This window comes from Sminthopsis crassicaudata, chromosome 4 (assembly GCF_048593235.1).
Source record: "Sminthopsis crassicaudata isolate SCR6 chromosome 4, ASM4859323v1, whole genome shotgun sequence".
In the NCBI taxonomy this organism is placed as follows: domain Eukaryota; kingdom Metazoa; phylum Chordata; class Mammalia; order Dasyuromorphia; family Dasyuridae; genus Sminthopsis; species Sminthopsis crassicaudata.
In genome coordinates, this window is record NC_133620.1 from 254,601,863 (window position 1) to 254,746,041 (window position 144,179).

Here is a 144,179-nt window from a genome sequence, read left to right on the forward strand (position 1 = left end):
TTTCTTTTTCTTTCTTTCTCTCTCTTTCTCTTTCTCTCTCTCTCTTTCTTTCATCTTCCTTTTTTCTTCCTTCTTTCTCTCTTTCTTTCTATTTCTCTCTCTCTTTCTTTATTTATTCTTTCTTTCTTTCAAAATATAATTCTATTGAACCTGAACTCAAATCTGTTTTCACTAGGGGCCATTTTGTTTCTTGTTTATTTCTTTGTAGAGTTATCTTTGGTCAAATTAATGAGTTTTCAAGTATTGAATTAAGCAGAGGAGCCGTATAATGTCATCATTATAATTTAAACAATGATGCTGACAGGATGAAATCAATTAATCCATTAAATGTTTTATCTAAGTGTTCAGGATCAAAGAAGAATAATTTGCTACAAATACTAAATGCAAGTAAAATTTGAGAATTATCAGGATTTTTAAAAATGCATATTAATTGTCATATAGGTCAAAAAATTAACTCCCTTCCCTACCACATCCTATTGTACAGTTTTATTCATAAGAAACATTTAGAGTTTATGTTACTCTAACTACATGAAGACATAATGTTTTGACTCATAGTGAATTGGATTTAAGTAAGACATATCTGCATAAGTTATCACCTTCTCTCTGTTCCAGAGTCATTTAAGTCCAATGGCAAGAGAAAGTCAAGATGTATAATGGTGGTCTAGATGCAGTGGATGACTTTGATATCTGAGATGTCTAACTAAACTCTAAATGTTTCTTCCTTCCTACCACCTTCAGCTAGCTTTGTGGTCACTGGAAGAAATTGTTTTCATTTGGCCACTCCACTTAGGAAAGTCTTCATATTATTTGAGTAGACATCTTCCTAACTAAATGAAAGGTTTGAGACTTCAATAATGAGGTCTGCCTCATTATTATTCAGTCTGCCTGTTGAAATGGTTTTACCAGGGTTTGGCTCTTCCGCATGCTACAACTTCTTAGAGACACAGATGAGAGTTGAATTACAGGTAGACACCAAATAGTAGCAGGCTGGACCTCTGAAAAGGTATATTTGAGTCATAGCATGGTACTTATGGCTGTGCATGCTCAATGTGAAGTAGTGAGGTGATCATACTGAAGGATTTAAGGGCTGGGGGCAAAACAGAGTTTTCTCTCAGCCACAGCTCTCTCAGACAGAGAAAACTTCAGGCTCCAGGCTGCAGAGTCCAGACTCCATCTCTGACCAACCACATGGTGGCTTTCCTGCCTTCTTTATTTCTTCATTTAAAGACCAAGGACTCTAATTGATTCCAAGGTCCTCAGAGAGCTAGCCCAGACATTATGCCAAATACAAATGGGCAGTCTGGAAAGAACTCAGTAAACCCTTACACTATAGGTGTTAATATTCTCCGAACTCTCCATATACCCCATTTTAGGTCTGAAGATAACTGTCTTAGATTGTAAGTTGTAGAAAATGTGCCAGTCATCATGGGATAGGAAATTTATTCCCCAGAAGTTCTCTGTATAAATGAAATTGCAAGTCACATCTTTAATAATGGACACAAATTCTTGTAAATGAAATATTACTAGAAAGGCCTAAAATTTCAAGTGACTACTCATATTTATCCTACTCAGATATTTAACTGATATATTCGATGTCTTCTAAATACTTTTAATTACAGAGATGTTTAGGTGTACAACATATTAGATGCTCATATAGCATAGTAGTTGAAAGAAAATACAAATAAACTGATGTTGAGCTATAAAAGAAATGTCAGCTTTGTTTTCTACCAATATGTATCACATGTATATAACTGAAGAGAATAGCTAGAATATGAGGCATTTAAAAATATACCATATGTTTATATGCAAAAAAAGAAGAATGAGTAACTCTTTCACATCCACATGCAACTCTGCTTTACAAATATTCCTCATCTATACAACTTTCACCATGTATGTTTTATCAACTTGGTTTTGCTTGAAATAATATTTGAGAGAAATGTCAAGGTTCACATGCATATAGATGGTGGCTGTCCTCCCTTTTCCCACCACTTAAATCTTAGACATAATATATATGAAATCTCTACAGCAGAGTAATTCTTTCAGTTACTCAATAGGCTTTTGACAGCCATTGCCATTTTCATTTTGTCAGACAATATACCAAAGAAAATTCTGAGTTATTATAGTTTTAGTTTAGCTCATTATAAGCTCATTATTAGGTCATTATTGGTGACTTCTAGACAAACATAGCAAATGTATTTTAAATGTATATGTTCATGATAAATGGAAAAGGAATTATATGTATGCATTTATTTATTCATCTTATTCTATTAATTTATCATGCCTATTATTTTACAGCAAAATAATTTAGCTTTACAGATATGAGTCTGAGTGTCTGTGTAACATTCCATACTTATAGTTGCTCAACTCTCTCCTGATAGAAGAATAATATTTCATCCTTTATTTTCGGGGGGGGGCAAGATTTGGCATTGCAATAGTACACAATTTGGTTGACTTTTACTGTCCAGTATTTAATTCATATTATATATTGTTCTGCTTCAGCCTGTGTTCATCCATTGTTAGCAACAAATAATTAATTCAGATTGAATACTAAAAGATGGGCAACATTTTAAAATGAAAAGTATAAAATTATTTCTTAAAGAAAATCTTACTATTTTTTTAAGTAGCCATATCTTCTATTAACTATCAGGATATTACTGAAAAAAGTAAGGAAAACTCTTATTTGAATAGAATATATTACTTTGCAAATATGTGTTATAAGACACTGAAGCAAGCAAGGCAATGAATATATCTTTAGGCATTGATATTTTGTATTATAGGAATAGAGTAACCCTAGTCTCTTTCTTTATTCTATTAATAAATACAATTGGTTATTAAAATTCAGTGAATGAGTTAGAGAAAATCCTGACCACCAGGTACTATTTTCCTTTGTGAGGACTTTTCTTGAACTATTGTCTTGCTGAGAAAAGCCGAATCAATCATAGTCGATCATCACATAATGTTGATATTATGTGCAAGTGTACACTCTTTTCCTAGTTCTACTCATTTCACTTTACATTAGTTCCTACAAGTCTTTTCAGATTTTTCGGATATTTGCTTGCTCTTCATTTCTTGTTGCATAATACTCTTCCATTACACTCATATACTACAGCTTGTTTATCCTTTCCCTAATTGAAACATCAGTTTCCAATATTTTGTCATCATGAAAAGGGCTACTATGAATACTTTTGCACATGCAAGTCCTTTCCCCTTTTTTTAGTGATTTCTTGTTAATACAAATGTAGTGATATCATTGCTGGGTAAAAGAGTATGCAATTTGATTGTCCTTTGGACATATTTCCAAATTGTTCTCCAGAATGTTTGTATCAGTTCACAACACCACTGACAGCACATATATCCCAATTTTCCCACATCCTCTTCAACATTCATGATTGTCTTTAGAATGGGAAGATTAGAGTTAGAAAAGAACTCTGACTTTTTTTCAATTTTAATTGTACAAATAAAAAACCTAAGGTACTGAGATGTTAAGTGATTTGTCCAAATTCCAAAAAGGTTGAGGTGTCAGAACAAAAATACAAACCATTAGTTTACAGTTTCAAATAACTGAATATTCCACTGTATTAAGATGCCTTAGTTGCAACAGCCAGGGCAGCGAGGTAAGTACAATGTATAAGCTGCTGAGCCTGGAGTCAGGGAGATCTGAAATCAAACGCAGGCTCAGACATGTACTAACTGTGTAACACTAGGAAAGTGACTTAGCCCTGTTTGCCTCATTTTCTTAATCTGGAAAGTGAGCTGGAGAAGGAAACAGCAAACCACTCCAGTATTTTTGCCAAGAGAATCACAAATGGGGTCATGAAAAATCAGACAGAACTAAAATGATGAAACAACAATGGCAACAAATGATATAAGAGAACAAAAGAAAAATGAAACAATTTTATATACATTTCATACTATTATTCACATTCTAATTGGTCAAGGTTCCTCATTTTACAGATAAGAAACTGAGACCCACTTAGTCTGTGATTTACATAAGAGCATACCATAAGATTTGAACCTAGTTCCTCAGCTCCAAATCTAGACCTCCTTATCAGAATGAACTACCAAAATTAGTTGAAATTTGGGATAAGGTAACTAAATCACTGAAACTGAATGGTTAATTTTCTTTTCAGGATGAAAAAATATTTTGTTGACAAAAAATATTAGTAAAAGTTTCCTCCCCCCCCCTCCTCTGTCTCTGTCTTTCTCTGTCTCTCTGTCTCTGTCTCTCTCTGTCTCTCTGTGTGTGTCTCTCTATGTATCTCTATCTGTCTGTCTCTCTTTTGTTTTTGTTGTATTTTCTAAATATTTATCTCATATAGGAAATATATCAGTCTTTCTTCTTTTTTGAGAGGGAAACATTATGACAGTTTTGTTTTAGAGTTCTGTGGGACAAATGAACACAAAAGATAAGCAGAACAGATATTTTGAGAGTAGACATGGTATATTTTTAATAACCTCTTTTAAATAAAAGTAAAAAACACATTTTGACAAGGTATAGCTCAGAAAAATTTCACAAACTTTTTTTCTTTAGAGTTATTTCAATTTATCTATATTAATGCCTTGGTTCGGGATGGACACAGCATTAAAAGAATTATTAGCCAATCACATTGGAAGAGAACTTATAAAATTATCTTTCTAGTGGAAATCCCTCATTTTATAACTTAGCTATCTATGAACTATGCAGAAACTATATTTTCCAGGGCTACATGTCAAATTAGTGAAAAAAATGAGATTTAAACAGTCACTATTACAAAACATCTTTCTCACAATAAACCTGTAAGACAGTTAGCCCTCATTAATGCCTCCTTTCCCATATCACAATTGGGCAAACATTCAGCAAGTTTAAGTTCTAGAGTAGAGAAGAGAACACCTATGGTCACATGGATATTATTTCCAAAGATTTGTTTCCAATTCAGGTCTTTAAGTTCCAAGACTTTTTTTCTACTATAGTAGTACACCATCAAAAATCAGATATTTCTATTTTACTTAAACTTAAAAGATGGCACAGAGTTAAGGGTCTAGTGTACCTATACAATCAACTTATTAATACCTATTTTATGAGCATAGCTGGAACTTTTATTTCAAGATAATTGCTTAGTATATATGTATAATTCATAGTTCTAGGTGGCAAAAGGGGACAGATGAAACCTTAACAAAATTTTTTTTTCATTTAGTTTTAATTACCAGATATATGGTGCATATATGTTTAGTATTGACATTGTTTCATTGTCTATTCTACCCTTTAGCAAGATACACTTTCCTTCCTTATCTCTTTTAATTAGATCAATTTTTGATTTTGCTTGATCTGCGATCAGGATGGCTATCTCTGTTTTTTTGACTTCACCTAAAGCATAATAGATTCTGTTCCAGCCTTTTATCTTTATTCTGTATGTATCTCCCTGCTTTAAATGTGTTTCTTGTAAACAACATATTGTAGGGTTCTGGCTTTTGATCCAGTCTGCTGTCTGCCTCCACTTAATGGGAGAGTTCATCACATTCACATTTATGGTTAAAATTACTAATTCTGTATTTCCTGCCATCTTGTTATTTCCAGATTATACTTTTCTTTTTCTTGTCCCCCTCTAACCTGCTTTTCCAGTATTAAACTTTTGGGCTCCACTTGTGTCACACCACTCATGCACTGTAGCATCCCTCTCTCCCCTCTTTCAATCTCTTCCCCTTTTTTGTACCTTTCCCTTATTATATTTTCCTTTTCTCCTTTCCTCTCCCCCTTTTACATGAGGCGAGAGAAAATTTTCTGTAAAATAAATATGTCAATTATTTTCTCTTTGAGTCCTATGGTTGGAGATCAAATTTTTTGTTTAGATCTGTTTTTTTCCTTAGAAACAAATGTTTTTCATCTGTTTCATTAAATGTCCATCTTCTTCCATGGGAAGAAATGCTCAACTTAGCTGGGTAGTTTATTCTTGGCTGCATTCCAAGTTCTTTTGCCTTTTGGAATATCAGATTCCAGGCCCTTTGATCCTTTAATGTGGAGGCAGCCAGATCTTGAGTGATCCTTATTTTGGCACCTTGGTATTTCAATTGTTTTTTTCTGACTGCTTGTAATATTTTTTCCTTAGTCTGATAGTTCTGAAGTTTGGCCACAATATTCCTTGGAGATTTTATTTTAGGGTCTTTTTCTGAAGGTGTTCGATGAATTCTTTCAACACCTATTTTATCTTCTGATTCTATTACATCTGGACAGTTCTCTTTGATGATTTCCTGTAAAATAGTATCTAGGCTTTTTTTCATCATAATTTTCAGGAAGTCAAATAATCCTCAGGTTATCTCTCCTTGATTTATTTTCCAGGTCTGTTGTTTTTCCAAGTAGATATTTGACATTTTTTTCTAGTTTTTCATTTTTTTGGATTTTCTTGACTAATTCTTGATGTCTCAAAGAATCATTGATTTCTCTTTGTTCAGTTCTGATTTTTAATGAGTTATTTTCTTCATTATCATTTTTTTACTTCTTTTTATATATGCCCAATTGAAATTTTAAATGAGTTGTTTTGCTCTATGGAATTTTTTTCCATTTCACTAATTTTTATCTATCTATCTATCTATCTATCTATCTATCTATCTATCTATCTATTTTTCTTTCTATCTATCTATCTATTTATTTATTTAATTGAGTTATTTTCTTTTTCCGATTTGCAAACCCTACATTTTTGAGAATTCTTTATCTTTTCCAATTCACCTTTCAGGATATTGTTACTTCCTTGCATAGCTTCTCTTTCCTCTCTCCATTTTTCTTCTAACTCTCTTTTAAGGTTTTTAATAGTCTTTTCTAGGAGAGAGTTATGTGATGGGGACCAGGTAACATTCCTTCTCAGGGTATTATCTGGAGACTGTTTGCTATTAGTCTCCTAGGGCCTGCAAACCTGCTCTCCTTCTGTATAGAAGCTAGCGATTGTCCTTTTGATTTCTTTACTCATTTTTTAAAGCCTGTAGGGTCAGGGCAAGGAGGTTACTAGCTTCCTTTGCAGAACAGGGATAGGTATATGGAAAGCAGCTGTCTTGTGAAGAGGCTGCAAAGCTATGAAAGTGCTCTGGGAGAGAGTTTCCCCCCATCACTACCACCACTGAAAGTGATTCAGTGCTGGTTAGCACAGGCTGGGCTGTAGAAGTAACCAGTGAAGAACCTCCCCCTCCCCCCCCAATTTGGCCTAACAACTGTCCTGAGACTAGAGGCTGAACAGTGAAAGTGTCACAACCCCAGGCCAAAGCCCACCATGGGGCTGGGAATATCAGCAGCTGACCAGCGAATAGCCCTGGTTCACAGACTGGAAATGTCTCTGCCCAGGGAAGCACAGTCGCTGCTGAGGAAGTTCTGCTGCCTCAGGCCAAGCCCCCCACTTTGCAGATTAGAGCCTGCCCCATGTTGTGTCCCCCTGCTGTGCAGGTTCTTAACTGCCCCAAGGAAAAGCCCTATCCAGCAGAATGTGGCTGAACAGCTGTGCTATGATCTGTGCTGAGTCACTTCCGGTTTTGGGTGGGTATATCCAGATCCTGTTAAGTTCTGGCATTTTTTTCAAGTGGCTTTGATTTCTTTATTGATCTGCTGTTTTGCAAGTAGAGTAGAGCCTATGCCAGAGTCGTCTGTCTCTGTAGCTTTTCTAACCCCAGAGACCTCCCCAGCCCAATCTGTACAATATGCTAGCCTCTAGTTCTATCACTCCCCACTCCGTTCTTTGTGATTTGCTCAGGGTTACAAGCTACTGAATGTTTGAGGCCAGATTTGAATTCACAAATATGAGTCTTTCTTACTCCAAGCTTGGGATTTTTTATTTAACTGCACCATCTAGCCATCCTATAATAACAAATAGCTAATATTTGTGTAATCCTAACTATGTGGTAGGCACTCTGATAGGCATGTTTTAATTACCTCATTTGGTCTTCCCAATAACCTGTATGTAGGTGCTGTTATTATCCCCATTTTACATATGAGAAAACTGAAGGAAACAGAAGTTTAATGATTTGGTCAAGGACATTCTTCCAATAACTTTCTGAGGACAAATTTTAAACTCATATTTCCCTGATTCCAATCTTTTTTATTGAACCATCTAGGTGACCATAATTATCTGCATAAGATAATTATAAAGTCCTTTTTAATTTAAAAAAAAATTAAGTTCCAAAGTTCAATATGGACAACATACGGTTAGACAAATATTTTATGTAAAAAGATGTGAAACATTTTATAGATTACAAGCTTAAAATATCCCAAGAGTAAGCCATGATAGATTAAAAAAAAAACCCAAAACAAAAACCTTATGATCATCAACTAGAATGAAAGGCATAGTGTTTAAAATGAGTAAGATGGTAGTTTTGATATATCCTGCTCTTCTCAAGACATCTAGAATACCATTATTATCTAGGTACCACATTTTAAGAAGTAATTTGAGAAGATGGCAATAGGATCATTGTAATGGAAATCATGCCACAAAACATGAATGGAAGGAAATAGACCTATTTAACCTCAAAGGAAACAAAGAAACAAAAAGTATTTATATATAAAATGATAACTTTCCTTAATTATTTGTATGGTTGGTATAAAGGAGAGGGAGTAGACTGGCTCTGTTGGTCATAGGAAAGCAAAAATAATAATAACGGATGGAAGTATCAGAGAAGCTGATATAGTATAAGGAAAACTATTCTAAAAATCAGAACTATCCAAAACTGAAATGAGTGAATAACCTAGGTTAGAGAGAATACCTTTCAACCAGTTATTTAATGTACTAAATTCACTCTTGATGGATGTTATAGAGGTTATTTATATTTATATATACCATGAACTAGGCTAATGAACTAGCTTTGAGTGTGGTTCTCTGATTCTGTCCTGTTAAGTTTTTTGTTTGTTTTGGCATAGATAATAGAGTGATTGATCATTTCTTTCTCTAGGTCATTTTATAGAAGAGAAAACTGAGGCAGATAAGAGTTATGTGAATTGCCCAGGGTCCGACAGTAATTAAGTGTCTGAGGCCAGGATTATGAATCTTCTTGATTCTAAGCTTGACACTCTATCCACTTTATCACCTAGCTCCTATATTTATTTTTTCTTTTCTCACCTTCAATTTTCAGTACTTCTTATTTTGGAAATGCAGTCTCTTTCACTCCCTGTTCTTTTTCTCTTTCTGTTTTGATTCATTTCCTGAAAGCAAATTTGCTACTGTGTAGTTTTAAATGATTCTAAATACTATGAAAATTCCCCATTACAATGAAAGAGAATCTGAACCAACTTCCTTTTGAAGGCCATGAGACAGAACTATCAGGATTAAAATCTATTACTGCCTCTGATGAACCAGACAGCTCCATTGGGCCAACATTACTTTCTCAGACTTTCTTTTTTCTCTATGGTAATGCTACAGCTTTCTAGTAGCTCCCAACTCTTTAACTGACTCCAAAATCATGCTTCATTTTCAATCTAATCATGTACAAAGAAATCTAGTTCATTTTGATATCATCCATGAACAGTTTTCACTTCTCTGAACTAGATTTACAGAAACCATGCTTCCTTACATATCAATTATCCATTAAGCTTTGGAACTTTTCCCTCAGGTCAAGATGTCCTGATTGTAAAGGGAGTGTTAAAGTTAACCAACCCATTATATGGTCTTAACTGATCAAAGACCATGTTTCACATTCCATATAGCCATCCACCACTTAATAAATATTCATTATTATTTCAATTGTTATAGTCTCAATAGCTTCAAGGCTTTGATTCTTCTTATTTTATTTATATCTTATTTTCAAATCACATTCACCTGGTCTATAAATTTCTAATAACTACATATTTCTGATATCACCATCTGTCCTATAGCTGTAATATACAATTACACTTCAACTTCCAATTCAGTCTGGTAACCATAATTAAATCAATGTTAATATTGCTACTGTAAAAGGTAAAATAGTCAACTGCCATGTGACTTCATTCATCATCCTTGTTACTCACCAGATCTAAAATTCCTATATTAAGAATAATATCTCATAATTTAACTTCACAGCTAGACTTAGAAGCACAGCTAGATATAATAAGACTTATCTTCATGAGTTCAATTCTGACCATAGACACATACTAGTTGTGTGCTCCTGGACAAGTCACTAACCCTATTTACCTCAGTTTATTTATCTATAAAATTATCTGAAAAAGGAAATGGCAAACATTTCAGTATCTTTGCCAAGAAAAGCCTAAATTGGGACAAAAAGAATCAGGCATGATTGAAATACCTAAGTAACAAAAATTACATTTTATCATAGAGATAATTAGCCTGTCATTTGTTGTGTGGCAAATCTCTCTAAATAACCAGCAAAGTTATATTTTGGGGAAAGATGAGAAGTTTTTTCATACTAGTGTCATTCTCCATCATCCTTATCATCATAAACAAGAACTAACATTTGTATAACAATTGCTGTGTAAAAAGTGCTTTATAAATATTATATCATTTGATCCTCACAAAAGCCCTGAGAGGTAAGTACTATTTATCCCCATTTTGTAGTTGAAGCAACTGAAGCAAACACAGGTTAAATGACTTACCCAGGGTCACAAACTGGGAAGTTTTTGAGGGCAAATTTGAATTCAAGTCTTTCTAGCTCCAGGACCAGTACTCTATCCATAGAACCACCGAGCTGCCCTTAGTCTTACTGTTTCCCTTTTCAAAAAACAGTCAAAATGTCAAATGATATAGTTTCATTTGATGTCATTGTTACTTATTGATATATCTTTTCTTAGAGTTTTGGTAAACTATATCTCTGCCTATTCTGTTAAGCTTTAAATCAGATAATTTTTGTTATTGATGTTAGTCATCTAGTTTGGTCTCTTTTTGTAGCCAAGGGAAAGGGAAAGAAAGTGTAAGCCATAAAATATGACTAAAAAAGAAAACCTTTTTGTACTACCATCAATGGGTGAGATAGTCCACTATTTACTCTTTAAATTATTAGAGTGCTTCTTAAAATTTCAGTATAACATCATGTGAAATCAGAAAATGGGACTAACACTAAAAGGAATAGGTACATTTTAGACAGAAAGCTTTACAAAACAAACATACAGCAAAATGTAAATTTTGCTGATATTTTAGCAAAGCTCTTTCAATTATATATACACACATATGTGTATGTACAGGGTTTCCCTAAAGTCTTAGTATTGTTCTAATCTACTAGAGTACAATTTTAAGCCATTAAGAGAAAATATCAAGCTATCAAATTAAGCCTTTGGGACAACTTATGCATATGTGTGCATGTGTGTATCATAGGTGAATTATAACCCATAAGCATAAACATAGGCATCCCAACTTAAAAGGAGTCTTTCGTTATTTAACTTTCTGAAGTGTTGAGAAAAAAGAAACTAATATACTTTGAAAAGGCTGCTTTATTGATCTGTAGCAAAGATACCTTCCCAGCTAACTGGCTTTCTTCCCAGATAATAACCCCATAATAACCTAGTCACGTATTTTAAAGCTGTTCTGAAGGAATGCTAACATATCCATTATGATAAAAGACCCCAAATATCATCCTTAACACAAATGGATTAGGGACTTGATATGTAGCATCATAGGCCTTTTAGATTGACCAATGAGGCTAACTGAGGTGTGATAGATGACCTCAACCTGCCTATTATGCACAGTAACACAATCTATATCCTATGAGTCATATGTCTCCTTAACAACTGGAGCATGTGAATTTTCTCAACTTAAGTGCTCCCTGTCTTAGATTAAATAAGAGCTCCTGAACTCTTGATTTCTCATAATACTTAGCTTCTTATCTAGATGTTATGGTATTTCGCTAAGATAGATCATAAAACACAAGTGTTGTGAGCTTTCCAATTATAGAATATCATAGGATTTATAGCTGGAAAAAGACATATATAATTTTATATTGAGGAAACTGAGGTAAATGTTTGATTTGCCTAAGATGACCTAATAGCACATCATTTCATATCCAGGTATTCTTAATCTAGATACAGTGGTATTATTCTTACTCCAAAATTTAAGGTGAAAGGAATAGGAATAGTAGCAGTAGCAGCATAGTTGTGGTGATGATAATAAGAATAGGAAGAAGAAAAGAAAAAGGAGAAGAAAAAAAAGAAAGAGAAGGAAGAGGAGACCAATAATAGCAATAGAAAAATATATATAGTATTTTAAGGATTATTTATCATAGTCTGTGCCTAATTCAAACCATTCTATTGATAGTTTAGGTCTCATTTAAAATCAAAATTAAATAATTATAGGTCATTCAAATGAAGATCTACTGAAGCATAATACAAAAAGAATACTCTATGGAAATACAATATTTATTTCATTTCATTATGAAAATTCCTCAGTAAGAAAGTTATGGCGACTCACTAGATCTCAGAACATTTGATATGTTTGAAAATCTGATATTAAACATGAGTAGAACTCATGTCCCTAGTTGAACAAGAAACATTGGCCTAAGATCATCAGGAAATTGCCAAAAGAAGCTTGAGCATTATAATCTTAGGAGATAAAGTTTAAGGACAGTTTCCAAATAGTCTGGTCCAAATGGAAATAGTGGTGCTGGTGGAAGATATTGTTTGTATTACACCTTATAAAAAATTCTTTCATTCATTCATAACTTACAATCACTTTAAAATATAGATATTATCATTATGCCCATTCAATGTGAGAGGATTTTGAGAGATGTATCAAATGCTTGACAAAAATCACTTATATAATAATTCTCTGAGGTAGGATTTGAACACAGATCTTGTTGGCGATAAGTCCAACATCCAATAAAGACTACTTCTTAAGACTACTCCTGGAATCTAAATCATAAAATGAAAAAAAGGAGGAAAAAATATAAAATGTTTTCTAGAAAATATCTTGAAACCCTGAATTTTTCAGGGAATATTGAAGGACATTTTGGAAAATGTGCTGGCAACATGTAAATACAATGTCAGTAATTAAGCAAAAGTTTTGCAAAAAAGATTTCTTAGCCATATTTAAAAAAATTGTAAACTATCTACAATGCACACAGCTGTTTCAAAACCTATTTAACATTGTTTTCATGGTTTATTTTTTTGTTGTGCTTTACATTTACATTGTTGTAATCATTGCATTTATTGCTTTCTGGATTCTGATATCAACTCAGATTATATAGGTCTTTCCATACTTCTCTGAATTTTTCATATTTGTTCCCCAACCTCATCTCTATAAATGTATGTTTCTACTGTAATGTTTCACAATTTCTTTCTTATTTTGTTCAAGTTCTTTGCTACCAGAAAGAATGTCATTATAATTATTTTAATATCTTCAAGGACTTTTTTTTTTTCTATCTTGGGAACTTTGGGTATATGAAAAACATTGGAATTGTTGGGTCCAACAGGATGGGAAATTTATTTACTTGCATAATTTCAAAATAATAGTCAGAATGTTAGGACTACTTCTCAACTCTATCAACAGTGTTTCATTGACATGGGAAATAGATCTAGAGGAGATAATTTAAAAATTATTATTCTGCCTGAAAGCCACGATTGAACAAAAAATCTTGGACATCTTTCAAGAAATTATTGAGGAAAATTGTCCTGATATTCTAAAACTAGAGGGTAAAATAGAAATTGAAAGAATCTTATAGATCACCTACTGAACAAGATTGTAAGTTGAAAACTTCCAGTAACATTATAGCCAAATTCGAGAATACCCAGGTCAAGGAGGAAATATTGCAAGCATCCATAAAGAAACAATGCAAGTATAGAGGAACCACAGATTTCTTCTATGTTAAAGGACAGAAGGGCTTGGAATATGGTGTTCTGGAGGACCATTGTATTAGGATTACAACCAAGAATCATCTGCCCAGCAGAATTTAGTATAATTCTTCAGGGGAAAAGCTGGTCATTCACTGAAAAAGAGGATTTTCAAGTATTCATGATGAAAAGGAAGGCATAAATAAAAATTTGGTTTTCAAGTACAACACTCAGGAGGAGCACAAGGAGGCAAGCAGGAAAGAGAAATTATAAAGGAATTAACAAGATTTATCTGTTTACATTCCTACAAGAGAAGATGACAGTTGCAAGTAATAAGAACTTTCTGATTATTGTGGTAGCTATAGGAGTATGTATAGACAAAGGGCACAGGCATAAGTGAATATGAAAAGATAATATCTAAAAAAAGTAAAATCATGGGGTGAAAGAGGAATGTACTGAGAGGGAGGGAAAGGGAAATGTGGAATAGTATAAATGATCTGCCATAAAAAAAGCAAGAAAAAATTTTTGCAATAATGGAAAGAAAGGGAAGGGAGGAGGAATGAGTAAACCTTACTATCACCAGAATTGATTAAAAGAGGAAATAACATACACAATAAGGGTATAATAACCTGTCTTTTCCTGCAGGAAAGTAGAAGAGGATGGGGATATGAGAAGAGGGAAGGGTGATAGAAGAGAGGTCCTATTGAGGGAGGAATGGTCAGAAACAAAACAGTTTGGAGGCAGAACAGACTGAAAGGAAAGAGAGAACAGAATAAACAGGGACAGAAATACAAATAGCAATAGTAGTTATGAAAAAAATTTTAAAGCACGTTTCTTGATGAAGGCCACAATTCTGAAATGTATAGTCAAATTTATAAAAAAAAATTGAGCCATTCCTCAGTTGATAAAAAGATATGATTTTTTACCTGAAAGGATTACAAAGTCATGCATATCCTTTGACCTAACAAGCATCCTAGAAGAGATTTAAAAATAAAGGAAAAGAACTTATATTCATAAAAATGTTTATAGTAACTCTTTTCTGAGAGCAAAGCATTGGAAATTGAGGGGATGTTCATCAGTTGGGGGATGGCTGTACAAACTGTGATATGTTATTATGAAGGGAATGATCAGCAGCATCCTATAAAAAAAACCCTGGAAATTCTCCCATGAATTCAATCAAAGTGAAATGTACTGTGTACATAGTAATAGCAAAATTGTGGGATGATCAGCTGTGAATAACTTTGCTATTCTCAGCAATATGATCATACAAGACTACTCTGAAGGATCTTTTGTGAAAAAAATGTTAGCCAGAGAAAGAAGTGATTATGCCTGAATACAAACTGAAGCATATTAAAAACAAACAAACAGAAACCAAACAACTTTCTTTTTCTTTTTCTTTATTTGTGTGTGTGTGTGTGTGTGTGTGTGTGTGTGTGTGTGTGTGTGTGTGTGTTAGAGAGAGAGAAAGAGAGAGAGAATAAGAGAGCATGCCTTTTGTGACATGATTTTATCCCAAATTTTATTGATTTATTCTGCTTATTTTTTTTCTCCCAGAAAACTTTTTTTTAAATTTATTATTATAGTGTTTTATTTACAAGATATATGCATGGGTAATTTTTCAGCATTGACAATTGCAAAACTTTTTGTTCCACTTTTTCCTCTCCTTCTCCCCACCTCCTCCCCCCAATGAAAGGTAGACCAATACATGTTAAATATGTTAAAGTATATGTTAAATAAGATATATGTATACATGTCCATACAGTTATTTTGCTGCACAAGAAGAATCGGACTTTGAAATAATGTACAATTAACCTGTGAAGGAAATAAAAAATGCAGGCAGACAAAAATAGAGATTGGGAATTCTATGTAGTGGTTCATAACCATTTCCAGAGTTCTTTTGCTAGGTGTAACAGGTTCAATTCATTACTGCTCTATTGGAACTGATTTGGTTCATCTCATTGTTGAAGAGAGCCACATCCATCAGAATTGATCAACATACAGTATTGGTGTTGAAATATGTAATGATCTCCTGGTCCTGCTCATTTCACTCAGCATCAGTTCATGTAAGTCTCTCCAGTCCTTTCTGAAATTGTCCTGCTGGTCATTTCTTACAGAACAATAATAATATTCCATAACATTCATATACTACAACTTACAAAGCCATTCTCCAATTGATGGGCATCCACTCAGTTTCCAGTTTCTGGCCACTACAAAGAAGGCTGCCACAAACATTCTTGCACATATAGGTCCCTTTCCCTTCTTTAAAATCTTTTTGTGATTTAAGCCCTGTAGTAACACTGCTAGATCAACATGGTATGCACAGTTTTATATCTTTTTGAGTATAATTCCAAATAGCTCTCCAGAATGGCTGGATATATTCAAACCAACAATTTATATATTCACCAACAATTTAACAACAGTGTGTGACACGACTTTTATGGTAATATATTATACAACTTCAAGTGGTCCTTTGTAATGGAGGGAATATGGAGGGAAGGACGAAGAAGAATTTGAAACTCAAAAATTTAAAAACAAATATTAAAAAATGCTTTATATGTAAGTGGGGAAAATAAAAAAAATTACACAAAATTGCTATCTCAAAAAACAACAATAATAAAATTATATCGGTTTATCTGATCTCCCACATCACAAAAAAATAAAAAAATTGAATATATCTAATATAAATAAAAATTTGGGGGGGTAGTAGATTAAATTTCAGAGTTTTATTATTTATACATCTTGTTTTCCCTGATTGAAAGAACATTTTAAAGGATTTTTGAAAATTTTAAATTTTTCTTTTTTTTTTAATTATATATATATATATTTTTATAATATTATCCCTTGTATTCATTTTTCCAAATTATACCCCCCTCCCTCTATTCCCTCCCCCCGATGACAGGCAATCCCATACATTTTACATGTGTTACAATATAGTCTAGATACAATACATGTGTGTGAATATCATTTTCTTGTTGCACAATAAACATTAGATTCCAAAGGTACATGCAACCTGGGCAGACAGATATTAGTGCTAACAATTTACATTCACTTCCCAGTGTTTCTTCTCTGGGTGTAGATACCTCTGTCCATCATTGATCAACTGGAAGTGAGTTGGCTCTTCTTTATGTTGAAGATTTCCACTTCCATCAGAATACATCCTCATACAGTATTGTTGTTGAAGTGTACAGTGATCTTCTGGTTCTGCTCATTTTACTCAGCATCAGTTGATTTAAGTCTCTCCAGGCCTCTCTGTATTCCTCCTGCTGGTCATTTCTTACAGAGCAATAATATTCCATAACCTTCATATACCATAATTTACCCAACCATTCTCCAACTGATGTACATCCATTCATCTTCGAATTTCTAGCTACTACAAAAAGAGCTGCCACAAACATTTTGGCACATATATGTCTCTTTCCGCTCTTTAGTATTTCTTTGGGATATAATCCCAGTAGTAGCGCTGCTGGGTCAAAGGGTATGCACAGTTTGACAACTTTTTGGGCATAATTCCAGATTGCTCTCCAGAATGGCTGGATTCTTTCGCAACTCCACCAGCAATGTATTAGTGTCCCAGTTTCCCCACATCCCCTCCAACATTCATCATTATTTGTTCCTGTCATCTTAGCCAATCTGACAGGTGTGTAGTGGTATCTCAGAGTGGTCTTAATTTGCATTTCTCTGATCAGTAGTGATTTGGAACACTCTTTCATGTGAGTGGATATAGTTTCAATTTCTTCCTTTGAGAATTGTCTGTTCATATCCTTTGACCATTTATCAATTGGAGAATGGTTCCGTTTCTTATAAATTAGGGTCAGTTCTCTATATATTTTGGAAATGAGACCTTTGTCAGAACCTTTGTTTTTAAAAATATTTTCCCAATTTGTTACTTCCCTTCTAATCTTGTTTGCATTAGTATTATTTGTACAGAAACTTTTTAGTTTGATGTAATTAAAATCTTCTATTTTGTGATCAATAATGATCTCTAGTTCTCCTCTGGTCATAAATTCCTTCCTCCTCCACAAGTCTGAGAGGTAGATTATCCTCTGTTCCTCTAATCTATTTATTATCTCCCTCTTTATGCCTAAATCATGGACCCATTTTGATCTTATCTTGGTATATGGTGTTAAGTGTGGATCCATATCTAATTTCTGCCATATTAATTTCCAGTTTTCCCAACAGTTTTTTCCGAATAATGAATTTTTATCCCTAATGTTGGTATCTTTGGGTTTGTCAAAGATTAGGTTGCTATATATGTATCCTTTTTTGTCCTTTGTATCTAATCTGTTCCACTGATCTACCGGTCTATTTCTTAGCCAATACCAAATGGTTTTGGTGACTGCTGCTATATAATATAGCTTTAGATCAGGTACACTTAGACCACCTTCCTCTGAGTTTTTTTTTTCATTAGTTCCCTTGCAATTCTCGACCTTTTATTCTTCCATATGAATTTTGTTGTTATTTTTTCTAGGTCATTGAAATAGTTTCTTGGGAGTCTGATTGGTATAGCACTAAATAAATAGATTAGTTTGGGGAGTATTGTCATCTTTATTATATTCGCTCGGCCTATCCAAGAGCACTGAATGTCTTTCCAATTATTTAAATCTGATTTTATTTTTGTGGCAAGTGTTTTGTAATTTTTCTCATATAATTCCTGACTTTTCTTTGGTAGATGGATTCCCAAATACTTTATACTCTCAACATTTGTTTGGAATGGAATTTCTCTTTGTATCTCTTGCTGTTGCATTTTGTTAGTGATATATAAAAATGCCAAGGATTTATGTGGATTTATTATGTATCCTGCCACTTTGCTGAAATTTTGAATTATTTCTAGTAGCTTTTTAGCAGAGTCTTTGGGGTTCTCTAAGTATACCATCATGTCATCTGCAAAGAGGGATAGTTTGATTTCCTCATTTCCTACTCTAATTCCTTGAATCTCTTTCTCGGCTCTTATTGCCGAGGCTAGCGTTTCTAGTACTATATTGAATAATAATGGTGATAGTGGGCAACCTTGTTTCACTACTGATCTTACTGGGAAAGGTTGCAGTTTATTTCTATTGAATATTATGCTTCCTGAAGGTCTTAAATATATGCTCCTGATTATTCTAAGGAATAGTCCATTTATTCCTATACTCTCAAGAGTTTTTAGTAGGAATGGATGTTGGATTTTGTCAAATGCTTTTTCTGCATCTATTGAGATGACCATATGGTTCTTATTAATTTGATTATTAATATGGTCAATTATATTAATAGTTTTCCTAATATTAAACCAGCCCTGCATTCCTGGAATAAATCCTACTTGATCATAGTGTATTATCCTGGAGATGATTTTCTGAAGTCTTTTTGCTAATATCTTATTTAAGATTTTAGCATCAATATTCATTAAGGAGATTGGTCTATAATTTTCTTTCTCAGTTTTTGATCTACCTGGTTTAGGTATCAGTACCATGTCTGTGTCATAAAAGGAGTTTGGTAGGACTCCTTCATCCCCTATTTTTTCAAATAGTTTATATAGCATTCGGGCTAATTGTTCTTTAAATGTTTGGTAGAATTCACATGTGAATCCATCTGGCCCTGGGGATTTTTTCCTGGGGAGTTGATTAATAGCTTGTTCTATTTCTTTTTCCGAAATGGGATTATTTAAGCAATTTATCTCCTCCTCTGTTAATCTAGGGAGCCTATATTTTTGGAGGAAGTCATCCATTTCACTTAAGTTATCGAATTTATTGGCATAAAGTTGGGCAAAGTAACTCCTTATTATTTCTCTAATTTCCTCTTCATTGGTGGAAAGATCCCCCTTTTCATTTGTAAGACTATCAATTTGATTTTCCTCTTTCTTTTTTTTGATCAAATTTACCAAAGGTTTATCTATTTTATTGGCTTTTTCATAAAACCAACTCTTGGTTTTATTTATTAATTCAATAGTTTTTTTACTTTCAATATTATTGATTTCTCCTTTTAATTTTTGTATTTCAAGTTTAATTTTTGGTTGGGGGTTTATAATTTGGTCTTTTTCTAGCCTTTTAAGTTGTAAGCCCAATTCGTTAATCTTTTCTTTCTCTATTTTCTTCAAATAAGTCTCTAAAGATATAAAATTTCCCCTTATTACTGCTTTAGCTGCATCCCAAAGATTTAGATATGATGTCTCATCATTGTCATTATCTTGGGTGAAATTGTTAATTGTTTCTATAATTTGCTCTTTCACCCAGTCATTCTTTAAGATGAGATTATTCAATTTCCAATTACTTTTTGGTCTATTTACCCCTAACTTTTTACTGAATGTAGCTTTTATTGCATTGTGATCTGAGAAGAAGGCATTTATTATTTCTGCCTTCCTACATTTAATTTTGAGATCTTTATGTCCTAATATATGTTCTATTTTTGTATAGGATCCATGAACTGCTGAGAAGAAAGTATATTCCTTTCTATTGCCATTCAATTTTCTCCAAAGGTCTATCATACCTAGTTTTTCTAATGTTCTATTTACTTTTTTAATTTCTTTCTTGTTTGTTTTGTGGTTTGATTTGTCTAAATCTGAGAGTGCAAGGTTGAGATCTCCCACTATTATAGTTTTACTGTCTATTTCTTCTTGCAGTTCTCTTAACTTTTCCTTTAGAAAGTTAGATGCTATACCACTTGGTGCATATATGTTTAGTATTGATATGGCTTCATTATTTATGCTACCTTTCAGCAGGATATAGTTTCCTTCCTTATCTTTTTTAAAGAGATCTACTTCTGCTTTTGCTTGATCTGAGATAAGGATAGCTACCCCTGCTTTTTTGGCTTTACCTGAAGCATAATAGGCTCTTTTCCAACCTTTTACCTTTACTCTGTATGTATCCCTCTGCTTTAAGTGTGTTTCCTGTAGACAACATATTGTAGGGTTCTGCTTTTTGATCCAATCTGCTATCCGTCTCCGTTTGATGGGATCGTTCATCCCATTTACATTTATAGTTAAAATGACTAATTCTGTATTTCCTGCCATCGTATTATCCCCAGATTATGCTTTTTTCCCTTGACCCCCCTGATCCCCCTCCCCGATATTTAATTTACAGACCCCCCTTGTGACGTGCAACCCTCCCTCTTTTTTTTTTTTTTTTTTTTTTTTTAGGATCCCTCCCCCCTCCCTCCAAGTCCCTTCACTTATTCTCCTTTTCCTTTTCCCTTTTCCTCTCCCCCCTTTTAATGAGGTGAGAGAAAATTCTCTGAAAAACAAATATGTTAATTATTTACTCTTTGAGCCTCTCCTGATGAGAGTAAGATTCACACAATGATTCTCCCCCTCACTAAGTTCCCTCAGATATGGTGTATTTTCTATGGCTCTTCCTGGGATGTAGTTTCCCTCTTTTTATCATTCCTTCCCCTTTTTCTGAACCGACCTCCTTCCCTTTACTACACTCCCCTTTTTTTCTTTTATATCAGTAAAATCAAATTATCCTTGAGTACTTTTTATATACCCACAACAGAGTTACAGTTCTCAAGGGTTCTGTGTACCTTTTTCTGTTTCTCTTCAGTCTTGTGGATGTAGATCAAATTTTTTGTTTAAGTCTGGTTTTTTTCTTAGAAACATATAGAATTCCTCTGTTTCATTGAATGACCATCTTCTTCCATGGAAAAAGATGCTAAACTTAGCTGGGTAGTTCATTCTTGGTTGCAGTCCTTGATCTTTTGCCTTACGGAATATCAGGTTCCAGGCCCTTCTATCTTTTAATGTGGAGGCAGCCAGATCTTGGGTGACCCTTATTGTGGCACCTTGGTATTTAAATTGTTTTTTTCTAGCTGCTTGCAGGATTTTCTCCTTTGTGTGGTAATTCTGCAGCTTAGCCACTATATTCCGTGGTGTTCTTTTTTTGGGGTCTATTTCAGAAGGAGTTCGATGAATTCTTTCCACATCTACTTTCCCTTCTGTTTCTATTATCTCTGGACAGTTCTCTTTGATAATTTCCTGTAAAATAGAATCTAGGCTCTTTTTTTGGTCATAGTTTTCTGGAAGTCCAATGATCCGCAGATTATCTCTCCTAGATCTATTTTCCAGGTCTATAGATTTTCCCAGTAAGTATTTGACGTTCTTCTCCAGCTTCTCATTTTTTTTTTTTGTTTTGTTTGACTGATTCTTGGGTTCTCTGTGAATCATTCATTTCTATTTGTTCCATCCTGACTTTTAAGGAGTTATTTTCTTCTTTCACAGTTTTTAGTTCTTTTTGTAAATGCCCAATTTCATTTTTAAATGAATTATTTTGCTCTATTGAATTTTTTTCCATTTCCCTAATTTTTTTTTGAGAATTATTTTCTTTTTCCAATTCAGAAATTCTATTTTCTTGAGACTTTTTTATCTTTTCCAATTCAGAAATCCTACTTTCCTGTGTTTTTTTTACCTTTTCTAAATCATAAATTTTGTTTCCCTGCATCTCCTGTGAATTCTTTATTTTTTCCAACTCCAATTTCAGGACATTGTTATTCTCTATCACAGCTTCCCTTTCCTTTCCCCATTTTTCTTCAAACTCCCTTAATTTTTTAAGAGTTTCTTCTAGGAGAGAGTTATGTGATGGGGGGCAGGGATCGTTCCCCTTTGGGTTGTTATCTGCTGACTCTCTGCTGTTAACTTCCTCGGGGTTGGATACCCGCTCTTTCTCTGTGTAGAAGGAATCTATAGTTTTTCTGGCTTTTTTGCTCATATTTAAAAAATCTTTTGGGGTCTGTCCCTGGGGTAGGAAATTATTTATTTACTTCTTTACCAGCTTCCTCCCAGACTGGATGGATGCAGCGGCCCCTGCGCCTGAGCTAAGATAGAGCTCTGGGAGAGAGTTCCCCACCCCCTCCCTGGAAGTGCCTCAGAGGTGATTAGCACTGTTGTGCTCGAGGGCGTTGAACAGTAAAGACAGCACAAAGCCCAGCCTATGTGTCCGGGTGGGGCGTGGATGTCTGCAGCAGTTGACGTGAAAAGCCCCTGTGCTCAAACTGGAAGTGTCTGCCAGAAACCGCAGTCCCTAGTTCAAAGGTTCCGCTTCTCTGGGACTTCCTGGAGCTGAGTTCCACTCCCTCCAGCTAAGCTAGGCAGTGTGTGTTGCCTTGGGCCGTATCCACCCACTTGTCAATCTCTTAACTATTCTCAGGTGGTAGCTGAGGCCACACCCCCTGGTGCCGATTCTCTGCTGAGTCACCCCCAGGATCGGGGAAAATCTAATCTGAGTTTTAAAATATTTTGGCTTTCTCTTCTGAACTGCTAAATAATTAGCAGAGAAGAGCTAACAGCCTGTGCCAGATTCCTTTACCTCAGTGGCTTCTCTGATCCCAGAGTCCTTCCCAGCGCAATGGGCGCAGTATGCGAGCACCCAGCCGTCTGTGCTGGCCTCTCTTCTTCCTCCCCTGGGAACTGACCTTTCCTGTTGAAACTCCAGATTCTCTTCAGCTGGTAAGTTGTGCTTCCAGTCCTTGTGGTATCTATCAGTCCTGGGCTTATTCTGAGGCTAATTTATCTAATTGGTTGTGAGGGAGTGAGGACGTTCACAGAGTTGTGTTTTTCTTCTCTGCCATCTTGGCTCCGCCCCCTAAATTTTTCTTTAGCAATTTAAAAAAAAATATTTTGCTACTTTCTTGCAATAACCTTGCTTCCTTTGGGTTATATTAATGTCCATTTGTATTTCTGAATCAAGGAAAGAAATCTGTATTGATTATATCCCCAAAGAGACATGAAACTAAGTATGTCCTTTGGGTTTATCATTATCCCTACTAGGTCTGTTTCCCAAAGTGATTAGGGAATAAGGAAAAGAACTTACATGTTCAAAGATATTTATAGCAACTCTCTTTGTAGTGAAAAAGAAGTAGATGTTGAGAAAATTCCCCTCTATTAGGGAATGGCTAAGCAACTTGTCTTACATGTTTGTATAGAAATACTACTATGTTAAAAGAAATAATGAGCTGGTTGATTTTAGGGAAAAAAATAACATGCAAAGGCTTTCTTAAAGCAATTGATGAGAGAAAGGAAAGGGGAAACTCCATTTGTTGGTGCATAGATAGTAAGATAATCCCATGAGGCGCAGTATCCCCTGTAAATGAATTTACAGGCCCGAAAACCTAGATTGATAAATAAAAGGTATTTGTAGAAATTTGGAAGTTCAGTTAGAAAGAAGCCAGGGCCTATACCTAAAAGGAGATTATAGGCGGTGCCAAGTTCTGGCGGGCTTTTCAGATAAATTAGAAACTGTGGGGGCTGGGGAAAGCTGAGCAGATAGTGGGGGCTGGGCCCAGATATTCAAAAGGGTGCTTTTTGACCAAGATTTGTGAATCAAGGTCAGCCATGGGGGTTGGGAAATCAGAAAGGAATCTTAAATTGACCTCAACCCCTATCACAATGAAGAATGAAATGAGCAGAACCAATACAATGTTATACACAGTAACAGGAAGATTTTTCTAAGAACTTTGAAAATTAAGTCATTTTGAGTATTATAAACACTCAAATCCACTACAAAGTACCTTTAAAGAATGAGACTATTCACATCCAGGAAAAGAAATGATAAATAGAAGTAGATATAGTATAATGTTACACACACACACACACACACACACACACACACACACACACACACACATACTTTTTTGTATCCAATAGCAGATTCCTATAGGGTGGGATAAGGAGCAAAGGAGAAAAAAAAAAAAAGGAAAACAAATAGGAGAGAACATAAAAAAATATTTAGTAGGAAGCAAAGAAAAGCAGAATAGTTTTGAAGATGCAGTATTTACTGCATAATTTTGACAGTAAACAGTATGAAATAGAAATGCATAGTTTTATATTAAGTTTTTTTTATGTTGTGCTATATATATGGAAATGTTCTTTTTTGCATTTAAGATCAAAATGAATAAAAATATAAAAAAACAGTTTGTTTACTTCTGAGGGTGGAGCCAAGATGGTAGAGTAAAGTTAGAAAGCACCTTGAGGTCTCCCAGTTTCCCTTTAAAACCACATGAAACCAGGCCTCTAAATAGAGTCTGATGGAATAAAATCTCCAGCTTGTGATAATACTGTAAAAACATCAAAAAACATCAGTCTCCCTGGAGTGAAAAGGCTCTTTAGGCCAGCTCAGATAGACTCTGGGAAAGCTGGTGAGAAGATCTTAATCATAGCAAAGCAGCAAGTAAGATCTTCAATCCTGAATAAATAGAGGAGCTACTTATCCAATCCCATCAGAAGGTAAACTCTGGGGGAAAAAAAAGCATGCAAAGCTACCTCCTGCAAACACAAGGGTTCCATGTGTTGAAATCCAAGGTTCAAAGCTATATAGGAAAAGTGGGACAGTGCCCACTTTATCCCAGGTGTTGAGATCAGCCATAAAAGTAAAAAAGAAAGAAAAATAAAAATAAAAAATGCCAAAACAAAAGGAAAGAAAATGATCAAGAAACAGAAAATAACTTTAATCATAAAAAGCTATAATGGTGATAGGGCAGACCAAAACACAAACTTAGATGAGTACAGAATGTCCACAGAGGAAATCTCAAAGAGTGATGTGAGTTGGTCTCAGGCCCAAAGAGGCTTCTTGGAAGTGCTCATGAAGACTTTAAAAGACAAATAAAGAGAAGTAGAAGAAAAATGAGAGGTATACATGAGAGAGTTAACAGCTTGGAAAAGGAAAGGAAAAAAATGTCGGAAGAAAACAACTCCTTAAGCAGTGGAATTAACCAAATGGAAAAAAGATATAGAAAATCTAACTGAAGAAAATCACACATTAAAAATTGGAACAGGGAAAATGGAAGCTAATGACTTTTTTATACAGTAAGAATAAGTCAAACAAATTAAAAGAAATGAAAAAAATGGAAAAAAAAGTGTAATATCTCATTGCAAAAACAGCTGGCCTGGATAATAGATCCAGATTTAAAAATTATTGGCATACCTGAAAGCCCTGACCAAGAAAAGAGTCTAGATAGCATGAGATCACTTGTTAGGATTACAAGGTGATAACTCAGGTTGTCTAAACAATTCTCTAGCTCAGAATTCATACCTTTTGTTCAGGCCTTTGAAAGGAGTTTGCACCTTTGGACTTCTGAGGGGCAGTTTACATGTTTAAAGGAGTTTGCACCTTTGGACTTCTGGGGGGGGGGAGTTTACATGTTTAAAGGAGTTTGCGCCTTTAGGAAGAACAAGTTCATTGGTTGAAGGATTTTTCCACAAGCCCCTGAGTTCTCACATGTCCATTCTCTGGGAGGATAAAAGAAGACAACATTGGGCCTGGACAAGCAGTCTAGATTGGGGAAGGACAAGAGCTAGAGGAGATTCAGAGCCAGGATTCAGGAAGAAGAGGATTCAAGATTCTACCTTCACTCTGGCTGGAGGCTCCAGAAGCCTCTCAAGAAACCTGCACACAGAGAAAAGGATTCACAGAGAAAAGAAACCTCCTCTCAGAGAAGGATTACAAATGAGAGACGATCAGGACCTTTACAATCACTAAGGAAAATTACTTTAATATTCTAGAAACAGAAAATGTTGATTGAAAAAAAATCCATCAATCACCTTCAGAAAGAAATCCTACAAGGAATATTGTTGCAAAACTCCAGAATTATAATCTCAATTAAAAAAATACTGCACATTTCCAGACAAAAACAATACAATTATCGAGGAGCAACAGGTAAGATTGCCCAGTATTTAGCAGCTTCTAAAATAATGGATCAGAAGGTTTGGAATATGATATTCTGGAAGCCAAATGACCTAGGGTTACAACCAAGAATTAACAACCTAGTGAGATTCAGCATCATCTTTTGGGGAGGAGATAGAGCTTTAATGAAGCAATACTTTTAATCATTTTTATTGAAAAAAAAAAAGAACTGAACAGAAAATGTAATGTACAAACACAGGACTCAAGGGAAGCATAGAAAGGTAAAACAAGGGGGGAAAAAAAAAATATATATATATATATATGTGTGTGTGTGTGTGTGTGTGTGTGTGTGTGTATATGTGTGTGCATATAAAATATATTATTTAAAAGTTAGATTTTTGCATCCTTACATAGGAAAACCATATCTATAACTTTTGAGAATTGTATTTGTCACTGGACAGACAAAGGGAGGCATCACATAGATTAAGGATATAATTGTGATGGACTCTGATGTGATGACATCATAGAAAAAAGACATAAAGAGATGGAAAAAGGTCTGTCCTGGAAAAAAGAGGAAAGGGGAGATATAATGGGACAATTATTTCACATAAGAAGTTCAAAAAACTTATTACAATGGAGGGGGGAAAAGCAGGGAGAGCACTGTATGAAGATAGATCTCATCAATTTTGGCTCTAAGAGGGAATAAATCATTCAGTTGGATATAGAAATATATCTAACCCTATAAAGAAGGAGGAGGGGAAAGAGAAAAGAAAAGATAAGCACATGATAGAAAGGAGGGCAGAAAAAACTAGGGGAAAAGGTAAGAGAAGGGGGGAAGGAGTGAAAGAAGATAAGATATTGGGTAGGATGGGTTAAAATACTAAGAGAAGAGGTAGGAGTAATAGGAGATAAAGTAGTGGATGAGGTGGGTAAAAAAGACACTACTAAGGAGAGGGTAGAAAAAGACAAACAAAAGTATATATAGGGGAGAAAATAGGATGGAGGGAAATATAGAGTTGATAACCATAATTGTTAATGTGAATGGGATACATTCTTCCATAAAACAGAATCAGTTAGCAAAAGGGATTATAAAACAGAATCCTACAAAATGTTGTTTAAAATAAATACATTTGACCAAGAGAGACACATATAGGGTAAAGATAAAAGGCTGGAACAGAATTTATTATGCTTCAACTGAAGTAAAATACAATTCAGAGGTAGCAATTCTTCTATCAGATAAAACAAAAATAAAAATAGATCCCATTAAAAGAGATAAGGAATGAAAGTACATCTTGGAAAAGGATATCATAAATAATTGTGAAGTATGTACTAGTTCCTTGGAGGGCCTTGGGGTCAGCCAGAATCAGGATAAATTAAAGCCCTTGGTCTTTAAGGGGAGAAGTGAAGGAGACAGACAAACTGCCATAAGATTTGCCAATGATGTATCCTGGATTCTTCAGTCCAAAGTCACCAACTTCTCTTCTCCTCCTCCTCCTGCTGCAAAGTGACTGGCTTCTGACTCTCTACACTCTAATCCTTGCCTAAGATTATTTTAACACTAAATATTCAGCCAGTATCAACTGTGAGAAGAGCTATTTATCCAAACATATGCTAATAGAGTCATTGTCTCATCAAATAAGTAATTAGTCTTAAGTGCTCAGTTGTATGGTTCAAATACACTTATTCAGAGTTTTAGCCCTCTACAAATAATGAAGTAGTAACAATAATCAATGTGTGTGCAACAAATAAATGGTAGTGCAGGCAAATTCTTAGAGAAGCTTTTAAGCCAATTTCAGAAAGATGTATGTAGACAGCAAAACTACTCTAGTAGGGGGGAAGGGGTTCTTCAATCTTCTCCTCTCAGAAACAAACAAATCTAACCATAAAATAAACAAGAAAGGAACTAGGTAGGTTAATAGGATTCTAGAAAATCTAGATATGATAGACCTTTGGAGAAAACTGAATAGGGAAATGAAAGGAATATACATTTTTCTAAGCAATACATAACACAAAGCACTGATACCTAAACCAGGAAAAACCAAAACAGAGAAATAAAATTACAGAACAATCTCCCTAATGAATATTGATGCAAAAATTTTAAATAAAATATTAGCAAAGAGATTACAGCAACTTATCAACAGGATAACGCACTATCACCAAGTGGGATTTATACCAAGAATGTATGAGTGGTTCAATATTAGGAAAACTATTACCATAATTGACCATATCAATAACAAAACCAATGCTTAGAAAATGTTTAGAAAAAAAATGGTTAGAGAATCCTAGAAAATCATCCAAAAACCTATTGGAGTCAATTTTCACCTTCAACAAAGTTGCAGACAAATCATCAGCATTTCTGTATATTATTGACAAAGCCCATCGGCAAGAGAGAAAGATAACACTTTGCACACAAATAAAGTCAGATCTAACCAGCTGGAAAAATATCAAATGTTCATGGGTAGGCGAAGCAAATAAAATAAAAATGACAATACTACCTAAATTAATCTACTTATTTAGTGCCATCATAATCAAACTCCCAAGAAATTATTTTACAGACCTAGAAAAAAATAACCAAATTCATCTGGATGAACAAAAGGTCAAGAATTTCAAGAGAATTAATTAAATAAAATGCCGGTGAAAGTGGCCTAGCTGTGGTGGACCTAAAATTATATTATAAAGCAGCAGTCATCAAAACCATTTGGTCCTGGCTAAGAAATAGGTTAATTGATCAATGGAATAGGTTAGGCTCACAGTACAAAATAATCAGTGACTATTGTAATATAGTGTTTGACAAATCCAAAGACCCCAGCTTTTAGGATAAGATCTCATTATTTAACAAAAACTGCTGGGAAAATTGGAAACTAATGTGATAGAAACTAGGCATTGACCCATACCTAACACCATATACCAAGATAAGGTCAAAATGGGTTCATGATCTAGGCATAAAGAATGAGATTATAAGCCAATTAAAAGAATATAGGATAGTTTACCTCTTAGATCTATAGAGAAGGAAGGACTTTGTGTCTAAAGAAATGGAACTCTTAATTGAACATCAAATATATAATTTTGATTCTATTTGTTGTACAAACAAAACTAATGCAAACAAAGTTAGTAGGGAAGCAATAAACTGGGAAAATATTTTTACATCCAAAGGATCCTATAAAGGTCTCATTTCTAAAATATATAGAGAATTGACTCGAATTCATAATAGTTCAAGCCATTCTCCAATTGATAAATGGTCAAAAGATATGAATAGACAATTTTCAAAGGAAGAAATTGAAACTATTTGTAGCCACATGAAAAGGTGCTCCAAATCACTATGACAACTCTGAGATACCACTACACACCTGTCAGATTGGCTAAGATGGCAGGAAAAGATAATAATGAATATTGGAGGGGATGTGAGAAAACTGGGACACTAATACATAGTTGCTAGAACTATCAATGGATCTAGTCATTCTGGAGAGCAATTTGGAATTATGATCAAAAAGTTATCAAACAGTGTATACCTTTTGATTCAGCAGTGTTTCATTTGGATCTATATCCTAAAGAGATCTTAAAAAAAGGAAAGGGACTCACATGTGCAAAAATGTTTGTGGCAACCCTTTTCATGGTGGCAAGAAACTGGAAACTGAGTGGATGCCCATCAGTTTGAGAATGGCTGACTAAGATGTGGTATATGAATATTATGGAATATTATTGTTCTATAAGAAATGATCCAGAGGATGATTTGGGAGAGGCCTGGAGAGACTTGCTTGAATTGATGCTAAGTGAAATGAGAAGAATCAGATCATTGTACACAACAACATCAATATTATATGATGATCAGTTCTGATGGACATGACTCTATATAAAAATGATATGACTGATGTTAGTTCCAGTGCTATTGTGCTAACAAGAGCCATCTATTACAAGAAAGAGGACTGTGGGAACTGAATGTGGATCACAACATAACATTCTCACTCTTTTTGCTGTTGTTACTTGCATTTTGTTTTCTTAATCCTTTTCTTTCTCTTTTGATCTGATTTTTATTATGCAGCAAGAGAATTGTATAATAAGTTTACACATATTGGATTTAACATATATTTTAACATGTATAACATATATTGTATTGCTTACTCTGGAGGAGGGGGTGGAGGGAAGGAGAGGAAAATCTGAAACACAAGGCTATGGAAGGGTCAGTGTTGAAAAATTATCCATGCAAATGTTTTGAAAATAAAAGCTTTACCTTTGTACAAACAAAACTATTGCAAACAAGATTAGAAGGGAAGCAACAAACTGGGAAAACATTTTTGCAGTTAAAGGTTCTAATAAAGGCCTAATTTCAAAAATATATAGAGAATTGACTCTAATTTATAAAAAATCAAGCCATTCTCCAATTGATAAATGGTCAAATGATATCAACAGACAATTTTCAGATGAGTAAATTGAAACTACTTCTACTCATATATGAAAAGGTGTTCCAAATTACTATTGATCAGAGAAATGCAAATTAAGACAACTCTGAAATACTACTACACACCTGTCAGATTGGCTAAGATAACAGGAAAAAAATAATGCTGAATGTTGGAGGGCATGCGGGAAAACTGGGACACTGATGTATTATTGGTGGAGTTGTGAATGAATCCAACCATTCTGGAGAGAAATCTGGAATTATGCCCCAAAAGTTATCAAACTGTGCATATCCTTTGATGCCAGCAGCGTTACTACTGGGCTTATATCCCAAAGAGATTATAAGGGAGGAAAAGGGACCTAAATGTGCCAAAATGTTTGTGGCAGCCCTTTTTGTAGTGAATAGAAACTGGAAAATGAATGGATGCCCATCAATTGGAGAATGATTGGGTAAATTGTGGTAAATGAATGTTACAGAATATTATTGTTCTATAAGAAATGACCAGAAGGATTAATACAGACAGGCTTGTAGAGACTTACATGAACTGATGCTGAGTGAATGAGCAGAACCAGGAGATCATTATATACTTCAACAACAATACTGTATGAGGAAGTGGATATCTTCGACAAAAAGAAGATCTAATTCAGTTCCAATTGATCAATGATGGACAGAATCAACTACACCCAGAGAAAGAATCCTGGGAAATAAATGTGGACTATTTGAATTTTTTTTCTTCCCAGGTTATTTTTACCTTCTGAATCCAATTCTTCTTGTGCAACAAGAGAACTGTATGGTTCTACACACATATATTGTATCTAGGATATACCATAACATATTTAACATGTATAAGACTGCCTGCCATCTAGGGGAAGGGGTGGAGGAAAGGAAGGGAAAAATCAGAACAGAAGTGAGTGCAAGGGATAATGTTGTAAAAAATTACTCATGCATATGTTCTGTGAATAAAAAGTTATAATAAAATTATATATTAAAAAGAACATAATTTTTTTTTAAAAAAGAAAGATACAAAAATAACTTCCATTTAAAATCACTATAGACAAAGATACTATACTTGGAGATCTACCTATCAAGACAAACCCAGAAGCTATTTTAATACAATTACAAAACAATTTTTACACAAATGAAGTCAGATCTAAACAATTGAAAATGTATCAATTGTTCATGGCAAGGCTGAGCAAATAGAATGAAAATGACAATTCTACCTAAATTGATCTACTTCTTCAATGGCATACCAATCAAATTTCAAAACATTATTTTGTAGAATTAGAAAAAAATAGTAACAATTCAACTGGAAGAACAAAAGCTCAAGAATATCAAGGGAATTGATGGAAAAAGTACAAAGCGTGGTTGTTTATCAGTACCAAACTTAAAACTATATTATAAAGAAGTGATCATCAAAACCATTTGGTATTCACTAAAAAATAGAGTGGTAGATCATTAGAATAGATTAGATATACATGGCACAATAATCAAGGCCTATAACAATCTGGTTTTTGATAAATCCACAAATTCTATATCTTGGAATAACAACTCAGTATTTGACAAAAATTGCTGGGAAAACTGGAAAATAATAATTAGAAACTCGGCATAGACCTCCATCTCACATCCCATACCAAAATAAGGTCAAATGAATATATGATTTGGACATAAAGGATGATACTATAAACAAGTTAGGCAAACAAGGGATAATTTACCTATCAGATCTCTGAGGAAGGGAAGAATTTATGATGAAAGAACTAGAGAACATTAAGAAAGATAAAATAGACAACCTTAGTTACATTAAATTAAAAAGTGTTTATACAAACAAAACCAACAGAAACAAGATTAAAAGAAAAATACACAGCTGGGAAAAAATCTTTACAGCCAGTATTTCTGATAAAGGTCTCATTTTTAAAATATCTGAAGAACTGTGTCAAATTTATAAGAATACAAATCACTCCTCAATTAATAAGTGGTCAAAGACTATGAACAGATACTTTGAGATGACAAAATGAAAGCCATCTGTAGTCATATTAAAAATGCTCTAAATCAAAATTATGAGGTATTTTATATCTTTTAAATTGACTAAGATAACAAAAAAAGATACTAATGAATGCTAGAGAAGCTGTGAGAAAACTGAGAGACCAATGCTTTATTGGCTGAGTTATTAAATGATCCAACCATTCTGGAGAGCAATCTGGAATATGCCCAAAGGGCTATAAAACTGTGCATACCCTTTGATCTAACACTGCTATTACTGGATCTGTATCCCAGGAAAATCATGTTAGAGGGAAAAGGGGCCACACTTGCAAAAATGTTTGTAGCAGCAGGTTTTTTTTGTGGAAAATGAATAATATCCATCAGTTAGAGAATGGCTGAACAAGTTGTGGTATATGAAGATAATGGAACATTATTGTTCTTTTAAAATGATGAACAAGTTGATTTTAGAAAGGTCTGGAAAGATTTACATGAACTGATGCTAAGTGAAACAAACAGAACCAGGAATATGTTATACACAATGATAGCAAAGTTATGGGTAGATCAGCTATGAAAGACAATTCTTCTCAGTGGTTCAGTTACTCAAACCAATCTCAATAGACTTTAGACAGAAAATGCATTTGTGTCCAGAATAAGCACTAAGGAGATGATGTAAATAAACACATATTATGTTTAATTTTTTTCTGCTGTTACTATGTGCAATGTTCTGGTTCTGTTCACTTCACTAATTATCAATTCATATATGTCTTTCCAAGTTTTTTTGAAATCATATCATTGGTCATTTCCTATAGTACAATAATGCTCCATCACAATCTTATTTAGCTATTCTCCAAATAATGAGCTTCCCTTTGATTTCCAATTCTTAGCTACCAGAAAAAGAGCTATTATAAATATAATAATATATATACATATATATATATATATATATATATATATATAATAGATCTTATGTCTTTAGGTTTAATAATGGTATTGCAGAGCTGAAAATTTAACAATGTGTTTGTTACCTCCAGATCTTCCAACTTTAATGTTTGCAAATTACTTTGCAATACTATTTCATTTTATCCACACAACTACCTTGAGAATTATTATTATTATTGTTTCCTATTTTTGCTATTATTGTTTCCACTTTTAATATGAGAAAGGTAAGTCAAAGAGAGTTTGTGATTTACTCAAGGTCAAATAACTAGTAAATGTCTGAAGTCAGATTTGAATTGTGATACCTAAATGCCTGATATTATCATTATTTTGCTACTATGTTTTAAGCACAAATGACTTTTTTCATGCTTCATTATTATCCATAAAAATTACATAATTTGATGCTGAAACAATTAGATTAGACTTTATGAATAAGAAATTTTCAATGCAATAAAAATAACTTTAGGGAAATGTTGAGTTTGCTTTTTATGCTTTATAAATATGCTCTTTATCATAGAAATATTTTGATTTATTTTGTGAGACAGAAGTAGAATGATAATGAATAGAGTCAGATATTATTTTGGACCATTCGAAGAAAATAGCATTTTCTTATCTCAGGGAGTTGGTATCATTCTGCAAAACTGGATTTTTCATGAACATATTTTGGACTACTGTCATTATACTTAAAGAATAATTTAGGTCTCCTATAGTGGTTCACAGTGACAACAATAATTATAGATTCTTTCATTAGTCACTGTCTTAGATTTGAAAATATAGTATCCTGTTGTCCAAAAAATCTTCACTAGTCCACAATCTCCTAAATTATTCCAAAATTTTAGTTAGCAAAACTTCCTCTAAATGCTAATGTATATATTGAACAATTTAAGCAGAAGTTAATAGAATGTTCTTTGGAATCCTATTTAAATTTGCAATTTACATTTGCAAATCTAAAATAATAAAGAAGTATCACTTATATATCTTCTACCTCTCATATTCTGGTATTCAAATAGTTTTAAGAATGAGAAGACTAATAGGTAGGATTATAAGTCCAAAAATGTCATTCTGTTGGTGTTAATTCACATGTGAACTTTCTAAATTTAGATAAATTATTCCATTTCCAGCAAGTTCCTAGGGCAGTTTTTCTTATTTTTCTCCTATTTCCTTACATAATAAACAAAATATCTTCTGCTTATGTTCTCAGTGAGATTAGGTTTAGACACCTGCATCATTGAGTTACCTTATTTTCAACCATCATAAATACAGGTTTAAAACTGGTGACCTACTTAGAACAGTTTTCTTTCTTCCTCAGATAATTTTTAAAACTATCAAAATAATTGAGTCCCAGGAAAAGTAGTAAATTCAAGATACTTAAATGTATTGCAAATATTTAGTATATGTATTTTAGCAGGCCCAATTAATCACTTAATTCCAGAAACCCAAAGAAATTATACAATCTTAAAAACAGTAAAAGCAAAAATAACAGAAACTTTTAACCTGTAAAATATTAAATGTTTAACATAAGTATTGCTTATAAAATTAAATCAAGTGGTAGTCGCTGTTTTTTTATTAGTTTTATTTCTTTCTTATCTGTGAAATTGTCTTTCAGTACAAAGTAAAGGTAGGAGTTCTTTATCCTTAAATTACTATGATTTATATAAGAAAAAATCCATAAAATGTTAATTCTTATAGAAACTCAATATTATGTTATATAGAATAGATTCTTGAACTATGTTTATTTTAATATCTTATATAATGGTCAACATTTTAATTCTATTCAATGAATATAAAGCAATAGTAGGTACTGTATAAAATTCTAATGACACAAATTAAAACAACTGACATCTCAAGGAGCTTTTATTGTCTTGATAAGATATAAAAGACATACAGTTAAATAAATTAAAGATATGTGCAAAATATTTTCGAGGTTACTGGGAATACTAATAGTAAGGTGGAATCAAGTAAATCTCACAATAACAGCAAATCATGTATAAATAAAAAAATATTGTTGTAATTATTATGTATCTTTCTTTCCTCCTTCTTCCTTAATTGCTGAACAAGGACTACTCTCAAGATAGACGTTTCCATGCATAGAGATGATCTCATGCATTTGATAAGTCTGGAAATTCTGTGGTAAATGAATGGAATTTCGGTATTGAATCAGAAAACTACCAACAGAAGGAGGAATCCAAATTTTGTTTTTGTTTTGTTTGGATTATTTTGCCAGAAGGTCTTTGACAGAGAGAGAGAGTAGCCCTGAGATGAAATATTCTCTGTTTCATAATCAGTCTTCTGAACTGTTTTATGTTTAGAACAAGTTTAAAAATGAAGTTTCTAGAAGAATAAAACATACATAAATGTCAAGTTATTACATCTTATTTTAATTATTTCTATCAATACAAAGTATAAGCTCTTTGTGTCTTTAGCATTTCTTTTGTGTCTAGAAAATTAATATTCATCCTACAGCTGATATATAATTTGATAAATACATTCTTCCCCTTTCTTCCTTTGGAGATTTAGAAAACGCCAAAACACAAACTTCAGATAATAACAAGCTAGTGTGAGGAGTTAAAATGAGCCCAAAAGTATGAAAAAAGAACAATTCTCATCTCATTAAATTACATTCTTTCCTAAGATTGAAGTCATTCAAATTGTATGAATTGTTCCAGAGCATAGAACTACTTAAAGGAAAGTTAGTGGTTAAAGTATCCTATCCTCTTAGGTCCAACAGTAGTTCTCAAAAATATAAACCAGCACCCCAGGATATAATTTTATTTTGTACCATGCCTCTACCACATTGCCCAAGTGACTTTCAGTAAGTCACTTAACATCTCTGAGTCTCAGTACCTCATAATAATAACTAATGGTACCACATATTATGCAGTGGTCCTCAAACTTTTTAAAAAGGGGGCCAGTTCACTGTCCCTCAGACTGTTGGAGGGCCAGACTATAGTAAAAACAAAACCTGACACTTTTTCTCTACCCCTCAGCCCTTGTGCCATAACCGGTGGGCCGCATAAATGTCCTCAGTGGGCCCTATCTGGCCTTCGAGCTGTAGTTTGGGAATAGGCCAAGTTCTAAGCACTTTAAAATTCCTGTCTTATTTGATCCTCATAACAACCCTTGGAGGTACATGATGTTATTACTTTCACTCTGAAGATGAAGAATCTGAAACAGAGAGAGTATATGACTTTTTTCTGAGTCACAGAGTAGGAAGTGACTGAGGCTGGATTTGATCTTCTATTTGCCTGACTCCAGGATCAATTTTCTATTCTCTGTAACTAGCTTCATTATTTATTAAAAAAAAATAGGGCTTCAGCCAACTCCTTTGCAGCTCTCAATCTCTGATTATACATTTTACACATTTGGAGAATAGAGAACATAATCTTAAAAGTTAGGAGAATCTGTATTCTCAAATATTCCATTATATGGAAATGTCAAAAGAATTTGAATTTAGAATGGTTTCTTTAGTAAACACATACAACACTGACCACCTTAAGAAAAGTGAGTAAGAGAACAACACTGTTGTATTTCTGGAACATCTTCTTGAACTGATTTTTCAGGATCAGGAAAGTCATTCATGGTCCTAAAAAATCAATTAAGTGTTCACCTAATATATAGTGAACTCTTTGCATTTGTGGGTAAGGAAGGTATATACATATATAAAGTTTCATTAACATTTATAGAATATCTTCCCATTTAGTAACATTACCAAATCATCTTAGAAAATTTGTATTCCCAGTACTATTTAACAAATCTAAACTTCATGAATTTATTTTCCCATGCCAACAAATTACTAACAAAGAAACAATGTTAGATAAAATATTTACTTTTCTTATATTTTATCTGTCTTCTTATGTATCTTAATTAGCACTATTTCTCTACAGAGATTACCAACTTTTGGCAAACACATAACTTCTATAAATTTGCTCTGCTTTATAGCCCATTATTCAGTGCAGCATGACTTAGCCATAGCTATTTATTTTACTTAAATGATGAAATTCAAAAACGGAATTGTAATCTTCTTCTTTGGAAATAACAGACTATATCAAAATTTTCATCACTCACTACTCTGGAACTCACTACTCACTACTCTGCCCTAATATAATATTATCTGAGAGTCATATTAACTGTCTGCTGTTAAGTATGAAGTACCAGTTTAGGAAAATAACTTAAGCCACTAAAGCCTTGTAACCACTTCTTACCTGCTTATCACATAATGATTTGAAAATGACAGCTCAGATGCTACTATTCATGATTTCACATGATATCTATGGTTACTGAATTTTTGTGGAGATCTGTAATACTCTGGTGAAAGGACTCTTGAAATGACTACATCAACATTTCCAATTTACCCAATTGTAGTGTCATTATGCTTTGAAAAGAACTTGGTTGAATGATATCAGGATAATTTTTAATAATATTTTTATCTTATAAATTTCCTGAGACTTAGAGGTAGAGGAAATAAGAGGCATTATTTAATTCAGTCATTAAAAAAATAGACTAAGTATCTAAAATTGTGAATTACCCCAAAACAGGGAAAACACAGAAAGGGGCAGTCCTCTCAACTTATTTCTCATATTTCTTCTCTGAATGACCACATTTCCAAAACAGTTTTGGAGCTTAAAATATAGTCATAGAATTAATAAATATTTGTTTAAAGGGGCTTTTAATAATAACTGAGATTTCATTGCATTTTAAAGTTTGTAAGGCACTTAACAAGATAGTTTATTAAACTATATATATATATATTATATACTATATAGATGTATACTACATATATATTATATGCCATATATTATATATAAACTATATATATATATATAATATATGGCATATAATATATAGTATATATGTTATATAAATATACTGTCTAAATATAAACTGGATATATATATACTATATATATATATACTATATATATTATACATATATATGTATTATATTGTATATATTATATATATGTTTATATTGTATATATATTATATATTGTATATATTATACATTATATATACTGTATATATTATACTATACTATTATACTATTTCATCCTTCAAATAGTACAAGCTTTCTCAAGATTTAATTCAAATTGTAAGAATGGTTCCAGAACAGAGGACTATTTAATGGAAAATGAAAGGTGAAGTATCCTATCCTCTTAGGCCCCCAAATGCCTTTTTTCCTATTTTTCACAGGCATTATTCCATAACCCACTGCTATACATCTCTCCCCTATATCTGGAATGCACTTTATCTTCATCTTTGCCGCTTAATATATCTGTTGTTGTTGTTCAGTCATGTCTAACTCTGTGAGATTCCATGGGTAATGCGTCAATATTATTCATGTGGTTTTCTACCTAAAGTTTCAGGAGAAGTTTGTCTTTTCCTACTCTAGTGGATTAAGGCAAACAGGCTAATGACTTGTCAAGGCCCACAAAGCTAGTGTCTGAGATCCAATTTAAACTCAGATCTTCCTTACTCTTGCTCTAACACAATGCCTACATAAGCATACCTAGTTTTTCTCAAAGTTTAGTGCAAATGCTATCTTTTTATTAAGACTTTTCTAAGTCCTCCAACTGCTAATTCTCCACCCCTTTTCAAATTGCTTTGTATTTATTTTGTATATATTTTGTGAAGCAGCATTGTGCTAATAGGCAAACCATGATTCTAGTTTTACATTTGAATTTCTAGTGTTATGATATTAGTGAGTCATTTAACTTTCAATGCTTAATCTCCTCACTATCTTTCTACAAATAATCTACAAAATTAATGTTGCCCTAATTAGATTAAAATCTAATTGAGAGATGTTTAATGAAAGAAATTTTAAAAATACAATACAATTCAGGAAATTTCATTTTTGGTTTTCTAAGGTGAATGAGTGACATTTTTGGACTTATCCAAGGGGATCCATAGGGATCCTTTTCTATTTTAGTTTTAGTTTAGTTTAGTTTAGTTTCTATTTTTAGTTTAAACTTTATAACATTTTAAATTGGAAAGAAATATTGATTGGAATTTGTAGACAAGGTCCTCATTGAGTATTCCCAACACCAACAAAATCATAGTTTGAGTTCCTATCCTTTAGTATGCATTGTTTCCAAATAATAATAATAATAAGCTTTTTGAGAACAGGCATATTTTAGCATCCCCATTGCTTAGCACATAACTTGAAAACAGCAGAATTATCATAAATGTTTGCTGATTGATTGTGATGATGTTTCGTTCAACCCTCCTACTGACTTTGTGAAGTCATTGCTTTAGGTATTATTATTTGCATGTTAAAGAAGGGAAGACGTTCATATAAGTACTTTTTTTTTTTAAATGTTTGCATGTTGTTGAATTGTTTCAGTCATATCCAAGTCTTTGTGACTTTATATTTAGGATTTTCTTGGCAAAAATTCTGGAGGGGTTTTCTCAAGCTTAGTTTACAGATGAGAAAAAAACAGAGCTAAGTGACTTGCCTAGCTTCACACAGCTAGCAACTATCTCAGGCCAAATATGAACTCAGGAATTTGAGTCCTCTTGAGTTTTGGCTCAGCATTCTATCCATTGTACCACCTAATTTCACTACGTTCATATTGCTAGCATTAAAAATTTGGATTTGAACCCACATTTTCTTGACTTCATGTCCCAGGGATTGATCCACTAAATGACATTATATTTTATAAAATATCCCTGAGGTAAAAGATAGTTTGGAAAAAAATACTTTATTGTAAAACAAGAAATTTAGACTATTTTCACACTGGAAAATGACCACATTTAATAAATACTTTGATAACTCATAATTTCATACTTGTTATTTTAGAATTTTAGAATTTTTTTTCAAACGCTTTGAATTTCAGAATTGAAAAAAGTCTACTTCATACTTCAGAAATAATTCCAACAATAAAATTGGCAAGTGACCATTCAAACTCTGTTTGAAGAACTACTTCTAATGGGCAGGAGTAGTTCCTTAATTTCTAATAAATTTTTCCATTTTTGCATAACTTTAGCAACTTTTTCTGTTGATTCTAAATTCACTTTGCATATTTCTTGTTTTGTTTGTAATTCTTAGGATTATAAATTCAGAGCTGAATGGGTCTTTGGAATCCATGAAGTCCTATCTTTTTATTTAGTATTGAGGAAATTGAGGTGTAAATAGGTTAAGGGATATAATTAGGACTATAATACTAATATATATCAGAAGAGGTTTTAATGTAAAGTTCCCTGACTCCAGGTTTAGTTAATTATCCACTACCCCATTTTGTCTTTATCTGTCCCTGTAGGCAAGAAGAACAAGAATAATGCCTTTTCTGTCTAATGACCCTTCAAATAATTGAAGACCATCATGGTGTTCCTCCACTTGCCCTATCTTTTTTACTCTAGATTAAACATCCCAAGTTCCTTCTCCCGATTCTCATAACAAATGCATTTAAGGTCTTTCACTATTTTAATTACCCTTCTTTAGACATTCTCTAGCTTACTAATAGCTTTATTACATAGCACTAAATTGGTCAAATATGTTTTCTTGATATATTATTTAACCTTTACAAAATTTCTCTAATTTAGATGCTACATATCTAATTACTAGTTGTTCTATAACTACAGTTATGATGCCTATGTCTTAGAGTGATTAAATAAGTTGCTATTGATCACTAGTAAGCAGCTGAAACTTGATTTCAATGCAGATATTTATGACTTTAAGCCCAGAAAGCAATTCTCTGATACACATGCTGATTCTTATTCTCTTTTTTTAAATAGTTTTTTTTTTTTTTTTTTTTTTTTTTGTAGTGAGGCAATTGGGTTTAAATGACTTGTCTAGGGTCACATCTAGGAAATATTAAGTGTCTAAGGCTGAATTTGAATTCAGGTTCTCCTGAGTTGGGGACTGGTGCTCTATTCACTGTGCCATCTACTTATCTCCTACAAATAGTAGCCCTCTGTCTCCTATAATAATTAAAGCATCCACATGGATTTAAAGGTATTAATGTCTGAATTAAAGGGGAACCAAAGATGGGATAGTGGTTTTATTAAAGTCAACTAAGCTATTTACAGGATTTTGCTTATACCAGAGTCATTCTAGGAATGTTTGTGCCTGTAGTATCAAAACAAAACAAAACAAAGAAACAAAAAAAGCCTCCTGGAACAAACACTGAATGACATGGAGACCATAAAACATTGAAAAAGAGATTGTACCTAAATGCCACCTAAGGAACTTAGTTTTATCCATTATCCTTGTTAGTAAGATGCTAATTTTGTTGTGTCTCCTCTAAGGAGGACTTCAATTTCTTGCAAATGGCATAGAAATACAAAGCTATAAAACATCTACTATGTCCTGCACTGAGCTAATTATTAGGCATACATAGTTAAAAATGAAAGTATCCTCACCTTCAAAGACATCATATTGAAAAGCAGAAGACAAGGATTAAATAAATGACATAGTTATGCATTTATATAAGTTTATGATATAGACCATATTAAGGACTTACACAAATACATGATATATGACATAATATATGATAACATAGCATTAATATGGTTAATATAAAAAATGTAATGTATACAATGCAAGATGTGATATTGTATAATAATATATAGTATAGTATAATATATTACATTTTATATAAGGGCATTTCTCCTCACTTTATATATCATATCATGCTGTAACATATATAATTGATAAAAACATTTTATTTTATTATATATTATATTTTAGTTATAACATACCACATCATATCATACCACCATGTTAAATTAATCAAAATGGAATGTAATCATATGATATAACATATCATTATTTATAGCAGTGTATCAGAACACTATATCACAATATGTTATAAGCCATTATAACATTATATTTTGTTGTTTCATTATATTGTAATATTTTATTATACAAATTTGCTATATGTATATACATCCACACATCTAGGTAAGATAAAATCTTTACAAGTAAATAAAACTGATTCTGTGAGGGTGGCAAAATATCTGGGAAGTATCTAATAAAAACATAGCTTTAGTTTTTAAGCATTTTAAAGTTTGTAAAGCCCTTTATTTATTTTTATTAAAGCTTTTTATTTTTAAAGCATATTCATGGATAATTTTTCAACATTAACCCAAGGCAAAAGGTTATGTTTCAATTTTACTCTCCTTTCTCCTACATTCTCCTCTAGATGGCAAGTAATCCAATATATGTTAAACATGGTAGAAATATGTGTTAAATCCAATAGAAGCATACATATTTAGACAATTATATTGTACAATAAAAATCAAATCAAACAGGAAAAAATGAGAAAGAAAATAAAATGCAAGCAAAAACAAAAAAAGTGAAAATGCTATGTTGTAAACAGTACTCAGTTTCATAGTCCTCCCTCTGGTTGGCTTTTTTCATCACAAGATCATAGAAATTGGTCTGAGTCATTTCATTGTTGAAGAGAGTCATGTCCATCAAAATTGAGCATCATATGATCTTGTTGTTGCCAACAATGCTGTAGATTCCTCCTGATAGATTCTCCAGTACCTAGATATAAAGGGCTGAAACCTTTAAAAGGTGTCCTTGAATCAGACAACAGAGCACTTAAGATTAATTACCTATTGGATAATGATTCTATTAGCATATGTTTGGAAAAATGGCCCTTTTCACTGTTCCCTGCTGACCTGATGTTTGGTGTATACAGATAATTTTAAGTAAGGATTAAGGGATTGGGGTGAGAGAAGTGAGAGGACTTCACTTTTCAGCAGGACCAGGAGAAGGGAGGTTGGTGGTGAGCTTGTGGCAGTTTGTCTGTCTCCTTCACTGAAAGACCAAGGACTTTTACTTATCCTGACTCCAGCTGTTCCTGAGGCCTCCAGGGAGCTAGCATGGACTTTACACCTAGAACTTTGGGACTTTGTGTTGTCCACATTTGGCACCTGTGCTCACACAACCTATGCTCAGCCAGGTGTCCAACTGAAACAGACTTTTTCTGGAGATCTTCAAAATTATCTTCTGCCAGAAATTTATTACACTCCCCATATTTGTGGATTCTATCGCTCCAAAACCAGTTCAGAGGCTGATTTGCTCTTAATTTGAGGAATATGGGGAGAGTTTGGAAAAAGGCATGTATCCTCTTTGCTATTTTGCCTACACTCCTAGCACATCACATTTTTCAAGTCATTTGATCCTCATAGGAGTCTTGGAAGGTATATGTGGAGAAAATGATGAAGAGAGATCAAGTGACTTCTTCAGGTTCACATAGCTAGGAAGATTCGGAGGGCATATTCAAACTTAGATCTTCCTGATTCTAAGTCCTACACTTAGTGATTTTGTAAGGCTCAAATGTCTTGAGATATATATCTTAAAGTGCTATATAAATTCATCATTATTATTAATTTTATTTATTATTATTCTCCTCCTGTTACTAGGTTATCATTCTGGTAAATTCATTCTCTGAACTTCCTTCAGCACTTCTGATGAACTCAAATAATGTTTATGAAGCATTACAGGTAAATGTTTAATAAATGAGCTCTCTGGGGGAAAATATAATGTATGTACCCACTATATGTGTGTCTATCCAACAGAGATAATTTGATTCAGATATTTCATTTTTGGGAATGCACATATTTTTAAATCTTGCAAGTATTCTGTTCATATCTCTGTTTTTTTATTTTTTTTATTTCTACCTTCTAGTTTCATTTTATTTGGATTTCACTTTTTTCTTAGTATGGTTGATTCTTGAAATTTTTTCTTCCATATAATCTTTTCCCCCCATTTGACCACTTACTTGTAAATTTTCAGTATGTAAGTGTTGAATTGATTAGTGTCAACTGAGTCTATTTCTTAAGAAAGTATTTTCCCTCCTCCCCAACCCCTACTTCCCTTATCTTCTTTTTTGTTGGGGGAGGAACATTTCACTTCAAATCAAATTCATCCTTTTCTTTTTTTCTTTATAATGTTTACAATTGTATGATAACAGAGCCATTTTAGTTTTTGAATATTAATGTCTATTACATGGTCAGCAATTAAAAAAAATTGAAGTTCCAGTAGCTTTGATAAATGACACATTCTTATAAAATATAGAAGCTCTGCTGTGCAAAGTTTTATTTCCCTATATGATCTGGTAAATTCTATTTAACATCACATAACTTTTCCTCTTTTTAAAAAAGGTATATATGAACTTTAATAGATTTGTATCCCTTAGAGAATCATGGAATACATAATCCCTTGGCAGAGGAATCTAATTCTGCTGGAAAGTTTTCAAATGATTACATATGATAATAAATCATTACATTCCTTTCTTTCTTCCTTCTTTCCTCTCTTTCTCCCTCTCTCCTTTTCTCTCTCCCCTCCCCTCCCCTCTCTTCTCTCTTTTTATTTATTATTTCATTTTTTCCTCCTTCCTTATATCTTTTTTCTTTCTTTTTGAGTTGATCAGTGTAGGGAACTCACAGTTAAACTTTTGGAAATCAGATTGGCAATGGTTTCTGCAAATTTTTTCCTAGAAAGTTGCCAAAATACTGGAAGATTACAATCAGTATATATCAGAACTAAAATTTAAATCCAGGTGTCACTGTGAAACTCTCTCTCTATCCCCTACTCAAAAATAACTTTTATGATTATTATTTAAAAAAAGCACACAATAACTAATACACTAGGTGGTCTAGTGAATAGAATATTAGACTTAGATTAAATAAGCACACAATAATAGGCAGCTAAGTGATCTAGAGGATTGAATATTAGACCTGGATTAAAAAAATCCTTAATTCACATTCCTCCTCATATATTATGAGTTATACAACCCTGGACAATTTCCTAAACTATTAATTTCAAGTTCTTCATTTATAAAATGATCACACCTATTTCACCAAATTTTTGTGAAGATCAAATGAGATTACATATGTAAAGTTCTTTGCAAACCATCAAGTGCTATATAATCAATAGCTATTGTTGTTAATTGGTTGATTTTGCATAATCTACTCATAGGCCATTATCTAGGACCATTTATATACAGTTTGAGTTGTTCCTATTTTCTTATGTTTTCAGTATAAATTATATAATGACCAAAATATATATTAAAGTGGACAAAATCTTATGGTTTGTGACTATAGTGACATGAATCATGTAGACACATAATAGACACAATGTTACACGAACTTAATTGAACTAAAAATTCCCCCATTAAAGATTTTAAATCTAAAACAGAAAATATTGATGTAGACACTCACATAGTCAAAAAATGAATGCTAAAATAAAATAAAAAAGGAGTTCTTGGAGAGATAGGAAGATATTTCTATCATGGTTAGATCAAGAGTTAACATATTTTGAGAATGAAAGATAACAGTGAGTACTTAGAAGTGAACATTATAAGAAACCATAGAGGCTCCAAAAGATTTTTAGCAAGTAGATATATTTATTTTGATAGGTCTGACAGATTAAAAAAATTGCTTTAAAAATCTTCCTGAAAAGAGAGAATTCAGGTGATTTTATTATAGATACCAAGCTGGTATAGTTGTTCTTTCTGTATTTATAGTGAGTACAAAAATGATTCCAAGAATAATAATAAAAAAGGAAAAAAGTATTTCCCTCAATTATATGAATATTTCAGGCCAAATTGATATCTTATGATGATATACCATGGCAAGGCTCAGGATTGCATTGGAGCAGTAATTTAATAAAGCGCTAAAAATTCAATGACAGAGCAGTTACCTTTTGACCGTTACTCTCAATTATAGCTCTAACTATCAATTTAAATGACAGTTACTAAAGTGTCATTTAAAACTAACAGCTTAGCTAGTGTTTCTCAATTATTCTCAAGATTAACAATTCCCAGGAGCTCCACAGGAATGGATAAAAGAAATGTAATTCAAAGTATTTTACTACTTTAGTTGGAAGAAAATAAAATCAATTTTTAAATCAGAAACTGATGATTTTCTACTCTTATCATTCAATATTTAGAATGTCAATTTATCTAGTATTTACATTACAAATTTTTAAATGTTCTTTTTCTCCAGAAGAAATAGGTATTAAAAGATGAAAATTTATCTTCAGTGAATAATTATGGGGGAGTGAGAAGATTAAAATTCCTGCCAGAAGAGCTGAGTTTGAGTTTCTCAAAAGGAAACAAATCAAAAAGGGGATGTGTTTGATATTGTTTTAATGAACAATGTATGTATGTATATATACATGTATGTATGTTTTCATGTGTATATGTATATATATTTATATGTATAAATAGTATATGCACACCTACACTCATATATCTACATTTCCTCTCTTCCCTCCCTCAAAAGTATCAATATGGCATAAAACTGATGAGAGAAAATAGTTATTTTGTGTTGGGTAGATCAAAATAATGAATGAGGAAGCATATAGTTGATTCATAATGGAATATATGCATATACATATATAATATACACATATACATATTGTGTACATATATACAAATATGAGAGTCTTGGGTTGTAAAATGTATCTTTATGTTTCACCTAATAAAGATATTTTTTACATGTGATTTTTGGTCTACTCCAAGAAAAATACATTTTTTCATTTATCAATCTGGTGAGATGTAAATGTTCTGATCTTTTAAGGGAAAAATGAAACAAAGTATATTGAAAACATTTCCATTATGTAATACATGCAAACAAACACACAAACATACACCGACAGAAATACATGCATATATGTAATTTTAATTCAATTAAGATTTGAATTAACTATGAGTTATTAAGGATAAAAAGACAAAAACATATCTATCCAGGACCCACAAAAGAGAACTCCATAGTTAAATAATGAAAATTTATTTTAAAATAACATTGCATTTATTTGCTGTTGTTTTGTCCTTCAAAACTGTCTGACTTTTTTCTAAACGTGGCATGTCAGGTCCTTCTATCCTCCACCATCTCACAAAGTGTTTCCAAATTCATGTTCATTGTTTCCATGACACTTTTTCTATTTAAGTGTTTATGGTCCTCTTTCCCTTTTTCCTTTAGTCTTTTATAACATCAGTGTCTTTTCCAATGAGTTCTGATTTTGTATTATGTAGCCAAAGAATTTAAGTTTCAATTCCAGGATTTTACCTGGAGCTATTCAGTAAATAACCTGAATTAATTTCTTTAACTATAGACTGGTTTGATTTTCTTGTTGTCTCAGAGACTCTCAAAAGTCTTCTCCAGTGTCACAATGCAAAAATCTTGATTCTGTAGTGCTCAGTTATTTTTATAGTGCAGCTCTCACAACTATATAATGCTATTGGAAAAACTATCTTTGATTATGCTATTTTTTTGTCATCAAGATGATGTCTCTGCTTTTTAGTATGCTGTCTAGATTTGCCAAGAAGCAAGTTTTTTTTTTTTAATTCATCACTGAAGTTTCTCTCTGCAGTACTCCTTGAGCCAAGAAAATAAAATCTGATGATGGTTCCATTTCTATCCCCTCTATTTGCCAGGAAGTGATGGAACCAGTTGTCAAGATTTTAGGGTTTTGTATATTATATTTCAACTCAGCTTATATTTTCTTCTTTCATTTTCATTAAAAGGCACCTTAATTCTTCTTCAATTTCTGCCTGAACATGTAAGATTTTTGGAAGCCAAGATGGTAGAGAATAGACATGTGTTTGTTTAAGCTTTTCTAAGATCAACAACAGATCAAGCTTATGAACGGAATCCATAAATATTTGTACTATAACATTCTCTCTTTCCAGGGGAAGATATTTTGGAAAAACTTCAAGAAAGGTCTGTCTCAATTGGGCAGTGGCAGGTGTTTGCAAGCCAGGGCCACACAGCACAGTGTAGTGCACTACAGGGAGACCCAGGATGAAGAGGCTTCTGAACACTGGGGCAATCAAGGGGGAAATAAAGCAGCATTTGCTACTCTGTCATGATTGGGAAGCCAGTAGATCAGCAGATTAATTGTGCAACCTCCAACACAACTACACAAGGCAAATTGTCCCTGAACCCCAGCATAATGAAGGACTTTGCTCACCCAGCACAGGAAGGAACCCTGTAGCACCAGCCCTAGGGCAGTGTGAAGCTGCTTTTCCCTGTAAAGGAAGTTGGGAAATCTCCCCTTTGCCCTAAAAGCAGACTTCAAGCTTTAAAAATGAGCAAAAAAAGTAGGAAGAACTCTCACCCAAGCTTTTATGGAGACAGAAAAAAACAAACCTCAAACCCTGAAGACACTAAAGGCAAAACATCTACAGATGAAGTATCAAAGAGTGATGCAAATTGGTCTCATAAAGCTCTCTTGGAAGAGTTCAAAAAAGTATTTTAAAAGAGAGTTAGAAGAAAAATTGAGAAAGAAATGGAGAATTCTGGAAAAGGAAACAGAAATTTATATGAAGACAATCACTCATTAAAGAATAGTTTTGGTTAAATGGAAAACAAAATGAACTCCTTGAAAAACAAAATTTTTGAAACAGAAAAAAAATCCATTAAAAAATCCAGACAACTCATTTAAAAGCTCATTTGGTCAAATGTAAAAGTAGATTTAAAAAAGGTATCTGAAGAAAATAATTCACTAAAATTTTGAATTGAACAGTGGAAACAAATGACTCATTGAGCCTTCAAGAATCAATCAAACAAAACAAAACAAAATGAAAAGAGAAGGAATGTAAAATACTACAATGGTGGAAAAAAAGAGCCTAGATCACATTTTTCAAGAATTCAAGAAGGAAAATTGGCCTGATGTCATAGAACCAGAGGGTTAAATAGGCATTGAAAGAATCTACCAATCACCTCCTAAAGAAATCCCAAAATTGTAGTTAAATTCCAGAATTATCAGATTAAGTAGAAAAAACTGTTAACAGTGAGAAAGAAACAATCCAAATATCAAGGAGCCACAATCAGGATTAAGCAAGACCTAGTATCTTCTTCTTTTAAGGACCAAAGAGCCTGGAATATGACATTCTGGAGGGCAAAGGAACTTGGACTGCAGCCAAGAAATCAACTATCCAGCAAACTTAAGCATTATCATTCAGGGAAAAATGTGGATACTCAATGAAATAGGGGGTTTTTATTTATTTTTGATGAAAAGACCAATGCTGGACAGAAAACTTGATCTTCAAATACAAAATTCAAGATCAGCATAAAAAGCAAAAAGGGAAGAAAAAAGTTTTTTAAAGGTTAAAATATGTACATGCCTATATGTGAAGATGATGTGAAGATCAACACACATGTAATGGAGATTAACTAGAACCATTCCCAATAAGACCAGGAGTAAAACAAGGTTGCCTACTATCACTATCACTATTCAATATTGTATTAGAAGCATTAGTTTTAGCAATGAGAGAAGAAAAATAAATTAAAAGGTAATGAGGAAACCAAATTATCATTCTTTGCAGATGATATGATAATATATACTTAGAACATCCTAAAGAATCGATGAAAAAGCACTCATAAACAGTGAACAACTTTAGCAAATTTGGGAATTCTAGCAGTAACCACTGGTTTGAAAAAGATGAAATGTTTGTCCCAATCCTAAAAAAGGAAGATGTTAAAGACTGCTCAAATTACTGAACAATGGCACTTCTTTTGCGTTCTAACAATATTATGCTTAAGGTTTTGCAAACTTTCTTTTAGCAAATGAGAACTAAGAATGCAGTTATACATATATTTTATATTAACATATTCATAAGAATCTATTTGCATATATGCAAGAGCTCTGAATACGCATAACTACTACATGCATATGCATACCTATATCTATCTCTATATAATATATATACAGAGGCATTACATGCAATGCACCAATACTAAGTTACATATATGTAAATAAACATATCCATTAATTCATGAACACACAAAATAGATATACAGACACACAGGTGCAAACATGTCTGTGTGCATAGATTCTATCTATGCATATACATGTATAGAAGTACAAGTTGATTTGTGACCCATCCTTACTGTTCAAAATACAATCACAGTGAATTGCAGGTATTGTGATTGTTATATGAAAATTTCCTAAGTAAATACACAGAGACTTATGGCCAATACTGGTGACAAATTCTTGGGTTCTGACAACTCATGAAAACTGTAAAATAACCTTTCAAACTTAAACACCAAAATCTAGTTATGCAGTTAGTATAAGAAAGGGAAACAATGGGCAAAGATTAGTTCCAAGTTTCCAACAACAAATTTATATTATCATAGCAACTTAGGAAATTAAAATTCCTGGATCAAAATGATACCTTAAATCTTTGGACTAGTTTCTCAGCTCAAGTCTTTTCAGAAGATCTGAGTATATGTAGGAAAAAAAAAACAATGACAAGCAAAAAAGTCATAAAATTAGTCATGATGGTGACAAGTGGGAATGCTAAGAATAGCTTCTTGCTGTGGAAGATGCAATACTTGAAGTCTTAACCTTAAGAAAAATAATGAGTGAAAAAAAACTGTATGAATCTAGCTAACAGTAGTGTTATAAAGTTAATTTGACTAAAGTACAATAGAACCAGGTGAAAATTAAGACAGAATCATTTTGATACACACACAGAAACACACATACACAGAGTCAAATGTATATATCTATATCTATATTTTTAAATATCTCAAACCATAATGCTGATTTGCTATAATTCCGGTTCTAAATACAGAAAAAACAAAAAAATAAAGGGATAGATAATGCTAAAAATAGTCTTTCATTTACTTTAAAGATTTACTTCCCTTAAGACTATAAGTGTGAAATCCTCACTTAGGGACCAGTAATTATACAATTGGATTAACTTTTTCAATTTCAACATTCTTATTGCAGTGGATAGGATGTTCAGTGGGCTTAAAATCAAGAAGATGAGTTCAATTCCTGCCTAGACACTTTATTAGCTGTGTGACTTCAAGGTAGTTCCATTATTGCTTCAGGCTCACTTTTCTCATCTATAAACTGAGAAAGTTGGATTCAAGTCTACAAGTATGATCCTATGATATTGCAAATGAAAACACAATATAAAACATATTTAAGGTAAATGAAAAGAGGATTAAAGATTTCTGGATAGTTAAATAAAAGTTTTATTTCACTCTCAAAGATACCAAGAAATGTCATTTTCATGGGCCATTATACATTATATTATAATTGTAAACACTGGAACAAAGACCATTAATAATGTTAAAATTTGCTGCAGAGAATGAGCAATTAGAAAAATATTACAAATATTTCTATATTATTTAAATAAAATCATGTGTATATTATTACTGAGGGACTCTACAAAGATAGCTATAGGAGAAGACAGCAACAAATATTTTGAAAAAAAGCGATCAGGAATAAAAACTTTGGGAAATCATGTTTCATAAGCTATAAAGAAGCCTCTTTATTTTGTATGATGAAGGTTTTGTTAAAGAGGAGAGTAGGGAATCGGTGGTTAGAGTAAAGATAAAATATCATAAAAATTTGAAATTATTTCCAATAGTTAAATCCTAATTAACAGTTATTCTATGAATCATATTGTATTCAACTATGTGCTTTCAACCAGCCCACTGTTATTTTTGTTAGCAGAACGATCAAGACTATAGCAAATTTGATGAATAATGATAATAAGCTATGCTTTATTGAAGTAAATGCATCTTGACCTATTAAAATAAGCCATTTGTTAAAACAAACAAAGAAACAAAAAATGAAGAGTGGTAATTAAAAAAAAAAAAAAAAAAAAAAAAAAACATTGATATAGACTACCACTATTTCTTTAGGAAGTTTGGTTAGTGTAACCCATAACAGGGTCATAGGAGCTTTGAAACTACTTTAGCCAAGAGGCAATGAATCATACTGTGAAAAAATAACTATGGAGTCAGAAACACTACATTCAAATTCAAATCCTAATGCTGGTATCTGTATTACTTTGATTAAAATACATAGCCTTTTAGTCCTAGGTTACTTCATTTATAAAAAGGAGTTTTATTGGGTGAATCATGTTGGTTGCCCAGTGGACAGAATGCTGGGTCTGGATTCAGATAGACATGAATTCAAATTTGACCCCAATATACTATTGTTCTGAGACCTTGGACAAGTCATTTAACCTTTGCTATATCACTTTGTTATTATCACTACTTGCATGTACAATTCATGGAGATGAACATATATATTTGGCAGTCATTGAGAACACTGTGTGAGGGAAAATTAATATTATGCTGTATCATTTCATAATTGCTATTATTTTATAATTCATTCCTCCTCCATTTTGTCAAAACCCTATCTGTCGAATACTGGCTAGCTCCCTGGAGAGCTTCAGGGTCAGCCAGAATCAGGATGAATGAAAGTCTTGGTCTTTAGCGGGAGAAATGAAGGACATAGGCAAGCTGCCAGAAGGCTTGCCAAAGATCTCTCCTGGATCCTGGAGTCCTGAGTCCAACCTTTCTCCTCTTCATCCTGCTCCCAAGTGATTTTTCTGGCCCCTATCTCTCTGCCCACCAGTCTTTGCCTATGGTTATCTCAACACCAAACATTCAACAAACACCAATGGTGAGAAGAGCCATTTATCCAAATATATGCTAACAGAGTCATTGTCTTACATCAAATAGGTAATTACCTGTAAGTGCTCTGTTCTCTGATTCAAGCATATCTTTTTGGAGTTTCAGCCCTCTACATCTCCTGACTTCTCAGGAAGGTGAGAATCCCCCAAAAGAGGTGATCACACCCTCCCTGACTTCTCAGGAAAGAAGGTGAAAACACCAAAAAAGGAGATGAGCACTTCCTCTCTGACTTCTCAGGAAGAGAGATGAAAAACACCAAAGAGAAGTGGGGAGTCAAGTCTGATATTCTTAGTAGATTTCTGGGCTGAAGGGTCTTACTAGAAACAGTTATACACAAACCTATCAGCATGGGAGGTATTACACAAGCACATAGCAATAAAGCACAGGTTAGCCATGATGACTCTTCCCACAGCTGGTTCAGGCTCAATGTGGTGTAACAAACATAAATTGTACATGCAAGTAGTAATATAACAAACAATAGAAATCACATGGTAAGGACTTTCCAGAAGTCCTAAAAGGGGGGTATGTAAATAACAATCACACATAAGCTTCTTTCCACAACCAAGAGATAGTCCAAAACCAATTTATTGTTATTACTTCATGTGTCAGGGAATCCAATGATCTCTGCAAGTTTTTGAAGTCCAACAGTCTTTTTCTGTGTCAAGGAATCCAATGATTCCTGCAGATTTTGAAGTCTTGCAATAGTCTTATTATGTCTCAGAGAATTCAATGATTCCTGAGGGATTTCAAGTCCTACAACAATCTTTTCATGTGTCAGGGATTCCAATGATAAATCCTGCATCAGTCTCATTAACAATTTTTGATGTCCATGAGTCAATTGCCATAACTTCCATGATCTTTCAGTGGTGAGCACAATTAGCTATGGAAGCACCTGATGTTTCTTGGATCTTCTCCTTTGTTTCAAGGGTCTGCTCAATCTCTCCAATGGACAAGGTGAATACGGCTCGTTGGCACCCATCTAATTGCTTCTCCATCTGTAGAGATGCAAGCAAACCCTCTCTCCCAAGCAGTTAATCTATCTGGTCCCTTCCATTCACCACTTTACGGGTCTTTCTACATCACCTGGCAATTATCTAAAGACAGTGTAGCTGCTCGCACTGGACACTGCCCTTCTGGTGGGTTATAAAACCTGTCTGCCAGAGCCAGTGCATATTTGTCAAAAGAAGTTAATAAAGAGCTAAATGTAGATGTTCTCTAGGGTTACCTGTGGCACTCCTTTTCTTTTCTTTTTGGAGGAGTATCTGGATGACTCTGTATCTCCTCTCTATCGCTTGTCCTTGAAGATTAAAAGGTATGCCAGTGGTGTGTAAAATCTTACACTGTGCACAAAAGTAGGCAAAATATTTAGAAGTATATGCAGGTCCATTATCTGTTTTTATTGCTTGTGGCACACCCACAATTGTATAAGGAATTCAGTGACCACTCAGGCTGTCTTTTGCTGCTGGTATTTGCAAAAATAAATTCTGAAAAGGTGTTTACCACAACGTGGATAAAAGATAGACAACCAAAAGATTTGTAATGGGTCACATCCATTTGAAAAATTTCATTAGGTCTCAAATGAGGGTTCTTTCCTGGGGGGAGCATAGGAGCGAGGAAAGGAAGGCAAGCTGTACAGGCTTTTAATATACTTCTAGCTTCCTCTTTTGTTATCTCAAATTGCAAATGTAAAGCTCTAGCAGCCTGATGATATTTAGAATGAGATTCTTGGGCTATCTGAAATAAAGGAGTATTGGCCAAAATGGTTAGAAAGTATCTGCCTTTGAATTACCATCAAAAATAGGAGCTGGAATTCTACTATGAGAGTGGACATGCAAGATATAAATCTTATCTGGATGCTTTTTCACTTGCTCTTGAAGTTCCTTAAAGAGATGATATATATTGGAGCTATAAATTTTATTTGGGCTGTGGCAATTCTTTGTACCATACCTGCTGAATAGGCTTAATCAGATATTATATTTATATCTCCTGGATAATAAGAGGTAGAATAATTGCATACAATTCATTCTGCTGAGTAGACAGAAAAGGGGTTCTGACTACTCGCTTTATAGTTAAGTCATGAGAGTGAGTATACAGAGCAAATGTTATATTTGGATGCATCTCTAACAATAGTTGGTCCTTTAAGAGGAACTTTCGAAACCTTTTCTTCAAGAATCCATTGCCAATTATGTAATAGCTAGGTTAACTTTAATAGATACTTGTGTGTAAAATGTGGAGTGGCCAATAAAATTTGCCACTCTGGGATGGTTTCACTGCATACATTAATTTGTGCATTGGTATAAAGGGTGTATATCTTGTCAGGTCTTATCCCAGATAATTGTACTGCTCGCTTAATGGCCTTTAATAAAATTCTAGCCACAAGCACTGGATAAGGAATAAGACTTTGTTCTGGTTGTGCTGGGATGTTCACCCACTGTATCACACTGTCTCCTTGATGAAGGACTGCTGTGGGTGCCTCTTTTGTAGCAAAAACTGATATTTCCAAGGGTTTTTGAGTGACTCTTTCAACCACATTGGATAAAGCCAGTTCAACTCCTCTCAAAATCTCTTGAGCTTCTTTTGAAAGCTGGCGTGGTGAGTTTAAAGCACTGTCTCCCCTTCAAATGTCATATAATGGTTGTAATTGATAGGTAGTCAAGCCTAACACTGGACGCATACATTGGATATCTTCTATCAATTTCTGAAAGTCATTTAAGGTGTTTAGCTATTCTGTTCTTAAGGAAAGTTTTTGTACTGTAAGCACCTTAGGATATACTTCATATCCTGAATATTGAAAATGACCATGTATTTGAATTTTTTTCTGGAGCTATGTGCAATTTGTAGTTCCTTAGTGTTCCTATGGTCTTTTGTAGACATGTTTCTAACATTTGCTCTTCAGGTGCACACCCCAATATATCATCCATGTAATATAACAACATTACTTTTGGAAATGCTTTTCTTACTGGAGTAAGAGCTGCAGCAACATACATTTGACACATAGTAGGGCTGTTTTTCATTCCCTGTGGCAAAACTGTCCATTCATATCTTTTATAAAGCTCAGCTAAGTTAACACTGTGAATTGAAAAGGCAAATCTTTTTAATATCCTCCTTATCTAGAGGGATAGAATAGAAACAATCCTTAATGTCTATAATCCAAAGAGGCCATTCTCTAGGCAATTGAGTAGGAGATAGAAGTCCAGGGTGAGGAGTTACCATAGTTTTTATCTGTTCATTTACTTTTCTTAAATCAGTCAACATCCTCCATTTCCCAGATTTCTTTCTTACAACAAATACAGGGGAATTCCAAGAACTTAGAAAAGGTTGTAAGTGTCCTTGGTCAAGTTGCTCCTGAACTATATCTAATTAAGTCCTGAATTTTATCGGCTGCTAAAGGCCACTGTTCTAGCCACACCGATGTATTAGTTTTCCATTGGATAGGAACAGGTGAGTGTTGGCAGGCCTTCAACAGTAGCCCTTCCTAAAAAAGTACTCATTTGTAATCCTAACTGTTGTAAATGTCTCTTCCCCACATATTGATGGGGATTTTTCAAGTATAAAAGGAGTAAAAACTCCTGTTTCACCTTCAAAAGTCCATCTCAAAGGGAGGATCAATAGCTATTGACACAATAACTGCTATTGATCCTCCTACGCTAGACATGTAGTGTCTGCCTTAATCTTTCGCTAGTGACTGGGCCAGTTGGCCCCTCTAATGATTATACGATCTGTGCCTGTGTCTACTAATCCTTCCAATGATACACCATTTATATATATAATGAGCATAAGTTGGACAGCAGTCACAGTTGCTGTCCAGTATATTCTTGGATTCTATTGCTGGGAGTTAGAATCTGGGCAACTATCACCAGATTCCCTATTAGGCATCAGTATCAGTAAACCTGATGCTACTATTTCTCCTAGTTGATAAGTCACACATCGTCTACCTGTATTAGTGACTGGGATATTATCTACACATTCCCCAGTTTCCCATATCAGTGTTTGGATGAACACTGTTTTAGAAGTACTCTCAGGAGGTGAAATGGTCAAACCTACTATGCCTGGAGGCAAGGGATCCATAGGCTGGAGAGAAACAGATTTCACCTTTCCAGAGGTTATTTCTGTAGTCACAGCTGCATACAACTCTATTCTCCCTAGGTGTAATCCCTTTCTCCCATCAGGTTGATTCCTGGCTGATTAATTATGTAATTCCTTTCTCCCATTAGATTGCTTCTTGCCTGATTGGTCATGTATGAGTACTAAGCTTCAAAAGATTCTCTGGGTATAGCATTGGCTGCCATCATGCCCCGAGAATCTTTTGTTCTGGGCCCTAGGGTTGGGCCCCTCATCCCGTTTCCATGAATCAGTCTACATTCTGATGCCCAATGGAAGTCTCTGTAGCATTTTGGACATGGGGTATTGGGTCTTGTTCTCCCACCCTGTTTTCTCACTCTGTCTCTATACCAACATTGAGCTTTCAGATGCCCTACTTTACCACATTGAAAGCATTGATGAGTCTCTCTGGAAGTCCCTTGCCAAAAGCATCCCTGCCTTCCCATGTTCAGATATTGGGAAGTCTGCATCATAGCCTGGGTATAAAAGGTATTTGTGCCCACTGTGGCACAGCATCTTGTGATCTCCTCTAAAGGAGCATCTTTGTGTTGTCCTAGTATAATTCTTCTATAAACCTCATTAGCATTTTCTTTAGGAAGTTACCTTATCATAATATATGTTGTTGCATTTTTCACCAATAGTTCCTATGACAGCTTTCTGCAAGGATCTCACAAAATCAGCAAAGGGTTCATTTGGCCCTTGTGCTGTTTTTGTTAATTCCTTTCCTCTGTCCTATTGCCCTGGGATAAAGCTCCATGCTTTGATAGCAGCAGAAGCAATTGCTTATATGCTGCTATGGGATAATTAATCTGTGCTGAAGTGTCTGCTTCTTCTCCCCAACCCCTCCCCTACATGGCAGATAGTCCAATATATGTTAAATATATAAAATATATGTTAAAATTAATATATATATATGTATATATGTACATATATATATACATATTTATACACTTATCTTGCTACACAAGAAAAATCAGATCTAGAAAAGAAACAAAACAAACAAACAAACAAACAACAAAAAAAAAAAAAAACACAAACAAACCTGAGAAGGAAAACAAAAATGCAATCATATAATAACAGAAAGAGTGAAAATGCTATGCTGTGGTCTACACAGTTTGCATTGTCCTCTCTCTCTGGGTGTAGATGGCTCTTTTCATTACTGAACTATTGAAACTGGTTTGAATCATCTTATTGTTGAAGAGAGCCATGTCCATCAGAATTGATTATCATATAATCTTGTTGCCAATGTTGTACAATGATCTCCTGATTCTGCTCATTTCACTTAGCATCAATTCCAGTAAGTCTCTGCAGGCCTCTCTGAAATCATCCCGTTGGTCATTTCTTATAGAACAATAATAATATTCCATAATATTCATATACTATAATTTATTCAGCCACTCTCCAATTGATGGGCATCCATTCAGTTTCCAGTTTCTAGCCACTATAAAAAAGGCTGCCACAAACATTTTTGCACATGTGGATCCCCTTCCCTTCTTTAAGATCTCTTTAGGATATAAGCCCAGTAGTAACACTGCTGAGTCAAAGGGAATAGATAATTTGAAAACTTTTTGAGCATAGCTCCACTTTGCTCTCTAGAATGATTGGATTCTTTCACAGTTCCACCAACAATGTATCAGTGTCCCAGTTTTCCCACATCCCCTCCAACATTCTTCATTATCTTTTCCCATCATCTTAGCCAATCTGACAGATGTGTAGTCTTATCTCACAGTTTTCTTAATTTGCATTTCTCTAATCAATAGTGATTTGGAGCAACTTTCATATGACTAGAAATAGTTTCAATTTTTTCATCTGAAAATTGTCTCTTTATATCCTTTGAACATTCATCAATTGGAGAATGTATTGATTTCTTATAAATTTGAGTCATTTTATTTTGGAAATGAGTCCTTTATCAAAACCTTTGAACCTCATCCGAATCTTATTAAGTATAGCTATCAAGTAATAGTGAGGAATTGAAATAGTTTTTGAAATGTTTATAAGTGGGGATTGTCTTATCTTTGCCTGGGGAGATATAAATGTGTATTGTTAGGTAAATAAGAAGGAAAACACACTTTTAAAAGATCTTGAGAGACCAAAAATAAGTACAGGAGGTCCATGCTGAAAGTAGCATGATTTGGAGTGTAATAAATCATTCATGTCAAAATATCTTTAAAAAAGGAAAGCTAGCTTATGTTCAGAAACTCTATGGGTCAAAGTATTACTAGATACAAGTACTCATTACAATATTAAGAAAAATTGACTAATTTGGCTGCTTTTAACAATACCCATGATAAAGTATTAGAATGGAACAGAAAAGATTTTGACAATTATATTATACAATATAATAATTCCTTACATTTTTGCACAATTGACCAAAAGGTACAGAGAACATAAAATTCTACTAAAATTATTGGCCATTAACCATTAAAAAAAGGGATTTGATTTAGTGGAAGAACATACTTCCTTAAAGTTTTATTTCTAATAAGTTGTCTTTTATGTATGTAAAAACATTCTTTGAAATATAAAAACAAAATATAAATTTCCTTAATTACCTTCTGATGCTTGATATTGAATAAGAAAAAAACACAGAGAGATATATGTTCACTTGTGGTATTTCTTGCAATTATGAATTATGTTCAACAGGTTCCCAATCAGAGATATTATATACATACATTTATGTATTTATGCTTATATAAATCTCTGTATTAAGATACAGAACAATTCAGAGTGCCCTAAATTATTCATTCAATTTTACTCAAATGAATTCATCCTTACCTTACACAGATGAATAAAAAAATTAAGAATGTTTATTGAGACTAGCAGAGGCAGTTGGATGAACAAACCATAGAACTAGTCCATTGGTAGATAAAACTTACATGCTGAGAATAGTATAGAGAATGGGCAATTGGTTGATATAATTAAATTACAGAATAACAATGAATAAGGTTACTGCTAGATAATTAAGAATGACCACGCAAATTAAGACAACTCTGAGATACCACTACACACCTGTCAGATTAGCTAAGATGACAGGAACAAATAATGATGAATGTTGGAGGGGATGTGGGAAAACTGGGACACTGATACATTGTTGGTGGAGTTGTGAAAGAATGAAAGAATCCAGCCATTCTGAAGAACAATTTGGAACTATGCCCAAAAAGTTATCAAACTGTGCATACCCTTTGACCCAGCATTGCTGTTATTGGGATTATATCCCAAAGAAATACCAAAGAGCAGAAAGGGACCTGTATGTGCCAAAATGTTTATGGCAGCTCTTTTTGTTGTAGCTAGAAACTGGAAATTGAATGGATGCCCATCAATTGGAGAATGGTTGGGTAAATTATGGTATATGAAGGTTATGGAATATTATTGCTCTGTAAGAAATGACCAGCAGGAGGAATACAGAGAGGCTTGGAGAGACTTACATCAACTGATGCTGAATGAAATGAGCAGAACCAGAAGGTCATTGTACACTTCAATGCTGTATGAAGAGGTATTCTGATGGAAGTGGATATCTTCAACATAAAGAAGATCCAACTCACTTCCAGTTGATCAATGATGGACAGAAATAACTACACCCAGCGAAGGAACACTGGGAAGTGATTGTAAATTGTTAGCACTACTGTCTATCTACCCAGGTTACTTATACCTTCGGAAGCTAATACTTAATGTGCAACAAGAAAATGGTATTTACACACATATATTGTATCTAGGTTATATTGTAACACATGTAAAATGTATGGGATTACTGTCATCCGGGGGAGGGAGTGGAGGGAGGGAGGGGATAATTTGGAAAAATGAATACGAGGGATAATATTATAAAAAAAAATAAATTAAAAAAAAAAAAAGAATGACCACAAATTTCTCTCTGGTACAAAGCTCATTTAAAAAAATATTTTTTCTTCTGCTAATGTTACTTTAAAGAATAGAATAGTAATCAAGAGATGCATAATTTTCATGAAAAGTCTGCAAAATATTACCTAGGAAGAGTTGTGTAAGAAAAGCAGTATGAAAGTTATCATCAGAAAGATCTATGACTAGAAAAAGAGGCAAGCTGGTCATATGACAAGTCTGACAGATCATTAAATGTTGTAAGTTCTGCAAGTTCTACTGTTATTTATACAACATTAACTGAAAGACTCTTGGCATATTAAATTGGCTCTTTGAGATTTATGGGAATTATGAGACGATATGGAAAAAACCCAGCATAAATTATTAAAAAAAAAAAAAAAGATGGCTGGGTTTCATTAAGTGCCACCAAAGGATTCACGTTAATGATATCACAAATCTATCAAAAATCACATTACAAATAATATACATACCAACACAAATATTCATATGGCTATATATTGATCATTGTAACTATTTATTTATTTACCTATTATCTATCTATCTATATCCATATCCATATCTGTATCCATATCTATATTTGTATCTATATCTATAGAGAAAGAAAGAGGAAGAGAAAGAGGAGAGAGAAAGAGAGGGGAGATGGATGTTTTTCTGATAGAATGCAGCTACTGTCTCAAGTTCAAATTCTCAGAACTCTCAGGTTAACAGGTTAAGTTTCTAGTAGAATGGCTAGTGCCTTAAATACTAAACTATTTTATGAATTATTTCTCTCAAAACTGTTAACTCATAAGTCCCTGTGGGTGAGTTAGTTTCCTAATAATACTCATCCAGTAAAAATACAATTAAAGCAAATCAAAGTCATTTATTAAGATGATGTAGTAAGAATCTTCAAAATGCCTTTCACTGCTAGCCCATCAATCTAGGGGTTGCTCTCTTCTAGATATACTGAACATCCATGGGATTAATGAGTATGGACTAAGACTACATGTAGAGAACAAATGTGGCAATGCAACTTATGTCTCTGGTATTGCAAGGCTCTATGTCTTCCCTCTTTAAGAACCCTTCCTGATGTTCTAGCCTAAAAGAAACATCTTTGGCAGATTTCTCCCTGGATTTTCTTTTCTCCAGTGCTAATTCTTTTTAAAATCCATAGTCTGTCATCTCTTCTGCCAAAGGTTTGAATTGTTTAAGCAGTTTTATGGTTTGAAAATTATCAAAGAATTTGCCTTTTCTATTTTTGTATCACCATAGAGTGGATGACCTTGCTTTCTCTGAGATAGGTTATCTCCTACTGGTGAATAACTCAGCTATCCCCTTTTATTATTCCCCCTCACCAAGATATCAAGAAATGAACTGTAATTCCTTTTCAGGAGTTGGTTCTCCTCCCCTCCAGAATCCTGCCTTGATTGACTAAAGAATTAAGTTTTTTATATTATTATTATGTTACATTAAGAACTACAAGGGATGGTGCCCCTTTCATAAGGGTTTGCTCTTTATAAGGGGATTCAAGGCATACACTGGACCTTACTATTAAATGTCACTATTTGTTTCTTACTTTTTATTATTCTTGGACTGAAGTATGAGGATTCATAAAGAGCTAATTCTCACATTCTTACATAAATGCATATTTAAAAATTCATAAACTGTATATACACACATAAAATGTATATCATATTTAAGCACACATATTCACATAAGCATATTTACAAATATGTATTTATATACATGTTTGATTATGCTTGGGCATATGCATATGAAGTGTGTATATACAAATATAAAGCACAGCATCCAATTATGCATGAATGTACAGGCATCTTTAAAAACATCACAACTATATTGGTGATATGTGGATATATATGGACTGACTCACTCATTTGCCTATATGACTATGATTTTTAAAATCTAGTTTGCTGCTACAATAGAGGTGATTTATGTGATCTCTTTGAAAGATGATACGCATAATTTATTGAGAAAAAAACTTTTTAGTTTCCTAGGACTATGTGCAAATAGATATTTGGGGACCAGAAAGAATTGACAATATTAGTGATTACTGACTTTGAACAACATACTAACAGAGAAACATGAAATAAAATCCTGAATGCTATTATATAAGTTAATTTGTAACTTGTAAGATACATTGTTATATAACATCCAAGATTAAAATTGTTTACTATCTGGGGTAACAGGAAAGGAATCCCAGTGAATGTATCATTAGAGTTAGACTTTATAGGCTAGTTAGGGATTAAACAGGCAATGAGGAGAAAGAATGAAGTTCCAAACAGAGAATTTCATCACATGAGCAAAGAAATAGGTCTTGTACAACCCATGATTTGTGAAGAAAATCGATAGCCAGTTTGCTGAAGTCTTATATAAATGGCTTTTGGTTAAGGAAGGGTATAATTCTTGTTCCTGAGAAAGGGACTTGTTCTGGGATTATGTATATCATATTCTGCTTTCCAAGGGTCTTCCCTTCCCAGATAGATTATTTTGTGAAGTTAAACTAGGCCATCTTTTGCCTCAATTCTTACTCAGGTGTTGCCTCAGATAAATTGAGACCTGTGAAATCCTTTAGCTTAAAAAGGACAAAGTCTCAAGTGATACGAAGAGAAATTTCATTCAAAATAACTGTCGATAGTATAAAATATTTGGGAATCTATCTACCAAAGGAAAGTCAGGAATTATATGAGCAAAATTACAAAACACTTGCCACAAAAATAAAGTCAGATTTAAATAATTGGAAAGACATTAAGTGCTCTTAGATAGGCCAAGCAAATATAATAAAGATGACAATACTCCCTAAACTAATCTATTTATTTAGTGCTATACCAATCAGACTCCCAAGAAACTATTTTAATGACGTAAAAAAATAACAACAAAATTCATATGGAAGAACAAAAGGTCGAGGATTTCAAGGGAGTTAGTTAAAAAAAAAATTAAATGAAGGTGACCTAGCTGTACTAGATCTAAAACTATATTATAAAGCAACAGTCACCAAAACCATTTGGTATTGGCTAAAAAATAGACTAGTTGATCAGTGGAATAGGTTAGGTTCAGAGGACAAGATAGTGAATAACTATAGCAATCTAGTCTTTGACAAATCCAAAGATCCCAACTTTTGGGATAAGAATTCATTATTTGACAAAAACTGCTAGGGAAACTGGAAATAAGTATGGCAGAAATTAGGCATAGACCACACTTAACACCACATACCAAGATAAGATCAAAATGGATCCATGATTTAGACATAAAGAATGAGATCATAAATAAATTAGAGGAACATAGGATAGTTTACCTCTCAGACTTGTGGATGAGGAAGGGATTTATGATGAAAGTAGAACTAGAGAAATAGAAAATTTTGATTACATCAAATTAAAAAGCTTTTGTACAAACAAAACTAATGCAAACAAGATTAGAAGGGAAGTAACAAATTGGGAAAACATTTTTACAGTCAAAGGTTCTGATAAAGGCCTCATCTCCAAAATATACAGAGAATTGACTTTAATTTATAAGAAATCAAGCCATTCTCCAAATGATAAATGGTCAAAGGATAGATTTTTCAGATTTCAGATGATGAAATTGAAACTATTTCTACTCATATGAAAGAGTGTTCCAAATCACTCTTGATAAGAGAAATGCAAATTAAGACAACTCTGAGATACCACTACACACCTATCAGATTGGCTAAGATGACAGTAACAAATAATGATGAATGTTGGAGGGGATGTGAGAAAACTGGGACACTGATGCATTGTTGGTGGAGTTGTGAAAGAATCCAACCATTCTGGAGAGCACTTTAGAACTATGCCCAAAAAAGTTATCAAACTGTGCATACCCTTTGACCCAGTAGTGCTTACTGGGCTTATATCCCAAAGAAATACTAAAGAAGGGAAAGGGACCTGTATGTGCCAAAATGTTTGCGGAAGCCTTTTTGTAGTGGCTAGAAATTGGAAAATGGATGCCCATCAATTGGAGAATGGTTGGGTAAATTATGATATATGAATGTTATGGAATATTATTGTTCTATAAGAAATGACCAGCAAGATGAATACAGTGAGGCTTGGACAGACTTACATGAACTCATGCTAGGTGAAATGAGCAGAACCAGGTGATCATTATACAGTTCAACAACAATACTGTATGAGGATGTATTCTGATGGAAGTGGATATCTTCAACAAAGAGAAGATCTAATTCAGTTCCAATTGATCAATGATGGACAGAATCAGCTACACCCAGAGAAGGAACACTGGGAAATGAGTGTAAACTGTTTGCATTTTTGTTTTTCGTCCTAGGTTATCTTTACCTTCTGAATCCAATTCTTCCTGTGTAACAGGAAATTCGGTTCTGCACACATATATTGTATCTATGACATCTATGTATCCTCTAATTCTTCAGAAAGAGAATGGTATTTTATTTTTATCTTCTTTCTTCTCAAATAAGTTATTTCAGATCTTGGTGAAATTGATTTAAATGTATTTTAATGTATTTAACATACCAAAATTTTATTGAATTTTAATAATAACTATCATTTATATAAAACTTTAAGGATGGTAAACAATTTTACATATTTGGTCTCACAAAAATCCTTGGAGGGTAGTGCTATTATTACTCCCATTTCACAGATGGGGAAAACAGGGAAACAAAAGTTAAGAGTCTTATCCAGGGTCACATAACTAGTAAAAGTCTCTGGTCAGATTTGAGGCCCTTTTTAAAAAATTTCTGGCTCAGAATTCCTTTTTGGCAATGGATTAGACAATTTAGCATTTCATGAACAATGTGCCATCATGAACAAATTTTTTAAACTATGGGTCTTGACCATGTCTGGGATTGTATAACTGAATGTGGAGATCACAAATAAATTAACAACAATATAAAGGTATCAAATATTCAATTGATTTAATATTTTATATAAAAATAAACACATCCATCTCAGTTTGCAAATTTACTTTCATCTTTAATAAATGGCAAAATTATATGTATACTAAAGACTTATTTTAAAATAAATTTCCTTATGATTTTTTTCAGTAAATGTTTGCTTTGTATACCTATTTTATATACCTATATACCCAAAGTCATGCAAAAAATTCTTGGGCTAAAAAGTTTGACAGTGGAAAAAATTTAAGAAGCTCTGATCTAGAATGATTATGTCACCTTCAGAACTTAGGTCATGGGCTCTTTCTTATTCAGGATGATATATTTTAAATTGAATTACATAGAGGAAAAGAATATTAAAGACAGAAGGTAAGAATTGTAGGTAAGAGTGATGGCCAACAAAAAGACACAGCTAAGGGTGTGGTATGTAAAGAATAGAGAGAAGGTCATTTTGGATAGATTACAAAGTACCTTATAATGAAACAACAACAAAAACAACAAAAAAAAACAAGCTAAAGTTCAGGTGGTGAAAAATTTAAAAGCTGAATAGAGGTGTTTATTTTGATTTTAGAGCCAATACAGAGCTATCAGTTTATTGAGTAAGAGAGTAGCAGGGGAAGATCCCTGTTAGAAAAAATCAACTTGACAGATGTATGGAGAGCAGATTGAAATGTAAAGAAATTTAGAGGCAGACAATTATACCACTGAATTAGTCTAAGTGAGAGATGGTAAAAGCTTGAATTAATATAGTAGCTATGGCCTTATGAATAAGGAAAAGTTGTCATGTGAGAGATGTGAGTGATGTAAATATATAAGTATTGGGCAACAGATTGAAAATGTGGATAATTGTGAGTGAAGAATAAAGGGTATTTCTGAGATTATGAACCTAAAAAATAGAATAAGTAAAATTGGAAGGAGGGTAAGTTTGAACAAAATTATAATTTCATTTAAGAAATATTAAATTTGATTTATTTCCAGATCATCCGGTTTGAAATATTCAAGTGTTAATAATGTGGATTTGAAGCTCAAGGTAGACAATGGGCTTTAAATTAGAAATATGAGAGTCATTTAATGGAAATAATAATAAAACTCATGGATGATAAGATCACAAGCAAGTTATTTGTAGAGAGAAAAAATATCAGAACAATCTGGAAATAACAACACTTAAAGCATATGATATAAGAGAAGAACCAGGAAGAAAACTGAGCAGGAATTCTCAACTGGCAACAGGAGAATCAGGAGAAAATGGTTTCATAAGAATTCCAGAGAGTAGAAGATATTTAAAGGAAGAGGGTGATCAACTGTAGTAAATAGAACAAAGAAATCAAGAAGAGCCAAGACTGAGAAAAAGGCATTAGATTTTATGATTTAAGAGATCAATAATAGTTTTGGAAAGAGATCTCTCTGTTTTCTGATGATTTCAGAAGCCAAACTGCTATCTATCTGTACATCACATGTTACTATTGCTCCTTTTTCCTCATTCCCCGTTAGCTTTATGTCTGTCACATATTTCTTTGGACTGCATTTCATTGTGATCTCTGAACATTATTCCCTTGTTAACAGATATCCATAACACCATGATGAAGGTTTTTTTTTTTTTTTTTGGTTGTTGTTGTTTTTGTTTTTGTTTTGTTTTGTTTTGTTTTGCAATAAGTCACTGAAATTCCATCATTGAAAGACCACAAAAAAAAAAAAAAAGCATAGTGACGGTAACAAAAACATGTTTAAAAAGTTATTTGAGCAAAATAGATAGTAAGACTGATTCCAAAGGACAAAAATATTCCAGAGCATAGTTTTTTTTTTTTTTTTTTTTTTTTTTTTTTTTTTTTTCTAACAGAGAAGGGCATGTGCAGATTCCGGCACATTTAGGATTTTAGGATTAATCTTCCTTTCTTCCCTCTGACATATCTGTTTCTTGGATTCAGACAATGGAGCAAATTTAAGGGATTTCAACAGCACTAGGAAAATGTTATGCCATTAAAGTTACATCAGAGGTAGAAAGAAAGGTGCTTTATAAATGTCAAATAATTCCTATAAAAAAGAATGTCAGTTAGTAGATGCTATTTCTATGAACAAGATTTTAAAAAGGCACAAAAAACCTGAGGAAAAAAAAAAACCAGGATGAAAACAGGGAAGCAAAAAAAAATTGTTCATCTGAATTTTATAAAATTGCTCTTTCATGACAACATATGTTTGTTAAGCAATACATTCAGTGTAGTGAAGCAAACATTTGAGAAAATATATCATTACATTTTTGTTTCATTTACATACTTTAATCAAAACCACTGATGGCCATATGATAGAAAACAATGAAAAAAGTTAGGAAAGAACAGAAAAGAAAAAAAAAAGGAAAGCAAGTATGGAATGAAGGAAGAAAAGAAAAGATGAAAATAAGGAGGAAATATGAAGGGTAGAATGAAGGAAGAAAAAAAAGGAAGGAAGAATGGAAGGAAAAAAAGGAGCGATTGAATGAAAGAATAAAGGAAAGGACAAAAAGAATAAAGTAAAAGAAAGATGAAAGCAAGGAAGAAAAAAGGAGGAAAGAGGAAAGGGAAGGAAGGAAAGACTAAAAGAGTAACATATTCCAAGATCTTAAAAATAAAATCTTGAAAAAATTAACAGTATTTCTTCTGCTGAAATCTGAAGTTTCCTAGTGTTAAAATGAAACAAAGGCAGAGCTTATTCTACATATATCATGAGGCACAAGGAATGTGATGATATAGGCTAGTATGAGCATAAAATTCATAATGTTTAAGGATATCATATGTAAATCTTTCCAAGGAAATTGATTATGAAATAAAATGATTATATTTTTCTTTCTGTACAAAAAATATTCTGTGTAAAACATAAAATATGTTCATATTTTGTTCTGCTAAAAAAATCTTTAATTTTTAAAAATAGTCCATGAGAACAGCTATTCATTTTAACACTGAAATTTAAAGCTTTGCTTTAGCATCACAATTCAGAGTTATGGAGAGATTTTATCCTCACATTAGAATGCAGACCTGGGAAGCTTTAATATAAGAACTGATAGAAATTTCTGAAAATAATCAGAACTTAAATGAAGCTACACAATGCAACTTTGAAGAATACTTTAACTGATGATTTATGGAATATGTAAATGAGATCATATTCCTAGTTACAAATCATAGAAAATGGAATGAATACTTATTTGGAGAATATCCATTCAATGATTTCTTTTACTTATTAGCTGTATGGACCTGGATAAATCCCTTAACTTTTGTTTAAAATGACAACAATGAATCTTGTTCAAATTGATTCATAGTTTTTTGTTTGGAGAAAGCGCTTTGTAAGTCTTAAAGGATATAGAAATGTCGTGGGAGTTTGTATGTAGTAGAAATAGTGCTAGGAGACATGAGTTTAAGTCTCTGATTTGTTGCTGTCATAACTACTACTGCTATTATAACTTGAAAATTGTATAGCATTTTATAGATATCATCTAACGACATGGGATAAGGTAGATGTTATACATTATTCTTTCCATTTTAGATATCACACAATTGAGTCTTATTATGAATGACTTGCTTATTATATTCATAAATTCAGTATCAGAGAGAGGATATGAATCCAGATCTTCCTGACTTCAAATTTGTCACGACATCCATTATTTTAGCCTACCTGCCTATGTGACTCTGGGCAAGGAAGGGATAAGAGAGCACTCACCCACAGTGAGCTTGCTAATTCGTTGGATATGCATTAGTTTGATCAAAGGAGACTTAAAAAGAGTTTCCTATAGTTTGAAAGAGAACCAGAGAGAGTAGCATCATGAAAACCTGGAGAGGAGAAAAATCAAGAAGAGTATTATCAATAGCATCATGGCTGCAGAGAGGTCAAGGAGTATTCCCAATTTATAATTTATCCTATTCTTTTCTCCCTTTGTAATTCATTCAAGTGATCTGTGATCACCTCATAAATAAATAGCAATGGATGTAGGCCAGGAGGTTTTAAATCGATAATCTGGATAGGTACATTTTTATAATTAGTTAAATACCTTATAGACAGTACCTTTCATATAATTAGATCTTGGAATTTCAAAGACCAACTCCCTTCTACTTGAAAACTTGTTAACAATTATTATTTAGAGAAATTCAAAGATAGTGCTTTTTCTTCCCCAAAGTCTATGAAGTACAGTTGTAAAACTATTTAGAAATTATTACATATTGTTTTCTGAATTACTGATCCATCTGGAGAGAAGTCACCTCAAAAAAAAAATGAACAAAAACCATGGTCATACAATTTGATAAACAGATATCACTTTGCAAAATCCCTATAAGATACTGCCAGTTTAGGTACTTAAAAATCCCTGTAAGCAAGCAAAGATGAGAGATATTAAAGAAAAGAAAAATGAAAGATAAATTAAACATCTGGACTCAGAACATGCTTTTAGAGCTCCAATAATATACAAAGCTCTCTGCATAGTGATTAGGTATCTGGGGTTGATTAAAAATCAATCCCTCATCTTGAAGTGATAAATTAAACTTCTTTAAACCTCATTCCTCTTTCTCAATAGTTTATTTCACCTCCTTGCCCCAGCTGTTTTATTCTACTATTCACAACTGTGTCCTTTTGTGCTTGGAATAGTATATCAAACCTGATATTCTCTTATTTCTCTGGCTAAAATGATTTTTAAATTATTATATTTCTATACATACATGAGAGTATATACACATATGTTATTTAACACAAGCACAATTTTTAACTTTCCATAGACTTGATATATTTAAAATAATTCTAATAGCTAACATTTATATATTACTTTAAGGCTTGCAAAATGCTTTGTGTAGTTTATCTCAGTTGGTTATTACAAGAACACTGTAAAAGAGATGTTATCATAGGTTAAGGAAAGGGGGCGGAGCTAAGATGGTGGAGAAGATACACAGGAATCTGTAAGCTCCCTTCTTCCCTCAATACCAATTAGTTAAATCAGCCTCAAAAATAATGCTGGACTGATAGAAACCACAAGGATTGGAAACACAATGTATCGGCTGAAGAGAATCTGGAGTTTCAACAGAAAAGGTCGGTTCCAAGGGGAGGAAGAAAAAAGGCCAGCACAGACAGGGTTAGGTGCTAACACACTGTGCCAATCGGGCTGGGGAGAACTCTGGGATCAGAGAAGCCACTGAGATAGAAGAATCTGGCACAGGCTGTTAGCTCTTCTCTGCTTATAAAACAGCAGCTCAGAAGAGAAATCAAGCCATTTTAAAATATAAAGCCAGATACTAGAACCACCCCAATCCAGAAGTGACCTAATAGATCTCAGCAGGGCTGTGCAGCCACTTTCTGCTGTCCAGGGCTTCACTTTGGGGTAGTTAAGAGCTTGAACAGCGGGGACACAGCCTGAGGCAACATCTAATCCACATAGTACCTGGCTTGGCCAGAGGCTGTGGAACTCAGCCGGGGGAAGTCCCAGAGAAGCAGAACCTTTGAAATAGGGATCTCGGTTCCTGGGCAGACACTTCCAGTTTGAGGGCAGGGGCTTTTCAAGTCAGCTGCTGATATCCACACCCCACGGGACGCATTGGCCAGGCTTTGTGTCCTTTTACTGTTCAGTCTTAAACCTCAGGGAAGTCGCTAGGACACACAGCGCCCTAAAAAAGCAGCCTTACTAATCACCTCTGAGGCACTTCCAGGGAGGGGGAGGGGAACTCTCTCTCCCAGAGCTATCTCTTAGTTCAGACACAGGAGCCACTGCATCCATCTGGTCTGGGAGGAAGCTGGTAGAGAAATAAATAAATAAACTTCTTACCCCAAGGACAGTCCCCAAAAGATTTTTAAACATGAGTAAAAAGCTAAAGAGAACTATTAATTCTTTCTACACAAAGAAAGAGTGGGTATCCAACCCCAAGGAAGTAAACAGAAGAGAGTTAGCAGATAACACTCTAAAGGGGAATGATACCAGTCCCCCATCACATAATTCTCTCCTAGTAGAGACTATTAAAAAGTTAAGAGAGTTTGAAGAAAAATGGGGAGAAGGAAAGAGAAGTTATGATAGAGAATAACAACGTTCTGAAATTTGAGTTGGAAAAAATAAAGAATTCACAGGAGATGCAGGGAAACAAAATTTGTGAATTAGAAAAGGTTAAACAATCACAGGAAAGTAGGATTTCTGAATTGGAAAAGAAAAAAGTCTCAAGAAAGTAGGATTTCTGAATTGGAAAAAGAAAATAACTCTAAAAAAATTAGGGAAATGGAAAAAAATTCAATAGAGCAAAATAATTCATTTAAAAACTCAATTGGGCATATACAAAAAGAACTAAAAAATGTGAAGGAAAAAAATAACTCATTAAAAATCAGGATGGACCAAATAGAAATGAATGATTCATTGAGAACCCAAGAATCTGTCAAACAAAACAAAAAAAATGAAAAGCTGGAGAATAATGTCAAATACTTACTGGGAAAATCTATAGACCTGGAAAATAGATCTAGGAGAGATAATCTGAGGATCATTGGACTTCCCAAAAACTATGACCAAAACAAGAGCCTAGATTCTATTTTATAGGAAATCATCAAAGAGAACTGTCCAGACATAATAGAAATAGAAGGGAAAATAGGCATTGAAAGAATTCATCGAAACACCTTCTGAAAAAGACCCTAAAAAAAGAACTCCATGGAATATTGTGGATAAGCTGCAGAAATACCAAACAAAGGAAACAATATTGCAAGCAGCTAGAAAAAGCATTCAAATATCAAGGGGCCACAATAAGGATCACTCAACATCTAGCTGCCTCTACATTTAAAGATCGAAGGGCCTAGAACCTAATATTCCAAAAGGCAAAAGATCAAGGATTGCAACCAAGAATAAACTATCCAGCTAAGTTGAGCATTTTCTTCCATGGAAGAAGATGGTAATTTAATGAAACAGAGGAATTCCATGTGTTTCGAAGAAAAAAACCAGACTTAAACAAAAAAAAAAAATTGATCTATATCTACAAGACTGAAGAGCAACAGAAAAAGGTAAAAAGGACTCTTGAGAACTGTATCTCTGTTGTGGATATATAGAAAGTCCACATATATAATTTGATTTTACTGATATAAAAAGGGGGGAGTAGTAAAGGGAAGGGGGTACTATCAGAAAAAGGGTAAAGAGTGATAAAAAGAGGGGAAACTATATCCCAGGAAAAGGCATAGAAAAATATACCACATCTGAGGGAATTTAGAGAGGGGGTGAAACATTGTGTGAATCTTACTCTCATCAGAGTAGGCTCAAAGAGTAAATAATTAGCATATTTGTTTTTCAGAGAATTCTCTCTCACCTCATTAAAAGGGGGGAGAGGAAAAGGAAAAAGGAAAAGGGGAATAAGGGAAGGGTACAAGAAAAGGGAAGGGATTTGGAAGGAGGGGGGAGGGATACTAAAAAGGGAGGGCTGCAAGTCACAAGTGGGGTCTATAAATTAAATATTGGGGAAGGGGTTCAAGGGGATCAAGGGAAAAAAGCATAATCTGGGGATAATATGATGGCAGGAAATACAGAATTAGTAATTTTAACTGTAAATTGTGAATGGAATGAACTCTCCCATCAAACGGAGATGGATAGCAGACTGGATCAAAAGTCAGAATTCTATAATATATTGTTTACAGGAAACACACTTAAAGCAGGGAGCTACATACAGAGTAAAAGTAAAAGGTTGGAGCAGAATCTATTATGCTTCAGGTAAAGCCAAAAAAGCAGGGGTAGCCATCCTTATCTCAGATCAAGCAAAAGCAGAAATTGATCTAATTAAAAGAGATAAGGAAGGAAACTATATCCTGCTAAAAGGTAGCATAAACAGTGAAGCCATATCAGTACTAAACATATATGCACCAAGCGGTATAGCATCTAACTTTCTAAAGGAAAAGTTAAGAGAGTTGCAAGAAGAAATAGACAGTAAAACGATAATAGTGGGAGGTCTCAACCTTGTACTCTCAGATTTAGACAAATCAAACCACAAAACAAATAAGAAAGAAATTAAAAAGGTAAATAGAATACTAGAAAAACTAGGTATAATAGACCTTTGGAGAAAACTGAATGGTGATAGAAAGTAATATACTTTTTTCTCAGCAGTTCATGAAACCTATACAAAAACTGACCATATATTACGACATAAAGATCTCAAAATTAAATGCAGGAAGGCAGAAATAATAGATGCCTTCTTCTCACATCACAATGCAATTCTTACAATTGAAAAGGGGGATATTTCCACCAATGAAGAGGAACTTAGACAAATAATTAGGAGTTACTTTGCCCAAATTTATGCCAATAAATTTGATAACTTAAGTGAAATGGATGACTCCAAAAATATAGGCTTCCTAGATTAACAGAGGAGGAGATAAATTTCTTAAATATTCCCATTTCAGAAAAAGAATAAGAACAAGCTATTAATCAACTCCCCAGGAAAAAATGCCCAGGACCAGATGGATTTACATGTGAATTCTACCAAACATTTAAAGAACAATTAGCTCCAATGTTATATAAACTATTTGAAAAAATAGGGGATGAAGGAGTCCTACGAAACTCCTTTTATGACACAGACATGTTCCTGATACCTAAACCAGGTCGATCGAAAACTGAGAAAGAAAATTATAGACCAATTTCCTTAATGAATATTGATGCTAAAATCTTAAATAAGATATTAGCAAAAAGTCTTCAGAAAACCATCTCCAGGATAATACACTATGATCAAGTAGAATTTATTCCAGGAATGCAGGGCTGGTTTAATATTAGGAAAACTATTAATATAATTGACCATATTAATAATCAAATTAATAAGAACCATATGATCATCTCAATAGATGCAGAAAAAGCATTTGACAAAATCCAACATCCATTCCTACTAAAAACTCTTGAGAGTATAGGAATAAATGGACTATTCCTTAGAGTAATCAGGAGCATATATTTAAGACCGTCAGTAAGCATAATATGCAATAGAAATAAACTGTAACCTTTCCCAGTAAGAACAGGAGTGAAACAAGGTTGCCCACTATCACCATTACTACTCAATATAGTACTAGAAACGCTAGCCTTGGCAATAAGAGCCAAGAAAGAGATTCAAGGAATTATAGTAGGAAATGAGGAAATCAAACTATCACTCTTTGCAGATGACATGATGGTATACTTAGAGAACCCCAAAGATTCTGCTAAAAAGCTATTAGAAATAATTCAAAATTTCAGCAAAGTGGCAGGATACAAAATAAATCCACATAAATCCTCAGCATTGTTATATATCACCAACAAAACGCAACAGCAAGAGCTACAAAGAGAAATTCCATTCCAAACAAATGTTGAGAGTATAAAGTATTTGGGAATCCATCTACCAAAGAATAGTCAGGAATTACATGAGAAAAATTAAAAAACATTTGCCAAAAAAAAAAGTCAGATTTAAATAATTGGAAAGACATTCAGTGCTCTTGGATAGGCCAAGCGAATATAATAAAGATGACAATACTCCCCAAACTAATCTATTTATTTAGTGCTATACCAATCAGACTCCCAAGAAACTATTTCAATGACCTAGGAAAAATAACAACAAAATTCATATGGAAGAATAAAAGGTCGAGATTTGCAAGGGAAGTAATGAAAAAAAGTCAGAGGAAGGTGGTCTAAGTGTAGCTGATCTAAAGCTATATTATATAGCAGCAGTCACCAAAACCATTTAGTACTGGCTAAGAAATAGACCGGTAGATCAGTGGAACAGATTAGATACAAAGGACAAAAAAGGGTACATCTATAGCAATCTAATCTTTGACAAACCCAAAGATGCCAACATTAGGGATAAAAATTCATTATTTGGTTAAAACTGTTGGGAAAACTGGAAATTAATATGGCAGAAATTAGATATGGATCCACACTTAACACCATATACCAAGATAAAATCAAAATGGGTCCAGCGTTTAGGCATAAAGAATGAGATCATAAATAGGTTAGAGGAACAGAGAATAGTCTACATCTCAGACTTGTGGAGGAGGAAGGAATTTATGACCAAAGGAGAACTAGAGATCATTATTGATCACAAAATAGAAGATTTTGATTACATCAAACTAAAAAGTTTCTGTACAAACAATACTAATGCAAACAAGATTAGAAGGGAAGTAACAAATTGGGAAAAAGATTTTTAAAAGCAAAGATTCTGACAAATGTCTCATTTCCAAAATATATAAAGAACTGACCCTAATTTATAAGAAACGGAACCATTCTCCAATTGATAAATGGTCAAAGGATATGAACAGACAATTCTCAGATGAAGAAATTGAAACTGTATCAACTCATATGAAAGAGTGTTCCAAATCAATACTGATCAGAGAAATGCAAATTAAGACCACTCTGAGATACCACTACACACCTGTCAGATTGGCTAAGATGACAGGAACAAATAATGATGAATGTTGGAGCGGATGTGGGGAAACTGGGACACTAATACATTGCTGGTGGAGTTGCGAAAGAATCCAGCCATTCTGGAGAGCAATCTGGAATTATGCCCAAAAAGTTGTCAAACTGTGCATACCCTTTGACCCAGCAGCGCTACTACTGGGATTATATCCCAAAGAAATACTAAAGAACGGAAAGAGACATATATGTGCCAAAATGTTTGTGGCAGCTCTTTTTGTAGTGGCTAGAAACTGGAAGATGAATGGATGTCCATCAGTTGGAGAATGGTTGGGTAAATTATGGTATATGAAGATTATGGAATATTATTGCTCTGTAAGAAATGACAAGCAGGAAGAATACAGAGAGGCTTGGAGAGACTTACATCAACTGATGCTGAGTGAAATGAGCAGAACCAGAAGATCATTGTACACTTCAACAACAACACTGTATGAGGATATATTCTGATGGAAGTGTAAATCTTCAACATAAAGAAGAGCCAACTCACTTCCAGTTGATCAATGATAGACAGAGGTAGAAGAGAAGAAACACTGAGAAGTGAATGTAAATTGTTAGCACTAATATCTGTCTGCCCAGGTTACATGTACCTTCGGAATCTAATGCTTATTGTGCAACAAGAAAATGGTATTTACACACATGTATTGTATCTAGGTTATATTGTAACACAGGTAAAATGTATGGGATTGCCTGTCATCGGGGGGAGGATGTAGAGGGAGGGGCGAGATAATTTGGAAAAATGAATACAAGGGATAATATTATAAAAAATATATAATAATAAAAAGAAAAAATAGGGGATGAAGGAGCCCTGCTAAACTCCTTTTATGACACAGACATGGTACTGATACCTAAACCAGGTAGATCAAAAACTGAGAAAGAAAACTATAGACCAATTTCCTTAATGGATATTGATGCTAAAATCTTAAATAAGATATTTGCAAAAAGAATTCAGAAAATCATCCTCAGGATAATACACTATGATCAAATAGTATTTATACCAGGAATGCAGGGTTGGTTTAATATTAGGAAAACTATTAGTATAATTGACCATATTAATAATCAAATTAATAAAAACCATATGATCATCTCAATAGATGCAGAAAAGGCATTTGATAAAATCCAACATCCATTCCTGCTAAAAACCCTTGAGAGTATAGGAATAAATGGAGTATTCGTTAGAATAATCAGGAGCATATATTTATGAGCATCAGTAAGTATAATATGCAATGGAGATAAACTGGAAAGTTTCCCAGTAAGATCAGGAGTGAAACAAGGTTGCCCACTATCACCATTACTATTCAACATTGTACTAGAAACGCTAGCCTCGGCAATAAGAGCTGAGAAAAAGATTCAAGGAATTAGAGTAGGAAATGAGGAAAGCAAACTATCACTCTTTGCAGATGATATGATAGTATACTTAGAGAACCCCAAAGACTCTGCTAAAAAGTTATTAGAAATAATTTAGAATTTTAGCAAAGTTGCCGGATACAAAATAAATCCACATAAATTCTCAGCATTTTTATATATCACCAACAAAATGCAACAGCAAGAGATACAAAGAGAAATTCCATTCCAAACAGATGTTGAGAGTATAAAATATTTGGGAATCCATTTACCAAAGAAAAGTCAAGAATTATATGAGCCAAATTACGAAACCCTTGCCACAAAAATAGTCAGATTTAAATAATTGGAAAGACATTCAGTGCTCTTGGATAGGCCAAGCGAATATAATAAAGATGAAAATACTCCCCAAACTAATCTATTTATTTAGTGCTATACCAATCAGACTCCCAAGAAACTATTTCAATGACCTAGGAAAAATAACAACAAAATTCATATGGAAGAATAAAAGGTCAAGAATTGCAAGGGAACTAATGAAAAAAAAAGTCAGAAGAAGGTGGTCTATGTGTACCTGATCTAAAGCTATATTATATAGCAGCAGTCACCAAAACCATTTGGTATTGGCTAAGAAATAGACCAGTCGATCAGTGCAACAGTTTAGGTACAAAGGACAAAAAAGGGTACATCTATAGCAATCTAGTCTTTGACAAACCCAAAGATACCAACATTAGGGGTAAACATTCATTATTTGAAAAAAGCTGTTGGAAAAACTGGAAATTAGTATGGCAGAAATTAGATATAGATCTACACTTAACACCATATACCAAGATAAAATCAAAATGGGTCCAGCGTTTAGGCATAAAGAATGAGATCATAAATAGATTAGAGGAACAGAGAATAATCTACCTCTTAGGCCTGTGGAGGAGGAAGGAATTTATGACCAGAGGAGAACTAGAGATCATTATTGATCACAAAATAGAAGATTTTGATTACATCAAACTAAAAAGTTTCTGTACAAACAATACTAATGCAAACAAGATTAGAAGGGAAGTAACAAATTGGGAAAATATTTTTAAAAGTAAAGGTTCTGACAAAGGTCTCATTTCCAAAATATATCGAGAACTGACCCTAATTTATATGAAATCAAACCATTCTCCAATTGATAAATGGTCAAAGGATATGAACAGACAATTGTCAGATGAAGAAATTGAAACTATATCCACTCATATGAAAGAGTGTTCCAAATCAATACTGATCAGAGAAATGCAAATTAAGACAACTCTGAGATACCAATGTCAGATAGATTGGCTAAGTTAACAGGCACAAATAATGATGACTGTTCGAGGGGATGTGGGAAAACTGGGACACTAATGTATTGTTGGTGGAGTTGTGAAAGAATCTGGCCATTCTGGAGAGCACTATGGAACTATGCCCAAAATGTTATCAAACTGTGCATACCCTTTGATCCAGCATTGCTGCTATTGTGCTTACATCCCAAAGAAATACTAAAGAGGGGAAAGGGACCTGTATGTGCCAAAATGTTTGTGGCAGCTCTTTTTGTAGTGGCTAGAAACTGGAAGATGAATGGATGTCCATCAATTGGAGAATGATTGGGTAAATTATGGTGTATGAATGTTATGGAATAATACTGTTCTGTAAGAAATGACCAGCAGGACGAATACAGAGAGGTTTTGAAAGACTTACATCAACTGAAGCTGAGTGAAATTAATAGAACCAGAAGATCGCTGTATACTTCAATGCTGTATGAAGAGGTATTCTGATGGAAGTGGATATCTTCAACATAAATGAGATCCAACTCACTTCCAGTTGATTAATGATGGACAGAAATAACTACACCCAGAAAAGGAACACTGGGAAATGAATGTAAATTTTTAGCACTACTGTCTATCTACCCAGGTTACTTATCCCTTCAGAATCTAATACTTAACGTGCAACAAGAAAATTGTATTTACTTACACATATTGTATCTAGGTTATACTGTAACATATGTAAAATGTATGGGATTGCCTGTCATCTAGGGGAGGGAGTAGAGGGAGGGAGGCGATAATTTGGAAAAATGATTACAAGGGATAATGTTATAAAAAATTAATCATGCATATATAGTGTCAAAAATTTTATAATAAAGTGACTTTGTTTTCAATAATAAAAAAAAGAGATGTTATCATTATCCTTACTTTTTTGATGAACAAAATGAGACAAAAATATTGAGTTGCCTAGTCATACGGAAGGAATTGTCTGGGGGAAGGATGTGAATTCAGGTCTTTAAGACCTGATTTTTATTTTTTATGTTTTTTTTTCAATAAAATGGAAACAAAAAAGACATTAAAAAGTTGAATTCCATATTTTCTCAATCGGAACCTTCCCTCCCTCTCTCTTGAGAAAGCAAGCAATCTTATATAGATATATATGTTCAGGCAGGCAAAACATTTTCACATTAGCCATGATGTAAACACACACACACACACACACACACACACACACACACACACACACACACTCACACAGAGAACACCACTCCCCCCAAAAAAAGAACAATAAAAGTTAAAAATAAGTACTCATCACTATTTATTTAGACTTCATCAATTATTCTTGTGGAGGCAAATAACATTTTTCATCATGTGTTCTTTGAAAATTGTGTTGAATTAATTGTATTGCTGAGAAGTCATTCATAATTATCACTCAATATTGCTCTTATGTATACAATATTCTTCTGGTTCTGCTCATTTTCCTTTGCATTAGCTCATAGTAGCATTTCTAGATTTCTCTGAAAGCATTTTGCTCATCATTTTTTATTGTACAATAATATCCCTTCACAATCATATTAATGGCTTTCTTCAGTCATTACATGATCGATGGGTATACCCTCAATTGTAAAATACTACAAAACCTTTTATTAACAGCATGTTTTAAATTTTCATTTCACTATTCAATATTGATTTAGAGCCATTTTATATGACTACAGATAGTTTTGACTTCTTCTGAAAATAGCCTGCATGCATATATATTTGACTCAGTTCACTATATGTTTCTTTATTTTTTAAATCATATTTCATTTCCACCCAATTACATACCAAGACAATTTTTAGTATTCATTTAAAAAATTTTAAAGTTCCATATTTTTCTCCCTCCCTTCCCCTCTTCTGAAAATGGCAGACAATTTGATATAGATTATGCAAGTGCTGTCATGCAAACTATGCAATGCACTTTATATATTTTTACCTTTAAAATTATCTATTCATATCTCATTGTCAGATGGAGAGTCTCTGGCTCATATTCCTCCAAAATTTGACTCTGTTCTCTATAAATTTGAGAAACGAGGTCTTTTTTTTTTTTTTCAGAGATACTTGTAAATATTGTTTTTCCAGTTTTCTGCATTCTTTCTAAGCTTGGCTGCATTGGTTTTATTTGCAGAAAAGCTTTTTAAAAATAACATAATTAAGATTATTTATTTTATATTTCATAATGTTTTCTGTCTCTATTTTAGTCATGAACTAATCCCTTCTCCATAGATCTCAGAGATAGGTTATTCCTTGCTCTTCTAATTTGCTTTTGGCATCACCCTTTATGTCTAAGTCATGTATCCATTTTGTCTTTATCTTATATATATGGTGAAAGATTGATCTATAGCTAGTTTGTTTCACTTTACTTTCCAGACTTCCCTACAGTTTTTGTCAAATGGTAAATTTTTATCACAAAAGCTGAAGTCTTTGAGTTTATCAAACATGAAGTTATTAATGGTCATTGATTACATGTGTCTTATGTACCTAATTTATTGCTGTGATCCACCACTTAATTTCTTAGGTAGTTCCAGAGTGTTCTGGTAATTAGTGAATTTATAATATTGTTGAGGTTGGGAAGGGAACCCCAAAAGTTTGGGGTCATAGACTGGTATCACAAAGTATGTCAAAATAATTTGCAGGCTTGAACCCATTTCCTGGTCAAGGGGCAAAGTTTTATTGTAATTATAATGCCATTATAAAATCATTAAATTCCAAAATAATATATCAAAGAAACAGAAGCAAGGAGACACATTTATCCAGCTTTCTATCATTGACATGCTGATTCTATGATCTATAAGTAGAGCCAGGAAGTAGTCTCCAAATTATGGTTCTCACTGACCAGATTACCAATCAGCAATGAATTGAGGAGTTGTCTATTCAGAATCAGACAGATTATTGTTTTTCGATTGGGATTGTGGGAAGTCCTTAAGACAGACTCCAAAGTTAGAAGACTTAGGATTACTGACTTATTATTAGAATAGAAACCCTACCCACTAAAATCAGAGAACCAAAAAATCATTATTATCTCCACTAGAAGCTATATTCCATCATTTTCCCCTCTTAAGCAGTTACCCACCAAATTCATTTGGGACAAAGGGATGGAGATCTCATCTTCTGGAGCTGTTTCATGTTGGCAAGGGGCATAAAGTTGTCCCTACTTAGTGGGGTTCAGACGGGGAGGGAAAGTATGCAACTTGAAAATGGCAGTAATGACATGTAGGGGATGTTGAATATTTGAGTCAGTCAGCCTATGATATTCATATTAAATGAGTAGTTGGAAGTTCATAGCTTGGAGCCCAGAGGAAACAAATCTCACAAGTAGTTTTTTTTTTTTTTTTTTTTTTTTTGTCAAAAATCCCCTTTCTTTCCATATAGTTCCATTAGTATGCAAAATATGAAAGCCATATTTGGAGTCTATATAGATATTTGCTTTTAATCCTTTCCCAAATTCCAAGAAAACTGTACCCATCTGTAAACCATTCACTATCTAGGCTGTAATGTTATCCACTGAGTGTTGTCAGGGAGCAGAATGACAGCATTAAGGTTTTGGCACACTAAGAGAGTCAAGTCCAGAGTGTCTAGCAGGAGAGCCTGATATCTGGTATGTAGCAATTCACTGATGTCCTGTGGCTTCAAAAATACTCTGAACTTGATGGTGAGCTTAGAGGCTTCCTCAATTACAAGGATTGTGACAGTTAGATTAAAGGCAAGATAGTCGCCTCAAAAACACCTAAGTTTCTTTGAGAAGTAAGTAAGGCAGCTGGGATGAAATTCAAATGCCTGATTCAAGGCCCATGGGGCCTGCTCCCAATTTTGATCATCATATAGAATAAAAGGCTTTAGATAGGGCTAAGGCTAGAACAAGAGATTAGTTTAGCTTTCAGGATCTTAACAAACTAATGACTGTGTGGGCTTTTGGAAAAAGAAACTCCATAGCCTGGGATGGGGGTGTGTGTGTGGAAGTTAGAAGTTTGTATGGCAGATCAAGATATTATCTAATCCATACTGGCCATGTTCATTGGTGAGGGGTTATGTTACCCTGGATTTGCCCCTTCGAAGACAAAAAGAAATTATGAATCTTTATGCAAGTGTATGCAAGGAAAGCATCTTTAAGATCTGAGATAGAAACCCATTATTGTATCCCCTAAGATACTTGTATTGCACTCACAACTTCTAATGACCCTTTGCTCTGATTATAGAAATTTGCTATAAGAGGAAAAAGCAGAAACATGATTATAATATGTAAAGCAGGCCTCATCCTGAGAGCACATACATGACAGGATAAAGCATCCTTAGATCTATTTGATGGACAACCATGAGTAATAATTAGACTCAGAAATAATCAGGTGGAAACAAAGAAACAGAACTGGGAAATGGGTCAGAAGGTTGCCACTTTAAACAGGGGCCAAAGTTTTCCCCCCATAAGACATCCGCCTAGAAACTAATGGCACTTCTCTCAAAGGGTGGACTATTGACTTCATGATTCTGAACTCAAATTCAGAACTCGAAAGAATATCAATTACAGTCTCAATAAATTTTATCTCTAATATCAAATTCTATTAATTGCAGCTTAGGGTTAGATATATTATCTTAAAAGTTTACTTATACTTATACAGTTACACACACAGGAGATTTTGTTTGACATATTTTATATGCTTAAACTTATCCTGATGCAAAGGATCAGTCACTTTTTTTTTTTTTTTTTTGTTAGAAGAGCACAGAATTTTTTTTAAAAAATAATTAATTAATTTAATTAACTTTTACAAAAATTTTATGCATAGGTAATTTTTCAGCATTGACAATTGCAAAACCTTTTGTTCCAACTTTCCCCCTCCTTTCCCCCACCCCTTCCCTCAGATGTCAGGTTGACCAAAACATGTTAAATATGTTAAAGTATAAGTTAAATACAATATACTTATACGTGTCCAAACAGTTATTTTGCTATACAAAAAGAATGGGACTTTGAAACAGTGTATCATTAGCCTGTGAAGGAAATAAAAAATGCAGGCAGACAAAAAACAGAGGGATTAGAAATGCTATGTAGTGGTTCACAATCATTTCCCAGAGTTCTTTCGCTGGGAATAGCTGGGTGTAGCTGGTTCTATTCATTATTGAACAAATGAAACTGATTTGGTTTATCTTATTGTTGAAGAGAGCCACGTCCATCAGAATTGATCATCATATAGTATTGTTGTAGAAGTATATAATGATCTCCTGGTCCTGCTCATCATGTAAGTCTCTCCAGGCCTTTTTGAAATCATCCTATTGGTCATTTCTTACAGAACAATAATATTCCATAACATTCATATATCATAATTTATTCAGCCATTTTCCAATTGATGGGCATCCACTCAGTTTCCAGTTTTGGGCAAAGTCATTAAACAAGCTTATAAATTCTTAGTAAACTAAAAATCCTAAACAGGCTTATTTCTCAGGGCTAATGACTTTGCTTATCTTGATAATTTCAAGAAAACTGGCAAGCTTACAAATCAAGGGAAGTTGATACAGATCCCAGGGAAGAGGCTGAGTTTGCTGTTTCCCACCCCAACTATTTTTATTTTTTTCTGGGGTTATACTATTTGATACCTCCTCTCACTGATTGAAAGGGGAAAGATGTTGCACACCTCACACTTGCAGGTGAACTTATGGATTTAACATGATGATTTGGATCCTTAACCTGGCGTTCGGTTCATCCCGCAACACCAGTTCTGTTTACCAAAAATGGCCCACCAGGCACTCACATTCCACTCCCGGCTCCAAGCCAGCAAGCCGGGCTTCTTACCCACTGAAAGTTTGAGAATAGGTTGAGATCATTTCGGCCCCAAGACCTCTAATCATCCTCTTGACCCGATAACTGTTAACTTTGTTAACAATTTTAGAATTGTCCTAATAGCCAAATGTCTTAACTATAGTTTCTATTCCCTTAAGTAAGTATTACTTTTGTTTTAGGGAGAAAATAAGACAATTTTTTAAAATTGAGATAGAACATGTTTTAGAATTGTATTACCTTTAGTTAATGAGATTTCCCCAAATTCTGATTAATTGTTTCAGACAAACTGAATTGCCATTTGGTTATTTTCCAATTCACACAAATCATGAAGTGAGGAAGAAAATGACAAATCACTCCATTATATTTGTCAAGAAAACAGCAAATACGGTTATGGAGAGTTGGACAATACTGAAACAATGAAACCACCACCACTGTGACCAATGAAATAACAACTTTAGACAGAGAGAAAGCAAAGAAATTTGAGTCATAATTAATGCTTTTAAAATCTCAAACATATGTTTATGCCAAAGAGTCAACTAATATCTTAAGAATATTTAGAATGACTTCCACAAGAATCTTTTAGGTTTTAAGTTTAAGCTGCCTAAAATGAAATAATATCCTTGCTCATGCTCATTCTCTTTTTATTGATTTCAGGAGGAGAGGGTATTTTTTAAGAATAGTGTTTTCAATTATCATTTTTCTTAAATTTTTAAATGCTATAACTGAAGTAATCTGCTATGACACTGTCCTGTGTTAAAACCCCGTGATAAATATGCTAATAAGGGAGAAACATCTTAAAATCATATATTAAGAATATTGAGTTTTGAAGGAAAATACAAATGAATGGAAGATGGTGAAATGAAACCATGAATAAAATAAAATCTATGTTTATTTAAAGATTAGTCTTTCTTCCTCAATAACAATCTATAAAATACCGGACGTGGACATGACACTGTCAAATGGAAAGTGACTAAATCTTGGCTGGAAAACCTCACGATCTGGAATTAAAGCTTCAAAAATCAAGTTTATTACTTTCTTGGATAATTTGGTGCATAATCTAGATGGCTGTTTATCTGCATTTGTCAAATGTTTTTATATGTAATAAATTTCAACTGCTGTGGGTAATATATCTTACTTGCCCTTTATGCAACTTTCAAACAATAACTCTTCCTGTTACTGTTGCATTCCTTCTGAGAATAACAAGTTTCAGTGTTATGACAAATTACAGGTTTCTAATAGCTTTTTGCTTTTTTTTTTATCATGTTCAGAATGTTTCCTAATTGAACTTTTATAGATATATAATGCATTTTTTTGGTAGAGGAATGTGTCATTGAGAAGTTATAAATTACCTTCTGAATTCAAATAAATTAAAAGGGAAAAAATTATCCCACAATTTTGGAACCAGAGCCACTAGTAATGTTCATTGGCATGCTTAAAATAATTAATCTGTTTCCACATTTGCTTACCTAATTTGTTTTAATGATAACTCCCTACAATCACCTTTCTCAAAGGTGAATGGTTATACTGTCATAAATGATCCCATCTTTTGCATCACATCATGTAAGGAAAGAAAAATTATATCTATTGTTGGTTCTGGCTAATGAAATATTTGTTTTGCAGAATATGGCTTCCAGAACTTCCTCTATTGAGTATATTAACAACATGCAAACAAAAACTTCAGGAATTTAGCATATAATCCTTAGGATTTGTCAGATATTATACTTTTAAATATCAGAAGTACACTTTAATCCCAGTCTTCTTGATCTTCAATGCAACACTATTCATTACAACATATTTCTTCTCTTTTGTATAGCAGAAGTCAGTGTGGTTATATTAATACAACTACTATCACTAATAATAACTAACACTTATACAGCACTTAATGTGACAGGCATGGTTGAAAATACTTTATGCATATCTTATTTAATCTTCACAACAATACTGAGAGACAGATATTATTATTAAATCCATTCTATAGTTTAGGAAACTAAAGTAAACAGACGTAAAGTGACTTGCACAGAGTTGCATAAGTAGTGTTTGTGGAGTCTTCCTGACTCCAAGCTTAGTCCTCTATTGAACCATATATCCAAGTAATAATAGGATCAGTAAAAAGGATGGAAAAATTGAAATTGGAGTCAGAAGACTGTTGAAATCCTATCTCTGTCATAGATCAGTTGAGTGAATTTGTCACAGAGAATAGAATGTGAAACCTGAGGTCAGAGAAAGGAGTTTAAATTTACCTTCGATATTTACTAGGTCTGGGACCTAGACAAGCCATTTAAACAAGACCATATCCCTCTGCTTCAGTTTCCTCATTTATAAATTTAGTTCTAGAATTTTCATGTGAATAAAATGAAATAAATTTTATAAAGCACTTTACAAACCTTAGTAATATATAATTATTATCTATCAATATTAGATAAATCAGCTTGAGTAGACATTAGTTTTCTCCTATGTTAAAGTATGGGCAAGATGGCTTCTAAAATATATTCCAGCTGCAAATCTGTAATCTTATATTTATAACTTAAATATCAATAAAGTTGCAAAATTGTTTCAAATCAGCATTTTCATTGTCTAAACCTAAAGTTTGTATTATACCTTAATATTTACCAAAATATCAAACTATTGTAATGTTTTACAATATTTAGAAAATATAAGATTGTACACATACACATACACACACACACACACACACACACACACACACACACATATGTGACCTAATGGCCAGAAAGAGCATAAGAGTAAGAGGAGAACATTGTAGAAATGTTCTGTGCCATGACTTTGAAGTAGTTTTTCCTTCTAAGGGAAAGGAGCTAGGATTGTAGGAGTAAGCAAGGTATCTCTATGATTCTTATCCCAGGTACTAAATGATTTTCTCTATTTAATTGCATAATACTGCTCTGGGACTTAAAACTAATTGATGTTCTCTGAATATTGTGAAAATTCCTAGGTATCCTTAGAGATGATGTGATTTTTCAGATTCTTCACTTTTTCAGTTTGCTCATTAAAGGCTAGACAAAACTGTTCTATATTGTAATGAGTTAGAAGAAATGAATGTAAAATTTGGTAATGTAAGCATTCCAGAGTGGATAAAAGTTAAGAAGTATTATGTTTCTTTTTCAAACAATTATCATTCCATTTTGCCATTTTTCCTGATTTTTAGGTACCCCTCCTGGCTTTTTTCTAATGCTCTGGAATTTTAAATGATAATAATTTGCTTTGGGTTTTGCTTCGTTAGCATTTGCTGGATATACAATTTATTAATTCCAAACAAACTTTTCCATCTGAGAAATATTTTTTTCATACAATGTGCTCCATTCACAACTCTTTAAAAGATTCTTTTCCATATGTGTGTGTGCACATGTACACACATGTATGTGCAATTCTTAAAATGTATTTATTTTGGTTATATATGTAAATTCATTTTTTATATATTTTCTTATGTATCATATCAGGAAAGAAAAATCAGAACAAAAAGAAAAAACATGGGAAAGATTAAAAACAAAACAGAAAGAGAAAAAAGTGAACCTAGCATGTGTTGATTTATATTCAGTATCCATAGTTTTCTCTGGCTGTGCATGGTGTTTTCTTACACAGTTTATTGGTATTGCCTTGGAACACTGAATCATTAAGAAGTCTTTTATAAGTTAATCATCACACAATCTTGTTCTTATTGTGAACAATGTGTTCCTGGTTCTGCTTGTTTCACTCAGTATCATTTCATGTAAATCTTTCCAGACCTTTCTAAAATCAGTTTGTTCATCAATTTTTATAGAACAATAATATCCCATTTTTTTCGTAAATCATAAATTATTTAGCCACTCCTCAATTGATGGGCATCTACTCACTTTCCAATTCTTTGCCACCACAAAAAGTGCTGCTACAAACATTTTTGCGAATATTGGTCCTTTTCCCTCCTTTATGACTTCTTTGGGCTACAGATCCAGTAGTGAGTGACACTGCTGGTTCAAAAAGTATGCAGTTTGATAGCCCTTTGAGCATAGTTTCAAATTGCTCTCCAGAATGGTTGGATCATTCCACAATTCCACCAAAAATGTATTAGACTTCCAGTTTTCCCACATCCCCTCCAACATTCATCATTATCTTTTCCTATCATTTTACCAATTTGAGAATATAGTAGTATCTCAAAGTTGTCTTAATTTGCATTTCTCTGATCAATAGTGTTTAGACTTTTCATATGACTAGAAATGGTTTTAATTTCTTCATCTGAAAATTGTTTATTCATATCCTTTGACCATTTATCAATTGAAGAATGGTTTGAATTCCTGTAAATTTGTGTCAATTCTCTATATATTTTAGAAATGAAGCCTTTTTCAGAACCCTTGAATGTAAAAATGTTTTCTTGGTTTATTGCTTCCTTTCTAATTTTGTCTGCATTAGTTTTGTTTGTACAAAGATGTTTCAGCTTAATATAATCAAAATTATCTATTTGGTGTTCAAAAATTAGTTCTAATTCATCTTTGGTCACAAATTCTTTCCTTTGCTACAGATCTGATAGGTAAACTATCCTATGTTCTTCTAATTTGCTTATAATATTAATCTGTATGTTTAAATCATTAACACATTTTGACTTTAGCTTGGTGTATGGTGTTAGGTGTGGATCAAAATCTAGTTTCTACCATATTAATTTCCAATTTTCCCAGAAGTTTTTTTTTCAAATAGTGAGTTCTTATCCCAAAAGCTGGAGTCTTTGGGTTTGTCAAACAATAGATTGCTAGACAATAGATTGACTATTTTATCCTGTGAGCCTATCTTATTCCACTGATTGACTACTCTATTTCTTAGCCAGTACTAAATGATTTGGTGATTGCCATAAAGCCAACATTTTTAATGCAATATTGAATAATAGTGATGATAAGGGACATCTTTCTTTCACTACTGATATTACTGGGCATTAATCTAGCTTCTCTCCATTACAAATAATGCTTGCTGATGGTTTTGCATAAATGCTGCTTATCATTTTAAGGAAAACTCCATTTATTCCTATGCTCTCTAGTATTTTTAATACTAGGAATAATAGGAATGGGTGCTATATCTTGTCAAAACTTTTTATACATCTATTGCAATTATCATCAAATTTATGTGAGTTTTGTAATTGATATTGCTAATTATGACAGTAGTTTTTTTTTTTCTGATATTGAACAAGCCCTGCATTCTTGCTGATAATTTGCAATCTTTTTTGCTAATGTTTTATTTAAAAAATATTTGCATCAATATTCATTGGGGAATTTGGTATATAATTTTCTTTCTCTATTTTGGTTCTTCATAGGTACCTACCATATTCTTTACCTATTTTTCTAAATAGCTTATAAAATACTGGAGTTAATTTTAAATATTTTGTAGACTTCCATTGTAAATGCATCTGGCCCTGTAGATTTTTTTAGGGTGTTCATTAGTGGCTTGTTTAATTTTTGTTTCTAAAATGGTTCTATTTAAATAATTGACAAATATTGTGAGCAGTTTATATTTTTGTAAATATTCAACTATTTCAGTTAGATTATCAGATTTGTTGGCATTCAGTTGGGGAAAATAACTCCTAATTATTGCTTTAATTTCTTTTTCATTTGGTAATAAGTTCACACTTTTCATTTTTGATGCTGATAATTATAATTGGGTTTCATTCTTTCCTTTTTCTAATTAAATTAGCTAGATGAATTCTGTTTTTTTCATAAAACCAACTCTTAATTTTATTAATTAATTCAATAATTCTCTTAGTTTCAATTTTGTTAATATCTTTTGATTTTCACAATTTCTGATTCAATATTTAGTTGGGAAGTTTTAATTTTTCCCCTAACTTTTTTAGTTGCATGCCCAGTTCGTTGAGCTCTTTTTTCTCTATTTTATTAATGTAACTATTTAGAGATATAAAAATTCTCCTAGTAATTGTTTTGGCTACATCCCATAGGTTTGGGTATGCTGTCTAATTATTGCCATTCCCATAGAAGAAATTATTGATGATTTTTCCATGATTTGTTGTTTGATCAACTCATTTTTTAGAATTAGATTATTTAATTTCCAATTGGTTTTTAATCTATCTTTCCCCAGTCTTTAGTTGACTGTAATTTTTATTTTGTTGTGGTCTGAAAAGAAAATATTAACTATTTCTGCCTTTTTCCTTTGATTCTGAGATGTTTATGTCCTAATAATCAGTTTTTATGTAGGTTCCATCTACTGTGGGGAATATATATATATTCCTTTCTATCTCCATTCAATTTTCTCCAAAAGCATATCATACCTACCTTTTCTAAAATTCTATTTATCTCCCTATTTTCTTTCTTATTTATTTTATAGTTAGATCTGTCTGATTTTGAGAGGGGGGGGTTGAGGTTTCCCAGTAATATAGTTTTACTCTCTATTTCTTCCTGTAATTTGCTTAATATCTTCTCAAAAAATTGTATGCTCTACCACTTGTTTATGGTACCCTTTAACAAGATGTAGTTTCCTTCTTTATCTCTTTTAATTAGATAAATTTTTACTTTTGCTTTCTCTGAGATCAGAATTGCTACCCCTGCTTTCCTTTTATGTTAGTTACAGCATAAAAAATTCTGCTCCAGCCTTTTACTTTTACTCTATACGTATCTCTGCATTTCAAATGTATAAATAACATATTGTGGGATTCTGTTTTTTGTTTGTTTGTTTGTTTGTTTGTTTGAATCCACTCTGCTATTCCCTTTTATTTTGTGAAAGAATTCATCCCATTCATAGTTATGATTAATAGTTGGGTATTTCCCTCCATCCTTTTTTCTCCTCTGTACATATTTTTGTTCTTTCTTTCCACCTTATCCCTCCTTACTAGCTTATTTCAAACCCACCTTATCCTCAACTTGCCCTCCCTTCTGTTATTCCTCTTACTCTTATCTCTTTCTCCTAGGGTTACTACTTTCCCTTCTATCCATCCCTTCCTTTTTCTTTCATTTTTTCCCCTTCTTTTCTATACCAAACTAAATGACTATGGTATTCCTTTTTTGAGCAAAATTGATGGTATTAAGCTATAGACAATGCTCATTCTTTCCTTTTTCCCTCTATTGTAATAGGTATTTTGTATCTTTTCATGTGACTTAATTTATCCCATTTTTTCTTCTTGCAGTACCAGCCTTTTTTTTTTACCCCTTAATGTCTTTTTCTTTGTTATCATCACATCACAGTCAATTCATATCCCTTCTTATTATCCCAATAAAAGATACAATTCTCAAGAGTTTAAAATGTCATTATCCCAGCTATGGATGTAAACAGTTTACCTTTTTAAAAATATGTATCTTTCCCCTTTGTTTACCCTTCTTTGCTTCTTTTCTTGATCTTTGAAGATCAAATTTTCTGTTAAGTTATGGTTTTTTGAATAGAAACGACTGAAAGTCTCTTACTTAAAAATCCATCTCCTTTGAGAGATGATGCTCAGATTTGCTGGGTAGTTGATTCTTGGTTGTTAATTCGCCTTATACAATAAGGTATACTGAAGACCCTTCATCCTTTATTGTAGAAGCTACTAGATCCTGGTTAATTCTGACTGTTGTTCCTCAGTACTGGAATTGTTTTGTTCTGGCAACTTGCAGTATTTTTTTCCTTGATATTATAGTTCTTAATTTTTGCAATAATGTTTCTTGGGGTTTTCCATGTGGAATTTCTTTCTGGAAGTGATCAGAGGATTCTTTTATTAAAATTGTTAATATAGCTTTTTATTTCCAAAATCAAAATATTTTCAAAATTCACCCTGGCAAAATCTTGTGTTCCAAATATTTCTCCCATCCTCTGTTCTACACCTTTCCCTGGACAACAAGTAATTCAATATTATCAAACATATGCAATTCTTCTCAACATATTTCCACATTCATCATGCTACACAAGAAAAAAAATAAATTAAAAAAGGAAAATAAAATAAGAAAGAAAAAAAAGCAAGCTAACAACAACAAAAAAGGTGAAAAATACTATGTTGTGATCTGCATTCAGTCCCCATAATCTCTTTCAGGATGCAGATAGATCTCTCCGTTACAAGTCTATTGGAATTAGCCTGGATCACTTTATTGTTGAATAGAGCCATGTACATCAGGATTAATCATTATATAGTCTTGTTGTATAAAATGTTCTCTTGATTCTACCCACTTCACTTGGGATCAGTTCATGTAAGTCTCTCCAGATCTTTCTGAAATCATATGGATTCTTACAATTATTATTTCTCACTCTGGTTCTAGTATATCATGGCAGTTTTCTTTTATGAACTCTTGAAGAATGGTATACAGGCTGTTTGTTTGGTCATGGATTTCTAGTAGGACAGTAATTTTAAATAGTTTCTCATGGATTTATTTCCCAAGTTGGCTATTTTTCTAATGAGATATTTTATATTTTCTTCCATTTTTTTTTCACTCATTTTAGTTTGTTTGACTGATTCTTGATGTCACATAATGTCATTACCTTCTATTTGCCTGGTTCTGTGTGATTTTCTTCAATTAGCTTTTGTATCTCTTTTTCCATTTGATTAATTCTTTTATACAAGGTGCTGTTTTCTTCAGTGGATTTTTTTTTTTGGCCTTTGGCCAATTGTGTTTTTAAAGGATTTGTTTTCCTTTTCTAAGCTGTTAACGCTCTCACAAAACTCTCATTTTTTCCCAATTTTTCTTCTACATCTATTTGCCTTTTAAAATCTTTTATGAGCTCTTTCAACAAGTTTCTATGAGTATGAAATCAATTCATATCACCCTTTGCTAAGTCCCCCTCATTGGCTTTCTGGAATGCCATCTGACCTGGGTGAGCATGTTCATATCAATGAGACTGATCTTTCTTGAAGTCCTTCTAATCTATCTTGAGCTAGAGAGTGTTTTCATTCCATTAGACTTTCTTCAGAAGCTTTGTTTCCTGGGTTTTTTGAGGGAAACTGGAAAAGTTTGAGCAGCTTCCTGGCTTCACTCTGCCATCTTAGCTTTTCCCGCCAGCAACTCTTCAGTTTTCAATTAATGTAATTTGATTGTCTATTCTTTCAATGTTCCTTTCCATATTTAGAAGTTAATATACATGACAGTTGTTAAATTTATTATATATTATCTTTTACCAAATTGTAGTTTTCTTCTCTTTCCATTAAACATATTTTTGCTATTGCTCTTTCTGAAGTCATAATAGAAATTTACTTAACTCTGAATTAGATATCCTAATGAACATAAAAGAATGTAAAATTTTAGTCCCTCAAAGGAAATGTTAGGCTCCAGCATTTGAGTTCCTCACTTTGCCAATTACTTGTGACCTCAGTTACAGGTATTTTCGAGTGCTGAGCCTATGTTATAAGTAGATAAAAAGAAAGGGAAATGAGAGAGGAAAAATAAGACAAAGGAAAAAAGAAAGACCCCCTTCATCCAAAAAATAAGATCGTGATTTGTATTTTTTTATTCTTACCATTTTCTAATAACTTGATTACTAAACAATCTTTAGAAATAGCTATAAGCATTTCGTAATTAACATGTTAGCTAATAATAAGTAAAAAGCTAAGTAATTATAAGATTTCTGTGTCTCATTTAATAGTATTCAAGGATTACACTTTTTTTTCAGTACAATTCAACAAAAATATGGAGCCACTATAGTTGTTCCATAGAAGTGCAAGGTACTTCTATAGCAGATGCAATATATTCTAAGTATTCAAAGAAGGGGGAAAAAAAGAAAAAAATAATATTTAGTTTCTTCCCTCAAGGAGTTACCATTTTTTTTTCTGGAATAGGGGCAGCACATATGAATGTAATCCAAGTCCCAAATCCAAACTATGGTACTCTCTTCTCATTGGTAGAAATTGATGTTCTCTGCTTGTGGGAGATGGCAAGAGTGGGAGAAAGTAAAGCACTTTGGATTCATTTTTTAATGCTTGTTAGACTTTCTTTTAATCTCTTATGCTTTATAATAGCTCTAGGTACTTCTGACTTCCATCTTCAAGAAAGAAGATAAAATATGCTATCCAACTTCATGTTACTGAAAGAAAAGACTCTTGGAAAATACCAACATGAAAGAAACTAGATGTCTGCATTGTGTTCCTATCCCAAGTTTTTTTTTTTTTTTAAATATACTAATGACTTTGTGGAGTTTTTCTCTTAGGTGAGTTGTAGAACTTTTTAAGTTAGGCTGAATTACCTACTAATAGATGAACTTATCTACTTTGCATTATCTGGCATATATTTTCTGTTGTGATTCTCTGATTTCAGTTTAACTATTGACCAGGATAAATGGGTTTCTCTGCTGCATGCCATATGTGTTCATTATGGAACTGGCATTTAGTCAAGGGAAGGGAGTCAAATGTTGGATATAAAGGTTGGGGTCCTTCTCTCATAAATGAATATTAATCAGAAGATTAGATGAAAAATAAAAGCCATAATATTTAGGCTGATAATGTTTTAGGGAAAAGATAAATATAGCTCTAGACTGGTTCTAAGTGAGGAGAACATAATGACCAAGTTTCTGCACCTAATTTCCTACTTCTAGTCCTGAAAGAAATTAAATATATCTTGGAAAATGGTAGGAAGAGGAGACAACCGATGTCTATTCTGCCTCCCTTCAAGCCACGTAATTACACCCTGATGTCACATGTAGAAGGCAGACACCTCTTGCTACAAAAAACACATACATAGTCTAATACAAGTGAGAGAATGAAAATTCAGAGCAAATAAGAAATTCATATAAAATTCTCTAACCATATTAGGAGAGGGGATACTTTTCACTATAAAAGTTATTTTTGTGTGAAGTAAGTTCACATTACTGACTCTCCAAAGGAGTGAGGAAGTTTAGTTATTAATAGCTATAGAATTCTGTTTTAAGGCTATGTGAAAATGAAATGTAGTATGGCTACATTAAATTTTAATTTAGTGAACATTTTAGGATTTAAAAAGTAAGTTTTGCCAAGAACTTGGTTTCATGTTAACACAACATCTTTAATAAAGATCAGAGAATGATGTCTTTAAAAATAGAATAGAATTCCTTCTGAAGCTATGATAACAGTTTAATTAGGAAGACATGCATTTGATTCCAGAAGTGTAGTTCAACCTGATTTTTTTTAATCCCCTTCAAGTTATGAAATCATTTTGAAAAATTTCACACTATTCCTTTCCCTTTCTGATTAAGAGACATTGAAAGCAGAATGCTATAGGAGAACAAATGAAAGGCACTCTACCTTTTCATTGAAAGAAACAGGAAATGTCACTGGTTTAGAAATGCTCCTGTTGCAGGAGAATGCACCAGTGATGAAAGTATTTACCATTCCTGATGATTGCATCAAGCTGCACCCCATCAGCATTCAATGCAGCACCCTGACCTGCAGGAAACCATTCCATCTGTAAAAGGTCAAACATTCTTAGCCTTAAGCTTTTGAAATGAAGCAGAGAAAACAATTTCAAAGCTATTTACTACCCTGTACTCTGACAGCTTTTGTCCTGGCTTCCTGTAAGAGATATTTGCTTTTATAGTCACAATCCTTTAAGTAAATACGATGCTTGCGGCTACAGAAATGCATTTGATTGCTTTCTTTGAGTCATAAGGCTTTTATCTTGTTTCTAAAATCATAAAGCCCACTAGGCATTGCATTTTTCCAGCAGTATTGACTGATGTCCCTCTTATACATTTAGGTAATCAGATAAAAGTACAGATGATGATAGAATAACTCAAGTAATGCAGGAAGGGATTTATAATACATGAAAGCATTTTTGCAATGAAGGTAAACATGCCTTCTAGAGAACAAGAAAATGGTTATTATTGTCAGACTGCAATATTTTGCATTTCTAATATACTTCTATTCAGGCTTTTTTGGGTGATTTAACAAGAATATGCTTGGAAGTCCTTTAGCATTGTTTCGTAGAATACTACACAGATCATCATTATTAAACAGGTTCTTATATCTTTGAAAAGCTCTATTAAATCAAAAAGGGAAAAGGTGGTAGCAGATTCTGTTTGTTTGAAAAGTAGGTATAGATTCTATCAGTGGAACAATTGTCTACAAAAAGCATCTCATAACATATTTTATGAATGTAATAGATTTAGAAGATATGTGCTAAGAGAGAATGAGTGGTCATATGAAAATGGTAGATTTCACTTCTAAAGATGTGATCATATTGACCATTCATTTGTTGATACTGTTTTCTTCCTAATACTTGTAATACATTCTCTAAGAAAAGAGATGACATCACACCTTTCACATCTAAAGATGAGGACATGTTATGGTCACAGTTGCCATCCCTCTAGAGTCATCCTCAATATGGAGAGATTTCCAGAATTTCATACACAGGTATAGATCATTTTGAAAGTTCATCTTTCAAAGCTACCTCCATAAAATTAAATAGTATTATCCAGAGGATCTCAAACCTGTCTGTTCATGAGCTAAATTGCTGCTATTTCATCATATACTGGATCCTTAGATTTTAGTGGATTGACATATGAGCAAAACATAAATGCTAACAGAAGACAAGTGATTTCTTAAATGCATTTAGCAGAGAAAAGGTAAAGATCATTATTAGATTTTGACATTTTTAAAAACTTACTCTGAAAAATAAGCATTTTCATAGACAAAATATATATATTGTTTGAAAATGGAACATTTTACTCAATTTTTGGTTATCTAAAACCATTTTTTAAATGAAAAGTTTTTGCTTCACTAATATCCAATTTGTTCCTAGATTACTGTATATCTTCCCCCAGTCAAATCTCAACCAGTGAATAGATGCTGCAGAAATATTTGAATAGTCTCAGTGATATATTATATCATATTATTATATTATGTTATCAACATTTGCAATCCTCTTTTTGCTGAAGCAGATCAAAAGTTCTCTAAATTTGTTGACTGAGCAAATTTCAGAGTTAAGACCAAGGATACTGTGACCTAAAATACTATGGGAGAAATCAGCCTACAAGATATTGAAAGTTCTAAGAAATGCAATCCTAAAAAGAAAACATTACAAAAAATGCAGAGAAGGGAAAAATGGGATTATGCTGCCTAAAGAATCTGTAGTGTGTGTCAGGAAATTTAGATGAAAAAAAGGCAATAATTATAACTTACTTTTATATACTGCCTATAAGGTGCCAGATACTGAGCTAAGCACTTTAAAAAAATTATGCCATTTGATATAAAAAACCCTAGAAGGAAAGTATTATTATTATTCCCATTTTAAGGAATCATAAGGAAACTGAGGAAAACAAATGTTCAATGACAGGTTCAATATCATATATTTAGTAAGTATCTGTTTTGGTAGATTTGAACTTGAGTCTTCTTAATTCTGGATCCAAAATTCTATCTATTATGCTACCCATATGCCTCTGAGTATGATGAACCAAATCAATAAAATTTGGAAAAGAAGGAAAGTAGACAAATGGAGAAAATTGTGCATGTAAAATTTTTAATAAATGTCTTATATGTGTTTATTTGAATAAAACATATACATATATGCACATACATATATGTGTGTATATGCACATCTCAAATAATAAATCATCAAAATATTTGAGAAAATAATTCTCAAAAGATGAATTGCAAGTTCCTAATAAATACATGAAAAATTAATCCAAGTTACTCATAATAAAAGAAAGGCAAATGAATGTAGTCAACTCTGGGGAGGGAATAGAAAGACAACATATATATGCATTGTTATTGGGATTGTAAATTGTTCTAATCATTTAAGGTAGTAATTCTCAATTAACTTCACAATGTCTATATCCTTTAACCTAAAGATACCATTGCTAAGCATATAGCACAAGTGTAAGGGTCCTTTAAATGGGTGGCGCCACAGTGCAACAGGAGATTTGAGTTCCCCAGAAGTATTCTCTGTGGATATAGGACTGCCCTGGGGATCCTGGCCATATTGAGATAGCTTCATAATGGGTGATGGCTCTCTCGCTGGTTGGCTGTGTGTGTGTGTGTGTGACCTCACAGGCCCTTTATAAGCCCACTGCAGACAGCAGTTGCTCTCTTTAACCTGGCGCTCTTTAACCTGGCTCCCTAGCCTGGGGTAGCCAAGCCAAGCCAAGCTGATGGATAGCCGAGAGAGGTAAGAAGTTTGGTAGTGAACACATGGATCTTCAGACCTGGTGTTCACTAGGGAAATAACAAGTCAGGGCATCAAGTTAGGGCATTATGTGAGTAGGTATAATAAAGCCTTTTAAGATTATATGTGGCTATTCTTGAGTGTGCTACCGGTTATTAAACTTCTATTCAAGAAATTGTGGCCAGAGACTTTTAAAGGCCTCAGAGGAGGTGAGCCTGGTAGAGTTGATACTGCAAAGGTCAGTGGTCAAAGATACTCTGTTGGGCCTAGGACAGACTAGTAATTGTTACTGCCAGGAGAGCATGTTACACACAAGGAAGCCAAAATTATAAAGGAAGTTCCCCAGTATAAAGGAAAACACTTCCTATGATAGAAAGAAAAAAAATGTAAAATAAATATTTTTAATGTGAGAATGTCTAAACAGTGTTGAACACAAGTATAATAACATTAATTAATACTATAGGAAACCCTGGAAAAATATGAATTGATTCAGAATTTAAAAAGTTTTATGAAAAAAAGTAATCAAATAAGTGAAGAACTGCTCCCATACATGGATGGGATGATGCTGTTATATTTTGTAGGAAATGGAAAAGGCGATTCAAATGAACAAGTATTCATTAATTTTCTGATTTATACCAAGTTTTATGCTGAGATCTGAGGATAAAAAGCAAAGGCCACCTGCATGGAGTTCACAATCTAATGGGAAACAATGTTGAAAAAACTATGCACAAATTATGTCAGAGTGAAATAACATTAAGAAAAAGTGGGAAAGGCCTTTTGAAGAAAGTTGGATTTTAGCTATAAATTGAAAGAAGTCAGTGATAGTAGAAAACAAAGATAATGTGAGAGGGAATTTTAGGGGTGAGAGATATCTAGTAAAAAATCACAGTCTAGAGATGGAATTGTAAAATAACTAGCAATGAATAGCAAGTCACTGGATTATAAAATATATGGAAGGGTTTAAGAGGTAGGAAAGGTAAAAATAGACCAGGTTCTCAAGTTGTTTGAAAATCAAACTGAGTATTTTATACTACTTTACCCTGTAGTAACTAGAGAGTTAGTGGAATTTTCTGAATATGAAAGTGATAGGGTCAGATAAACGTTTAAGAGATCATTCTACCATTTAAGTGGAGGATAGACTGGAATTGTTAGAAATTTGAGTCAGAGAGGATAGTCAAAAGATATTCTTTTAGTTATAGGTGTGAATACATGGGAGTGTATTAAGGTGGTGTCAGTATCAGAGGAGAGAATGGAGGTCATATAAAAGGGATGTTATCAAAGTAGAATCAAAAGGACTTGGAAAAAGATCGGATATTGGAGAGTAAGAGTGAGAAACAAGGATGATACTTATGATTTAAACCCAAATGATTGAAATGATAGTAGTATCCCCAATATTAGTAGAGAAGTTCAGAAGATGAGAAGGTTTGAGGAGAGAGTAATGGGTTAAGTTTGAAGGTTAAGTTTCAGATATGCCTATATGATATCTAATTATAGAATAGGAATTTGGAGATGTGAGTTTAGAAGTTTTCATAAAGTATGTAAGGTCAGATAATGAATCTGAGAATCATATAAATAAAGATCATAAATAAATTCATATGACCTGCTGAAGTTACCAAATGAAAAATTTCAGAGAAAAAAAAAAAGACTCAAAATAGCGCCTTGAAGGATTCCTTCTGATTTTTAAATATGTAATGGATGGCAATCCAAAAAAATGTGGTTGTGAAGGAATGGTCAGACACATAAGGAAAGAACCAAGAGTACAAGCATCATGCACACAGCCCCCCCCCCCCCCCCACACACACACACAGAGAGAGAGAGAGAGAGAGAGAGAGAGAGAGAGAGAGAGAGAGAGAGAGAGAGAGAGAGAAATAGATACACATATTCTAAAAGGTTAAAAAAGGATTATTTGCTAAGAAATAAAATTATGCTAAAGGAAGGAGAATCAAAACAAAAATGATCTAGACTAAGAAAAAAATTAACCTTGCCAAGGAGAATAAGAAAATATACTAAAACTCATACATGTTGGGCACCAAATGTTCTGTCTAGCTTTCTAAAAGGCCTTGGGACCAGCCTTGGTCTCAGCAGAATAACCACTACAAGAATAATCAGGAATAAAGTCCAAAGTCTTTATTGTCTCCTTCAGTCTGCCAGTCTGTGTCAGCAGTCTAGTCAGTCAGCCAGCCAGTCAGCAGTCTGCACATCCAAATGTATTGTCCTGCTTTCTAGAGCCCCCAAGTTGGGGTGACAAATCATACCATTGCTTTCTAGAGCCCCTACACTGCAATGGATTAAAATATAGTGCCCAGACTAGCTCCCTGGAGGATCTCAGTACCATCCCGAGTCCTTCGTCTTAGTGGAGAAGTGATGAAGGAGAGAGGGTCTTTATCTTTGAACCTCAGGCTTCTAGTCCTCTCCAAGTCTGTCTTCCTTCCTAGATCTATTATACTGTATTATAAATATATAATCATAGATTTCAATCTTGTAGAATAGGTGTCAACTTGTAGAACTATATTAAGAACTGAGTACATGTAAGCCAGAGAATCAATATCTTAATTCCACTGAGTTCACACCTTGTTCTAAAATTACTGGTTTCAAGTACACTTGGCCCTCTACAGAGGATCAAGAGTAATTTATAAGAAATAGTAGAAGCTATGTATTGTTTAAATGGTAATCTGTTACTATACCTTCCCCAATAAATATATTTCTTTTCTTTTCTTGTTTTTACAGTACTTTTAGTAGTATTTTCAGTGATAGTCACAGTGTTAGCCAGTAAAAATAGCTGTACTAAATCACCTCTAAATACCTAAAATGATGTTTTCATCACTAAAGCAAGGAAGAAATGGAATAGAGGAAAACCTTTGATCTTTTATTTCTGGGAAACTGGAGTTTGGATGCTATAATTAAATAAGGAAAGATGGTAATAGCTTGAAACTTGGATAATAGACAACAGCTTAATATATCGGCTTGCTAATGGGAACAAGTTGCAAAATAATGACACCTACTTTCATTATACGATCACATTTCTGACCTATATTTTTTCTTTTTCTCAAAATATAAATTTATTTATTTTAAAATAATATAATCTGTTCTTCCCTCCACACTCATAATTGAATGAGAGGGAAAAATAAATCAGAAACATTCTTAGACTTGTGACAAACATTTCTATACTCTATATATTTGAAAAAAAAAATGTCCCTGCATCCTCTTTGGCTGGAATTGAATTGTGTTTTTAATCTTTAGTTATTTGGACTCATAGTTTGATAAGTTCTAAATTTTAGAATGTGTGTATGCACACATATGCTTAATTTGTAAATTGTTCCTTGTTCTGTTCACTTCATTCTGCATCTGCTCTAATAGGTATTCCCAGTTTCATTTGAGACTCTTCATCTCATCATTTGTTACAGCAAAATGTCATAGAATTTCTTTATTTTTATATCTCATAATTTGTTTAGCCATTACCCAATTTTTATTACTAATATGGTTATTATAAATATTTCTATACATATAGTAACTTATCAATGTCATTCATTTTAAATGAATTTTCTAACAATGAAGATTTATCTTTTACTAAGTTATTTGTTGATTTTAAATGACATTCTTTAGTAGAAATTTTATAGATTATAGCTAGCTTGGACAATGAATGGCATAATTAATGAGGAAAAAGAACAAAACTTTATGGCAGGCAAAAAGAGTGAACTTCTTTAGGAAAATAGCCAAAATCAGATTAAGCAATCAAGCACTACCAACTCCAGGTGTGAAGTCAATTCATTTTACTTTGGGATTGGAGATGCTCTTATCTGAAGAGGCATAGGGAGGTAATACCAGAATATTCTGTTAAACAGTTTTTCTCATACAAGTTTAGGGTAAGAATAATTATCCTTTCTTTCATAGACTTTAAAATAAAACATACCATTAAAACTTCAAATTATCAGAAGGCACTATAATATTTCTCTTTCTTTCAATTTCCCTGATCTTCTTCATTGCTCTCTATTGTAAGCATCCCTAATATGCCATCAGGTTTATGACTCCATAAATCTGTAAAAAGCCTTACAGAAAAATAATGGTCATTGGCTCCTAAATTAAAAATGTACCATAACACCAGGGGCTGGTATCCATAAAATTGCTAACTCCTATAAGAGAAACATTAAATTGAGACAAAAAAATTATATTTGAGTGGAATACCCATTATACACTTAAGAAAGGATTTCAAAACAGCAGAATTATTTTTATTTGACTCAAACTTAGTAAGTAAATTACAATTTTTTTTCTGGTTTGAGCCAGTTTCAACTGCAATTAGAGTTAGGGATTCATATCATCCAAGGGCATATAATTGGAAAGAATACTGGATTTGGAGTCAGTTTACATACGTTCAATTTCTGACACTTTACCTGAATGACTTTAGATAAATCACTAACATCACTGAGTCTATAGGCTTTAATTTCCTAAAGTATAAAATCAAAGTATTGGAATAGATGAATTTTGAGGTCTTATTCAGCTATAAATCTATAATTTGAAAAAAATTAGATGGGACCTATACATCTCTCTGATTAGATGACAGGAAAAGATAATGATAAATGTGGGAGGGGATGTGGGAAAACTGAGATATTTATACATTGTTGGTATAATTGTGAACTGATCCAACCATTCTGAAAAGAAATTTGGAATTATGCCCAAAGGATTATCAAACTGTGTATACCCTTTGACCTAGAAATGTCTCTATTGGGTCTGCATTCCAAAGAGATCATAAAAAAGGGAAAGAGACCCACATTAGCAAAAATGTATGTAGTGTCAAGGAACTAGAAATTGAGTAGATGCCCATCAGTTGAGAAATAACAGAATAAGTTATGGTATATTAATGTCATGGAATATTAATGGTCTATAAGAAACAATCAGCAGGATAATTTCAGAAATGTCTAGGGAAACTTACATGGATTGATGCTAAGTGAAGTGAGTAGAAGCAAGAGAACATTGTACATCAACAAGAATAATTCTGATGGAAGTGGCTCTTTTAAATAATGAGATGATTCAGGGCCATTCCAATGATCTTGTAATGAAGAGAGCCATCTGCATCCAAAGAAGACTGTAGGAACTAAATGTGGATCACAACATAATATTTTCACCTTTTTTGTTGTTGCTTGTTTTGCCATTTTTCCCCCATTTTTGATCTGATTTTTCTTGTGCAGCATGATACTTGTGGAAATATGCACATGTTTAATATATATTGAATTACTTACTGTCCAGAGGAGGTGTTAGGGGGAAAGGAAGGAGAAAAATGTAGAATATAAGGTTTTGTAAGGGTGAATGTTAAGAAGTACCTTTGCATGTATGTTGAAAAAAAAAAAAGCTATTATTTTTAAAATTATTAGATAATTGTGTTTCCGCTTCCGGCCAAGATGGCGGCGTGGAGGCAGACAGCTGCTTGAGCTCCTCGTATTCTCTCAGAACTTACTTCATGACAAGCCTCTGACTTAATGCTTGACCCAGAAAGAAATCCACAAATTATCACCAAGAGAAGACATCCTTGAGAGTCGCCAGAAAAGGTCTGTGTTTGCTCGGGGGAGGGTCAATCAGACTGGGCGCAGACTGAGGGCAGGCAGCCAGAGCAAGACAGGCAGCTCACACAGCTCAGACCGGAGGGGGAGGGGTACGATCTCTGCCGTTTCTGTGAAAGGGCTTTTGCCCCAGTGTGGATGCTCCGTTTTGGCAGCAAGCCAGGAGCGGTGGAGAGGGTGTAAACACCGGAGGTGAAGATTAAAACCCCAGAAAGCCAGCGTCTCTCAGAGCCCGGCCACCCCCAACCCCCACCTGGATTGACTCGGTGCGTTCTCAGAGCCTCAGAGCGCAGACTCAGTACAGTCATTGCTTTTCTGTTAGTGGCTCTCTGCTGCCCTACCCCCCAGTCTGTAGAGGAAGCCCATTAATAACATCCAGCCCTATCCCCCGCAAAACAGACCAATTGTTTCTCTTGTCAGTTTGTTTTCTTTGATTCCTACTCTGACAAAATGAACAAAAAATTCAAAAGGGCTCTAACCATTGACAGCTTCTGTGTGGAGAGAGAGCAGACTTCAAATGCTGAGGAGACTAGGAACAGAATGTCCCCAGATGTATCCCCTGGGAGGGATATAAGCTGCTCCTCAATACAAAAGAACCTCATAGAGGAAATCAAAAAGGCTCTCACAAGAGAGCTGGAAGAGAAATGGGAAAAGGAAAGGGAAGCTTGGCAAGAGAGCCTGGAGAAGTCATCACATGCATTCAAAGACAGAATGGATAAAGAAATCAAATCATTGAGAAACAAGATTAGTGAGCTGGAAAAGGTAAACAACTCCAAGGAAAACAGGATTAGTGAGCTGGAAAAGGTAAACAACTCCAAGGAAAACAGGATTAGAGAGCTGGAAAAAGAAATCAGCTCTCAAAAAAATAAAATGGATAAAATGGAAAAAAATTCCATAGAAGATAAAAACTCAATTGGACAATTACAAAGAGATATAAAAAAAGTGAGTGAAGAAAATACATCATTGAAAATTAGACTGGAACAAGTAGAAATGAATGACTCAAGGAGAAACCAAGAGGGAGTCAAGCAAAACCAGAGAAATGAAACAATTGAAAAGACTGTCAAGTACCTTACCAGAAAGACAACAGACCTGGAAAACAGATCCAGGAGAGACAATTTGAGAATAATCGGACTCCCTGAAAAATGGGAGGAAAAAAAGAGCTTGGACACCATTTTCGAGGAAATTATCAAAGAGAACTGCCCAGACGTTTTGGAAACAGAGGGTAAAATAGACATTGAGAAAATTCATCGATCACCTACTGAAAGGGACCCTAAAATCAAAACGCCAAGAAATATAGTGGCCAAGTTCAAGAACCATCAGACAAAGGAAAAGATATTGGAAGCTGCTAGAAAAAAACAATTCAGATATGGAGGATCCACAATAAGGATAACACAGGATCTAGCAGCATCCACATTAAAAGAACGCAGGGCCTGGAACATGATATTCCGAAAGGCTAAGGAACTTGGTATGCAGCCAAGAATAACTTACCCAGCAAGAATGAGCATCGTTTTCCAGGGAAGAAGATGGACATTTAACGAAATAAATGAATTCCATCTATTTTTGATGAAAAAACCAGACCTACATAAGAGGTTTGATCTTCAAATACAGAACTCAAGAGACTTCTAAAAAAGGTAAAAAGAAATCTTGAGAACTATACTTCTGTCAAAAAATATGTAAAGAACATATGTACACTTTGTCTTAGAAACTAGAGGTGGAAAGGAGATTATATCATAAAAAAGTATAAAGTGGTGGTACTACATCTCATGAAGAGGCAAAGGTAACCTATTATATCTGAGAGAAAGAAAGGAGGGAGATGAACATAGCGTGTATCAATAGACATATTCGATTTATGGTGAAACTTCTTCCACTTCATTGAAAAGTGAAAGGGAAGGAGTAAGCTAAGGGGAAGGGAATACAGTAATTTCGAGGAAAAGGGGTAAAATAAGGGGAGGATCTTTAAGGTGGGGGAGGGATCCTAAAAAGGGAGGGCTGTGAAAAGCAAGTGGTGTTTACCAGTTTAATACTGGATAGGAGGGTAAAAGGGAAGGAAAGGGGAAAAGCATAAGCAGGGGTTAATAGGATGGCAAGCAATATAGAATTAGTCCTTCTAACCATAAATGTGAATGGGGCAAACTGCCTCATAAAGAGGAAGCAGATAGCAGACTGGATTAAAAGTCAGAATCCTACTATATGTTGTTTACAGGAAACACACCTGAAACAGGATGAGACATTCAAACTAAAAGTAAAAGGGTGGAGCAGAATCTATTATGCTTCAGGCAAAACCAAAAAAGCAGGAGTAGCCATCCTCATCTCAGATCAAGCAAAAACAAAAATTGATCTAATTAAAAGAGATAAGGAAGGGCATTATATCCTGCTAAAGGGAAGCATCAATAGTGAAGCAGTATCAATATTAAACATGTATGCACCAAGTGGTGCAGCATCTAAATTCTTAAAAGAGAAATTAAGAGAGCTGCAAGAGGAAATAGATAGCAAAACTATAATAGCGGGAGATCTCAACCTTGCACTATCAGAATTAGATAAATCAAACCACAAAATAAATAAGAAAGAAGTCAAAGAAGTAAATAGAATACTAGAAAAGTTTGATATGATAGATCTTTGGCGAAAGCTAAATGGAGACAGAAAGGAATATACTTTCTTCTCAGCAGTTCATGGAACCTATACAAAAATTGATCATATACTAGGGCATAAAAACCTCAAAATCAAATGCAGTAAGGCAGAAATAGTAAATGCATCCTTTTCAGACCATAATGCAATCAAAATAACATTTAATAAAAAGCCAGGGGAAAATAGACCAAAAAATAATTGGAAACTAAATAATCTTATACTAAAGAATGATTGGGTAAAACAGCAAATCATAGACATAATTAATAACTTCACCCAAGAAAATGACAATAATGAGACATCATACCAAAATGTGTGGGATACAGCCAAAGCAGTAATTAGGGGAAGTTTTATATCTCTACAGGCCTACTTGCATAAAATAGAGAAAGAGAGGGCCAACGAATTGGGTTTACAACTAAAATTGCTAGAAAAGGAACAAATTAAAAACCCTCAGACAAACACAAAACTTGAAATTCAAAAAATAAAAGGTGAGATTAATAAAATTGAAAGTAAAAAAACTATTGAATTAATTAATAAAACTAAGAGTTGGTTTTATGAAAAAACCAACAAAATAGACAAACCCTTAGTAAACCTGATTAAAAAAAGGAAAGAGAAAAAGCAAATTGATAGTCTTGAAAATGAAAAGGGTGAACTCACCACTAATGAAGAAGAAATTAGAACAATAGTTAGGAGCTATTTCGCTCAACTTTATGCCGATAAATTCGATAACTTAAATGAAATGGAAGAATACCTTCAAAAATATAGCTTGCCCAGATTAACAGAGGAAGAAGTAAGTAGTCTAAATAGTCCCATCTCAGAAAAAGAAATAGACCAAGCTATTAACCAACTTCCTAAGAAAAAGTCCCCAGGACCAGATGGATTTACAGGTGAATTCTACCAAACATTTAAAGAACAACTAACTCCAATGCTATGTAAACTATTTGAAAAAATAGGGATTGAAGGAGTCCTACCAAATTCCTTCTATGACACAGACATGGTACTGATACCTAAACCAGGTAGATCGAAAACTGAGAAAGAAAACTATAGACCAATTTCCTTAATGAATATTGATGCTAAAATCTTAAATAAGATATTAGCAAATAGACTTCAGAAAATCATCCCCAGGATAATACACTATGACCAAGTGGGATTTATACCAGGAATGCAGGGCTGGTTTAATATTAGGAAAACTATTAGTATAATTGACCATATTAATAATCAAATTAATAAAAACCATATGATCATCTCAATAGATGCAGAAAAGGCATTTGATAAAATCCAACATCCATTCCTACTAAAAACGCTTGAGAGTATAGGAATAAATGGACTATTCCTTAAAATAATAAGGAGCATATATTTAAAACCTTCAGTAAACATCATATGTAATGGTGATAAACTAGAACCTTTCCCTGTAAGATCAGGAGTGAAACAAGGTTGCCCACTATCACCATTACTATTCAATATAGTACTAGAAACTCTAGCCTTGGCAATAAGAGCCGAGAAAGAGATCCAAGGAATTAGAGTAGGAAATGAAGAAATCAAATTGTCACTTTTCGCAGATGACATGATGGTATACTTAGAGAACCCCAAAGACTCTGCTAAAAAGCTATTAGAAATAATTCAGAATTTTAGCAAAGTCGCAGGATACAAAATAAATCCACATAAATCCTCAGGATTTTTATACATTAACAACACAATCCAACAGCAAGAGATACAAAGAGAAATTCCATTCAAAATAACAGTCGATAGTATCAAATATTTGGGAATATATCTACCAAAGGAGAGTCAGGAATTATATGAGCAAAATTACAAAACACTTGCCACAAAAATAAAGTCAGATTTAAATAATTGGAAAGACATTCAATGTTCTTGGATAGGCCGAGCGAATATAATAAAGATGACAATACTCCCCAAACTAATCTATTTATTTAGTGCTATACCAATCAGACTCCCAAGAAACTATTTTAATGACCTAGAAAAAATAACAACAAAATTCATATGGAAGAATAAAAGGTCGAGAATTGCAAGGGAACTAATGAAAAAAAAGTCAGAGGAAGGTGGTCTAAGTGTACCTGATTTAAAGCTATATTATAAAGCAACAGTCACCAAAACCATTTGGTATTGGCTAAGAAATAGACTAGTTGATCAGTGGCATAGGTTAGGTTCACAGGACAAGATAGTGAATAAAAATAGCAATCTAATCTTTGACAAACCCAAAGATCCCAAATTTTGGGATAAGAATTCATTATTTGACAAAAACTGCTGGGAAAACTGGAAATTAGTATGGCAGAAACTAGGCATGGACCCACATTTAACACCACATACTAAGATTAGATCAAAATGGGTCCAAGACTTAGGCCTAAAGAACGAAATCATAAATAAATTGGAGGAACATGGGATGGTTTACCTCTCAGACTTGTGGAGGAGGAAGGAGTTTGTGTCCAAGGGAGAACTAGAGACCATTATTGATCACAAAATAGAACATTTTGATTACACCAAATTAAAAAGTTTCTGCACAAACAAAACTAATGCAAACAAGATTAGAAGGGAAGTAACAAATTGGGAAAAAATTTTTACAGTTAAAGGTTCTGATAAAGGCCTCATCTCCAAAATATACAGAGAATTGACTATAATTTATAAGAAATCAAGCCATTCTCCAATTGATAAATGGTCAAAGGATATGAACAGACAATTTTCAGATGATGAAATTAAAACTATTTCCACTCATATGAAAGAGTGTTCCAAATCACTATTGATCAGAGAAATGCAAATTAAGACAACTCTGAGATATCATTACACACCTGTCAGATTGGCTAAGATGACAGGAACAAATAACGATGAATGTTGGAGGGGCTGTGGGAAAACTGGGACACTGATGCATTTTTGGTGGAGTTGTGAAAGAATCCAACCATTCTGGAGAGCAATCTGGAATTATGCCCAAAAAGTTATCAAAATGTGCATACCCTTTGACCCAGCCATACTACTACTGGGCTTATACCCCAAGGAACTACTAGAGAAGGGAAAGGGTCCTGTATGTGCCAAAATGTTTGTGGCAGCCCTTTTCATAGTGGCTAGAAGCTGGAAAATGAATGGATGTCCATCAATTGGAGAATGGTTGGGTAAACTATGGTATATGAATGTTATGGAATATTATTGTTCTATAAGAAATGACCAACAGGAGAAATACAGAGAGGCTTGGAGAGACTTACATCAACTGATGCTGAGTGAAACGAGCAGAACCAGAAGATCATTATACACTTCAACAATGATACTGTATGAGGATGTATGCTGATGGAAGTGGATTTCTTCAACATAGAGAAGAGCTAATCCAATTCCAACTTATTAATGATGGACAGAACCAGCTACATCCAGAAAAGGAACACTGGGAAATGAATGTAAACTGTTATTTTTACCTTCTGAATCCAATTCTTCCTGTGCAACAAAAAATTCGGTTCTACACACATATATTGTATCTAGAATATACTGTAATATATTTAACATATATAAGACTGCTTGCCATCTGGGGGAGGGGGTTGGGGGAGGAAGGGAAAAAATCTGAATAGAAGTAAGTGCAAGGGATAATGTTGTAAAAAATTACCCATGCATATGTAATGTCAAAAAATGTTATAATTATAAAATAAAATAAAAAAAAAAAAAGAAAAAAAGAAAATAGACACCTTTAGAGTAAGGAAAAAAAAATAAATATTATAATCATCATCATAAAAAAAAAAAAAAAAAAAAAAGATAATTGTGTTTCCTCTAGTAGAAACATGTAGACCAAATCATGATATTTTCCTTCCTCTCAGTGTCAGGAAGAATTTAAATAGTACAAAGTATCATTCTACTGAAATTTATTTATAATTGATGATTATCTTGACTTCTAGCAAAAAAAAAAGATTAGCTGACACCATACTGAAGGAACTGAATCATTTTCATTTTGATTTGTTCATCATGAAATAAAAAAAGATATAAAGAAACCAAAGATAATTAAAAGGATGATCATATTTTATCACCATAAACTGACAGATGTAGTTTGCGATCCAATGGTAATAAGATCTCATTTAATGGGACAGTAAGTTACTTCTAAGAGAACACAAGCAAATAAATCAGCATGAAAAGAGTTGATTATAAAAAAACAAATAGCTTAATTTTATGAAAGTTTTAAAACACTCCTCCAAATGACATCAAAACAGATAATAATTCTTTATGATATTAATCTAAATGAATTCTTCGTATTATGAGAGAATGGCATAAACTCTTTTTATAAAATATTACTTGGAATAAAGAAATGAAGGAAGACAAAAGGAAAGAGTGCTCTGGAACTGAAGTCATGAGATATCTGGGTTGATTTCTTTTTTTTTTTTTTTTAAATATTTCAATTACATGTAAAAACATTTTTATCATGTTTGGTTTAAATGTGAGTTCCATATTTTATCCCTCCCTTAATTTATCCCTCATTGGAAAGGCAAGCAGTTTTATGTGGGGTCTATTTGTGCAATGATACAACACATGTTTTCATATCATTCATGTTATGAAACAAAACACAAAGAAGAAAAAAAAAAGAAAAATAAATTAAGGATAATATGTTTTGATCTATATTTCAGACTCCATTAGTTCTTTCTATGGAGGTGGATTTTCATCAAGAATCTGGGTTTGATTTCTGACATTTTTTATATGATCAAAGGAAAATAATCTAATTGGCAAAGAATTTGATACTATTTCTGTGGAGATGATGGAAATATGTAGGAAAATTTGATAGTTTTCAAAAATTTTAAATCACTCGCTTTTGAAATATTTTTGAGCATACTCCCTTAATATATGGACACAAACTTATTACATTTACATATTACATAAATATAATATTTTTAATTACTAAATACAGTTTAAAGATTATGTATTATACAAATTTATAGGAAAATATGAGATAAATGTTAAATAATATTTTATCTTTGAGTTTTTAATTAGCAACATTTTGGAATCTGACTTTAAGAAAATGATTTGGGCAGTTTTGTGGGTGGTTGTTTGAAAGAGGGAAAGATTTGGGGCGGAAAAATTATTTGAGAGGCTATTGCAACAGTCCATTTAAGAAATGATAAAGCTTTGAACTAAGTGAATAAAGAAAAAGAAACTGATTAAGAGATGCTGTAAAAACAGAAATGAGAATGACAACTGATAGAATAAGAATGTACTTTGAGAATGATGAAAATGTTTCAAACTTAGGTAAATGGAATAGTAGAAGTTGAGAGAAGACGTGTGTTTGGAGAGAAAGTTCATATAATCAGATATTATTATATTTGTTGTTTGTTCAAGTAGCTAGGTGACTGTGGATAGACCTGTAGTATAGACTAGAGAAGTTCAAATCTAGTAATGTAATGTTCTCTTCTCTAAAATACTATCATTCTCAGGGAGCAGGTTTCTTGGGAAGCTTCTGGAAGCAACCTTAGTTTCAGTTCAGTTCAATAATTCCAAATGCATCCAGGAGTTAAAGTCCAGATCCTTTATTTTCTCCTTCAAAGTCTTTGAATCTTTTCCTGGGGCCCGGTTAGCTTTCTTAAAGGCCTATCTCTCTCCTTGGTTCTGAGAGCTCTGTCCAAATGTCTCCAGCCAGGTGGAAGTTGGAATGACTGACTTCACCTCTGAGAGTGGGATTATTATGGGCTTCTGTGGGCTTGTGTGTCTAGCCCTGAGAGCTTCTTGCTTATATTTCTTCCCAACTTGTGAATCTCCTCGACTGAATCCTGACTTGTGAATCTCCTGAAGTGCCCAATCCCCTTCTGTGGACTTGTGGGAGCTAGTCCTTGTACATGCTCTCTTAAAGGTGCGAACTCTAATAAGTACTAAGTGCATAAGCATTGTCTATCAATTCCAGTGATTTAGCACCTTGTTTCAAATTCTGGCCCATACCCTCCCAGACTTATCAGGAAAGGAGATGAAAACACCAAAGGAAATGGGAAATCAAATCAGATTAGCAGGTTTCTGAAGGGGCTCACTTGAAACAGGTATATATAAATCCATCAATATGGGAGATATTACACATAATTATACAAATTACATAAGCACATAGCAATATAACACAAGCTAGAAGTAATGCAATAAATAACATGAATCAATATGAGGAATTATACATGGCCATAAGTCCTAGAAATAGTCTAAAAGAAATCCGTTGTCCATTAGTGCCAGGAATCCAATGATTCCTGCAAGTTTTGAAGTCCTGCAACAGTCTCATCTTGTGTTAGGGAATCCAATGATTCCTGAAGGTTTTCAACTCCTGCAACAGTCTCATCTTGTATTAGGGAATCCAATGATTTCTGCTGGCTTTCAACTCCTGCAACAGTCTTATTATCAGCCATGCTCTTTCAGTGTCAGATGTTTCTTAGATCTTCTCCTTTGTTTTGAGGTTTTTCTCCTTTTCTGTCTCTCTCTAGGTGCTTGTTGCCATCTGTTTTCTTCTCCGTCTACAGGAATACAAGGAAACCCTCTCTCCCAGGCAGTTAATCTATCTAGTGCCTTCTATTTACCACTTTTGGGATTTTCCTCATTACCTGGCAATTACATTGGAGCTGTTTGCATTGGACACTGCCCTGTTGGTTTAAAAGGTATGTATTCCCCCCAAGTGTAATATCTTTCTGCTATCTGATTGCTATTCTGTTGGTTGATTATTTAATACCTTTGCCATGTGATTGCTTTTTAGCTGATAGATCACATCAGAGTCCTGACCTTCTAAAGACTCTCTGGGTGTAAACTCAGCTGCCATCATGCTCCACCTATCTTTTGTATGATATCTTGGAGTTGGGCTCTGCCTCTCATTTTCCTGGGTCAATCTACATTCTGAAGCCCAGTAAAAGCCCTTGTGACATTTTGGACATGGCATTTTAGGTCTTCTCTCAGCCTGTCTTCTCACTATATCTCCATATCTACACTGAGCTCTTAGATGTCCAACTTTTCCACATTGAAAACATCAATGATTTTCTGTATAAGTCCCTTGCAAAGAGGGACCCTGTCTTCCCATAGTCAACATGGTCTGGGTATAATAAGCATTTGTGGCCATTGTAGTACCGCAGCTTATGATCTCCTCTTAAGGAGCATCTTTGTGTAGTCCCCATATAATTATTCTGCAAACCTCATTGGTTTGGCATTTTCCTTAGCCAGATGTCTTGTTATTATTTCTGTGTCTGCATTTTCTCCAATAGTTCTTGTGACAGCTGTTTGCAAATGTCTCACAAAATCTTCAAAGAGTTCATTGGGACCTTGCTCTATTTTTGAGATGGCTTTACCTTCATCTTTTTCTGGGAGAGAACCTCAAGCTTTTATTGTTTCATTGGTGATCTGTTCATAAGCTGTTGTGGGGTAATTAATCTGTTCTGAATTCTCTGCTTATTGACCTTCACATGCTAGTTGGTCAGAGGTGACTTGTATATTAAGCCCTGTTTACCTATTGCATCTGGCTTGAACAGGGTTACACAGGCTGAGCAGTCATGGACAGATTGTTCATATTTATAAATTGTATTTTATTACTTTTATTATTCTACAGAACACTACAAAACAATGAAACAAATTTTGGCCTAAAAATTCATATGGCAATTTTTTTTTAACAAAAATACATACTTCCTAGAAAATTCATATTATTGGATAGGTAATCCATAAAGTTAGTTTACAAATCCATTTATGTTGGATTAGTACAATCAATAGAAAATTAATTGGGCTTAGAATTGAGTAGCTTAAAAAGATCATTTGGGGAACTGAGCAATACTTAAATGACTCCAAATTGCTAGTTATACAGAAACCTCTCTCTTTAATTTGTCAATGGGATCCATGATACTATATGCCTGCAAATTATGTGTTGCCAAGATGCCAAAAGAATCAAAATCAAAAGTCATTTAAAGAATAATAAAATGATGGACTGAAAAATATACTTAAAATGCTTTGTAAGCAGGAAAAGACATGAAAAGATTATTGAGGATATATGTGATCAGGAAAGGGTTAAGCATAAGAGTAAGACACAATGAAAGGACATCTCATGTATAATTTCCAAAATCTTTAAAGGACCAAAAAAACTTCCAAAATATATTGAATTTAATCTTTAGAATAAATATGAATGGAAATATTTACAATCATCATGGTGAGACTGTCATCTGCACTTCTAATTGTGGCAGTTATATCAGTGTCACAACACACTAATTGTGGGATGCAGGAAACATTAGTGAAGATGACTGCTTAATGGTTATCTATTGACTCTTCCCACCAGAAATTCCTCTTAACTACTCATACTCATTTTCAAGATCCCTAAAAAACCTCTCACTGAAGACTCACAAAGACATTGGCAAATGTCTCATTGGCAAAAACTTAACTTCCTAAACTAACTTCCTATAATCCCTTAGATTCTTGCATATTTCAGATTAAAGTTCCATCCAAAACAAAACTGTGCCTAGCAATGGGTAGTTGACTTAGAAAAGCTACTAGAGAAATATACTTCACTCACATCCATAGATGATGGCCTTGATGGAGATGGACAGACATAGTTGTCTGTATTTTAGAGGTTAGAGAAGGAGAGACTTCTACAGCTTCCAAGTGCACATGGTCAATCAAGAGAGTATAAGAGAGGTATCTGGAGACAGAGCAAAGATGGTGGAGAAGATGCACGTGAATTTGTAAGCTCCCTTCTTCCCTCATTACCAATTAATTAAATCAGCCTCAAAAACAATGTTGGACTGATAAAAACCACAAGGATTAGAAGCACAACTTACCAGCTGAAGAGAATCTGGAATTTCAATAGAAAAGGTCTGTTCCGAGGCGAGGAAAAAAAAAAAAAAGGCCAGCATAGACAAGGTTAGGTGAGAACACACTGTGCCAATCAGGCTGGGGAGAACTCAGGGATCAGAGAAGCCACTGAGATAGAGGAATCTGACACAGGCTGTTATCTCTTCTATGCTTATAAAATAGCATTTCAGAAGAGAAATCAAGCCACTTTAAAAGATAAAGCCAGATCCTTAATCCACCCTAATCTGGAAGTGACCTAATAGATCTCCATAGGCTGTGAAGCTGCCTTCTGCTGCCTGGGGCTTCTCCTTGGGGTAGGTAAGAGCCTGAACAGCAGGGAAACAGCCTGAGGCAACATCTAATATATATAGTGCCAGGCTCAGCCTGAGGCAGTGGAACTCTAGCAGCCTTGGAATTCCTAAAAAAGCAGAACTCCCAGAGAAGCAGAACCTTTGAAACAGTGATCTCGGTTTCCAGGCAGACACTTCCAGTTTGAGTGCAGGGGCTTTTCACATCAGCTGTTGATATCCACACCCCACGGGATGCATTGGCTGGGGTTACTGACTTCACTGTTCAGCCTTAAACCTCAGGGCAGTTGCTAGGCCACACAGCAAGATCCTTCAGTGGGCACTCCTCACAGTGCAGCTCTGCTAAATACTTCTGAGACATTTTGGGGGAAGGGGAACTCTCTCCCAGAGCTCTCTCTTAGCTCAGGCACAGGACCCACTGCATCCATCCAGTCTGGGAAGAAGCTGGTAAATAAATAAATAAATAAATGAACTTCTTACCCCAAGGGCAGAACCCAACAGATTTTTAACAATGAGTAAGAAGCTGAAGAGAACAATTGATACCTTCTACACAGAGAAAGAGCGAGTACTCAACTCCGAGGAAGTTAACAACAGAGAGTCAGCAGATAACAGCCTAAAGGGGAAAGATACCTGCCTCCCATCACATAACTCTCTCCTAGAAGAGACTATTAAAAAGTTGAGAGTTTGGAAAAATATGGAGAAAGGAAAGAGAAGCTATGATAGAGAATAACAATGTCCTGAAATTTGAGTTGGAAAAAATAAACAATTCACAGGAGGTGCAGAGAAACAAAATTTGTGAATTAAAAAAGGTTAAAAAATAACAGGAAAGTAGGATTTCTGAATTGGAAAAGATAAAAAATTCTCAAGAAAGTAGGATTTCTGAATTAGAAAAAGAAATAACTCTCTAAAAAAATTAGGGAAATGGAAAAAAATTTAATAGAGCAAAATAATTCATTTAAAAATTCAATTGGGCATATACAAAAAAAAAAAAAAAAACCCTAAAAATGTGAATGAAGAAAATAACTCCTTAAAAATCAGGATGGAACAAATAGAAAAGAATGAATCATTGAAAACCCAAGAATCAGTCAAACAAAACAAAACAAAACAAACAAACAAAAAAAAAAATGAAAAGCTGGAGAATAACATCAAATACTTACTTGGAAAATCTATAGACATGGAAAAATAGATCTAGGAGAGATAATCTGAGGATCATTGGACTTCCCGAAAACTATGATCAAAAAAAGAGCCTAGATTCTATTTTACAGGAAATCATCAAAGAGAACTGTCCAGAGATAATAGAAACTAAAGGGAATATAGGCGTTGAAAGAATTGGTTGAACACCTTCTGAAAAAAGACCCTAAAAAAAGAACTCCACAGAACATTGTGACTAGGCTGCAGAACTACCAAACAAAGGAAAAATATTGCAAGCAGTTAGGAAAAAAACAATTCAAATATCAAGATGCCACAATAAGGGTCACTCAAAATCTGGCTGCCTCCACATTAAAAGATTGAGGGGCCTGGAACCTGATTTCCAAAAGGCAAAAGATCAAGCACTGCAACAAAGAATAAACTACCCAGCTAAGTTTAGCATTTTCTTCCATGGAAGAAGATGGTCATTTAATGAAACAGATGAATTCCATTTGTTTCTAAGAAAAAAACCAGACTTAAACAAAAAATTTGATCTACATCCACAAGACTGAAGAGAAGCAAAAAAAGGTAAGAAGAACTCTTGAGAACTGTATCTCTGTTGTGAATATACAGAAAGTCCGCATGGATAATTTGATTTTACTGATATAAAAAGGGGAGTAGTAAAGGGAAAGGGGGTAGTATCAGAAAAAGGGGAAGGAGTGATAAAAAGAGGGAAACTACATCCCAGGAAAAGGCATAGAAAATCTACCACATCTGAAGGAATTTAGAGAGGAGGAGAAACATTATGTGAATCTTACTCTCATCAGAGTAGGCTCAAAGAGTAAATAATTGGCATATTTGTTTTTCAGAGAATTTTCTCTCACCTCGTTAAAAGGGGGAGAGAAAAAGAGAAAGGGAAAAGATAAATAAGGGAAGGGTACAAGAAAAGGGAAAGGACTTAAAAGGAAGAGGGAGGGATAGTAAAAAGGGAGGGCTGCGCATCACAAGTGGGGACTATAAATTAAATATTGGGGAAGGGGTTCAGGTGGGTCAAGGGAAAAAAGCATAATCTTGGGATAATAGAATGGCAGGAAATACAGAATTAGTAATTTTAACTGTAAATGTGAATGGAATGAACTCTCCCATCAAATGGAGATGGATAGCAGACTGGATCAAAAGTCAGAATTCTACAATATGTTGTTTACAGGAAACACACTTAAAGCAGGGAGATACATACAGAGTAAAGGTAAAAGGTTGGAGCAGAAACTATTATGATTCAGGTAAAGCCAAAAAAGCAGGGGTAGCCATCCTTATCTCAGATCAAGCAAAAGCAGAAATTGATCTAATTAAAAGAGATAAGGAAGGAAACTATATTCTGCTAAAAGGTAGAATAAACAATGAAGCCATATCAATACTAAACATATATGCACCAAGTGATATAGCATCTAACTTTCTAAAGGAAAAGTTAAGAGAGTCGCAAGAAGAAATAGACAGTAAAACGATAATAGTGGGAGATCCCAACCTTGCATTCTCAGATTTAGACAAATGAAACAACAAAACAAATAAGAAAGAAATTAAAAAGGTAAATAGAATATTGGAAAAACTAGGTATGATAGACCTTTGGAGAAAACTGAATGGCAATAGAAAGGAATATACTTTCTTCTCAGCAGTTCATGAAACCTATACAAAAATTGACCATATATTAGGACATAAAGATCTCAAAATTAAATGCAGGAAGGCAGAAATAATAAATGCCTTCTCCTCAGACCACAATGCAATAAAAACTACATTCAATAAGAAGTTAGGGGTAAATAGACCAAAAAGTAATTGGAAACTGAACAATATCATCTTAAAGAATGACTGGGTGAAACAGTAAATTATAGAAACAATTAATAATTTCACCCAAGATCATAACAATGATGAGACATCATACCAAAATCTGTGGGATGCAGCTAAAGTGTTAATAAGGGGGAATTTTATATCTTTAGAGGCTTATTTCAACAAAATAGAGAAAGTGAATATTAATGATTTGGGCCTGCACCTTAAAAAAACTAGAAAAAAACCAAATTAAAAACCCCCAACTAAAAATCAAAATTGAAATACTAAAATTAAAAGGAGAAATCAATAATATTGAAAGTAAAAAAAAAAAAAAAAAAAAACAAAACTATTGTATTAATAAATAAAACCAAGAGTTGGTTTTATAAAACAGCCAATAAAATAGATAAACCTTTGGTAAATTTGATCAGAAAAAGGAAAGAGGAAAATCAAACTGTTAGTCTTACAAATGAAAAGGGGGATCTTTCCACCAATGAAGAGGAACTTAGAGAAATAATTAGGAGTTACTTTGCCCAACTTTATGCCAATAAATTTTATAACTTAAGTGAAATGGATGACTCCAAAAATATAGGCTTCCTAGATTAACAGAGGAGGAGATAAATTGCTTAAATATTCCCATTTCAGAAAAAGAAATAGAACAAGCTATTAATCAACTCCCCAGGAAAAAATCCCCAGGACCAGATGGATTTACATGTGAATTCTACCAAACATTTAAAGATTAGCCCCAATGTTATATAAACCATTTGAAAAAATAGGGGATGAAAGAGTCATGCCAAACTCTGTATACGATATAGACATGGTACTGTTACCTAAACCAGGTAGATTGAAAACTGAGAAAGAAAACTATAGACCAATTTCCTTAATAAATATTGATGCTAAAATCTTAAATAAGATATTAGCAAAAATACTTCAGAAAATCATCCCCAGGATAATACACTATGATCAAGTAGAATTTATACCAGGATTGCAGAGCTGGTTTAATATTAGGAAAACTATTAGTACAATTGACCATATTAAAAATCAAATTAATAAAAACCATAAATATGATCATCTCAATAAATACAGAAAAAGCATTTGATAAAATCCAACATTCATTCCTACTAAAAACGCTTGAGAGTATAGGAATAAATGGACTATTCCTTAGAATAATCAGGAGCATATATTTACGACCACCACTAAGCATAATATGTAATGGAGATAAACTGAAACTTTCCCAGTAAGATCAGGAATGAAACAAGGTTGCCCACTATCACCATTACTATTCAATATTGTATTAGAAATGCTAGCCTCTGCAATAAGAGTTGAGAGATTAAAGGAATAAGAATAGGTAATGAGGAAGTCAAACTTTCACTCTTTGCAGATGATATGATGGTATACCTAGAAAACCCCAGAGATTCTAATAAAAAGTTTTAGAATTAATTCATAACTTTAACAAAGTTGCTGGATACAAAAATAAATCCACATAAATCCTCAGCATTTTCATACATCACCAACAAAATGCAACAGCAAGATATACAAAGAGAAATTCCATTCCAAACAAATGTTGAGAATATAAAATATTTGGGAAACCATCTACCAAAGAAAAGTCAGGAATTATATGAGAAAAATTACAAAACACTTGCCACAAAAATAGTCAGATTTATATAACTGGAAAGACATTCAGTGCTCTTGGATAGGCCGAGCGAATATAATAAAGATGAAAATACTCCCCAAACTAATCTATTTATTTAGTGCTATACTAACAGATTCCCAAGAAACTATTTTCCTGATTTAGAAAAAATAACATCAAAATTCATATGGAAGAATAAAAGGTCAAGAATTTCAAGGGAACTAATGAAAAAAAAAGTCAGATGAAGGTGGTCTAGGTGTACCTGATCCAAAGCTATATTATATAGCAGCAGTCACCAAAACCATTTGGTATTGGCTAAGAAATAGACCAGTCGATCAGTGGAATATATTAGGTACAAAGGACAAAAAAGGATACATCTATAGCAACCTAGTTTTTGGCAAACCCAAAGATACCAACATTTGGGATAAAAATTTGTTATTTGAAAAAAACTGTTGGGAAAACTGGAAAGTAGTATGGCAGAAATTAGATATGGATCCACACTTAACACCATATACCAAGATAAGATCAAAATGGGTCCATTGTTTAGGCATAAAGAATGAGATCATAAATAGATTAGCAAAACAGAGAATAGTCTACCTCTCAGACCTGTGGAGGAGGAAGGAATTTATGACCAGAGGAGAACTAAAGATCATAATTGGACACAAAATAGAAAATTTTGATTACATCTAATTAAAAAGTTTCTGTACAAACAATATCAATGCAAACAAGATTAGAAGGGAAGTAACAAATTGGGAAAGTATTTTTACAGTTAAAAAATCTGATAAAGGTCTCATTTCTAAAATATATAGAGATCTGACCCTAATTTATAAGAAATCAAACCATTCTCCAATTGATAAATGGTCAAAGGATATGAACAGACAATTCTCAGATGATGAAATTGAAATTATATCCACTCATATGAAAGAGTGTTCCAAATCACTACTGATCAAAGAAATGCAAATTAAGACAACTCTGAGATACCACTACACACTTGTCAGATTGGCTAAAATGACAGGAACAAATAATGATGAATGTTGGAGGGGATGTGGGAAAACTGGGACACTAATACATTGTTGGTGGAGTTGTGAAAGAATCCAACCATTCTGGAGCGCAGTTTGGAACTATGCTCAAAAAGTTATCAAACTTTGCATACCTGAAAGAACATGGCTAATAAGAAGACTGTTAAAGAACTTTAAAAACCAGCAGGAATCATTGGATTTCCTAATACAAAATGAGACTAATGGACAATGAACTTATGGACATTTATAAATTCTTAATTTATGATTATTTGATCATGTCATTTGTTACATACTTCTAGCATGTATTATGTTACTTTGTTACTATGTGTTTATATAATCTATGTAATTATGTGTAATGCCACCCATATTGATGGATTCATGTTTTAAGGTCACCACCACCCTATGTTCTAAACAAAAGAAAGGGGGAGATGTTAGATTCTTACTAAGTGCTAATGAGATAATGAGATATTGGGTTTTTACTAAGTGCTAAGTTGGTATTTAACAATTTTCTGGTTCCTGCCTTTCCTGGTAGTTTGACTTGTGAATTTCTGGGGAACAACTTGTGTGCTTGGGAGGAGCAAGCTCATTGGTTGAAGCGGTTCTTCCCAGAAGCCCTTGCATTATCCCATGCCCATTCTCTAGGAGGATAAAGAGGGCAGCACTCCACAGATAGAGAGTCTCTGCTTTAGACCTGGCTTGATGCAGCTCTCTGCAGGAAGGGATGTCGCTTCTCTGGATGACAGTTAATAGCAACTGTCTGGAGACAACGGTTCTCTACAACAAGAAGAATCAGTCTGAGAGATTTGAGTTGACACAGCAGATCTTCTCCCAGAGAGTGATCGGCAGCTTCTGGAGATGACAGCACGTTACACATACCCTTTGATCAATCAGTGCTGCTATTGGGCTTGTATCCCAAAGAAATACTAAAGAGGGGAAAGGGACCTGTATGTGCCAAAATGTTTGTGGCAGCCCTTTTCGTAGTGGCTAGAAATTGGAAGATGAATGGATGTCCATCAATTGGAGAATGGTTGGGTAAATTATGGTATATGAAGGCTATGGAATATTATTGCTCTGTAAGAAATGATCAGCAGGAGGAATACAGAGAGGCTTGGAGAGACTTGCATGAACTGATACTGAGTGAAATGAACAGAACCACAAGATCGCTGTACACCTCAACAACAATGCTGTATGAAGATGTATTCTGATGGAAGTGGTTATCTTCAACATAAAGAAGATCCAACTCACTTCCAGTTGATCAATGATGGACAGACACAACTACACACAGAGAAGGAACACTGGGAAGTGAATGTAAATTGTTAGCACTACTGTCTATGTACCCAGGTTACTTATACCTTTGGAATCTAATATTTAACATGCAACAAGAAAATTGGATTTACACACATATATTGTATCTAGGTTATACTGTAACACATGTAAAATGTGTGGGATTGCCTGTCATCTAGGGGAGGGAATAGAGAGAGGGAGGGGAAAATTTGGAAAAATGAATACAAGGGATAATGTTATAAAAAAAATTACTCATGCATTTATACTGGCAAAAAATTTTATAATTATAAAATTAAAAAAAAAATAAAAAAGAGAAAAAAAGAGAGGATCTAAAACATTTTTGAGCTTTTTAAAAATTTTCTTTTTGCTACATTATTTACCTGAGAGACCCAGAGAATAAGTTTTTACTCTAAAAAATTAATATAGTCCCATCTCATCACTTGTAAACAAGTTCACAATTTGTAATAATAGCTAGAAATAATAGAAATAATAATGAATAAAGGAATGGTGAATTTGGAATTCCAAGACATGAATTTTAATACTGGCTTTACCAGCACTTGTGTGACCACCTTATTTTTGTTTAACAGCATTTTATTTTTCTTTGAGTAAATTGTACTTTTGATTCTTATGACATCCTGATGTTGCATTTTTCACAGCCATCATTTGAATTTCCTGCAGACAACTTAAAGAGACAAGTTTCTATAGTGGTGACCAGTTTAGAATCATTGAACTTGCTCAGATTTCCAACTGATTTTTTTATGCTCCTAAAATCTAGGCCCAAGTTACTAGCCATTGATCATACTAATCCGATATTAATGTATTGGAAATCTAACATTTTGTATGTGATAAAATACCCAATCTCTTTGGACTTTAGTTTCCTCATGATTAAAATGAAATAACTGGATGAACTGCTTGCTAACTTCCCTTTCAAATGTGGTTCCTTTATGATTGTACTGGGAAAGGGACTTAAATATTGATTTCATTGCCACAGAAAACTACAGGGGGAGGAAATTCCCTGGATCAATGTGGCACAGGCGGATCTTGAACTCGTGTTTTATTACTGCCAAGATAAACTCAGTATTGACTACACCCTCCAACATTAGCCTATGTTTAAAAACTATGTACTAGTTACAATTTCCCCAAGCAATTTGCTCATTCTCACAAACTCATTTGATAGAATTTAAGTTCCTTGAAGGAATAAATAATAAATATTGATACATAGCAAGTACTTAGTAAGCATTTGTTGATTGATTAATTGACTCAGGTTCTTCATCTCAAACACAGTAATGTCTTCCAAAATGGCAATGTGTGTGAAAAGCTAATAATTATACCAAATGGATTAAAATGCTATGCATAAAATAATTATAGTTTATAATAATATATCTGATAAATTTTCACATGAATGAAGGTTTTATTTATTTTCTAAATCTATTATTAGTTATGAAACACATCTCTTCATTTTCTTTGGTGATGAGTCATTATTCAAAACAACAAGTTTTTTAATGAATTTTAAAAATTATGAATATTAACACTTCTGTTGAAGTCATACATATGAAGGTGATCACATAGATTGATTCATGGAACTTTAAAATATGTAAGTTAGAATATCAGAAAACATTTTAGTCCTAATTCAATACCATAAGCATCATCATATTTAAAACATATTTCCCCTGAAAAAATATTATTCTTGTAGTTTATTCTTCATTCTTGATAAAAGATGCTTTATCCACTGTTAAACATCTGAAATAATTTTTATATTAGTTTTCATTGTCAATTGGCCACAATAGTAAAGCATAAAACAAGCTCATTTCTTAAATTATAAAAAATAAAAATCAAACAATCTAAACCTATAAGCAATCACAAAGGCGCAATTGTTTAATCTCACATGAATTCGGCTTTTGGCTGATCTCCAGCCAAATATTAATAATTGATGCCATTCCTCCTCCTTTAGGTACTGTAATATCCTCTTTTATAACCACCTTAAATTTCAACTCCACAACTTTAAGAAGAATACAGATATGATTTCATCTCTAGCCATCTTCACTAACTTTTTATTCATTTTAACTTTTAATTCTCAGTATATTAGATTCTTTCTGACCTCATCTGTTCTCATTCTCCTGAATGCTTCTTTTTCTTCAAATACTCTATCATTTTCCCTGTCATACTCTTTCTGTTTATTCAGAATATAGATCAATTTATTTATTCTTCCATAGCATCCACTCTTTCAAGGGTCAGCCTTCTCTGGATTTTTTAAAAATAATTCTAAAAGTATCTTTTATGAAATAATTTGGGACCAGTTTTATCTGGTAGGAACTGGATGGTGAGGTGATCTTTCTAGTCCATATTTTGACTACCATTGATGATAATTTTCTAGTATAGCTAAATCTTGCCAGAGGTATTGTATTTAATCCATTTTCTTTGACTTAATTTCTCCTCTGGGTTATTCTATTAATTCCCCTTCCTATTTTTAATATGTATGAAAATCCTGAAGTATAGGCAAATTTTTTTTCTCAAATGAAGGCAAAAATCAAAGATTCATTCAAATATAATATAACAAATAGTCTAATGCTGTATAAGAAGAAATAATATGTGTATGTACATGTAATTAGAAATCCTATGGGAACTCTTCTATGATAGGATTTGACATGGAAGAGAAGTACTAAATTGAGTGTTGCATTCGGACTAAGAAAGAGCCAGCTCTGAAATTTACTGTGATCCTGAACAATTACCTAATATTTCAGTCTTGGTTTCTTCATTTATAAAATTAGGTAACACCTATCCTACAGAGTTATTATAACTAAATATTGTAAATGAGATCAGGAATATGAAGTTTTGTAAGCTTTGAAGTGCTATATAAATATATGACATTTGGGAAAAAATAGCCCAGAAAAAAGTGTCATCATAAAGATAATAGTGGACTAAAGGAAGACAACCTATGTATTTCAACAATAGAAATAACCTTAGTTTATTTTGCCTTTGTAAGCAGTGTATTTTAGAATTTAGAAATATGACCTTCAAGCCAAGAAAATTCAGGTTCAAGTTCTGTCTTTTGGAGATTTTGGCTTTGTGACACTGGATAAATCATTTAACCCACAAACAATGCAGATGATCCTCTAAGACTGTAAGTTCCATATAATGTGTCAAGTTGCCTTGTAGAAGGAGCTCTCTGATTAAAAAATATCCTATGCCAATGAAAACATAGCTCCAGTATTCTTCTATAACTCTTGTTTTGTCACAATATTCTGAATATAGATGTTTTTGTTGATAGTGCTAAAGTTAAATGAGGAATTACTCTGTAAACATTTATTAAACATCTTCTAAGCACCTTAGAATTTAAAATTTTATCATTTAAGAATCAATTACATTTATAGACTCTCCTTCTAAATAAAAAATTAAACTAAATACAATTTCCTTGAATAATTTATAAATTTATAAACTTTTATAAAAGTTATTACATACAATTTATAAATTATTCCAGGAAATTATATTTAATTTAATTTTTATTTATATAGTTATTAAAATTTTTCAAATATTTTTTAACTTTTGAGCTTTCTTATAATATTGTGGAGAAATTTTTAATTGCTCCATTTTCATAGAATTATAGCTATAGACTAATAAATGATATCAGATGTGAAATTCCTTATCTTACTGAGCAAGAATTAAGGATAAGGGAAGTCAAACAGTTTGCTCAAGGTCAAGCTTGGTAAATAGCAATCAGTCTCTTGATCCCAAATCAACTAACTTTTCCACTGTGCTATAGTGATGGAAACAGAGAATGAAAGAGGTTATGAGATTTGCCTATGGTAACAGCTAGTTTCATAAGGAAATTCAAATAATACAGTCTTGGAGACTGGAACTCAATGTACCATACCATATTATCTCATTATAATGTCTTTCCCAAGTTATACTTCTTTATTCTAATATTAGAACAGCCATAACCCATCCTGACCAAAATTGTTGCTACAGTGGAAAGAAAACCATTCATTTTTTAAGGAACACTATTAAAATACATTTCAGACTGAACTAAATAACACATCTGGACTGAGGAGTACTCCATGTGGCACTGAGGAAACTTGAGAAGCCAAAATAGGGTATGATGAGATTTGACATTATTAAGACTCTCCCTATGTTCTTCATTAGATCACTTGAATGGTTTTTAACATAGGACCAGGAGGACAATATTACAGTCCTTGAACTGAGAAAAATCCAATTGAGAGAAGAAATCTCAACTTCCTTTTAAAAGATATATACATAGAGATAGGTAGACGTAGAGGTAAAGATTGATAGAAATATATATCTGTATTTATGTGTCTATATATAGGTATATCTGTTTCTTGATCTCTCTCTCTCTTTCTCTCTTTCTCACTAGCCACTTCTTTATGTGGACCACATGTAATAACATAAAAATACCTTTGCTTGTCTCAATTGATTATGCCCTAACACAATTTTGAAGAAACAATAAGGTTCAGAGAAGGTAATATTTTTTTTTTCTAGTGCTAAGTCCAGCCAGAAGCAATAATGAATAGCATGTGATAGTCTGTGGGCTAAATAGAAACCCTAAAAGGCCTTTAGGAATAACCCTAAACTCATGACTCATTAAAGTAGAGCTTGAGAGAAAGTAAATGGAATAGTGTTCTTTTAACAGCTGTTCTTTTAAACACAAAAATGAAGTTGTGTTAAAAAATAAACCTTATCTGTTACAGAATCTTGCCTTCAGAAGGGATCATGATCAGTAATAATTAGTACAATAGTAATAAATAGCACATTCATTCCATAGAAAGCTGCCTCAAAATGTTTTATTTTAAAGTATTATCTGAAGTAATTGAAATATTTGGTGAAAGGAATGTTCTTTTGAATAATGTTTTATTTTTTGTCATAACACATTGAAATATTACTGAAATATGTTGCTTTCCTACCTGCTCTGGTGTACTAAAATAATGCTTGACTTAGGAACAATTTAAGTTTTATTCTTGCTTCTCCTTCTTACTAACTGTGGACAAATCATATAGCTTTTTGGAGGAATCTGTATCTACACTTTTTTTTCACATTTGTTAATAAATATAAAATAGTTTGCAAGACTTAAAGAATGATATGTGTTAGCTAGTTGTTGATAATATCATGATCTCTTGAATTATTGTGGCTCTTATAATGCTTCAGAATTCTTTTGGATATCAACAACACACAAAACTATAACATTTGTGAGGTTTGGTGTCATGTGGTATTTATCTTTGTATCAATCATTATATATTACTCAGCACTGTTATACATAATTGTCAATCAATCAAATCCAATAAATATTTATTTAAGTGCTTACTACATGCATAGCACTATGCTAAAACACTGGGGATTCAAAGGAAAAAAAAAGGAAACTATTCCTGTTCTAAAGAAATTTATGATCTATAAATTCTTTCATTAAACAAATAATCTGTTTATAAATGTGTATTTGTTCATTGGTTGTCACAAGAACACAGAAACAAATAACAATAACTGAAAGCCAAGGGCCTTTGTCTCTTTAGGACTGTGTTCCTTCTCAGAGACCTAAAATAGCCAAAGAAAGAATATTGTAGCTGTAGCAATGCCAAAAGAATATGAAATTGGGAAAAGAGAGAAGGCTTCCATAGACCATTTCTTGCAATGAATATAGTAGCAAGTAATTTTGTGGAATGAATTAACAAACAAATAAAAAGAATGAATGAATTAATGAATAATAGCATTTTAACTCTATTAATAGAGAATTTGAATATTATGAGATTTACCTATGCTCATAAAATATAATCTAGAAGTTATTTTATTTATCCATGTTTGACACAAGTTTTCCATGTGATAGTCCATTATTCTCTAAAAATTAAGATCAGGAAAAGGGGAGATATTGGCTAATTAGTTTTTGTTAATAAGACTTTAGTCAATTGTGCTACTATTGTATTTCAGCAATAGTATAAAAGAATATTTAAAACAAATAAAAGATATATATTTATTGAGTTGTATGAGTTTGCGGGTAAAGTACTAGTAAGAAACATACCTGCTCAAAGATCACAAGTCATGAAATTTATTATTAATAAAACAAACAAATAATGGGGGGCTTAGTCATTTAGTTCCACTGGCAAGCACATAGTGGTACAGGCACAGAGAGGGCTGCATTCCCTAGTTAAGAGCATAAATCTCTTTGTTTTTAGATTTTGTTTTTGCTGGGTAGATTTACAAGGACTGAATAGAAGCAAACTTTATTGGGAGTCAGAAACTGAGTGTCTCAGATAGTAAAACCTTTCCTCCCCCTTATTTATCACAGGGACATTATGATTAGATAAATTTACTATGTTTGCATACCTAGTTATATGGTTAGCTAAACAAATTATTATCAGTAAAACTTTGCTTTACTTTCCTAAATTTAGCAGTTTACTAATTCAGACATTGGTTAGAAAGAACTTTCTAGAATGTAGACAGGTCAATCTATCAGCAAACATGGAGTCATTTCTATCAGCTAGGACTTAGCAAAATACCAATACACACAAGCTGAAAATGAGGACAAAGTTAAAATCTCTTCTATGTTATCTGAGTGGACCTTGTTTTTTCCTTGTAAAAAGAGTGACAGGCTAAATTACTATGGGTCAGAGAAATGTAAATAAAGACAACTCCGATGTCCACCACACATATCTCAGATTGGCTAAGATGACAAGAAAAAATAATGATGAAAAAATAATGATGGAGGGGATGTGGGAAAACTGGGACACTGATACATTTTTGGTAGAACTGTGAACTGATCCAACCATTCAGAAGAGCAATTTGGAACTATGCTTAAAAAATTACCAAACTGTGCATATTGTTTGATTCCGCAGTATTTCTACTGGGCTTATATCCCAAAGAAATCTTAAAAGAAGGAAAGGGACCCACATGTGCAAAAATGTTTGTGGCAGCCCTTTTTGTAGTGGCAAGAAACTGGAAACTGAGTGGATGCCCATCAGTTGGAGAATGGCTGAATAAGTTATAGTATATGAATGTTATGGAATATTATTTTTCAATAAGAAATGATCAGCATGAACTCATGCTAAGTGAAATGAGCAGAATCAAGAGAATATTGTACACAGCAATAGCAACTTCATATAATGATAAATTCTGGTGAATGTGTCTCTTTTCTACAGCAAAATAATTCAGGCCAAGTCCAATGGTCTGGTGATGAAGAGAGCCTTCTGCATCCAGAGAGAGGACTGAGGGAACTGAGTATGGATCACAACATAGTGTTTTCACCTTTTTGTTGTCATTGTTTGCTGGCATTTTGTTTTCTTCCTCATTTTTTTCTTTTTTTTTTTTTAATTTTTTATTATATATATTGTTTTTTATAATATTATCCCTTGTATTCATTTTTTTCTTTTTTGATATGATTTTTCTTGTGCAGCATGATAATGGTAGAAATATATATATATATATATATATATATATATAATAACTGGTCATGTTTAGCATATATTGGATTACTATTGCTTAGCATCTAGGGGAGGAGGTAGAGGGAAGGAATGGAAAAAAAGTTGGAACACAATGTTTTGCAAGGTGGAATATTAAAAACTATGTATGTGTATTGAAAATAAAAATGTTTATTTTTTAAAAAAGAGTAATAGGTAAGGGACAATATACACACATGCACACAGAGAAAAATGTATATGAATTTGAAGATATAAAGTGATACTCATAGCATAGAAACTAATCACCTCGGTGGCCAAGTCCAAAAGATTATTCTATATAACAGCAATGAGGGACCAGAATGTGCATAATTTATGAGAGATAGTCAATATATCTCACAAAATGTCTACCTGATCTCCCACTCATATATGTGTGTATATATTATATGCATTATATATAATATGTATTTATATATACACCATTATATATATATATATATATATATATATATATATATACACACACAAGCTATGTATGTATCTGATTTTCTCCCTCATTGCTCCTTCATTTGGTGATATGCTTAGTTCCTACTGTTCAATTGTTGCCTTCATGCTACCCATTCTCAAATATATCTATTCAATCCAAATTTTGCTTCTGACTTAAGTTTCATACCTCCAGTTGTCTGCTGAACACTTCATAAGTGATATTCAATATATAATAAAGTAAAAGAAGCTTAAAGTCAACATGTCCAAAACAAACTCATTATCTTTCCTCCTAAGACTCCATATTTTCCTGTTGTTTTGTCCTATTTTTCATATTTACAACCCTTCTCTCTTCTGATTTTTGTTTTGCTTTATCACTCCAGGTTGCCTCAACTCTCTATCCACTGAAATCTATTCTGCACTCAGCTGGCAAGTTATTTGTCCAAAAATGGAGGTCTCACCTCTCTATTCAGTGATGAATGATGTTGCTTTACACTTTTTAGATCTAATACAAAATTATCTGAGATTTTAAACTCATTACCTGACCTTTTCCTATCTTTCTACTATTTATATACTTTATGTCCCACCACATGCTCTATGATACATTAACACTGGATTCCTTCATATTTCTTCTTATAGAAAGTCTTACAGACTTTCCATTCACTTCATATAGTCATTTTCAGAATTGTGACCCCCATGCATAGAATGTTCTCCTTTCTCATTTTTCCTCCCGACTACACTGTGTTCCATCATTTATTTCCTTGCTAAAAATCTTTGCTTCAAGGAGAAACTTTTCCTTATTCTCTCTCTTGATTACCTTTAATGTAAGCTTTATATAATTTACTTATAAGAAATGTTTGAAAGTTGTCTCTCTTATTAGTAATGAAGCTCTTTGATAACAGATATTGTTCTTTGCCTTTCTGTGTATTCCCAGGGATTTACATAATCCTTGGCATAGAATAAGTAGTCAAAAAAGTCTGATTGACTGATTGAGAGGACAAATACAATTTTTGCATATAATTTGTTGAAGCCCCTAGAAAAATTCCTTTCCAAAAGATACCAAGAATGATATATTTTTTTCTTTCCAACAGATTGTTCTTAAAATTTCCACAATTCCAGCTCATCATTTTTCTTCATTGCTCAATGCAGCCTCAGATTAATCCGCAGAGTGTCAATAAATCATAAAGTCCTTTATTCATGCTCAAAGTGCATTCAATCAATTTTACCCACTGCTGAGTTTCTGGTATTATCAAATGTCTGATCTATCTTTCTGCATTTACTAAATAATTTAAGAATATTATATTGACTGATTATTCATTATTTTGAAGTACACATGACTAACAGCAATATTAAAATATGTCTGGCTGACCAAAACACCTTTAGATGTATTTAGAACCTGAGTCACACCTCATTTATTTGATTTCTACAATCTTAAGGCCTCATTTTTCTATCTAAATTATTTTCTCATCAGAAAATAACTTAAGCATATAATAGTGTTGTTTTTTTTTTGCCTAAAACATATGTTAATATGATATATTTACCAAATTTATCCTATAAAATGCATGTTGGATAATTCCATTTTTTTCCTCAACAGCCATAATTTCTTAACATAACTTTGTATAAAGCAAAAATATGACTTTATTGAATTATCTGTTTCATTCCTTTAATAACTCATTAAAAAAGATTAATTAGTCAAATCTCATGTCAGAAAAAATGAAAATCATTCTACATATGAATGCATAACTTAATGCTACATTTTAATAATTTTGTTTGATATAGGTAATGACAATAATTCTGTCATTTTAACATTATTCAACAGTAAATTTGAAATGTCTAATGCATTATTATTTATTGTGTGATGGTCTTTGAACTAATTAGAATTATTAGCTTAATAATAAAAAGAGGAAGATATAGAAAATGCTATATGGAATGGTTATTCCTTTAATCAGCCAGAGTTGATATAAACATACACACACACACACACACACACACACACACACTTAAATGTTGGTTATATTTGCACCAATAATTCTATCCTAAATGAAACATAATAACATATTTTGGTGACAATTACTCAATTATTTTATACAAATAACATTTATGTCTTTAATCATTGAGATCTATATCTCAACACGTTATATAATTTTGCCACTATGAATCTGATTTTGGTTTTGGAGTATTTAATATTAAAAGTAAAGAAATATATTTATCTTAATAAATCATCCCAAAAGATACAATACAATTCACTAGATATTAAAGATTAGGCCCAAATTCATGTTTAGGCTTACATAATCAGTTTAATTATTAGTTTAAATACAGATACTAAACATTTCTGCTAACTTCATCTACTTTGAAGATTTGTACATGATTGGGGGATGTGATTTCTGTTATGCTGTGTTTATTATATGTCCCTTTCCATATTTAAAAAAATACTTTTCTTTTTTAGAGTTACTGCAGATTCATCTGCATATGGATAAGTTGACAAAAACAATTTGAACATCTTGGCTGAAAATTTAGGAAGGTGACTATTGCCTGTTAGTATTTATGAAACAATCAAGAACAAGATCCTAGATTAGATGGAAATGTTTTGGTTCATGTTACATTCTTTCATTGGGAGGAAAGGCCTTCTGGGATTGACAACATTTTTCTAAACTTCTAGGAAATGAACCACTGGGATTCAGAAAAAAGCTTAAAAATAAAGAATGGCTATAGTAATGCACATTGGAAGAAGATAGGAAGAACAGTGGGGAAGGAAATAATCTAAATGGAATTAAAATTCCTGGATGGAATTTAAACATTAAACTGTATTTTATGGGAAGATAACCATTAAATTTATGAAAAAATAAATGCTACAATATTTTTTATTTATTTTAGAAATATGCTTAGTATTATATTTAGAAATTTGGTATTTGTACTAAGTTTGAATATGTAGTATGGGAGTTCCTACCTAATGCATTTTCTTTAATGAATCTTTATCTACCTTAGTGTAAATAATCAATATTGGAAAATAATTTAAAATGTACAAGAGTTTATTACATCCTATGCACTTAGTTATGAGTAGGACATTTAGGAAAATATCAATTTGGGAATAAATTCATTTTATCTGCAAGTCAAACAAACTTCAGAACATAAATGAATTTAAAAGACCAAAATTATAGATTTAGATTAAAGAAGGCAAATGAATCAGATCCTGATGTCAAGAAAATAGCTTAGACAAATACTTAGAAGGCCATTTCTAAAATATAGTAATTTCTGGAGGATCCAATCATTCTCTAAAAAACAATTGATTTCTCTGGAGAATTCCTACCTGTTTAACTTGAGAAATGAAAATTCATTAAAAATGAGGAGCATAGTTTCATTTTAACCATATTTTACTGAGAATTATAGGCATAGGGATTGATTTCTCATTTAATCTCCTTGAGTTCAATGAAAGTGTTTTCTTATGTTTTTGTGTCCTCAGTTGCCTTCAGTTACCATCATTTTCCACTTCCTAGCTGTTGAATAAATTTTATTAGATTAAATTGAATGTCATTAGAAGGATGACATGTTATTATTAAAAAAAAAAAAAGAAATTTAAGTACTTAGAAGGGGATTGACTAATAATCTACATAAATTATCTGACATCTCTAGACTTCAACATATCATATCTGTACAATTTAAAATAATTATTGATGTTTCTCTTAATATGACTATCATAAAATATTCAGCATTATTTTTAAAACATTATTTAAGATCCTTCCAATTTTATATACCTATTTTTTGGGGGAAGGGAAAAATGAACTTATAGGTCTATGATTTCACTGGCCTATAAAGCTTGTTTTTTTGGTAGGAAAACTCTCTCTGCCAATGGAGACTGTCTAAGGTTCTATGTTATATCAATTTAATGTCTTTTTTTTCAGGAGGGTCTTAAAAAAATTCAACTTGCCAACCACAAAAAGAAATGTTTGTCCTCTATGGATATTCTTTCCTTCAACCAGTTTGATGAAGCTAATTACCAAATCACAAGAGGGATGTATGAGTTTTGAAAAAGAAGGTTTTCATTTTATTTCTAAATTTTGCCAAATAAGGACTTGGCAGTCACTTATGAACCTGAATCACTGAAAGTATATAATATTTCTGCCTTCTTTTGGAGACTATTATGGTATTTTCTTGAGTGGATGAAACAGACCTATGCATAACTACTGCTATTTAAAATTATAACTATAATGCTACTATTTAAACCCATTCTCTATCCAGACACAGAGAATAATTAGACATATTGAGTGGTTATACATAAAGAGAAAAATTTAACAAGGGCTATGGTATGGCATGATAAGGATGGTTAAGTTTCCTAACCTCAAATAAAACTGATCATTACACCAAGTATAAAAATGGATCAAGAGCCTTATAAAATTTTAGCAAATCTTCCTTCAGCAGTCTATTCTGTCTTGTGGTGACAAAAACATTCTAGTGATTTCAAACACATTTTTAAAATTGGTAATAGTTTTATTGAGTTAGAACTCTAAATTGCTTTCATTGGGGAATAAGAGGGATAAGTCACTGCTAGTAAATTATAATTCTCATGTTCTCTGTTCAAATTGGTTTAGGTGGTATATAATTTAATTCGAAATATCTATCAATATTCTACATGATACCACTCTTCTTTTAATATGAGGAACTTAGTATGCTTAATGAAAGTCATCTTATGGTCAGGATAGGACTTGTCTCTATGTTCTGATTGCTTAATTCTGACAATCCAAAATCCTTTAATTGTTCATTGATTAAAATAAAACAAACAACTTTTTTGTTCATGTCATCTTTTCTAAGTTAGAATGGAAAACTGGATTAAGGTTAATAAAGAATTACAGGATGATTTGAACAGAATCTAATAGCCTAACACTACTAGTGCAAGTGATAAATTGGGAATTTTATATTCATCTTATTTAAGCATTTGCAAATACTTTCTTTCAAAGGACTAATCATTAGCCTTTTTGCATTTCCACTGCCACTGCAAATAATTTGTCTAGTAGCAGGTGGGTTTTCTCTCTCTTTTCCTCTCCCCCCCAAAATATTTCTGTTGTTTAATAGCTTTTATAGCTCCATAGTTGCTACCTAGTTCTTTGATGAGTAGGAGAAGGAAGATGTCAGAAGACTTTTGAGATCTCAGTACAACCCCCTGATTTCTAAATGTGCTAAAATGAGGGGAAACACTCTCCATCACAAATGCCTGGAAAGAAATCCACCCTAGTTTTCTTAATAATTATAGTTAAAGTGAGGGAAGTACTTAAGAGAATACTACATCTGCATAGAAAAAGATGTCATTATATTTAGTTTAAAATTTTAAGAAAATTTTAAGAAAATTTAATAAAGAATGTGACATTATAATTCAGTAAGTACTTCCCAACCTGAATTTAAGGTTCTATACACTATCTTATTTTCTCAGATATCATTTCTGCAAAGACAAAAGCAAGTAGAAGAGCAAAACATTCTTTAGTTATACAGAGAAAACATGACACTGGACAGTGAAAGGATGTTCATTAAACCATATGGTCTCAAGCCAATGCATATTTCTAGTTAGGCAATTTTATTTTACTAATTATTCAATACAATTATTCTATTCCTGTAATATGGAGGAATATGGTGGGGAGAGTGTTTTTTTTTTTCCCTGGGGAAGAAATTGAGAAACTGCACTTTTTGCTGGCTATTCTATTTTTTGGGTAGATTCAATCTTAAAGTCCTCTATCTCTTTAAAGCCTCAACCAACCAATATCCACTTAAAAGTTGATTGAGACTTGCTGAGATGGTGCAATATCAATAAGTAGCACAACTAATTTGAAAATAAAGGAGGCTCACTTATTTAATAAGCATAAATTAATAGGAAAATATATAAAGAAATGTACAAATATGTTAGAAAGCTTAAAAGATATTTTGTTAGCTAAAATTCATAGTATACTGTTCACAGAATAGATCATAAAATATCATTTGGAAGATTTCTCTGTATTGGTTTTAATATTATGCAGCACCAACATGTGTGTGAAGAGAAAGAGAAAGAGAAGGAGAAAGGGAGAGACAAAGAGAGACAGAGACAGAGATGGAGAAGAGGGAGAGAAAAAGAGAGAGGGAGAGAGAAAGAGAAGACAGAGAGACAGTGAGAGACACACAGGAATGTTTTGCATCTATGGCATATCTAGGGCAATTAATTTACTTTTTTAAAAAAGATAGAAATCAAATTTTGAGAGAGAAGCTTTAACATGTGGGAGGATCATAGAAGCTTTATATTAAAGTTTATACTTGTATTGAGCTTTGAAGAAATCAGGAGTTCTAAGAGTCAAAGTTGAAGAGAAGTTACATTCTGGGAATGTGGGATAATCTATGAAAAGTCAAAGAATTGGTAATAGATTGTCATATTTGAGGAACAACAAGAAAACTATATTTATGTGAAGAAGAAAAAGGACAATTCAACAAAGGAAATACTCTGTGCTGTCAGAATTTTTTTTAAACTGTAATAAATCCATTCCTGCCTCTTTGTTTTCTAGCATATGTTTATATTGTTGTTTCCTAGAAGGAAGAAAAACATAAGAAAACTACAGAAGGCAAATTTCAAGAAACTGAAAGACTGGGGATGGGGAGGAAAGAAGGGTTCCAGAGTCACACAGCTAGTTGGTATATGAGAATAGATTTGAACTCAGGTCTTCCTGATTCCAGAGACAACATTGTATTCTACAATACCACCTAGCTATCTGATATATAGTAAGACACTTGATAAATATCTATTGACTAAATAAAAAATACATAGCCTCAGGTCCTTATGAAACCTACATCTTTTCTTGAATATTGGGTACCAGGGGCCCTCGTACATATATATATCCACAAGTAAAGTTACTTAATTTAGTAAAAAGCTATATTCTAAATAATTATTTATGTCATTGTTGAATTTATCATTTAACAATTATTTGAATATTTTATGCAAAAATCATATGATTTGTTTTCATAGGAAATACAAAGAAAAAACAATTTTGACTTCTGGCAGCTTATAGACTGACAGAATATAACTCTTGGTCATTTTGACATTCAAAATAGCATCAACAATAAATCTTATCAATTTATTTAGTCTTTTGAATATTTTTGATTAACAACACTACTCAAATTGAATAGTATGGAGTAGATGATCTTTAACAAGATGATTTTAAACAAAATATCCTATATATAAAATATTTTGCTTACAGTAGGTATCTACTAAATATATTTCTGAATGAATATTCTTATGAATTAACATAAAATAAAGAATTTAAAATCAGGATATCCTTCCAACCAGAAACTATTCAAAAAGCTTAATTCTCATAGGCTTATAAAACAACTTTGGATCTATCATTATATATACTTCATTGAACGTCTTTTGGCTAATAGAAGAAACTATAATTAGAGTCTATAGCTGAAATCATGTTTTGTATCCCTCTCCCCCAAAAAGTTATTACATTTTTCTAATAGGAAACAGGGAGGACAATAAAGCTGGAAACATTGTAAATGAACATAAAACTAGCCAGCCTAACTCAGAGACTTATCCACAGGTAACTGAAAGAAGTGGGTTAATCTTTGTGTTAATGGCGTCTTTTTCCTAATACATTACAGAAAAGACACAATTCTAAGGAATATATTCAATCATTACTACAGGTAAAATATGGTATGAAGTCCGTGGTTATAACTTGGCATGAAATGTGTTTTAAACTCAATTTTCCTTATTATAGAAAAAATATATTAAATTTTAATTTGAAAGCTTTTTTTTTTTGCCTTCAAAAGTGTAGCTATTCGACCTTAAAAGAGAGAGAGAGAGAGAGAGAGAGAGAGAGAGAGAGAGAGAGAGAGAGAGAGAGAGAGAGAGAGAGCATATAGAATAAGAAATGAATGGATGGGTAAAAGGAAAGTACAATATAGAAGTAAAATTGCTTCTAAATGATATGTTTTTTCAAAGTATTCTATGAATGGCCAACTATACCTTAATCTATTTTGATTAATTTACAGACCATTCAAAACCTTTTTGAGAGCTCTAGGAGCTGAGTAAGTTCTTCTTTTTCTCACTTTAATCAAACATTTCAGCATGAATTCATTCCCTCAATTCTAAGGGCCATTTCCCATGAAATTATACATAAATCTTCTAAGTGCTGTGGTAGAGAAATGTGAAGTTTAACAATGTATTTTAAGGTCTTAGAATTAGACTATGTTGAATACTTAATAGGAATCAAAGTTGAATATGAAATTCATAACTCTTTGGACAGAAAGAAAAAGCACACAAAACAAATGTCCATGAGAGTTTCCTATGTTTCTGGACACATGTTACAGAATCACTATAGTACTTTCATTTTATAGGGAATATTCTCGAGTGGCTAGAGGATATGCCTACAATCCTTTATTAGATTTTCCCTTTACTACTGCTGATCTCTTGCATGACCTTGAGTAAATCACTTATATTGATGGAATTTCCATTTGGCCTTATATAAAATTAATATGCTATTTGTTTGCACTGTTATGAAAAATCTTGAACTAAATGTTACATATGATTTGATATTGCATATTTTTATTCAATTGATGACCTGTACTATATGAATCAAAGATTTAATAAATTTGTTCTGAAACTCAGAAAAGTTATTTTAGTTCTCTAAGTTCTTAAAGTCAATTTAATTTAAAAAAAACATTAGTTTAATACTATGGATCATTTCCCTTCCCTCTGGATTTCTTATTTAAAAATTGTCATTATCTTGATGACATATGTTGAAAGATACATAATTTCATGAGCATAGGCACTCAATATACCAAAGGTTGCCTAGAGCATCTCTTCCCTATTCCCCCAACCCTGCACTCAAATGCTCAGACTCTTTCCTTTGGAAATGGAAACTCAAAGCATTTTCGACCATGCATTTTACTTCAATTAAGCTTTATTGCATTTTAAAAAGATAATCTTTCATTTTTCTACAAGGGTATAGTCTATATTGAGGAAAGGAATTAATAACCTGTCCCAGCTGAAAAAATCCCTATATATAACCCTCCTAACATACACAAATCCCACACAGAATATAACCTCACAGTGAAAATGTAAGAGAATGAAATCAAAGTTCAATATTGTGATCCCAGCCCCAATGTACTAGGTTCCAGCCTCTTTTTCCTTTGCAATCATTGCTCTCATAATAAAGCACAAAACTGACTCATCTATCATTCTCTTTTCTAAACCCTTTTTATTTTGGTTTTTAACCTAATCCTTCAACTTAAATAATTATTTCTAAAATAGGCAATGAACTTTTAATTGATAAAACTCATTCTTCTTGATTTTTTTTACAATACTTGACAAGATTTTAATAATCTTCTATTTCTGAATACTTTCTCATCTCAAAATCTTCATAGCAAAATACCCTATGCTAGTTCTCATATTGTCTATCCAACCACATCTCGGTATCCTTGGCTTCCAGTGCTGTCTGCTATATCCATATACTATGCTGCCTTTAAAGAGCTAAAACTTAGACTGCCTTCACTGATGAAGATATTATATATCTGCCCAGACCTATATCTCTACCTCTATCAACTTCCCTCTCTCTCTCCTTTTTTCCATCTTCCTGATATATCTCAATACTTGTCACTAACCTCTATTTGTTTTCATTTTCTCATCTATAAAATGAGATAAAAATTAACCTCCCAGGGTTGTTTTGATGATCCAAATGTGATGATATTTGTGAAGTGCTTGCAGATAGTCTGGCACAAAATATAGCACTATATGAATGTTATCATTGTTATAATATGTAATTTTCCAAAGAAAATGAGAGTATCCATACATTTTCCCCCTTTTCCAATTCAGCAGTTTCTTAGCTTCCTAACAATGCAGATAATAACTCCTCCACAAATGATTCTCATTCTAAGCAATCATGTTTTCACAGAAAATTTATGTGTAATACCTACCCAATGTCGACTTTACCTACCAATGGAGACATTTCCCTTTTTGTTTTTTGTTTTTTGTTTAATATTCCAGACATACCAATATAATACTATGTTTGGGTTTTCTTATTTTTACTGGATTGATAGGCCAATTTCTTTCTGAGTTTACATATCTTTTAAGGAAGGTAATAGTTTGGGAAAACAAATTATCAGTAGTAAAAGTTACAATTTGCTAATACCTATAATCTTTCATAAGGACAGAACTTAAAGGAACATCAAATTTATTCCAATCCTACCCTCAACTTGTTGGAGAGAAATGGAAGAGCAGAAAGGCTGTTACTTGCCTAGGATCACACATGGTATAAACATTTGAACTGAGGACTTCTGAATCCACTCAGTTCTCTTTCTATTATACCTTGTTTCTTCCTTCCTATACTACTTCTATAATACAAATATATTTGATTTCTGAATAGAATTTTGGGAAAAAACATATGGTTTCCCAATTTTTTATAAAAGGAGATGTTGGATTCTCTAATCTAAATGTCAGTAAATTTGTATTTTATTGTTGTCAAAATTTCAGAACATGTTTTTATAGGGATAGTTAATCAACATTTAGAAAAGGATCACTTAAAACCAGCATGGGTTTATGTGATAATAACTTTAGTTATTTAATTGACAGTTTCTAGACTGATAGATCTGCAAAATGTTATAGATGTAGTCTAACTATATTGTTAAATCTTTCTTGTTATTTTCGTGGACAAGATAGAGAGATATTAGTATAATAACAGAACACATAAGTGGCTTTAGGATTCAATGTTTGAATTCAAAGAGTGATTATTTTTAATGAACTGATTTTGCAGGAAGATCCCCTTTGAGGTACCTCAGGCTTTAGTAACTCACCCTATGCCATTCATCATTTTTTCTATCAATGTGCTAAATGAAAGAGTAAAAGACATGTTTATCAAATTTTTAGATGGCATGTGATTTTATAATATGTAAGAGGTCAAAATATAAAGTGAAGAATCATTCTAAAATGGGAAAGCCTTTTATTTTAAGCTTTCCAAGTTGAGTATCACTAATACTTGTAAATATTAGTGGAATTATGGACAGGATATTGGATTTAGAGTCAGGAAAACTTAAGATAAAATCCTGTTTTCTAAGATAATGTTAATTTCATTTTGTATACTGTTCTTCAGGATGTAAAATTACTACATATTTCTTGAAAAGAAATATTTGTTATCTAAAAGCAAGATGGCTTTTCAGTAATCAAGTGATTCCTTGTTTTGTTTTATTTCTTGTTCAGAGATGATATTTATCAACAAACTTTTAGCCATTGTTTCTCTTGTCTAATTTTGTGTTTAAATTGCTAAACATATGTTCATTTAATTTGGAACATATACTATATACATAATGATTATTTGCTTACATTGGTTGTGAATAATGCAAGGCTAGATCTCCAAGCATTCTATGGAATTATGTTTCATATTGAAGTTGTTGTATAATGAAGCCAAATTATACCAACTTCTATTCTCCTGAGAAATTGATACTTAGACAATTTTCCTTTCTTTACTATTTTGTTTTCTGGTTTTGTGTAAAAAATTGATTAGATAAATCTGAGCTACTCTGAAGACAAAGCAAAAAAGATTTGATGACTCAGTAGCAAATTTTTGATAATTTAAAGTGAATTGCTGAAAGTAGTTTAGGAAAAAAAATGCTGGCAGTTCTATGGAATGGGAAGAGAATGAAGTCAGGAAGACAAATGGAGGATGCTAGAGTAACTAAGCATGAGGTAATGAATTATACTGCCAATAGGGAAGCAAAAAAAGAGACAGATAATGAAGATATTTTGGTAAAAATGGGAGTACTGATGACTGGTTGTATATAGGTATATAGTAGAAGTTGGTCAAAAATTATATGCTTAAAGTTGGAAGGGATTTTGGAGATCGCCTAATAAAACCTTTATTTACATTTAAAATTAAGGCCCACACTGTATTTCTTGAGTAAAGTGGCCAGTCACACACATGGGATTAAAATTGAGCTTTTCTGACTCCAAATTCAGAACTCAGTTCAACTACATTAGATTACTATAAAGTTTCACTTAAAGTGAAAAGCCTTAGTGACTGAAAAATAAAAGACAAGTAGTAAACATTTATAATGGGGAAAAAAGTACTAATATATGAATAAAAAGGGCTAAATTTGAATTCTAATTTTCCCATTTATTAGACTAATTATTTTGAGTAGTTCTACATAGATCTTGAAAACAAAACAGATATCTTTGTGAGATTCAGTTTCTTCATCTTTAAAATAGTAAGTGCTTGAGATATAAAAAGAAGATAAAGGTGGTCCCTGCCCTCAAGGAGATTATAGTTTAAGGAGGAAGGCACATGAAAACACATGTAAACAAATATATACAAAACAAGTTGTACAGAGGGTGCTAAAAATTAAAAGAACTATGTGTTGGTACACAAAGATTCAGAATGCTTAACTTCTTTATTTGCCCTTGAGAATGATTGCTTGTCCACTAAAATCAATGTAGTCAGACTGATGGTATATTCAATAGCCTTTGGGAATTGGATTCCTAGGATGCCAGCTGCTGTGACTTTTATTTCAGTCAGTCATGATTAGGACTTGCAACAAAAGGAGTGAGATCAGGTTGCACATGGTAGTGGTTATTTTCTGAGACTATCTATACCTGTGAGGACCATTCTCAAACTCAGCATCATATATGTGAACAGATTGGGTCTGGAAATTTTCAGCTTTCATAAAGTTTGGTGGTTTTGATGAGACTCTGAATATTGTTTTGGACCAAGAGAAACTAAAATGTTGATCTCTGAGGCAATCAGACAGAAGGTTTTATAGAGATCACTTTAGCTCCATGGTCTTACCCTTTGGGGAGGTGGTCTTTTGGGGAGATCTGAAATCCAAGATGTGCCAAACTCCTGAGACCCACCCTCTAAAGAGGTTTCCAGCAGTCTTACCTTGCCATGATCTATTAAGAATCTCATGTCCCTGAGGCTAAACTTCCCCTATAAAGAAGCTTATGTCATGACTTTGCTGCTACTTTCCTTTGGGTCAGCCTGACACAACAATCTGCCTTGTGGTGTCTTTCCCCTTTTCCAGTGCCATGTGGTACCTCTCCTAACTCCACTATTCTTCCCAATCTCATTTCCCCTCTTTATAGCTAACTAATTCTTTTAAAAAACTAAGTGCCTTTCATGCCAGCTAAAGGCATGCTCCAACATCTTGGGGTAGTCCTTTTCTATTGGGTACACATGTCTTTCATAAGCTCTCCCAATCTATTTCACATTTACCATTCCCGGTGTCTATTGTATTCCTTCATTTTGCAACCTATTTCCCTAAATAAATCTACCTTTTGCTAGAGAGAATGGCCATGGTGAATACTTCCCATGACTGAACTCCAACTTTTGGTACCTGTCATCATTTGGTGACAAACCCCACATTATAGTATCACATCAGTTTGGTGAGCCACAGGAGCAAGGAGATTGACCTCTTTCTTCATAATACTATTGTCTTTTTCATTTAATTACAAAAACATGTTTGGAGCATTGTTCATAAACACTTCTCCCCTTTCTCTAGTCTCTAGTTGTGACTGGTTCATAAATTCTCCCAACACATCATCATTTGGGGAAGGTAATAAAGAGGAGTTTAAGAAACATTTGGGTAGTGA